Below are 138,769 nucleotides of genomic sequence, written 5' to 3'. Positions count from 1 at the left end.
TACGGTCCAATCAGAGCCGTTGGCCTTTGCCTGGATTGGTTTTCGCGAATCAGTTGCCCAAAAACCAAACATACAATTACACCGAGATAATGAGTTGATTTGGAGAAACCGACCAATGTTTTCGATAAATAAATGTTTTTTAGGACAAAATCTTGTTCACTTTACACTCGACTCCAATCGCTTTGTTTTACGTCCAAATTGGGGATGGGAATAGCTATAAGATCCTTTAATAATTACGCCTACATTTAAGAATATAAGGATGATATAACTAGAAGGGTGAAGGTGGCTTCTCAAGAATTTTTGATTAATTAGTGATCACGTTGGCATTGATTATATAGATATGATAATGGTCGATATTTAATTAAGATTGATTTAAGCGATAAGCAACTTAATATCATTTAAATACGGTATGAGTTTGAATCAGTTTGAATATAAAAATATCTGTCACCAAATCAAAATCTAAGTATACTACAAATTGCCACTGTTGAATTGTTGTTGGAATCGAAGGGTGAAAGTGGGCTGAGAAGAAATCAACATGTTGCAGTGTATATTTCTTCTCTCTGTTCTGGGTAAGGGATCTTTTTGATTCAAAGTTTCTTTCTTCTTCCTCTTCTTCATCTTTTCAACTTCAATTTCATTCGATTATGATTGAATTAGTTTTAAGAAATGGTGAAGTTGAATAAGTATACGGATCTTTAATTGACAGGGAGGTGAGCTAGAGAAACTGCTAACCGGGCATCGTGTGATAGATCAATCTGTGATTGGTTTTGGGATCGTGTTATCTCTCAAGGTGATTCTTCAAGGTACCTAATTTCCTTTTTCTCATGAATCTTCCCTTTATTGTTTGCTTCTTCCTTTTCAATCACTCGCTTTTCTTTACATACCCAATTGTACAGCCAATTCATTCATATGGGTTTCTTTAGCCAATTCTGATTTCTGGGTTTTTCATTTTATAATGTTTTTCTCACATTCTTTTTGTACTTTGTGTTGCTTGTTATGCCGTCACAGCCAGTGATTGCTTCACCCACTCATTATCTTTTCCAAGTAGTTCGAGAGGGGATTACATTTTTGGCTTGCACGCAAGTTGAAATGCCTCCTTTATGGGCATTGAGGTAAATATGTTGTCCTTTGTTACGCTTGAACCGATTGAAGTTCTTGAGATGAGATTTAACCGCTTGAATTCCAGTTCCTTTGCAGAGCATCGGATGTTCTCTCGGATTTCATGGTGGACTGAATGAAGATGTGATAAAGGATAACTTTGTAATTGTTTATGAGGTATTGTTACTATTTGTTATGCGAAATTAATTGTAGCATTCATCAATGTGCCTAGGCAGCACCTTGTCTTTTTTTTTAGGGAATGTACAGCAAATAGTTTCTGTCGATATTTTTGGTCATTTTCTCTGCGCGCCTGTTTATCACGAGGTGAAATGTGGGTTGTGTTCCATGAGCTTATATGTGCTGCTCAAATAGCTGAACTACATGTTGTTGCAGCTTCCGGATGAGATGATAGACAATGGCTTCCACCGAACATTCTAAGAGAGATGATTGCTCCACCTAATATTGTCAGCAAAGTTTTCAGTTGTGTGACTGGTAATAGTTCAAAATGTAAGTGATACACTTCCCGGTGCTACAGGGTCTTGCATACCATGGAGAGCTGCAGGTCCAAAATATGCAAACAACGAAGTTTATGTGGACCTTGTGAAAGAATGGATGCAGTTATAAACAGGTCAGTTCCTGATCTTGCTAGAAGCTTCCTTCTTATGTTAATTTAATATGCAACAGTGGAATGTCTCATTGTTTCGTATTGCATAGTTTCCATTCAATGTCCTGAGCCTGGTTCGTCTGGATGTGCTGTTTAGGGATGGGTGTTGGCCAAATGTGAAATTTATGGTGAAGTTCGAGAAAACTCACATCTGTCAGGTCTTCCAGATTTGACACTTTCTTTTGCAAATCCATCGATTCTAGATGATGTCAGATTCAATCCCTGTATTCGCTTTTGACGTGGGAATCCCATCAATTCTGTCATTTGTTCCTCCTGACGGAGAGTTTAAGCTTATGAGTTACAGGTTTTCTGATACATTTGACCTTCTGCTATGTTTCAACTGATGCTGCAAAATATTATCTTTAAAGCATCTTTATTTCCATGCAGAGTTAAAATGTTGAAGAGTACTCCCATATATGTAAAGTCACAGCTATCATCGGATGCAGGGAAATGCCGTGTTAATGCGTTGGTTGGTATAAGAATGATCACGGAAAGACGATTGACTCAATAACTCTGCAGTTTCAGTTATCTCCTTGCGTTTATCTGCTGATTTGACTTCAAATACTGGCTCTGATCACGATATAAACTTTTTACTTTTATTTAGAGTATGATATTGATCGGTATAATTTGTAGATACTAATAACATATCGTCTAGAGATGTATCTGGTTATTTGATTATGATATGCCTCTGCAGATCTGCTCTTGGTCGATTGGTCGGATTCCCAAGGATAAAATGCCATCGTTGTCCGGCACATTGGTGCTCGAGTCTGAACTAGAGCGTCTCATGTTTTTCCCACTTTCCGAGTGGATTTTAAGATTATGGGTGTTGCCCTCTCTGGCTTGCAAATAGATAAACTGGATCTAAAGACAGCACCGAGTCGTCTGTACAAAGGTTTTCGTTCTCTAACACGAGCAGGAGAATTCGAAGTGAGGTCGTAACTTAAATATTTGTACCAGGATGAGTTGGTGAGGAACTTTTTCATCGGTATTTTGATAATGCTGCTTCATTTTCTCAGAATTTACATTGCTTGCTGATTCAGAAACGGTTGTGTTTGGTACTGCTGAAATATGAGTCCTTTTGTCTATGGCTCCTGCTTTCCATTTCCCAATTTCTGGAATATCTGATCATAATCACATGGATCATAATCCATTTCCTTTTGTCCTTTTGGAATCTAACGGTTGATGACGACGATCGATGGTGATCGATAATGGCAATTGATGACAAGAACATATAGGGACTGATAAAGGTGATGAGTATCTATCGATGATGACGAGAGCTTCAATTGAATTCATGGATTAAAATGATATTTTATTTAAAATCAGTTTGAGGTCAAATTGAATTTTTTTCTCTCAAAAAATCAAAGTTAAGTTGAAATTAATTATTTTTTTTAACATGTCACGTCAGCAAACTAACTAAGTTAACGGCATATGGATTAATGTAAGACAGATCGAAAAAGAAAGACTATAACATAACGTTCTGAAAATTGGTGACCAAAATAAGGAAGTATAAAAACAAATGACCCACCAATGTAGTTTACGCTTTTTTTCTTCTTCAAATGAACCTTCTTTTTAATTACCCTAAAAGAGGAGCAGTTATTGGGTTTGGGTTGTACTGTAACAGCCGAAAAGACGAAGCCTACTAATCAGATATCGGTTTACATCAGATCAGAAGAATCACACTTTGATATTCCCCGCCAAAAGATCCATCCCATCTTAAATACCCCCAGAAGGGAAATGTCGAAACGAAAGTCCACCGCAGCTCCGGCGACGGACGACCCGCCACACCTGCAACCCGGTTCCCAAATTGAGATCAGTTCCAACGACCCGGGTTCCGAGGTTCATGGTACACTGGCGTAATTATCAAGCGTGCTCCCCCTAACAAACCCAACAACAAATTCCTAGTCGAATACACCCATCTCTTCGAAGACGTTGCCGGCACTAAACCCTTGAGGGAGACCATCGACGCTGTGGATATTCGCCCCGCCCCTCGAGAAAAGGCCAGGAAGTTCAAGTTTAGTGAAGAGGTGGATGCTTTTCATAATGATGGCTGGTGGGAAGGGGTTATTACTAAGGAGTTAGGGAACGGGAGGTTTCACGTGTACTTCAAGAGGTCGAAGGAGCAGCTGGAGTTTGGAGAGGATCAGTTGAGGCTTCATAGGGAGTGGATTAAAGAGTCTTGGACCCCCACTGGAGGAAGATGAGCAAGTAAACAAGGTAAATTCCTTTGGGTATTTGTTGTTTCTTAGTACTTGGGTTTTATGAATCTATTTGATTGTTGAAATTCGGAGTATAAAGATAAAATGAATGCTTGAAAAATGGTTTCGTGATTTGTTTATTGCAACTAGTTCGGAATGTTTGCAGACTTATATATGTTATTTCTCTAGTTCTATGTATTATTGTTGATCTGAGTATATGAATATCACTGCTGAATATGAACTTTAATAACTATGCCATTAGAATTAGATACAGATTATTCGATTTTCCTGATGGAGACGTGTTTTACTGATTCAATGTATGAACTTGGAAGTCATTATATGGGATTGTTTCTCAAATTGTTAGTGATTTGTTACCTATGTTGTTCTAGATTATTTGTACATTGCATATAACAATTGATGGATAAGTAATTAACGACGAAATAAATGAAAAAAATCTAGTCCATGGAAGCAGTGACTGAGCGAAAGACGGAATTAAATAACGTTGTGCCCGAGAGAAGCTAGAGCCTGATAATACCACAAGCAAAAGGAAGTTAAAGTCTGATTTAGCCGGGAGTGGAGGGAAATCGGAGTCTAGCAAGATAACAGAGTATAGCGAGGGAGACCGTGTTGAAGTGACCAGTGATGAGGATGGTTTTGAAGGTGCCTGGTTTACTGGAACTATTGTTAAAGCAGTGGGGAAGAACAAGTACCTATTTCAGTACGATAGCTTGAGAACCGACGATGAAAGTGATTTCCTAAAAGAGGAGTTTGATGCCTGCACATTAGGCCTTGCCCACCGGAAATTATTATGGCCGATGCATTCCAAAAACTTGATGAAGTCGATGCTTTCTACAATGAGGGCTGGGTGGGTGTGATTTCGAAGGTTCTTAAATCTCTTCCCGAGACAAAGTATGAAGTCTATTTCAAAGCTACCAGGAGGAAATAAAGTTTAAACACTCCGAGTTAAGGATGCATCAGGACTGGGTTAACGGGAAATGGGTTACCGCATCCAAGGTATAACATTCTTCCCCCTTCAACGTCTTTATAGATATTTGTTCTTGAACTGTGCTGCATGAGTTTGCTTCGCAAACTAAAAACACGGTCTACCTTTCTATAGACTCGCGAAATTGTGTATATGCTTGCTGGTTTGCATGTAGTTAGGCCTTTATTCCTGAATCTACACATCCCGGTGTTTTGTTTAACTTCTGCAATTAACAAATTCTTGAATGGATGCATGAGAGGTCGAAAATTATTATATGCTCAATTAGACACGATGCAACAACTAACAATTACATGCCTTGCTAGTCAAATGATGGCAACCTTTTTCCATCTTTTCTGTGTCGTTAGTAGTTGGGAACTCTCATGATGTGGCTTATCCAACACCCAATTCTTTCTTCCAAGTTTCAATTCGACCACTTAACAGAACCCGTCCATGTTCAATGCACCAATTCCGAAAATGGTAGTTTTTACCGACTTTGTGTTGATTGTGATTTGTTTCTACTCAGGTATTAAAGTCCTAGTTACTGCGGAAGGAGAGTGTCGATGATACTCCAGCCGGGGGAGTTTTATGTCTGAATCAAAGTAAAGCAATTCTTTCGGTTTTTCAGCTGTTGTAGTCGGTGCTGGTAATTGCTTGTGTAACCAATTTTAGGCATTTTTTACAGACTGAAGGTACCTTAACATGCAGTTTAACTAAGTAGAGGATTCTACTTGCCTAGCCTTTTATGTAAAGGACTAATTGTGCAATTACTTTCTCCTAGAATTTGTGTCTTGGAATGGATGAAAGCATGGAACTGCTCCTATGATATGGATGTAGTTGTTGTGAAGCTTAGATTAATAAATGTAGGTTGTTCAAACATTGAAATAGAGTTGTCCATCTCAACTTAAAGGTTGTGCAGTACGGACGGTTAACAATTTCTAAATTGTTGCAACAATAATATTAATGCTATTAAATGGATTAAAAAAAGATAAAATACATCAATTCCCACGTGTCATTTTCTCATAAGTTGTCATTTAATCACTTAATTGAAATATTTTTACAAACATATCGTTGAGTGGTTAAATATTAGATAAAATAGTAGGGCAACAACAATTTTAGTAATAAAATTTATGCATTTATCAATTTTTTTAATTCAACATATTTAATAAATTTAATTAGTCTTTGTTACCCCATATCTGTTCTCCATAGTTGTTTTAAAGTTTTCAGGTTGTTTAGAGTTGTTCTTAATATCTTTTATGGTGTTCAGTTTATCAATGAGAGTATTTATTTGTGAAACACCAAATAGGACCAATTAAATCAATTTTTTTATTTTGGTTAATCTTATGTGATTATAAAGTTGTATAGTTTTAAATATTCTCAACCATTGACAATGAACGCTTAATCGTTGGTGCTCGAACCCTTAGCCTCTAAGAACAACAACGATTCCTTAAATATTGAGGTAAATTAATTCGTGCAATATTAAATCCATTTTTTTATTGTAACTTAGAGGATACCTTTCGTGTTTTTTTTCTTTTTTCTTTTGAAGGATTGAGTGTAAAATTGAATTAAGAACTACGAGGACAGTGATAGACAAACCCTAAACCTTAGTGTACTAACATTGGACGTTTATCGTGGCTGGAAATTTAGTCCCCAGATGGTCTTTTTGTTACTCTTCTAACTTACTCTCTTCCCCTTGTAAATTGCTAAATAAACAGGTAAACAAAAAAGAAACTTCATGATACAGTAGATTACTTAAGCAAAGTCTGTGATTCAAATCCTGACATTTGCCAATGAAACAAATTGAGTTAAGAGGGTCGCTCCATATTGGGCTTCTTAAAATAAGATCTGGATTAGTCGGTTAATAGATTCGATACTGATATTAATTAAAAAAAACTTCAAGCTTAACAGAGGCAGACCCTTCATCATCCCATGAAAGAGAGAGTAGTTTTTGCACTTAAAAAGCATTTGGTTACACTCCCGTCATCATTTCTCAGGTCCTATGTTGTAGTACCATAAAATAAAATCGTAAAGCATAAGTAAAAACACCTTTAGTTTTTTTATTGATTGCTAGTTGTTACTGATAATAATCCATAGATGAAAGGCACAAGAAGCATCTCTCTCTAGACCTCTTTCACTCCCACAGCAGCAGCAGCACCATTCATTTGTTTTTCTCCTCGCCTTTCTCCATGACACTTCACCTTCGATCTCGAAAGCCGACACAGGGAAACTCCGGTGAAGCCCCGCCGGGGTCTGGAAAGTGATCTTCCCGGTGGGTGGATCATCCACGTAGATATCGCTCAGAGTGATCCACACCAACAGCTCCTTCGTCTTCACCCCCGTCAGCTTCTTTATCTTGTTCTTCTCCACCACGGCGGTGACCTCGGTGGCGTAGCTGACCAGCTTCCCTATCTTCTCGAACTTGTGGTGATGCTCTTCTTCGTTTTAGCCACACGAACCCCGTGTCCTTCACGTACCCGACTTCCTCGATGTCTTTCAATGGCAGAAGACCCCTCGGCAGCCCTATTTCCTGCAGCAGAAACTTCGATTCTCTCGGCAAATCTCGTCGCCATGGTAAATCTCCGATGCACTGGCTTTTATCTCCTCGGTCACAAGAGACATCTTTTCTACTATCAACTTTGGTCGGCCAGGAAGATGATTTTTTGATGAAGAGTGTTGTAAATCGAAAGACGAATTGGATCTTTGATATAGTTGTTAAGCTATGTATTCACCCCTCTGGGTACCAAAATATTTCCATAATGCCATTGTGACAAAGCTAAAATAGTTAATACCCGTCTAATCATGGTTTAATCCTCCATTACGGTAAAATCTTTAATTTGGTATGAAATGGTATTGCCAATTAAATATTTAAAATTCTATATAATCCCTTTTTCCTTAAAATTACTTATACACTCTGTAACAAAAATGTCTAAATTTAAATCTTCTAAAAAATAATAATATTTTTTTACTTTAACACGAGAAATTACTTGACTTTATTAATAATATTATCGGAATAAAAATAGAGGGACTAAAAGTAAATTAGACACTAATAGCATAAAATAGCCTAGAGTCAATCATCGTGTCAGAACACAGTGGTTTTAGTGGCTGCGTTTGGGGTTTTGATTTGATTAATAACAATCTAATTTAAGATTAAAGAATAATATAAATATTATAATCAAAAATGGTGTGATAAAATAATAATTTTAATTAGACACAATTTAAAATATTTTTTTTAAATAAGTTGTGTCAAATAAAAATATATTATTTTTAATGGCTAAACTCTCGAGATAACGTTTTCGAACAAATTATTTCATCAGATAATGCTCTCCCAAGATTAATTGCTCAAATAGGGTGAAATCTATAGTGTTGGTCGTAGGTTGCCATGCCATCCGGGCGACCTACTAGGTCGTCATGTCTTCCCGGCGAGCTATGAGATAGATTGCATGTGTCATGTACGTTCCAACACGTTGGGCATTCGAGGCCATCCGACCGAGGGCATCCGACCGAGGCTATCCGAGCGAGCTTTGCGAGGGCATCCGAGAGCAAGAGGAATCACGCGAGGAGCAGGAGGGAGTGCATGGCGACTTACAAGGTCGCCCAGAGGGCATGACGACCTATGCTTGGGGACGTGCATGGATGGCCACGTAGTAGGTCGTCCGGAAGGCATGGCGACTACGACTAACACTGTGGATTTCACCCTATTGAGCAATTAATCTTGGGAGAGCATTATCTCGTGAAATAATTTGTTCGAGAAGGTTATCTCGAGAGTTTAGCCTATTTTTAATTATATCTATTTTTCATCATTCTTTTAACTTTAAATTAGATTTTTGTACCGTAGAATTACCCGTAATGTTTTAGTTATTTAGGTGAACCAATAGCAGAGAGCAGGAAATGGGGCTATTACTCCGCCGAGCTACCATTGTTACGTATTTATGATGCAGTTGGGTAGACAAATTTATGGGAGAAAAAAAAGGATGAGCGGTGGTGGGTATTTGCCAATGGGAATCTGCCAAGTGTTTACAGATAGTTGAGATCACATTTATTGGAGTACCATACTAATTTTAAAATTAATCTATTTTGATCCGATTTATTTCGTAAAATTGTTTTTTTTAATTGAGAAATTTAAGATTAATCATGTAAAAATATTAATTTCTATTAAGGTATAATTGAATTTAAGATAAAATCATATTGGTCCACCTTGAAATTACTGTCGGAGTCACATATTTTTGTGGGTGGGCACGAAATCTGAAATTTTTTCGGTTCGTTTTTTATTTTACTGATGGTGTTTACCTAAAATTTTATTTGTGTCCAATTATTCAAAATATTGTGTTATTAGATCATGTATAAATGGCTGTCCCTTGTTCCCATATATAATGGGGTAAGGGGGAGGTAAGATAGTAGGCTACCCCCAACACTAGGTTGAGAACAGCTTCCGTAGGAGACCTCCAAATTATGAAATGCCCTCCATGAAACTCGATCCCACGACTTTAAGGTTATTATTAGACCATGTGTGTTTACTTTAAAAAAATATCTCTAGATTCGCCCCTGCTTGAAATAGTTATACATATAGAATGTTGAACAAAAAATTGCGAAGGGGCCATCTGCTTGTACAGGCAAGATTCAATTTGAAAGGCATAGGCATTGATGCAGCGAGGACCTGTTTCCGTAATCCACAAGGTAATAATTTAATAAGGATCGTTGAACTTTCTTAATTCACACGTCTTCCCCATGACTAATATGTATTAGTATTAATAGAACTAAAAAGCTCACGCACCCTATGTTTCTGCCCTTTATACTCCTGCTACTTCAATTCATGTATGCATATTGTTTCGGTCAATAATCCTTTATCTTCTCATGATACTAAGGGTGCGTTTAGTTCACGAAATGTAAGATTATCGGTGGGAATAGGATTACCGGCGGGAATAAAATTACTGGTAATGTTGTATTTGTGTTTGGTTCGTTTAGCAGTAATGTAAGATTACAGTGTTTGGTTAGAGAAATAAAAGATTATTGGAATGTATATTTTACCAAATTGTCTTTATTATATATTTGTTTTTAACAAGTTGAATTCTACTAAAACTTTATTATAATTAATTTATATATTTTCTTTAAAAATTTTAAATTCATAAAATTTATATAATTCTTTTTACAAAATTAAAAAGATAAATAGGTTAATGAAAGGGTATTTTTTTTCCCTCTGAACTTCATATCAAATTCTAATAATGATTTTTTTTTGTAAATCTAAAATAGTTTAAGGATAAATTTATAATTTAACCTTCGTAGAATTTTTTTATTCAACGACAGAAGAATGATATTTTTGGAGAGGGGGAAATTAAGAGCATTTTAGTTCAAAACACTGGGAATGTAACAATACCTAAGGGAAGGGGTAATCACATTCCCGGTAATATACCCCCAAATACCACTGTAGAGAATAACTTATTACCGGGGTTGGGAATATTTGCCAACCAAACGGGAGAATGACATTTCATTCCCCTGATAATATGAGATACCCTGAACCAAACGCCCTCTAAGAAATCTAATTCAATCTCATCACTTCATTTATCCCTGATTAGTCAGTCCTCGACCGTTATATAACATCCCGAGAGGAAAAAAAAAACTGATTATACTGATATAGAGAAAGAGAAGGGACACTGGACCTTAAACCTTTATTTATCGTTCTTTATCTCGATTATCAGTCATTTAGATTATCGTATTCAACGACACTCTATCTCTTAATAACGAATCGAACTATCATTCATCTTTTACCACAATCTTTATATCAATAATTAGCAACAACAGATAATTCTTATCTTCTTAATTTCATATCCAAAGCTTATTTATATTGCCACCAGGATTTAATCAAGGTCATCTATGTAATTGAAATATTAGTTTTGACCCATTTTAGTATTTTAACTTTCATTTTTTTAAACCATAACTAATGTCTATTTTTCATTTCATTTTAATACTCCGTAGTTAAAAATTTAACGCGTTTAGTATCTAAACTATCAGTTATGATCCGTTTTAGTACCTAAATTTTCAATTCCTTCAAAACTTAACGTTCAATTTCAAACGGATTACTAAATGAAACAAAAATTAAAGTTTTTAACAATAGGGTACTAAAATGAACCGAAAACATAAACATTAGACACGAAAACAGACCAAAACTGATAGAACTGATAGTTTATACTAAACACATAATTTACCCTTTAATCAATTGTTTGAGATCGTTATCATTATCTATCTTTTATTAAAAACTGAATCGAATCGATATACCCTTACTCAACATAGCACTCATCTCTACTTTTAAACATTCACTATGCTTAAAGTCTCCAACCATCATAACTAAGACCTCTCCGTCTAAATCAGAAGAAATAAACGGTCAGAATCCACCACAACTACGCTCCTCCGTTATACATCAACGAGTAAAATATATTTATTAAAAAAAATGTATTGAGCATCAACCGATAAAATTCAACAATTCAGTAAACTATAAGGATATTTACCAATTCCTGATATGATATTTAAATTACTCTCTGGATCAAATACAATATATTAATCCAAATTCAACCTAAACAATTAGTAATGACTTGAACTAATCTGATCCGAACTCAGCCACATGTTATCTATCTATTAACCACTACACAATGGATTTATTCATTTTCTCGGGGATACAAGGGGATCAAACAATTGTCTATCCAACGCTGAAATAGAAAACGGAACAAGATACCAAATGATTTCGAGTATCTATACGTGGAAATTCGGCAACTCAATTTCAGTTTCTTTTGATCCTATGCACATTCATCTGAATTAAAGCATAAGTAAGAACATGAACTTACAATTGGTTCACCAGAAACTAGAAATTTCTTGCGATTCAGTGCTCTCGTCAGGTGGAGATTCGTATTCGTCTGAATTTTCTTTAACATAGGAATCCTCAGAGACTTCCGGTTTTCATAAACAGGAGCCTCATGATCTTCAGTTTCTTGTGATTCAGAGCTCTCATCAGGTGTAGATTCATATGCATCTGAATTTCCATATACATAGGAATCCCCTGAAACTTCAGATTTTTCGTAGACTGGAATTTCTTCGGTTTGAACAAACTGAAGCAAGCAATGATTCCGTTAACCACATCATAAGCCATCGGTCCGATCCTACCACCAACCAACTCCCCAAATGACTTCCCACAGGATAACCGACCCTCCCAAGCCTTTGTTTGCCTAGAAAACCGCCACAATAGGCACCGAACAGCCTGCCCGTACCCCTTAGAAATCCTTCAGCAAGAGTACCGCCATAGTATATAGCTTCGAAAAAATCTCATCCAGAAGCAATAATAGGACCTATAATGCACTTGGCTTGCCGTGTTGCCAACTTTGCCGCTTTTTCCCCTTCTAATTCTGCTTGTTTCGCTGCTTGTTTAGCAGCCATGCCTTGCGACACCGCGTCCTCTATCGCCTTCATGATCGAGATTCCTTGCTCTATCAACATGAGCAGATCTGATGTTGTAGAAATAAAGCTTCACACCCTCCTTCACCGCGCAAGCTACGGAACTAGAGCCCATATCGAAGCAATTTAACAAAGTAAATTGCCCACTTCGTGATGATGCCTCCTCTCCAACCAGCTGCCTACATTTTTCAGCTACAACAGAAGATAAAACAAATTTAAAGGCACACGTTAATGCCACACCATAAGCAAAAAATACATTTAAAAGAATGGAAATGCATATAATGGCATAATCTTATTATAACCCTAAAAGATACATAAAACCCTAAGAAGAAGAAAGGGGTCAGATCAGTCCATAAGAAAGAACAACATAACTTGAATCCCACAAAGTCAAGATTTGTTCTAGCAGTAAAGGTCAGACTCACTTTAAATATAACACAGAGCTGTAATCAATTAAACCGTTGAAGTTCTAGTTTCTAGTGCGCCACATATGGAAATAATTTCATGAATATGGGAAGGAATTAAAGCAAAAAAGAAAAAGAAAAATGAAGCATGGGAGCAAAACGATTACCTTTTTGGGTTTTCTTACCGGTAAAACTGAGGAGGATGACTCCGGCGATGAAGCCCAAAATCTGATTAAAACTGAAGAGAGGATTGAAATATTGAGCTAACCCTAATTTAGTCTTAATTTGGGATTAAAACTGAGGAGACGAAGAGATGAGATCAGATTTCAAACAGATTAATCTTTTGAGTACATCTTAAGGAAGAGGAAGGGAATCTAATGTCGCAAAACGTGCGTTGAAAAGTGAATCAATAGTTTTGGGGATAAACTACACTAGTAGGTACCATACTATAACCTGTCTCCTATTTTGGTCACAATACTATGTTTTCTGCATATTTAATCAATAACATTATGTTTTTCCTATTTTAGTCGTTGGTTGTTTATCCAAATGGGATAGATTTATTAAATTATTTTGAATTAAAATGATGCTTATATTTATAAAAAATTAAATATTAATAATTTATTGAACTATTTTAAATTATGATAAAATTAATAAAATATAAATATTTTAAAAATTAAAATATTATTACATCAGAACACGTTACATTATCTTTTAAATATTTAATAATAAATTAATAAATATAAAAAGAAACATAATACTAGTGATTTAATTATGTATAAAAGAGAATATGGTGATCAAAATAGAAGAAATGTAATAGTACAAGTGTGTTTATGATTTTTGTTAAATTCTCTCATTAGTTACTAAACTTTAGTTTGTGTATCGATTTAGTCATTATCAATTTATTGTCATTCACATAATATTAGTATCAAATTACACGTATTTTACTCTCTTTTTCTTATATGGTTGATTTTAATGAATTTACTATAAATCAATGAAAATACATCTAAAAACTTGACGTTCCAAAGCTCAAATCTTTTCCAATGACCATTTGATAAGGTCAATTTCGAGATATCTTATTCGTCTCTTCGAAACAATGCTTCTTAAATTTTGAATTTTTGGACAAATACTCAAAATTCTATTAAATCTGAGAAATCCCCAAGCTACCGAAATTATATATATTTATGTGTTTAATTAAGTTTGAGAAAAGTAAAGCAATAAAGTGATAGAGGACAATAAGACAAGTTCATCGATATTTAGGATAACCTTAAAAAAGGTTGAGGAATGACGTTTTGTGACAGCGAAAATATGTGAAAACCCTATAATTATGGTAAAAATGATAAATTAAAATAGTTTATTTTTTACACTAACACTAAATTATCTCATCTATCTTTTTTATAGAAAGTCACTAGTTTTATTAAAATTAGAAAATATGTAAAATTACAATGAAGATTTATGAGCATAACCGTAAATATAAATTAAATTATAATTATAACGTTTTCCTATAATCATTAACAAAAAAACTGTAACATCCTCCACACCGGGTTAGTGATTAAATTGCAAGATTTAAAAATGCAGTGACTAAATTGGATAAATTGAAAGTTCAAGGACTTGATTGAAATGTTTTATGTAGGATCAATTAGCAAAGAAGTAGGAATTACAAGGGCAAAAGAGTCTTTTAGCAGGAAAGTAATTAAATATTAGTTGAGGATAATATATATCCACGTGAAAAGCTATTGGAGAGAACTAAAGTTTCCAGATTTCTCTTCTTCTTCATTCTTCTTCTCCACCATGAAGCCAAGCTAAAGGTAAGTTTCTTGTTGATTAAATTCTTGATGAATTTAAGGTTGCTTATTGATCATTAGATGATAACTAAACTTAAGGAAAGCTTAAGTTATCTTAAAATCAATGGATGATGAAGTTAGGGAAGATTAAAGGTTAAGAACCATGGAATGAAATCTTGGAATAGAGTTCATAATAAGAATTAGAAGTTGGATTTGACTTATCATCAAGCTAATTAAGAAGTATGAGGTGTTAGAATTAAATTTAGAACATGTTGGAAATTTAGAGTGATTCTTGAATGCCATGTAAATGATAGAATTTTGAGTTTAAAGAAATGATTATGGAGTAAAAATGAGTTTAAGTATGTGTATGAAAGTTAGGCATATTAAAGGAAGTGAAGTATGAAGTATGTAGCTGAAAATGAAGTGATTTTCGAGCTCAAAACATGATTTCTGGGCTAGGGGTATCGATACCCATTCAATAGGTATCAATACCCTCTCAAACGAGAAATTTCAGAATGTCATAGGGGTACTGATTCCCCCCAGAGGGGTACCGATACCCCTTGATGAAAAATTACAGAATGTCATGAGGGTATCGATACCCTACTGGGGGTATCGATACCCCCTAAAGGAAAAATGAAACATTAAATTCCTTAAATTTGTTTAAGATATTAGAAGTTAATTACAAGGTTTAGGCATCTGATAATCATTTTAAAAATTATATTTATGTAGATTAAGAGCCTAAACAAGTTCCAGAACAATTGTCCAGTAAGATCGATCGAGGGAAAAGCAAAAAAAAATATAGGTGAGTGCGTATGCATAACATGATTATAGTAGTGTATCCAGTTTTAGACTTGTGATAAGTCTAGAGTCAATACATTGATGCATGATTCATTTTATATTATGAAATATAATAGAAATTCATACTATGTGCATTGTGTAATATGTTTTAAATGAATTTGTATGTGAAGTTATATGAGCTATGTGATGAAGGTACGAAAAAGGATATGTTTATGTGATATATTATGTAAATTGAGATAAGCCCATGCTATATAGATGAGAACTATAGGTATAGTTGGCATGCCAAGAGTAGAGGGTCTAGCGATCATTCGGGACATATATGTATTCTTTGGAACATGTATGAGGTCTTTTGAGACACATATTTGGTCCCTAGCATATGTATATGATTCTTAAGGAATTTTCTACGTGGTCCTTAGGGACATATGAAACTACGATGCATTTCTATGTGGTACTTCGGTGCAATTCTACGTGGCACTTCGATGCATTTATACGAGCTGTGGTGACAACATAGTGCACAATGTAACACCCCCAACCCGTATCCGACCCGGATACGAGTCCAAAGTGTCACATTGTCTTTTCAAACATTTATTCATATAAAATAGTGAGTAATTTAAAAACTTTTATAACATTGAACTTATTCAAAATGTTTACAAAACTATTCAGAGCTTATACAATATATTCTTTTGATTACATACCAACTAAAACTTTATTTATTAAAATACGTATTATTCACCTCTTTTCTGATCTGACATTTGGTAAGGAGAACTGACCTGTCTTGCTCCATATGCTCTTACTCTTCTCGAAACCTACGTGTGAAACAATCACACGCTAAGTCGTTGACTTAGTGAGGCATATAAACATATAATAAAAACCATAGAACATTTCATATAACAAAACACATACATGTACAAATACTATCATTATCATTAACATATCTATCATATAATATCATACATTTTTTCCCAATCAATACCCATTTCATCCGATGAATATGTATTCTAAATATTTGATCATGACATTTCAATATGCATGTATCTATTACACGATAACATATATAATCATATCATGCACATACGAAACTTACCTTCTTGTACCACTTTCACTTTAAAGTTTGTATTTCAATTGCCCATGTATATTATTGAGAATAGAGGTATGTGAGTACATTGAGGTTGTGCACTAATGCTGTCACCACAGCTCGTATCAATTCCCTCATGGGGCACCGAACCTTAGTTCAGTATTCGTCCCGTAGGACCACTGTATATGTCTCGTAGGACTACTATGTCCCGAAGGACTACTCCTTAAGAACCACATACATAATACAATGGCTCCAATAAGTGTACCGAAGTACTACATATAGGTTCCACATAATTACATACATGTCCCAAAGGACCACGTAGAACCCTCGACTCTTGACATGCCAACTATACCTATAGCTCTCATATCATATACTATGGGCATTATTCTTATGTTTCATATCACTTGTTCCTTTTCTTCTGTCACATACCATATGTATGTGTGAACATACATCTCATATCATATAACATTTATCTCAAGTGCATGTAATCACGTATTACATGTAATCACGTAGATCATTTCATATGGATTATATCATTTCTCATTTTTCATGTAAACACATGTCATATCTTATTCACATATGTTCATATATACATCATATATCACATAGAATAACATATAAACTTATACATATATTCATGTACATACTTTCATATAGTTCGTATATCAATGCCCTATAACTTATCTCACATTATTTATATCCTAGTTTCATATATTTACTTAATTCAATTTTACATAACTTGTTACCTATATATATTCTTATAACTTATCATCACATTAATCCCTTTTACTTACCATATTCATATCAATAACACATATACCCATGCACACATATAAATCATAACAAATACATACTTCTATGAATTCATTTTTCACTATTGGAAATAGACTTATCACAAGTCTTATTTTCCCTTGAACCTCATATACTAGAGAATGTGCACTCACCTTAGCTTTGCTTTGATTCGATTATAATCCTTCAATTGATCCGGAACGAGATCACGTTCTATATCACATCATACATAGATCTATATTAGTATTATAACTAATATACTCTAATGGTTCACTCTTTAGACCAAGAGAAAAGTCAATTTCATCTTTTAATGAAGGTATGCATCGATGCACTACTGATGCATCGGTGCATAAAATGTATTCGATGTTGTATTATTACTGGGATGCATCGATGCATGACTTATGCATCGATTCACTAATTGCATTCGATGTTTTTATTTTAAAAGAGTGCATCGATGCACTACCAATGCATCGATACACCTTCAAACAATTTCTGGGTTTTAACATTGATGCATCGGTGCACTATGAATATGCATCGATGCACTCTGCCCAGAACCTCTTTTTGAACCCGAAAAATCCTTCTTTTTGAATTAAATCCTTCATATTTCAACCCCTTTCATATTCCTAACTTTCATATACATAATTAAACTCATTAATATTCATTTATCTCATCTTTAACCTTAATATCCTCTCCTCTTTAGGAATTTCAAGAATCATACCCTATTTTCCACATGTTTCAAATCCAATTCTAACACTTAATACTTCTTAATTAAGCTGATGGCAAGTCAAATCCAACTTTAGAACTTCAAAAACCTTTCTATAACAAAAGTTCATTTATAAACCCTTAATAGAAATTCCTTTCTAATTCTATCTCTTTGGTGTTTTAAACTTATATAAGTTTTCCTTAAGCTTATATAACCCTCAAAGACTCAAATCCAACTTAAAACTTTCAAGAAATCAAAAGCTAAATCAAACTTACCTTTGCTCTTGGCTTCCACGTGAAGAAGAAGAAGAAAGGAGAAGAGAACTCTGGAGAATTCTCTCCCTTTCCACGTGTATATAATTACATTTTTTTCCTTAAATGATCAAATGACCATTTACCCTTTATTTCCTTTAATAATTACTAAATAACCTTCATCATATATCCAATAATCATTGAACTACTTCATTCTTCTACTTTAGTCATCAAATTCTGAAACTTTACAATTTGGTCACTAACCCCATAATTTGGGATGTTACACACAACCTCACAGTACTCATATACCTTAGGTTCTCAGTATGGTATCATGGGCTAGTGAACTGATTAATATGAACTTATGAGTATTAATGTGATAAGTCTATGTGTAGGAACATGGTTTTGGATATTGCACCGATTAAATACATATGTTCATTGCACTTTATTTCATTTTGGCATTCTCATTATATTTTCTTGTCATTATTATATTGCCTCACTAAGTCGATGACTTAGCGTGTGAGTGTTTCACACGTAGGATCCGAGAAAGTAGACGAGATAGATTAAACAGCTGGACAACATTACTCCTGCAACTATCAGATCAGAAGCAACTTAATCAGTAGGTCATTTTGTTATGTAAATGAATGTTGGCATGTAATTAAACTGTTAAGTTGTGTATGCTCTGAGCATTTTGAAGAATTTTGTATAAACCTATGTATATTATCGTATTTTAGTTATATAAATCCAAATGTTTTTATTATTTTCTTTTAGAATATTGTTTTGATAGTCAATGTGACATCCTGGACTCGTATCCGGGTCAGGTATGGGTTGAGGGTATTACAAAAACTAGTCACCTATATCACATAATGATCATAAAAGGAAAAGATCAAAAAACCTAACCAATGCTAAAATAAAATAAAGATACAAACAAACATGACTGCATTGACAAACAAACCATAAAAGGGGATGAAACTACTGAAAGACCACCGACAAATTGCAAATCAAAGTAAAGCAAAGTGAGAAAACTATCTACGAGCGTAAAACACGTATCAAAATCAATTTGAGGGTCCAAAGCAGAGAAGATCAACAAGATAACAAATAAGTGTCGTATTGATCAGTCGTGGTGGTGTCAAATTCAATCTTGTGAAAAAAAGATAAACGAAAAAAGGCAAAAAAATCGTAAGTTACCAAAAGGCATAAAAAACGTGTCACAAAGACAGAGATAAAGTATCATAAAGGCCGAGAACATGTCACAAAGATATAATTATTTTTATTTAAAAACTAAAAAAAAAATTGTCGGACGAGAACCAATATCAAAATTGGTGTTGTCGTCGATTAAACAAAATAAAAAATTAGATTGATCAATAAAATTAACACAAATTATAAAGAAAAAAAAGAGGAAAAAAGAGAGGAATAAAACGGCTAGAATTATCTCATCATTTAAGTATTAATGATTTAACAATTTAATGATGGGAAAATTAGACCTGACAAACTTGAATTAAACATGGAACACAAATCTCAAATATATATATAAATTCACTTTAATTAAGATGAAAGATATTTTAAATAATAAATTAATTTAAACAATGTTCATAATTTAATAAATGTATTAAATTCATAATAAAAATATTAGAAAATTTAATTAGGTATTATTTTTAGAATCTAATAAATTTATAATTAAACATTAAACATATAATTGAAAATTTTAATTGAGAATGAAATTTATAATAGAAAACTTTATATTTTAGCAAATATTTATCATTATAAACTCTTCGAATCATATCAATATCAAATTCAAGTTACAAACTCTAACATGTGTTATAAGATCAAGTTTAGGTCAAATTATCACCTCTAAATGATGGTTTAATTCAAGGTTTATTTATAAAATAAGTGCCCAAACTATAATACTTTTTACGAATGTGTCTAAAACTATTCTGTGAATGATCTTGATACCTAACATTACAAACGTTACCACTTTAGGTGCTCGAGTCGTAAACATCGTTAATTTCCTTCATTAATTCACAAGTGTCATATTATGATAATTTTAAAAAATTTATTTAAAATATTAAAATTATATTTAAAAAACACAAAAATTGAAATATTCTCAAAACCGACTCAAAAATAATCTATCCAATATTGATATGAAACGAAAACCAACCGACCGAAAAATTAACCCGACTCGATACTTAAACCGATCCAATTACTATACACCCGAAATTAATCTGAATCAATCCCGATTGACTCGAATAAAATTAAATCAAATATAATATAAATTTGAAATAACCTAACTCGAAATGACCCGACCTAAACTCATCCGAATGACGCTTTTACCACGTGTAGTGAAAACTAATGTCAAAAGTCTAATATTTAAATGAAACATCTTAAAATTTAGTGATTAATTAAATCAATTTTAATATGAAAGTTTGGGCTTCCTTATATCAAGCAAGGCCTAAAATTGTGCTATATCAGCCTATAATGACGAGAAAAGTAGTTTACAACTAAAACCCCTAGCCGAACAAGCGAACAAATACGTGTAATGTGAAACTTCTTCCCAATAGTGTTGTGACATGTCAATACAATGACACTAACGAATGACGTGTCGTCCGATAATTAGTCCACGTCAAAACCAACCATATTATCTCGTTTTTAACTCGACCGCAGAAACCAATGAATTCAACGAGTACATAGAGGAACACACACTCGGGCTCACCCTCTCAGTTCGCAGCTCTACCTTTTTCTCTCTTCCATGAGGTCGGCCATGGCGATTAACAAACGATCCCCCAATTTTGTCTATCTGATTCTCCTCTCTCTCGTCGCCATAGCCTCTGCTGAGGTTTTCTTCGAAGAGCGCTTCGAAGGTGAACCCTTTCATTACTTATTTCTCTTATCTTTTCTTTTCTAGATTTGTCCGTGGTATCCGAACCTTTAGATCTGCTTGTTTTTTTGTCACTTGAATATGTTTTCTAGATGTTTTGGTTTTCAACCTGATCTAATTTTTCCGGATCGGTGATTTTTATGCTTCATTTGGCAATCGAGTTGTTTTTATTTGTTTATTTACTCAAATGCTTGATTACGTTTAGAAATGCAATTCGATTGAATAGATCAGCTGATAATCTGATTTTTAAAGTTAGTTCTGCATTTTTCCCATAATAAATCTAGCGTTAGAGAAATGACAGTGGATGTTGCAGTCTCTGATGTTTCAATCGATCAGCTTAAAAACTAACTTTTTTAGCAATGTGAGAGGGAAATAGTTAAAAGTTATAATCCTTTTTAGCCGCATCTATAGATATCATATCAGAGTAAAGCAAAATGTGTACCTATTTAGCGTACTTTGCTTGTTACAGTCATTAGGTTCTGTATTCATTTTAACAAATGAGGGAAAACATATGAAATGGAAGCCGTGTTTGCTTTAATTATACTTATATTTTCTCTGTTTTCAGACAGCTTTGATTGCAAACTTTTTGGCTTATTTGTTTTTCTATTGTTTGAAACTTTAGATGGATGGGAAAGTCGGTGGGTAAAATCTGACTGGAAGAAAGATGAGAACATGGCTGGGGAATGGAACTACACTTCTGGAAAATGGAATGGAGATCCTAATGACAAAGGTAACCTTCTGGAAGACTTGAATCACTCATAACTTGGTGTAGATAAAGACTATTTTTGAAGTTAATTACTTATGGCTCTGCATCTGTACAGGTATTCAAACCAGTGAAGACTACCGGTTCTATGCCATTTCAGCTGAGTTCCCTGAAGTTAACAACAAGGGCAAGACTCTAGTCTTCCAATTTTCTGTGAAGCATGAACAAAAGCTTGACTGTGGTGGTGGCTACATGAAGTTGCTCAGTGGTGACGTTGACCAGAAGAAATTTGGTGGTGATACCCCATACAGGTTTATTCATGCCCTGTGATCTAACCTATTCATATCTCTAATAGATATTATTGTTAGATTTACTGACTTTTTTTCTTATGTTGGCTGCAGCATCATGTTTGGGCCTGATATCTGTGGCTACAGCACCAAGAAAGTACATGCTATTCTTACCTACAACGGGACAAACCACTTGATCAAAAAGGAAGTTACTTGTGAGACTGACCAACTCACTCATGTTTACACATTCATTCTTCGTCCGGATGCTACCTACATCATCCTTATTGACAATGTCGAGAAACAAACTGGTAGCTTGTACTCTGATTGGGATCTTCTCCCACCAAAGAAGATCAAGGATCCTGAGGCCAAGAAGGTTCTTTGTCATACCATATCCCAATTGTTATTATCTTTTTTGGTTTGCTTTTTTCTTCATATGGAGTACAACTTGAATACTTTTGCATGATTGGCAGCCTGAAGATTGGGATGACAAGGAATACATCTCTGATCCTGAAGACAAAAAGCCAGAGGTAATAAACATTCTCTTATGATACATTATATGTACTGCCTGAAGATGAATAGGCAACTAACCTCTAGTGTTTTGGTACCATAGGGTTATGATGACATTCCCAAAGAAATTACTGATCCCGATGCTAAGAAGGTAGTTATTTATTTCATTTTAGAATGCTATTATCATTACATAGTATACCTTGTTTGAACTAAAATTTATTGATTAAAATCATTTACCCCAGCCTGAAGATTGGGATGATGAGGAAGATGGTGAATGGACAGCCCCAACAATTCCCAACCCTGAGTACAAGGGCCCATGGAAGCAAAAGGTTTGTGAGATCCTTACCTAATTGCAACTTATATTATGGCTTTTGAACTAGCAACTTATAACAATTCTTCCTCTGTTTTCAGAAAATCAAGAACCCTAACTACAAGGGCAAGTGGAAGGCACCAATGATTGACAATCCAGGTCTTTTGTTTGCTCCCTTCTGTTGTGCCTTCTTTCTTTTTCTATTTAACGACAAATTGTTTGTTTATTTATTCCTATGCTCTTCTATGGTCCATAGATTTCAAGGATGACCCAGATCTCTATGTTTTCCCTAACTTGAAGTATGTTGGTATTGAGTTGTGGCAGGTACTCTTTTGTCTACTCCTATCCTTTTATCACTGTGACTTATTTTAGAACCATACAACGAGATAAATGTTTGTTTTTTGTCAGGTGAAATCTGGAACAATGTTTGATAACATCTTAGTTGCCGATGATGTAGAGTATGCCAAGAAACTAGCTGAAGAAACATGGGGCAAGCAGAAGGATGTATGTGAATCTTTGTATTTTGTGGTCTCATAATTCTGTTTTGTCCTATTTGGCTGATGTAATTATCTTTTGCAGGCTGAGAAGGCAGCATTTGAGGAGGCAGAGAAAAAGAAAGAGGACGAGGTATTCTTGACTAGTGAAACATCTAATTTCAGTATTTCTTGTAATTACTGTTTTTCCTTTATAACTAACGGAAACATGATCTTCAGGAATCAAAGGATGACCCTGTTGATTCCGATGTAAGTATGCTACATCCATTTTCAAAAATACGACTGCTCTATTTGCCGTCGTCTTGGTTTTTCTTATTGTGTGTTACCTCTTTCCCCAGGCCGAGGACGAAGAGGATGATGTCGATGACGCTGAAGGACACGAGTCTGATTCTGATACTAAATCAGACGACGAGGAGGCAAAGGAAGATGCACACGTGAGTAGTTATTCTGATGTCAGGACTTAACTAATGAATTTTTAACATGTTTATTGATTAATGATTGTGCTTTGTATGCAGGATGAGCTGTAGGGCAATGGTCAGTGCAATATTTCGCTGACAATTTGGTTCAGAGATAAAACGCCCTTTGCACTCTTAAATATTCCAGTACCCCCAAGAGAATCGTAGTTTTAGGAGTTTCCTGTTAGAGGAAAAAGGAATTGAATGCTTCGTGCAAATGAACTTTGACTGATGCTTCCTAAATATGATTGCTTTTTTTTTACCCCTTTTATGATATCCGGTAGTTCGAATTTAGTCAATGCATGTCTCCGAAGATTGCTTATTAAAAGATTTTGATTTGATGGGGAAAATATCAGAAACTTTTAGGTCTTTATTATTTCTATTATATTAACGTTCGAAGTCAAGAATCACTTATGAGAGAGTAGTAATTAGATTGAATTAATATCGTTTAATGAAGTTGAGAGGAATGAAAATGTCCTTGACGACAAAGGCTGCAACCTTTTTGGAACACGTCACTGCCCACTGGCCACCCACTCTGACCCAGTGAGGGTAATTCATGTGATTCTTATTACTCTTATTATTCCGTTGCTAAAAACACCCAAAAGTTGCTCCCATCCCCTTTGCCACTTGTCTTTTGGAATCTGGATAAAACTCAAGCTATTGATTTTTTAAGTATTATGTTATAAATATTTTTAATCAAATAAATGTTTAATTATTTTTAAAATTATTAGTGTTTAAACACATAACTTATCGGAACAACTATGATTCCTTACGATTTTCAAGTCAATCAATGTCGACCAATCTTGTACCTTTCATGTCAATATCTACCAACGAACGGTCCCACTCCATACGATTTTCATTTAATTTTAAGCTTAATACAGAAACAGGTGTTTAAAGAATATTTTGAAAAAATGTTTTAGTGTTTAAAGAATTTTTTTTTGTTAAAATTAGGTGTAAAGTTTTTTTCGTTATATTTTTAGGTGTCTATCTTTAAAAAACATTAAGTGACACGTGTCACGTTTAGATTTTTTTTAAATAAAGTATTGTTTAAAAATATTTTTTTTTAAATATGGGCGTGTCACATATTACTTAACGGTTTTTTAACGATAAGTACCTAAAAGTGTAATGGATAAAACTTTAGGTACCTATTTTTAGTAAAAAATTCTTTAAGGATCAAAAGTTAATTTTGAGTTATTTTTATATTAAGCCTTAATTTTAAAGCTATTCATCTTAATCACCAACTACATTTTCAACACCACAATTGTTTATTAAAAAAAATTTAACCATACAAGCAACATATTAACATATGTAAACCTTATTTCAGAAAGCTAACACACAATGTACATTGATTTTGAAATCAAACCATATTTTTTCTGTTTAAATATTTTTGTGTATCTCTATTTATTTAAAATTAAATAAACTAAGTATTATCTTTATTTTTTTAATTAAATTACTAATTATGATTCAATTACATTATATAAAACTCTTTTAGGATCGTTGGATGAGGGATCAAAGGCTGAGATTAACTCATTATTTTTTCAGTGAATATATTCTCATTTTTACGTACTATTAATCTCAACTTTTGATTTATACTCATCCAACCTCATGAGCGTGTGAATTACAAAGATGAATCACTAAGGAACAAACAAAAACCGGAAGAGTTTTGTTTTGGATGTGGGTAGGTCATATATCATGTGTGATATGATTGCTTCAATAATTTAACGGGGAAAAAACAGTTTATCTCTGTAAAAACCGGAAACATTTGTTACCTTTTTATAAACTCAGGAATGGATCAATGATGGAAAGTTCTATTCTAAATCATTGATCTTTGCGACATTTATCAGAATGTTTTAATAAGTTCATAAAAAGGGTAGTTTTACAATTTCCCAGGGCCCTTAATTAGCTTGATTCAAAGCTCTAGCAAGGCCATTCATGGCACTATAACCCAAGCAGCCAAGCAAGCCTTGCCTGTAAGGCAAGAATGTCTTCTTCCTCATCTCTTCAGCTTGTGCACTATTTGCAGTGTAGAGCAACTCATGCGGCGATGGTGGAACCCTCCTTTTCCCTATCCCGTTCATCGGCTTCTTCTTCTTCGATTCACCACCTCCACTAGGTTTTGGCTTCTCTTCCTTTGCTAGAGAGAATGAAATCGTTGACCATAACTTATGATAATTATTGTTGCTGCTTCTTCCTTCACTCTTGCTCCTCAGAAAATCCTTCAAGAAAACCCATCTCTTTGAGCTTCTTCTCCCAGCTTTGATGCTGTAACCTTTATTGGCCCTTAAATCTTCTTCTTCTTCGTCGTCCTCGTGTTCGAGATCCAGCAATGGAGCCAAAACCTGAGGCCTTTCCAAATGAGTGGATAGCTTCATGGGTCTGATCTTTCCGTCAAAGAAAAACTCATCGGCCGAACGAATGGATCCTGTTCGACCCGGCCCCGACGGCTCGGAGAATTCGAAACCAGGAGAAGAGGGTTGGGTCGTCGATGAAAACACCACCATCGAAGAACCAAGTGATGATGATGCCATTGCGAAATGCATAGGGCTAGCCGGTGCACTGTAAAAGAAGCCGCCGTTGATGAACCCGGGTCTTGGTCCGAGCGCCCGTCCGGCGCTCGAAGGCGCACTGGCGAAGGGCGTAGAGCTGGTGCTTTCGTAGTAGCCTTCATGGAGAACTTGATGAGTGTGGACATTTGGGGTTCGGAATTCCATTTGTTTAGTCAGTGAAGAAGATGAGCAAAGTGAATGTGTTTAGGATTTGGCCATACATGTCACGCACAAATATTTACCGAACAAAATGTTTAAAATTTTGTTTCGTTTTAAAAACATAATAAATATATATATTCTACTCGCGTATAAATATTAATAAAACTAATCTAGACAAAATAAATTAATCTTAATTTACTTATTATATACCATTTAAAAATAAATTATATAAATAAACTACTGACATAATTATATATGCCACCAAAAGTCAAAAGTAACATCATATATATATCTTACTGATACTAATAATATATATGACTTCTAAAAAGATGTTCGAGAGACTCCTCACTGCTTGTCATTATTTCTATTATACCCTACGCATGAAAATCAACACGCGCTAAGTATAACTCAATGAAACAGTAATAAGTTAAGGCGAGATAAAACATGAAAATGTAATAAATATAACCAAAATAACTTCAATAAATTATTAAACTTACAAACCGACTTATTCAATCCAATATCTTCATCGTAACATGAAATTCATCTCATTTCATGATTTCACAAATATCATGACAAATAATAATATCTAATAAAATAATCATATCGTACTTTCTGATAACTTGACATAATTCATAACTTTCAAATTCATTTTCACAGCGCAATGCATATTTATAAGAACACAAGGTACGCGAGTAGAACATAAGGTGCGCACTAGGCACATCACAGTGTCAATCTTAACTAAAACATGTAATACACTTCAAGTGTTATCATAACATGAGCACGAACGATGTAGATCATTATGTACACAAATGTATCATAACTTAACTAATAACTGGAAAGTACTTAACTTAATAGCATGTCAAATGTACCTACGACTCTCAATACAACATACAATGAGCTTATCTATCATAATAGAATGATTAATTAATCAACGTTTGAGAATCATAAGCCTTCAAAATTTATCATCATAAAAATTATACTTGGACAGTTCATACCCTAAATCCTTCATAAAACTTATTAAAAATATCATGGAAATCATCCATAATTAAAAATTATAAATCATACTTGAAAATAAAATGAGGTTAACTTATCGCAAGTCGGCCTCAATCATAATAATTAAATAAATAAACTGAATTCTCCTTTGCATCACTACCGAACCTTTATATACTAATTCTTTACTCGCGTGCTTTGTCCTTTCCTTTCGGATCGTTCGGATCGCTAGGTTTATCGTAATCTGACAACATTATATAATAACATAAAATATTCAAATATATGTTAGTATCGAACTAACATAATCCAAATTTAATAATATACAAGTCTATAAAAATAAAACCGATGCTAAATCGATATCAATTAAATCATATTTCCACCATACTTGAATCTTCCCAAAATGATTATTCTATTCCACAAATACTTAATTTCATCACAATTCCTCCAACTTGTATCAACTTCATAATCAAGTCACAAATTTTAAATTCTTTATAGAATTCACCTTAACTTTTCCATTAAATTCATAATAGCCCTTCACTATTGTGACCTTGTCACATTAATTACATAAAATTTCCAACACCTTAATAAAATAGTTAAATCAACACTTAAACATTAAAAAGCTTGCAATTTCATCCCAAAGTTTCTTAATTTTTTTTGAATTCAACCTCCAATCTCTATAAACTTACAATTAAATCCCAACTTAATAATTAAACTAAAAAATCAACATGCTACAAAATTTCCAGAATTATTCTAATTTACTCAAATGGTACTTTCACATTTAAAAACTTGCAATCAAGTACCTATATTTTTAGGACCATTAGAATTCCACCCCTAAATTTTACCAAATTCGCAATTTGGTTCCAAACAACTTTGCAATTTAAATTTCCAGCATTCAAATACTAAAAATTAACATTGAACACCCCAAATATCACATTCTTGCAATAATATCCCACAATTCTCAAAACTTCTAAATTAGCCCTTTTTCTTTTTCAAGCTTCCAAATTGATCTCCTATTTACATAAAACACTTCTAATATCCATACAAGACCATAGGAATTATTTCAACATTCCCCCCCTAAATTTTCCTAAGGGTCGAACCCATATAGTGCTTTAGGACATGGTTTTCATTCAATTTCAAGCATAAATTCAACTCCCTCATATCAAATTCATGTTATTCTTACCATTACAACATAAAATTGAATCAAAATCCAATCAATCCCTAAAACCCTAAAGTGGTCAAATGCTTTAGATCACTCTACACTTGATTTTAAACATAATACATGCTTGAGGATTAATCTCCAACATCAAAAACACAATAATCTTTCATTAATTATGCAAACTCCATAAACCCTACATAACCCTAACTTTCAATCTCAACACATAAGCTTGTTCACCATGTAATACTTATATCAAATGATAGAGAATTTCTTGTAGATTAATTCTCTATTTCACAATTTAGTCCAAAAATCAATCATGTAAGCTTAAAAATCAAAAATAAAATACTTACCTAGAAGCAATGGTGGTTTCGGCCTTGAGCTTGGAGATGGCTGAAATTGTTCTAAATTGCTTGATCATTCTAGTATAAATTAACCTTAACATATGACACTTTAATAATATAATTGAATTTAAAATTCAATTAATGAGAAATTCCAAAAATACCATTAATGAATCTTAAAAATTACCAATTGCAATTGCATTATCTTCCATTAAAATATTCCTTAGTCAAAGATGAACAAATTTTTACTTTGGTCATGCAACTTTCAAAAAGTGCATTTTAGTCGCTAAAATTTCCACTATTCAAATAAATCTGAAAAATTACACTAACCTGAGCTAAATTTATCTGATCTATAATATGGAAATAACATTTCCAATCATTCTCTAACCTCCTTCAAATTTTCGTAAAATTCCAGTTCGATATGATTATCCAATTTTTATACCTAACTTTAACGCTTTATAGCTTTTAAAATAAATCACGTACCAAAAATTTGATTACCATAAAAATCCTTATTTTAGGCCAAACGATTCATTTACAGGCTAAAAATATATAACTTTTCAAAATTACATTTTTAGTCCTTAAACTTTTCAAAGTTTATACTTTAGTCATTAAACTTTCAAAACTTATATTTTAGTTACTAGTCAAAATTTAGGGTATTACAATTATTCCTCCCCCCCTTAAATAAAATTCATCCTTGAATTTTCCATACGTGTTTACATACCTAGATTAAAAATATGAGGAAACTGTATTTTCATGTCTTCTTCTCGTTCCCAAGTCACTTCCTCAACTTTATGGTTCCACAAAAAAACTTTCACCAGTGCAATAGACTAATTCATGAGTTCTTTGACTTCATGAGCTAAAATATTTACTGGTTCTTCTTCATATAATAGATCCAACTGAATTTCAATTTCCTCCGGTGTAATGATATGCAAAGGATTCGATTGATACTTCCGAATCATCGATACATGAAACACATTATGAATCTTATACATCTCTTAAGGTAATGCCAACTGATAAGCTACCATACCAACTTTCTTAATAATCTCGTACAGGTTGATGAATTTTGGACTTAACTTCCCTTTGCGCCCGATTCTCAGAACCTTTTTCCATGGTGATACTTTCAGAAACACTTTATCGCCTTCTTGAGACTCAATCATTTTTTCTTTTCAAATCAACATGTGATTTTTTCTGTTAGCAGCTATCTTGAGATTATCTTGAATTAATTTCACTTTGTCCTCCACTTCCTTGATCAAATCTAGGCCAATTATATCTTGATCTTTTAATTCATACCAATTCAAGGGCGTTCGACATTTTCTTCCATATAAGGCTTCAAAAAGAGTCATTTTGATACTCGATTGATAATTATTGTTATAAGAAAATTTTGCCAAAGGCAAACACTTTTCCCACGATCTTTTAAAATCAATAACATACGCCCTTAGCATGTCTTCAAGTATTTGAATGGTTCGCTCTGATTGACCATCTATCTGAGGATGATAAGTTGTGCTAAAGTTTAGTCGAGTTCCCAAGGCTTCATGCAGAAACTTCCAGAATCTCAAAGTAAACCTTAGGTCTCTTTCAGAAATTCTCGAGACATGTACTCCATGAAGTCGTACTATTTCTCTGATGTACAATTCAACATATTTATCCATTGAATAATCCTCTCGAACTGGAATAAAGTATGATGTCTTAGTCAATCTATCCACAATCACCCAGATCGAGTCTTTCTTACTGGGTGTCAAAGGTAAACCTGTCACAAAATCCATGGTAACTTTTTCCCACTTCCACTGAGGAATGAAAATAGGTTACATCAAACCAGATGGCACATGATGCTCTGCTTTCACATGCTGACATGTCAAACCGATACATCTTATTTCCTCCTGGGTGCATAGTCGAAGGACTATAATGAGCCTTAGAAAGAATACCCTTTTTCAATTCTTCGTCATCGAGTATGGAATTCGACCCCGATAATACAAACATCCATCGGGCTTGATTTCAAAATCTTTCATTTCACTTTTCTTTACTAGATCGATCATTTCTAAACATTTCTTATCTTTGCTACGGTGGTCTTTGATTCAATCTAATAGTACATACATCAACCTCAATTCTGCAACAAGTGAACCATCATTTTTCATTGATAATCAAGCATCTAAAGCTCTCGAAGTAGAGAATACCATTCGGCTAAGTGATGATAGTCAATAACCACATCATAATCTTTTAGAAGTTTGATCCATCTCCTCTGCCTTAAATTCAATTCTTTCTAAGTGAGTAAATACTTTAAACTTTTACGATCTGTATAGCGTGAGCAATCAAAGAGACCATTTGATCATGTGGTGGAAGATGGATGCCAATCTGCTCCCTTGCTGGACAAAAAAGAGACCCGAGCTAAGTCCTAATTTCATTTTTATATTTATACATGATCATTTGCTTCTTAACCCTGCATTTTCGGCTATACGTGTATCGGTACTATATTTATGTATTTTTATTATATTTATAATTTCTTTTACATGAATATGTACTTGTATTCCAGCTCAAGTAAATGTACTCAATGCAACCAAACAAGAAAAATAAACCAGTAAAAAACTAAACCACACTATACAACCCAGCAAGAACACCTAAGAAGATCAACAAAAACAACCTCCCCCACCTTTAAATAGTCATCCCGTAAGAGCAAGCTCTCTGGATTAGGCATGATAATTTAACCCGAAATTGATAGGTTCCAACTCAATCCGATCCGATAGGGTTAGATTTTTTATTTGAAAAAAAAAATTGGATTCAGGTTGCGTCGGTCAGATTTTTTAAGGGACGAGGTCGGGTCGAGTTAGGGCGAAGGGTGAAAAAAACTTCGACCCGACCTGATCCGGAGATAATAATGTGATTTCATTAAAATTTTATTATTCTTTTAATTAAGACCTTATTTTATATTGGGTCGAATTTATACTCTAGAAATTAAAATTGGGTTGGAGTCAGGTGGATGATATATATTTTCGGATATGAATGATATATATAATTTTCAAGTCAAATCAAGTTCGGATGGAAGATACATATTTCCTAATCGGGTCGGATTGACTAAAAACTGACTCTAACTCGATCCATGGCCATCCCTACTCCAGACTTAATCCTTATCCTACTCATCTTCACTTGATGTATTATATCTATAATTATATTTGAGATACTAATTTGTTTTTATATGTTAACGAATCATTGGGTAAGATGTTATATTTTCGTTCATTAATTTATCTAAATATTTCAACTTTTTAAAATTAAATATTAAAATAGCACACATCTTTTATTACTTTTATAAGTGTTTAAAGATAATTTTTTTTACAAGATTTACTTATTTTCCCTTGCTTATCTCACTATCATCGTGTTCAAGTAGAGCGTTGGTAAGTTATGTATGTATTCATTGTTAATTGGTTAAGAAAATTTTGAACAAATACTACCTAGTAATCATTCTAAACTAATAAAATATGTGATATAAAAAATATTAATTTAACAAATTAAAAAATAAAATATTTAATCTTAAGAAATAAAATATTAAAGCAAATTAGCGTTTTTCACCCAATGAAATATGAGTAAGCAATATCAAGGCCGTTGAACTAAACTTGAACAATAGTTTTAAACCTAAGATCGAACCTAGCCCAAACTCTTACCCTATGTCCGCTCAACTACATTACAACTTACAGTTGCACAATTTCCCTGCTTGTCTTGTTGTCTTCTTTGCTTTCAGCTACATTTTCTGTTTAAAAAAATAGCCATCCAAACACAAAAAAGAGCATCAGAAGGAGAATGTCACACCCCGATTTTTATTGCTTAAGTTAATTTATTTTAATTGAAAAGTATTGAGGACTAAATTGCTAAATTTGGAAAGTTTTGGGGTCGTTTTATGAACTTTTTATTGTTTAGGGACTTGGAACATAATTGATTCAGCCACCTTTGTCTTAAAAAAATGTTCTCATCTATGGAAGCAAAATCCCAAAATTAGAATTCTAGAGAATTCCTTCATCCCCAACCTGTTACCCTCGTCACCCCTCCATTCATTGGCCCACGGCTAGCTGTTGCGTTTATCGTCGTTACCAATCGCACCGGCATCACCTCACAAGTAAACCCCGACTGTCAGCCACCTCTAATAGTCGTCGTTCATCATGAAATTAAAGAAGACCATTCAAACCACTAGTATCTGATCTCAGCCACAGTTCGTCAGTGAGCGCCACTGTCGGCATGAGTCGATGCGCCACTTCGTCCCGAGCAAAACTCTAGTGGTTGATATTCGAGCCTCGTTGTCGTCTGCCATAGAGATACCTCGAAAGCTTTGTCAAAGATTTTAACTTCCCCGTTGGTTTTCATCGTTTGGGAGCGATTTCGATGTCAGTTCACCTCACCACCTCTACCTTAAAGGTCCCTGAGTCCGTCAGACCAAAACCCAGTCAGGTTTGCTCCTCACTGTTGCGGTCTTCGTCGTTAGGGTGAGCTTTTCATTTAGTTTCTTAATTATTTCTCGTATTGTTGGTCGATTTATGTTGTGATATTGATTGATTTTGGGTCTTTGGTTGTTTTGGGAGCTTTTGGTTGCCATCCTCCGTCCTTGACGCCGCCGTCGTGTGTGGGCTTCGTTCCCTATCAAATTTCCAGAAAAAATAAGTCAACTCGTGAGTCAACCAGTTGAGTCAATCCATCAAGTCAACTTGGGCCGAATTGACCGAGTCAACCCGTAGACTTGTTCGTAGACTTTGACCCATTGACCATTGGCCGTTAACTTTGACCAAAACTTGTTGAGTCTGAATTTTCAAAAAATCATATTTTATGTTTTTCGACTTCTTGAGTCTGAATTTGTTTCATCAAATTCGAACTTGGTAAGTTGTTTTTCAGCATTTTAATTTTTTATTCGAATAATTCTCCTGATTAAGTCCTGTTCTTGACGTATATTCTTTTGCTATGTATCCGAAATATTATGAGACATGGAAATCAAGTGTGAGAGCAATCGATTTGGGTTCAATTGGTCAATATATATGGCATAAAAATCGATGTAATATTTTACTACATTTTGTATGCTTTCCGGAACTTGTTGATAATTGGTAACTGTATCAATGAAATAATTGGTCATTTAGGTATAATTAATTATTTCTGGACTCGAACATAATTACGATACAAAGACAATAAAATGTATAAGACTTGGATAGCTCTCATAAAAAACTAGAAGACCGTTTGAAAACAATTATAAGTTTAGTGATTCATTAATAAATGAATTAACCTCAGGATCCGTAAATTTTGATTAATTTCTTTAAAGGTTAAATATCGAGAATATTTGGATAAGAAATTACAAAAATAACCCTATGGAGTAAAATTACAAGAGTACCCTCGTACTATAAAAAGACCAAGATTACCCTTGAAAGTGAAAAACAACCATGAAATGACATACTTGACCAAATTACCATAAAAATGTACATATATTTGGATTGAATAGAATTACCTAAATGTTCTTGAGCTGTGAAATAACTAAAATAACCTCCAATATTCAAAGGATCAAAATACTCTTGAACCCTAAAAGGACTGAAATATCTTGAACTCTAATTGACCAAGTAACATCGAGTACAAAAATAACCTAAATACCCTCATGACCTAGAAATAAGTGAATGCTATTGGATAATTCTGGAAACACCTAGAAAACCTAAGTATTATATCGTCATACTCCACAAGTACGTTGGTCATCTTGGAGTCTATTGCAATATATAAATAACCTAGAAAACCTAAGTATTATATCGTCATACTCCACAAGTACGTTGGTCATCTTGAAGTCTATTGCAATATATAAATAAAACAAATACCATCAGAATACGTACTGTTCCTCAAGATCTGTTTAATGATGGTTATGAAGATGATCAGTTCGACTAGTGTTGTCAGTATTAAAGTGTGAAAATTCTTGAAGTGCATCGATTTGAGTGGTTGACAGGTATCGTAGTGATGGGATTTGTTATGTTCGAGTTGACCCAATATCCTGATAAATTGACATAAATCTTGAATACCGTAAATCTTCATTTCACCCTTATTGGATTAAGTTGCTAAGAATCCACTAGAAATCAAAGTGTCTGAAATATACCTGATGGCCTAAATAATGGAATCGCTCTGGTTATATCTGAAATCTTAATTTATTCTGATGTAAAGATTCTTAAATACCTTTCTGATACACTTGAAATCCTAAATGGCATGAAACATCAATCTCTGAATGTATGTTTAGATCCATTAGCAATTAAACCTTTTAATAGGGATCTAGATCCTGAAATTCGATCAATTCTGCGTAAGTTCATATTTTCTATCCCTGATAATTTCCAAGCGCCTTCGAAAAATATCTGGATCTTCTAGTGTGCTCCCTATTCACAAAAATGTTTTATCTGATTTATATAAAGTACATTTTTTATATATAGTTTATGATTTGTGACACAAGGTACAATTAGCTCCTGATTTATGATATTAATGTCTACTATTTGATATGTTTTATTTGGGGTATTGTCTAGGTAGGTGTCTGGAAACTCTGAGGTTCAACTAGTTGGTAAATCCTTTTTGTTATGATCATTCATATTAGACTCCTAGATCCTATAGGTCTAGGGTAATTCCTTATGAATGTTTGTTATGGGGTACTGCATTTGGTGTACGGTTGAAAGGAAACTTTGTATTTTAAATAAAAACCCAACTTCTAATTTCTATTTTTTGATATTACTGGTTTTATCTTAAATTGTTTTATTGGGTAGGATTTTAGAGTCTCCGAGGTTCAGCTAGCTGGTAAATCATTTCTGTTCTGATCATTCATATTGGACTCCTAGATCCTAGAGGTCTAGGGTAAGTCTTTATGGATGATGTCCTGTGGAATTTCACCTGGAGTATTCGGATGGAGGGTACTACAGTGATTTTAAAAACCTGTTTTTACTGAAATAACTACTACTGTTTTTAAATTAGGATTACATTTTATTCTGGTTTTGGAGGAACACACTATAAGTCTATTTTAATCTCCGAATCTGGTCTTCTGAATGTTTCTTCTGAGCTATAAGCTACTTGTCTGTTACCTGAAGAAATATCAGTGAAATCTCAGCTCATCACGAAAACCTGTAGATGTTTGAATCAGTGAGAATTTTTATGCTTGTCATTTATCTGCATGTCCTTCAGTATCACTTGGTAGTTTTATATTATTGAGCTCCCCAAAGCTCACTCTTTTACTCACCATTTTTGGTTGAAAGAATCGATCCAGTACAGCTATCGACTTCAGTAATGGGAGTTCATTCATTTTGGTTTGCATAGTATGGTACAAGCGTAATTAGGGGCATGTAAGTCACATTTGATTTTTATACTGAGTTTGGAACTTGTATGATTTTAATTTTGTTTGTATTATATGAATGGTTTTCTGAATCTTTATTTTATTTATAAATTATTTTATGATTTTACATGTTTTAACAAAAAAATTAATTTTTTCTGAATTTTTATTATAGATCACTCTGATGGCCCTAATGTGACACCTCGAATCGGATCGGATCGGATCACTTGTATCGCTATGAGGGTGTTACAAAGAAGCCATGGAAATTACTATATTTTCTTCACCAACTTTTCTCTTATTTTTTCTTGTAATTTCACTATTTTTTTTATCCCCGGAAAACAATCTCCGTGAGAACGATAAGCCAACAGCCTATGAAGCTCCCAAAGATTTCAATTTTCCCACTAGTCTTCTCCCAAGTTAATATTGGTACGGACGGATAGGATTTTAGGTTAAAAGAGAAAATTTATAAAATTTTAAAAGTAAAAATATATTATCAATAAAAAATATAAAACTTATATTTAAATTATATAATAATTTAAAATTTTTGGGTTAATTGGCAGTTGGTGCGTGTAATGTTGGCTATGTGCTTGACTCTTCGTCGGAAAAGTTCTAAGCTATCTTGAATGGTAGTTGTAGTTTCTCTCCTATAGGGTAAGAAGGGACGATAGGTGGATTAAGTAGTCGACTCTTGAAAATTTAAAATTATTTATATATATTTTTAAAATTTTTCCTATATATTTTTTATTAAAAATTTATTTTCACTATTAAAATTTTATAAATTCAAATTTCATAACATAAAGCATGCATATGTACTTGCCAAATGATCTTACCGTTTGAAATATAAGAATACAATGAAAGGGTACACAACAAAGGCCAAAGGGCAAGCCTGCAAGGTGTTAAGAGTGAAGGTCTTTTTTCAAGTGGGATAAATTTATTGAAATCTTAAGGAAAGGAGATGATCTTATTTACAACGAGAGAGGAAAATAAAGAAAACCGTACATTACCATCTCTACATATATTTCACAGCTCTTCAGCGCCGTCTAAACATTATCCCATGATAGAAGCTGCATAGCCAAAAAGTGCACACATTGCATTGCAGGACAAACCACGAAACTCTAACTGACATTTACACTATAAGCTTAAGCTGTAAAGACGTCGGAACTAGGCGAATATCGATTTGTCGTCAAGTAAACGATAACCGGAGAGGCTCACATCTCACACGTCGTAAGGAGGAGGAGCGCTCCGAGGTCCAACCTCGCTCCCCGGCTTCTCGTACGCATCCGATGTCGACCTTCTCCGAAACCGGAACGGCTCTCTTCCTCCTACACATTAAATAATTGAACATTCAAAGAACAAAAACATTTAATAATGGTACAACAACGACATCCAACATCAAACAAATGAAGCAGTGTCACTTGACATAAAATTCCCACATAAAATAAAACCTTAACGTGATGTGTAGTTTTGATTTTTAGCACCAAAATATGTAGATTGTTGTGACATTATACCCCACAAAATTAAACAAAGCTTTTTAACCTACTAAACGGACCAAACTGGGGCAGATATATTTCCCATAAAACTTTGTTCTTATGCATGCATTATTGTACGTCAAGGAGGGTTTTATTGTCATTTCCCAGCACTCGGACAAAATCCACGCTTGCATTCACCTAACGTTGCATTTATCTTTATCCGTTTAGCAAACATACAAAGTTATCAAATGACATAACTACCCTCCTAAAGCTCGCTTTTCTGATGACAGAAATTATTTTGACCGATTTAACCTTCCCGGTAAGCACAAATCTGGGGTTTACGAAATAAACAAGGGACAAATTCATCGATCAAAGATTTTTTTTTTTGTATACATATACTTTACCAGAAAAAGGAGATACCGGAGGAGTCGATTCGGCCGGCGAAACCGGGGGCGATCCGCTCTGGTAACGCGGCGATTTTACGATCATGATCGTACGTGTCACTTTCGTCGTTTCCTCCGACGTCGTTTCATCATTGAACGATCTCAAACTCCCGCCATCGGATTCTGATCATTTACATCGTCGAATCAAATTAAAGAAAATAAGACGACAAGTTAATAGATAATAAAACCTCAAACCGCTGACCGGAAAATAATAAAGTTATGGTTCAGTAACGATTTTTCTTTATTCGCAGCTCCTCGACAGCTCAATTCAACGCTTTCCAATCACTTTTAGTGACAATTTCCATTGCTTTTACTCATATATTAATATATAGATATAGATATATTGCCTTGTCGATGTACGGCTAAAGTAGTGAAGCGGAATGGCCTAACAAAGCGTACCCTTGGAGGAGTTAGGCCGGAGAGGGAAAGAGGATTGCTTTCGGAGCTTGCCGAGACCGTTATCGGGTCGGGGACCCGCAACGGTGTCGTCCCACAACTGGTCAAGTAGCCCCATAAAGATCAGAAGCTGAACCGGAGGTCGGGTATCTATAAGATCTCTTGTTGTTTAAAAGGGAACTCGATATCCGTAATGGCGATGAGACTGAACGGAGAGAGATATTTAACGACGAAATGAGGGGAGTTAAAACTCAAACAAGTTGGGATAAACATGGACCGTTGATCTAGATCTGAGGAGGAAAGTAATAACGTGGCAAATGGAAGCAGGCCACGTAGTTGCGGATAAGATCAGGTGGGACCAAAAGTGTCTGACATCGCTGTAATCCAAGTGAACCCAAATATAATATTAAAGAAAAGTGTTATTAAAAATATTATTAAAATATTAATATTTTCGGTAAAACTTAAAATATTATTTCTAGTGAATCTCTATTTAGTTCATTTTGTTTACAAATAAGATCAAGTTAAATAAGACGCCACTGAATTATGTTGAAATTGTTATTTTGCCTATTAAATTTTAAAAATCATAAAAATCATTATATTTCTTTAAAATGTTAGTATAAAATAATTATTTTATAGTGTCCATTTAAAAATAATATGTTAAATTTAATAATTTTTTATAATTTTTAAAAGTATAATTTTAATAATAATTTTTATATATAATTTTATAATCAATAAGACGCTTTATACTTCAAAAAATATGAAAAAAAAAGTAAAATTATCATTAGATTAGTATTTTTTTAATTAATTTTTAACTCAATCAATATAATTATTGTTATAATGCCAATTAAAACCTATATTTGAAGATGTTTAAATGTTCATTATTCTATTTATAAAAAAACATATTCATTATATCCGGTTTTATAAAGCATATATAAACCATATATGATTCTCAATAGAATATAAAGATAAAAAAAATTATTAATCTAAGGTGCTTACATGTGATAATATATATTTTGAAAACTCCCTGATAATAAATGTCCAAATATTTTACAGTTGTTAGTGTTCTAACTTGAAACCTATAAGAATAACAATCATTCATTTAACTACTAAGATCATTTGATACAGTGGCGGAACCACATATACTATAAGGTGGGCATGAAATCTAAATTTTATTTGGTTAGTTTTTAATTTTACTGATGATACTTACCTTTAAATTTTATCTGTAACCGCCCATTCAAAAAATTTATACTATAAATATCTGTGTTCACTCTCAAAAATATTTTTAAGTCTGATTTTATTCATATTAAGAATAAAACTTCAATAAATATAATATATTTGATCGTCTAATATTATATCAACTACCCCACATGATAAATCATAGATTTATCTTAAAAATAAACTTCCCAATAAATGTTACAAGTAATTATGTCATAGTCAAACAACAATAGCCTTTTAATGAAATCTCGTGAGATATTAATACATTTTATTTATGGAAAATAAATAAGTCATTTATTTTTAGCTTTTGATTTATCTTTATCCACTTGCCATCTTGTAGGGCACATCCATGGGAAAAGTCTCCGTGAGACAATTAGTTGTATGGATAAAGAAAAACGTTACTGAAAATATTATTATTTATTTAATATTTTTTATAAAAAAAATATTTAAAATATTATTATTTCTACTGAAAATGTTATTATTGGGTGTTTTACCATGTTTGTTAACATATTCAGTTGTTAGTGTTATGTATACGAGTGTATGCTGTAAATTCTAGAATAGTTCTAGAACAGTTTCTTAGCTTCTTGTTATGAGCAGTTAAGTTGTTAATGGCTTGTTGCACAGCAGTTGCAGTTTCTTCTTGCTTGTATAAATAAGCTACTCTCTAACTCATGAAAAAATCAGCTTTTCATTAATAAAGAATTACAAAGATTTCATTTCTTGTTTCTTAGATAGCTAAACTGCTATCTTATCATGGTATCTTTCGCTAATACCTGGGTGTTTTCTTCCGATGTTTCTTCTTCATTCCAGTAGTTGCACGAGATTAAGTTCTCACATTGTGTATTCCTGGCGTCATGGTTGATTTGACGGTTGATCCCGAGGATGTGTCTCCGAATGCTTCCTCCCTGAGTCCTAGAACTTCTCGAGGTATGTTTGGCATTCAACACATACCAAAGCATGACACTGTTAAACTCACTGAATCCACATATCTTCTTTGGAAGCATCAAGTGGCTTTGATAATTGATGGCTATGGGTTGTTGAGGTTCATCTCGGCCGGATCTGTTGCACCAGATGAGTTCATCACTAATGCGTCTGGACAACTTGAAGAGAATCCAGTGTTTGCAGCTCATCGCCAGCAAGATAAACTGCTTGCTTCCTGGCTTTTAACTACTGTGAGTACAGAGGTTCTGCCTCACTTGACTGGACTTACAACTGCGATGTCAATCTGGAATACTATATCTCGTCTGTTTGGTGCTCGTTCCAGTGCCAAGATTTCTTCTCTTCGACATAATCTTCATTCCCAGCGAAAGACTGGTTTGACGATTAGGGAGTATCTTGCCAAAGTCAAATCCATATGTGATTTGTTGAATGCTTCAGGTAGTGTGGTTACTGAGCAAGAACATGTTAATGTTGTGTTAGCTGGACTTACAATGGAATTTGAGTCTATTATTGCAATTGCATCACGAGAAAATTTTTCTCTTGATGTTCTTACTGAGATGTTGTTAGATTGTGAGGCTCGACAGAAGATGTTCTTGAGTGAAAACTTTTATGCAAATCTTGTTCTTCAATCTCGGGAAGGTGCTGCTGAAACTGACTCTTGTGGAACTCAGGATGTTAATACTGGGTCATCACAAGATCATTCGTCTCGTGGACAGTCGAATGGATATCGTGGTCGAGGTCGAGGGCGTAACAATAATCGTCCTCAATGCCAGTTGTGTGGCCGGTTTGGACATGTGGTCCAGAAGTGTTATCATCGTTTTGATAGAGACTACACTGGTGTGTCTGGGTCTGAGTCGATGCAACAGAATGGCTCAAAGCCCACTGGTGCTGGGAATTCTGTTAAACACCAGTAATCTGGTGGACAACCTTATGCTCACGCCGTAACCTCCATGCCTCCACCTTCATCCTTTGTTCCCACACCATTTTATTTTCCTTCGCCGTATGTTCCTGTGCACTATCTCTTTCCTGGTACTTCTCCTAGTTTTCCTTCAGATGCTTCTGGCTTATCTCATGGTTCATCGCATTCCTCTTTGACGCCTGGTTCAGCAGCCTATATTGCTACTGTCCCAACTCCCTCGGGCTCTAGCTCCTCAGTGTCTGCGGATTCTTTGTGGTACCCTGACACCGGAGCTACTCACCATGTAACGAATTATTTGTCTGGTTTTCAATCAGGTACCACCTATACTGGAGGTAGTTCCTTGCTCATGGGTAATGGTGAGGGAATTTCAATCATGCATGTAGGCCAAGGTTTTTTGAGTTCTAGTAAGAAACCTTTGATTTTACAGAATATGTTGCATGTGCCTAACATAAAGAAAAAGTTGATATCTGTTTCTCAGTTCACTCCTGATAATGGTGTGTTCATGGAGTTTCATCCCTCTGAATGTCTTGTGAAGGATGCCTGGACTCAAGCAACTCTACTTCGCGGGAGGCTCACGGATGACGGGTTGTACCAGCTACTGCCTTGTGAAGATCAGAGGTCTTCTTGTTTGGTGAATAATGTCTCGAAATCACCTGTGTCTTTGAAGTTGTGGCATCAACGTCTTGGCCATCCATCCCTTAATGTTGTTCAACGTATTTTGAAGTTGTGTAGTATTGTTTTCAATAAAACTGAAGCAGTAAATGTGTGTTCTGCTTGTATGCAAGGGAAATCGCATAAGTTTCCCTTCTGTAAATCATTGACAGAATATAATGAGCATTTTCAACTTGTTGTCTCTGATGTCTAGGGACCAGCTCCTATATGCTCCACTGACAGATTTCTTTATTATGTTTCTTTTGTTGATGTTTGTAGCCGTTATACCTGGATGTACCTCTTGAAACGTAAATCTGAGGTGGCTCAGTGCTTTATTGACTTTGCGAAATTGGTTGAAGTGCAGTTTGGATACAAAATTAAAGCTCTCCAGACTGATGGTGGTGGGGAATATCAATCACTTCAAAAGTGGTTCTCTGCCAATGGAGTGCAGCATCGTCTCTCGTGCCCTGGCACCTCGGAGCAGAATGGTAAGGCTGAGAGGAAGCATAGGCACATTGTGGAAACATGATTGACAATGTTAGCTCAGGCTTCCTTACCTCAGAAATTTTGGAGCTATGCTTTTGCTTCTGCTGTTTATCTTATCAATAGATTGCCCACACCTGTTTTGCATGGCAAGTCTCCCTTTGAAGCTCTGCATCGTGTCCTGCCAGATTATTCCTTTCTCAGGGTGTTTGGTTGTGCTTGTTATCCTTATTTGCGATTATTTAATCGTCATAAGCTGGATTTCAGGTCAAAGAAGTGCGTGTTTCTAGGATATAGCACTTCTCATAAGGGGTATAAATGTCTTGATAAATCTGGCAGAGTAATAATTTCGAGGCACGTTGTATTTGATGAAAGTGCCTTTCTTTATGCAGTGTGTAATATTTCAAATATTGCTCCAGATAATGGTGTCTCCACGGGTGTTATTCCTCTTGTCTCCCCTGTACAGACAATGCATGGTCCATTGAGTGCAATGTCTCTTTCACCAAGTGAGAACAACCAACGTGCTCCTTCATCAACGCATAATCAAAGGCATAATGCGAATAATCAAGACGTTGGGGCCACATCTCTTGCCATGATCGAGGACCAAGATGTGTATGAATTTGGTAATGCACGTGGGGCCGTCTCGTTTGAAGATATGCCAGCAGATGTGCATGGGGCCATTACTTTTGAAAATATGCCAAATCATGCCTCTCCATTGACGCACACTTCACCAATACATGTGAATAGCCAAGCGCATGAAAGAATTGGGACCACTACACCCAATTATAATATGTGTGACATGATGACCACTTCGTCCAACTCTAATGCACATGTCGTGGTTCCCATCATGGAGGACCAAGTGGTGAATTCTATTCGTTCAACGCCAGCTTATGATCATGGGACCGAACAAGCTTTATTAAATGGAAATAGTTCACGTGGTGGTCCCATTCGCTCTACAGTGCCTATATGTGCTGCTCCATTAAGTGCAAATCCAACGTGTGCGCATGGTCCTATGAGTTATTTTGTAGAGCCTATAATAAATATCACGCCTGCTTCTTCAACGCATGGTTCATTGGTTTCAACGCGTGCTCCTTTTGTAACATCCTCTATGTCGGGTTAGTGATTAATTTGCAAAGTTTCAACATTTGGTGATTTAAGTAAAATGATGGAAGAGTTCAATGACCTATTTGAGTTATTTGGTGTAGGATTGAATTATAAAGAAGGAGAATTAAGAGGGTAAAAGAGTAATTTAGTAAGTGAAATAATTAAATATTCCTTAGGGTGATTTTATAAATCACGTGGGCATTTGAGATAAACATTCCAGACTTTTCTCTTCTTCTCTTCCTTCTCCAACCGTGAAGCTTGCAAGCAAAGGTGAGTTGTCCTCTTTTGGATTAATTCTTATGAGTTAAGTATGGGTTTGGTTAATGAAGATGTAGGAAATATGATGGAGAGAAACAAGGATCCTAGAACTCAAAGAATTGCAAGTTAAGGGAGATTAAAGGTTGAGAGCCATTGAATGAAATCTTAGATTAAAGGTCATAATAAGAATTAGAAGCTGGATTTGACCCGTCATCAAGCTAATTAAGAAGTATGAGGTGATAGAATTAAAATTATAACAAGTTAGAATTTGAGTAAGATTCTTAAATTCTATATAGATGATTAGTTTTTTTAGTTTTAGAGGTATTGAATGGATAATAATTAGTTTAAGTAAGTGTATGAAAGCTAAGAGTATTAAAGGGAGTGAAATATGAATGTTTGAGCTGAAATGAGATGATTTTCGAGCTCAAAATAGGATTTCTGGGCTAGGGGAATCGGTACCCATTCAAGGGGAATCGATACCCCCTCAACGAATATGAATTTCCAGAATGCTAGAGGGGAATCGATACCTCCAGGGGGGAACCGATTCCCCCATATAAAAAAAAGAGAAAGACTAAACTATTAATTCCTTAAATTGGTAGGCTATTAAAGATTAATTTCAAGACATAAACATCTGATAATCATCTTGAAAATTATGTTTATGTAGATACTGAGCCTACACGAGTTCGGGAACAATCTACAAGTAGGATCGATCGAGGAAAAGACAAAGAAATATAGGTGAGTGCATATGCATAGCATAATTATAGAAATATACTCAATTCTAGACTTGTGATAAGTCTAGATTTTATATCTTGGTACATGATCATATTCTGTATTATGAGACATGACATGAATTCATATAAAATGCATTATATGACATGAATATGCAGGAAAAGTTATGAGCTATGTGAAAAGGTAAGAATTTACATGTCTACGCGATATAGACTACGTGAAATGTAAAAGCCCATATTATGTAGATGAGAATTATAGGTATAGTTGGCATGCCAAGGGTAGAGGGTCTACGCGGTCCTTCGGGACAAAATTCTACGCGGTCCTTCGAGAGATATATATATTCTTTGGAACATGTATGAAGTCTGGTGAGACACATATGTGATCCCTAGCATATGTATATGATTCTTAAGGAATTCTATGTGGTCCTTATGGACATTATTATATGGCACTACGGTGCAATTCTACGCGGCACTTCGGTGCATTTATATGAGCTGTGGTGATAGCATAGTGCACAACCTCACAATACTCAGATACCTTAGGTTCTCAATATAATATCATGGGCCAATAAACTCATTAATACAAATTCATGAATGTTAAAGTAATATGCTTACAGGTAAGAATAATGGTGATGTAAACTACCTTGATTAAGTATAAGTTTTCATCTCATTTCATATCATTATGACATTTTCATTACATTGCCTTGTTATTATTATTATATTGCCTCATTAAGTCGATGACTTAGCGTGTGAGTGTTTCACATGTAGGATCCGAGAAAGTAGACGAGACAGGTGAAGCAGCTTGACAACATTACTCCTGTAACCACCAGATCAGAAGCAACTTAATCAGTAGGTCATTTTGTTATGTAAATGGCAGTTGGCATGTAATTAAAGGGTTAAGTTATGTATGCTCTGAATATTTTGGTAAACTTATATTACAATATGTATATTATCGTATTTTTTTAATATAAGTTCAAATATTTTGCTATTATTGGTTAAGAGTTGTGTTTTAAAAGTCAATGTAATATCTCTGACTCATATCCGGGTCGGGTACGGGTTGGTGGTGTTACATTTAATGGTATCAGAGCTATGGTTTAGCCGATTCTAGGCATGAACCAGAGTCTATAGAGTCTTTAAATGGAATACATGCCAACAAATAGTGAGAACTTCTGATCTGGTATAGTATGAGTATGCTGTTTTGCTAATAGAACAATGTGTTTATTCTTATTAGATGTCCGGACATAATAGCTCCCGAAGTGAAGCGGGAGAAGATAGGCATGCTGAAAGCAGTAATTCACCTGTCCTGGCCAGGCAAGGTGAAGAACAGGCATCTCAAGGAGTGCCTGTGCAAGATCAAGATACGTTCTTCAGAACGTTAGACGCTATTCTGACGCGTCTTCAACCTTCTGCTCCACTAACTCAAAGAATAAATGTAGCAAAAGAGTTGAGAGGTTTAGGAGCTCCCGAATTTAAAGGAGAAGCTGAGGAAGGTCCAGTATCAGCGGATCTTTGGTTGAATGATTTGAAAATCATGTTAGATGGTTTCCACTGTTCTGAAGTGGAGAAATTAGATGGAGTTGTATCTTTATTGAGGGGTCAGGCGAGGATATGGTGGAAGAACGTCACCATGAGGATGTCAACCGACCAGTTGACTTGGTCTTTGTTTTTAGAAGAATTTAAAAACAAGTATATTGGAGATCAGTTTATCCGACAAATGAAGCAGGAGTTTATGAATTTGAAGCAGATGAGCCGCTCTGTATATGAGTATGAATGTGAGTTTAATAAGCTGAGCAGGTTTGCAGCTGAGCTTGTGCCTACTGAAAAAGATGCTTGCGAATGGTTCGTGGAGGGCTTGCGCCCTAGACTTAAAAAATTGTTGATAGTGTTGAATTTGTCCTCGTTCCAAGAGGTGATCAATCGCGCCAAGGCTCTTGAAAGAGCTCAGAATGAGAGATTCGGGGATTTTAGAGTTCAAACATCAAAGAGAACGGGTGCTTCTTCTAGCTCAGTACCATCAAAAAGGGGAAGAGACTCGGGATTTCGATCACAAGCTAGATCAGAATCAGTTGCATCGTCTTCTAGGGGAGCAAGTCAGGCAAGACCTAGACAGACGCAATCAGTGGAATCTGGTGCTGGGAGATCTACTCCGAGTCAAGGGAGACAGTGTCAGCACTGTGGGAAAAACCATTATGGGGCTTGTCGGATGGCTGCTGGGACTTGTTTTCGATGCGGAGATGCCGGACATTTTATCCGGGATTGTCCATTGATTGTTGGTGAGCCTGCACCATCTGGAAGAGTTGGTTCTTCCTCACAAAGAGGACGAGGAAGAGGCAGAGAAAGGAACCCGTCTGAATTCTCTGCTCAACCTGAAGTTCGATCCACTGCTCGGGTATACAATTTAAAGACAAGTGATGACCGTGATGATCTTGATATCATTGCAGGTACTTTTCAATTGTATGATAAATTAGTATTGGTACTGATTGATCCGGGTTCTAATTATTCTTATATTACAAGTAAGTTAGTAAAGGAGTTGAGGATTCCCTTAGAAGCTACGAGTAATGAGATTATAGTAACAACTCCGTTAGGCCATAGCGCCCGGGTGAATAAAGTCTGTAAGGGGTGTCCCATAAAGGTTCAGGGAATTGAATTCCCTGCTAATCTGATGGAATTACCCTTTGACGAGTTTGAAGTGATTCTGGGAATGGATTGGTTGTTCCGTTATTATGGAGATGTTAATTGCAGATTGAAAAAGGTAACCCTGAAAAGTCCAGGAGGAACATAGATAAGTGTGAGCAGTGAAAAGTTTAATCCCTTAGCAAATGTAATGTCAGTAATGTCAGCTAAGAAGCTATTGCTACAGGGATGTCAATGATTTCTTGCAAATGTAATAGATTTAAGAGCTATAGAGAAAGGGCTAAAGGAGATTCCAATTGTTCAAGAATTCCCTGAAGTTTTCCCGGCTGAGTTGCCAGGATTACCTCCGGATAGAGAGGTAGAATTTCAAATTGAAGTAATGCCAGGAACCGCTCCAATTGCAATGGCACCTTATCGGATGGCTCCGAAAGAATTGCAATAGTTAAAGAATCAATTGCAAGAGTTGTTAGAAAAAGGATTTATTCGACCAAGTGTGTCACCTTGGGGAGCTCCGGTGTTATTTGTTAAGAAGAATGATGGATCAATGCGTCTCTGTATTGATTATCGACAGCTTAATAAGGTGACCATCAAGAACAAGTATCCCCTTCTGCGCATTGATGACTTGTTTGATCAACTAAAAGGAGCTTCGGTATTTTCGAAGATCGATCTACGTTCGGGTTATCATCAATTGAAGATCCAGGAGAAAGATATTCCGAAGACGGCTTTCAGAACGAGATATGGTCATTATGAATTCATCGTAATGCCATTCGGAGTAACGAATGCACCTGCTGCTTTCATGGATCTCATGAACAGGATTTTTCAGCCCTATCTGGACCAGTTTGTTGTTGTCTTTATTGATGACATACTGGTTTACTCGAAGTCCATTGAAGAGCACAGCGCACATCTGAGGCTAGTTTTGTAAATTCTCAGGGATAAAAATCTCAATGCGAAATTGTCCAAATGTGAATTTTGGCTAAACAAAGTAATTTTCTTGGGGCATGTGATCTCGGCAGTTGGGATTAGAGTAGACCCTCAGAAGGTTAAAGCTATAATGGATTGGGAAGTTCCTAAGAATGTGTCTGAAGTTCGGAGTTTTCTTGGACTTGCTGGTTACTATCGAAGATTCGTTAAGAATTTTTCGATGATTGTGCTGCCCCTAACAAAGCTAATGAGAAAGAACGTACCATTTGTTTGGACTTCTGAATGTCAAGAAAGTTTCAAAGTTTTAAAGAGAATTCTGACGGAAACTCCGATATTGGTTCAACCGGAATCTGGCAAGAATTTTGTAGTATACAGTGACGCATCCCATAACGGGTTGGGGTGTGTATTAATGCAAAAAGGAAAGGTGGTAGCGTATGCATCGAGACAGTTGAAACCACATGAAAGGAATTACCCCACTCATGATTTAGAAATGGCTGCTGTAGTATTCGCTCTCAGGATTTGGCGTCATTATCTTTATGGGGAGCGTTGTTACTTATATACGGATCATAAGAGCCTGAAGTACCTGATGACTCAAAAAGAATTGGATTTGAGGCAACGTAGATGGGTAGAGTTCTTAAAGGATTATGATGTGATAATTGACTATCATCCCGGAAAGGCTAATGTGGTAGCAGATGCTTTGAGTAGAAAGACGTTTGTAGCTTTACGAGCTATGGATGCAAGATTATCTTTAACGGGAGACGGTGGTCTTTGTGCAGAATTAACCCTTAAACCAGCATAGTTGGAACGAATAGGAGAATTGCAAAGTAAAGATGAAGTGTGTTTGAAAAGAATTGAACAAGTAAAGAACAAATAGATTAAAGACTTTGAGATTAAGTCAGATGGAAATCTATATTGTAAAGGAAGAATTGTAATACTCGACAATGACGACTTGAAGAAAGAAATATTAACAGAGGCTCATTGCAGTCCGTTAACGATGCACCCGGGTGGAACCAAGATGTATATGGATTTGAAGGATCGATTTTGGTGGTCAGGGATGAAACGAAGCATCACCGAATTTGTGTCTAAGTGTTTGATATGTCAACAAGTCAAAGCCGAGCATCAAGTTCCATCAGGATTATTGCAACCGCTTTTCATTCCTCAATGGAAATGGGAAAATGTTACGATGGATTTTGTTTCGGGGTTACCCTTGACTCCGAACAAAAGAGAATCAATCTGGGTAATTGTTGATCGATTAACTAAGTCGGCGCATTTCCTTCCAGTTAGAACGGATTTCTTTATGGAAAAGTATGCAGAGCTGTATATTAGAGAAGTTATTAGATTGCATGGAGTACCTGTTTCCATAGTTTCTGATCGAGACCCTCGATTCACTTCTAAATTCTGGAAATCTTTGCATGGAGCGTTGGGGACTCGTTTAAACTTTAGTACGTCTTTTCATCCTCAGACTGATGGGCAATCAGAGAGAACTATTCAGATATTGGAAGATATGTTGAGAGCATGCGTAATGGAATTTAAAGGATCATGGGAAAAGTATTTACCGCTGGCAGAGTTCGCTTACAACAATAGTTATCAGTCTAGTATAAAGATGGCCCCATATGAAGCATTATATGGAAGAAAATGTCGTACTCCATTAAATTGGTATGAACTCAAAGACCGAAGTGTTCTTGGTCCGGATTTAATTCAAGATGTAGAACAGAAAGTTCGAGAAATTCAACATAACCTCAAAGTGGCCTCTGATCGACAAAAGTCATATTCTGATCTTAAAAGAAAGGAGATTGAATTTGAAGTTGGGGATAAAGTGTTCTTAAAGGTATCTCCATGGAAGAATGTGTTGAGGTTTGGTCGGAAAGGAAAGTTAAGTCCCCGGTTTATTGGACCATATGAGATTGTAAAAAGGGTGGGACCCGTAGCATACCAATTGACTTTACCACCAGAAATGGAAAAGATTCACAATGTATTCCATGTCTCAATGCTTCGAAGATATCGATCGGATCCCTCCCATATCGTAAATCCAGAAGAGATCGAGGTACAACCGGATATGACTTATGAGGAAGAACCGATTCAAATTTTAGCTCATGAGGTTAAGCAATTGAGGAACAAGACTATTCCATTGGTTAAAGTTTTATGGAAGAATCACAAAGTAGAGGAAGCAACATGGGAGCGTGAGGAGGATATGAGGAAGCAGTATCCCCATCTCTTTTTTTATTGAAAATTCGAGGACAAATTTTCTTAAGGGAGGGAGATTTGTAACATCCTCCATGTCGAGATAGTGATTAATTTGCAAAGTTTCAACATTTGGTGATTTAAGTAAAATGATGGAAGAGTTCAATGACCTATTTGAGTTATTTGGTGTAGGATTGAATTATAAAGAAGGAGAATTAAGAGGGCAAAAGAGTAATTTAGTAAGTGAAATAATTAAATATTCCTTAGGGTGATTTTATAAATCACGTGGGCATTTGAGATAAACATTCCAGACTTTTCTCTTCTTCTCTTCATTCTCCAACCGTGAAGCTTGCAAGCAAAGGTGAGTTGTCCTCTTTTGGATTAATTCTTATGAGTTAAGCATGGGTTTGGTTAATGAAGATGTAGGAAATATGATGGAGAGAAACAAGGATCCTAGAACTCAAAGAATTGCAAGTTAAGGGAGATTAAAGGTTGAGAGCCATTGAATGAAATCTTAGATTAAAGGTCATAATAAGAATTAGAAGCTGGATTTGACCTGTCATCAAGCTAATTAAGAAGTATGAGGTGATAGAATTAAAATTAGAACAAGTTAGAATTTGAGTAAGATTCTTAAATTCTATATGGATGATTAGTTTTTTTAGTTTTAGAGGTATTGAATGGATAATAATTAGTTTAAGTAAGTGTATGAAAGCTAAGAGTATTAAAGGGAGTGAAATATGAATGTTTGAGCTGAAATGAGATGATTTTCGAGCTCAAAATAGGATTTCGGGGCTAGGGGAATCGGTACCCATTCAAGGGGAATCGATACCCCCTCAACGAATATGAATTTCCAGAATGCTAGAGGGGAATCGATACCCCCAGGGGGGAACCAATTCCCCCATATAAAAAAAAAAGAGAAAGACTAAACTATTAATTCCTTAAATTGGTAGGCTATTAAAGATTAATTTCAAGACATAGACATCTGATAATCATCTTAAAAATTATGTTTATGTAGATACTGAGCCTACACGAGTTCGGGAACAATCTATAAGTAGGATCGATCGAGGAAAAGGCAAAGAAATATAGGTGAGTGCATATGCATAGCATAATTATAGAAATATACTCAATTCTAGACTTATGATAAGCCTAGATTTTATATCTTGGTACATGATCATATTCTGTATTATGAGACATGACATGAATTCATATAAAATGCATTATATGACATGAATATGCAGGAAAAGTTATGAGCTATGTGAAAAGGTAAGAATTTACATGTCTACGCGATATAGACTACGTGAAATGTAAAAGCCTATGTTATGTAGATGAGAACTATAGGTATAGTTGGCATGCCAAGGGTAGAGGGTCTACGCGGTCCTTCGGGACAAAATTCTACGCGGTCCTTCGGGATATATATATATTCTTTGGAACATGTGTGAAGTCTGGTGAGACACATATGTGATCCCTAGCATATGTATATGATTCTTAAGGAATTCTATGTGGTCCTTATGGATATTATTATATGGCACTACGGTGCAATTCTACGCGGCACTTCGGTGCATTTATACGAGCTGTGGTGACAGCATAGTGCACAACCTCACAATACTCAGATACCTTAGGTTCTCAATATAATATCATGGGCCAATAAACTCATTAATACAAATTCATGAATGTTAAAGTAATATGCTTACAGGTAAGAATAATGGTGATGTAAACTACCTTGATTAAGTATAAGTTTTCATCTCATTTCATATCATTATGACATTTTCATTACATTGCCTTGTTATTATTATTACATTGCCTCACTAAGTCGATGACTTAGCGTGTGAGTGTTTCACACGTAGGATCCGAGAAAGTAGACGAGACAGGTGAAGCAGCTTGACAGCATTACTCCTGCAACCACCAGATCAGAAGCAACTTAATCAGTAGGTCATTTTGTTATGTAAATGGCAGTTGGCATGTAATTAAAGGGTTAAGTTGTGTATGCTCTGAATATTTTGGTAAACTTATATTACAATATGTATATTATCGTATTTTCTTAATATAAGTTCAAATATTTTGCTATTATTGGTTAAGAGTTGTGTTTTAAAAGTCAATGTAATATCTCTGACTCATATCCGGGTCGGGTACGGGTTGGGGGTGTTACACCTTTTCATACAACCTGCCCACGTGATTCTCTTGTTCACGAGAATGATGGACAAGTTACTTTGCCTACACGTGATTCTCGGGTTATTGGAGCAGATAATGGTGATGCTCCTAGTAATTTGAGTACCACACCTATTGAAGCTATGCCATACCGTGATGATGTGCTTGGGACCACGTCTATTGGAGCAATGGCTGACCATGACAATGCGCATGGGGCCATTTCAACGGGTAACAATGCACATGGGGCTGTTTTGGTTCAGAATGTGCATCCTATGGTTACCAGGGCCAAAGATGGAATTCAAAAACCTCGTGTTCTGCATGTTGAGTATTTTGATGAAGAGCCTTAGTCCATTAAAGAAGCTATGAAGATTCCTCATTGGAAGAAAGCTGCACAGGAAGAGTTTGATGCTTTGATTGCAAACAACATGTGGTCTCTGGTTCCTCTTCCTAGAGATCGTGTACCTGTTCACTGCAAGTGGATTTTTAAGGTGAAGCGTAATGTTGATGGCTCAGTGTCTCGATACAAGGCTCGTCTTATAGCGAAGGGGTTTCTTCAACAACTATGCATTGATTTTCATGAGGTTTTTAGTCCAGTTGTGAAACCTGTAACGGTACGAGTGATTCTTACTCTTACATTGACAAGAGGTTGGTTGCTGCGTCAAGTAGATATTAATAATGCCTTTTTAAATGGGGCATTGATGGAAGAGGTTTACATGTCTCAGCCTCCTGGGTTTATGCAAGCTGGTGATGGTTTAGTTTGCAAGCTGCATAAAGCAATCTATGGCTTGAAGCAAGCTTCTCGGGCCTGGTTTGAGAGCCTTCGAGAGTACTTGGTCTCTGAAAGGTTCGTCTTGTCTAAATCCGATTCATCTTTGTTTGTTCGAAAAACTGCTAGCAGTGTTGTCTACATGCTAGTATATGTTGATGATATTATTATGACAGGAAGTGAGGCTGGTGAGGTGCAATGTGTTATTGAAAAGTTGCATGCTCGATTTTCTTTAAAAGATCTTGGCTCTCTTAATTTTTTCCTTGGCATTGAGGTGTGTTCTGATGACAATGGTCTTGTTTTGACTCAACAAAAATACATTCATGAGCTTTTGCATAAGCATGGTTTTGGTGATGTCAAGAGCCTCCATACTCCCATGGTCTCCAACTGCAAGTTATCGATTGATGCTGGTGACCCCATTGAAGATGCAGCCCAATACAGAAGCATTGTAGGAGCTCTTCAGTACATAGTAGTCACTCGACCAGATATTGCCTTTGCAGTGAACAAAGTTTGTCAGTTCATGCAGTCACCTCGAAATAGCCATTTTCAGGCTATTAAGAGGATTTTACGTTATCTTCAAGGGACAGCTGATTATGGTCTTCGGTTCACAGCATCTCCTCGCATGTCACTAACTGGTTTTGCTGATGCAGACTGGGGGTCCGATCCTGATGATAGGCGTTCCACGACTGGCTACTGCATTTTCTTTGGTGAAAATCTCATTTCATGGAGCTCACGCAAGCAGCAAGTAGTTTCTCGTTCCACAGCTGAGGCCGAGTATATGAGTGTTGCTTCTGCTGCTGCTGAAATTGTTTGGATTGAGTCATTGCTTCAGGAGTTGTGCGTGGTTCCACATGGTAAATCTACTCTGTGGTGTGATAATTCTAGCACTGTTGCGGTCTGTGCCAACCCTGTTCAGCATTCTAAGTTCAAGCATGTTGAGCTTGACTTATTTTTTGTTCGAGAAATGGTTGCTGATGGTCGTTTACAGGTTAATGAGATCCCTGCTTATGAGCAGGTAGCAGATGTTTTGATAAAGCCACTTTCTTCCCCTTCTTTTCTCAAGCACAGACATAAACTCTTGGTAACACAACTAAGAGGTCATTGAAGTAGGGTAAATGTTAATGAAGCAGCCATAAAGCTGAAGCAAGTGCTGAAGAAGTTAATGAAGCAGGGTGAATGTTAGTGTTATGTATACGAGCGTGTGCTGTAAATTCTAGAATAGTTCTAGAACAGTTTGTTAGCTTCTTGTTATGAGCAGTTAAGTTGTTAATGGCTTGTTGCACAGCAGTTGCAGTTTCTTCTTGCTTGTATAAATAAGCTACTCTCTAACTCATGAAAAAATCAGCTTTTCATTAATAAAGAATTACAAAGATTTAATTTCTTGTTTCTTAGATAGCTAAATTGCTATCTTATCATCAGTAAAGTACTATCTAAAACATTATTTTTTTCTACCTAATATGTTAATATTGGACACGTTACCGGAAATGTTAAAAAATATTAATGTTTTAGGTAAAAAAAATAATGTTTTATGTAAATTTTTTTACCAAAAATATTAAAAAATAATAACATTTTCGATAACGTCATTTCTTAATAGTATATTAAAACTATCGTACGATAAAACTTTCCACATCGGTGTCACGTGACTATGTCATCCTTTATCGAGTTCAAAAACTGGAAAGTCCGAAATACCCTTATCTTCATCCATTCGGATTCGTAAATGATTACTGTTGGAAGAAAATAGTTTGCACTGTTGAGCCACTAGTCTATAATCTTGGTAATTAGTAACCCCTCTTATATATTATATAAGTATGTGAATATGTGATTATTTAATACCTATAAACATCGATTGATGTTATATTTTATTAATCATGCACAGTTAAATCTCTGGCTTAATTATAAAATAAGTGTCTAAACTATAACATTTTTCACGAATAAGTACTCAAATTTCTTTTTTGAATGATCTAGGTGTTATTGTTATAAAAGTTTATCATTTTAGGTGTCTATGCCATAAACATCGTTAAGTTTATCCGTTAAATGATTCTTGTCACATTCTAGTAATTTTATGATTTTTATTTGAAATTAAAGAATTAAAAAATATATATTTTAAAAAAAATAAATTTTTTGAAATAACATCAAATTTTTGAAAACCTAAACCCACGCCGACTGTTGCCCTTTACCGTCAACGAAACTCAACCTTACCTCACCTCCCCCAATGATCAATAACCTTATGAAATCGCGACCAAATGACGGTCAGTCGACGTTTTGTACCTCGTGAACCCTAGGCTGAAAATCAGGACCTCAAGCGATCCTGACGATCAATCGAAGACAACTATGGTACATATGATAACTAAGAAGATGGTAGGGACTACGTCGACGGCGGTGGTCGTGACTGGCAAGGTAAACGAAAGTGGATAAGGGTTAGGAATTTGGGTTTTTTAATTTAATAAAAATTAAAGTTTTTTTATAAATATAATAATATTTTTAATTTAAAAAAGCAAAATGACATGTGACAATTAGTGGAAAAAGTTCATGGCAGTTACGGCTCGAGCACTTAAAGTGGTAACCTTTGTAACTTCAAGCACCCAGATCATTTAAAAAAAAAGTTTGGACACCTATCGTGAAAATCACTATAATTTGAGCACTTACTTTATAATTAAGAGTAAACCTGTGATTATTTCATTAATTAAGATTTTTTGTATGGATAGGTTGGGGTGGCATCTTGATCAAGCAAATTATTAAGAAATTAGGCTGGCAAGACGATCCATTCTTAATTTGTTCCATTGTTTCACCCGTCTCTGTCCAAAAAGATACCAAGTCAAATTCTTTGCCACAAACACTCAAAAGCTCTACTCAAAAAGCATGTCTTCCTTCAAATCCAATTCAAATTAAACTGCAATAATTTTCATTCACCAACACATTGAAATAATCAATCACATAAGATGGTGATGATTTTTCATGATAGGGTAAATCATGCTTTGCCCTATTATAATTGCAAGAAAAAAACATGCTGCAGTATTTTTTTTTAAATAATAGGCTTAGTTCAAAAATTAAAATAAAGTAGATGAAATTCCTTTAAATTTATTATTAAAAAACAGGGTAAATTATGCATTTAGTCGTTTAACTTTAGATTTGTTTATGTTTTGGTTAACTAACTTTAAAAAATTCTGATTTTATAATTCAACTTTTAAATTTTTGTTTTCTAGGCCGTCCAGCATTAGTCGTGTAGATCCCACCAAGGCCGACTGGTTATGCTTTTATTGAGGTGAATTTTCGTATTTTATTTTCATATAAGAAGAAGTCAATTTTCAGGTTTTAGTATTCTAAATATAAATGGACAATTGCAGTTTGAGGAACCTTGTGATGCCGAATATGCAATTCATGGTTGATATGGATGATTTGTGGTCGACGTTTTCAGGTAAGCAATCAAAGGGTCATATAAGCTTTTTGTCGCCGACGTTAACTATCGTTAACGTCGACCGATCAATTTATTATTAAATCGACAACATCAGTAGCCTAAAATTTTAGTAGAATTCTTCAGTTTTACTCACATGGAGGAGTAACATAGTCCTTGCTTAATGGTTTCCACCAAGTATGTTGGTCATTTTATCTAGGGTTTTTCCAAACGTTGAATATGTGAATTGAACATTAATGTTCAAACCGTATGCAAGTTCTAAAGCGATAGCTTAATCCAATTATACTATCCAACATTCGTTTTTTTTTCCCTTTCAAATAATTGATAATCCTCAAAGCCAAAGCCAAAGAAAAGCATTGGAGAGGAAGCCATGTCCAGCACAAACACCAAACGGCTACCAAAATGATTGTTTTCGGAGCCATACCATAGTTTTTCAGCCATGTCTCTCGAACCATACATAAACGTTTCGGTTTCATTCACGATAGGGTAGTTTTTGTTTCACCCGATAAGGGTGTAAATGAGGAAAGATAAACTACGAACGGTTTTTTTTTCATTGCGTCCTCTCCGATCCGTGCCTCTGGCGGAAGCTGCTGGATCTTACGCCGGTATCTGATTCACCGGCAGCTGATTCATGGAATGCGCTCCAACTGGATTCTCTGTCGACCTGGTTTAGTGAAAATGGAGGAAAATTGTCTCTTTCCCATGCATGGAACCGAGTTGGAGGGTTTTCCGCCTCCCGAAAGTTACGGGCGGATGGAATGAAATAGAAGCCACCCACCTGGTCAGATGACGAGGCTGCTGGTCCAGCTTGTACATGACTTCTATGACTGCTTGATCTTCGGGAGCCAGAAATAATGGGTGTCCGTATGCCTGGCGAAGTGCTAGGATGTTGTTGTTGATAGTATGCCTGGAGAGCTTGGACTCTATCACGGGCCCGAGCATTGCTACCAGGGTAAGGCGGGATAAATGAAGGAGCGACCGAACTCCCTGCTCTTGCACCAGAACTGCAGAAACAGACCACTTGAATTGAAATAATTGGCAGATAAAACACCGTCAATTCGATGATATCTATATTACGAAGAATGACCACATGTAACAAAATGTTATATTTTCTGAATGAGGTAATGAAGCAGCTGCCTTAAAAATCAATCTTTACGTTTTGTCGATGCGTATCATCTCAGCACTTTTTAGGGGAGTTATTAGTTCAAGGGAAGATATCGTAGCCGTTTTCTTACAACTGGTTGCAGAACAAAACGGTAAAACTTCTACATATTTTCTATTGTCCAGAAAACCTCAATTGCATCCCAAATATCAACTGTATTGTGGAATACCTGTGGCCGACAACAAATGGATGCATAAAAGATCCTGGTCTTGGCATATCAAGGCTACTCCTGGTGGACCTTTGACTGATGGGCGGATTTGAAGGTTGATCAGAACTACCAATTCGACTGCTTGATGTGGAGAACGGAGGGGACTGATGCTCCCAACTGTGATAATGGAGATCCATGGCAGGAAAAGCGTAAGATGTAGGCATCTCAGGCATCTCACTAGGTACTGATGGACCATTCCAGTGACCGTTGAAACTAGAACTGTCTGAAACACTTCCATTGGAATTTGAGGATGAGGGATGAATAGTTGGCCGGAAGTAAGCTACATATGGGCATGGATGAGCAGCAGATGCTGAATGCTCGGTAAAGATGGCTTGCTGTCCCAGTAACTCGTGATCTGCATTCCAGCATAGCTTATAATCAGTATATCAGTCCAGAAACCCTTTACAAACTTCAAAAAACACGGAAAAAACTTACATGAGGTTGATGAAAACTCTCCTACCCTAGGAGCAAAGAAAAAAGAGGACTTGTTAAGGAAATAATATAATTGAAACTTGAACGAGGCAAACAATATAGGAATGATTTGTGTAAAGAAATAAAAGGGAACGTTATACCACAACAGCCTTTTCAACTTAGAATAATAAGGATATTGTAACTTCCAACGAAATAAACAATGCAGTTATGCCTCGATTCTATACTCCATTAATTTAATCTCATGAAATACTTCCAGCCCAAAGACGAGTCTGGTGAATAAACCACTTACAACATTGGTAAGTCATGTGGTGCATCTCATGCCGAAAGAATTTGCATTCGACAGAGAACCATCAAGATAATTTTTCGAAGTTGGGTCACATGACATTATTTTATGACTTTAGATTGTTAGAACTGCTTCAGTTACATTCAAGCTGGTGTTATGTTTCTTTTAGTAAGGTTAAAGACAGATCACAGATCTGCTACTTGTTTTAATTTCAATGCCATTTTGCCACCCCAAATAGTAAGCAGAGGATGAATATTCTCCAACTTGTAAATCAATATTAACTAAAAAGATACCAACTTTCCACCATACTCTCTCGGCTCTCGCTCTTGCTCTTGCAGTTATTATCGCAAAGATTGCATGCAAAATATAAAAGATGGAAGACATTGATGTTAAAGAAGAGACAAAAAAAGGACCACCACATTTCAGCACTGAAAATTTGAAGCAGCAGATTAATCACGCTTACTCGAATGAAGGAAGTCGTGCTAAGCTTCCAAACGGACACCAGTGAACTCCAAATGACTACAAAAACAAAAGAAAAAAGAAAAAGCAAAATAAGTAAGCAGAAAATTATATTTCAAATGGACTCATCAGTAAGTCTAAAATGAATGCACACCAAGAGCCAAAGAGGCCAAAAGCAAATAACATGGAGACAGGATTGTGTGTAGGTTTGCAAAACTATGAATGGAGAGAGCAGTGCAACTCAAACCCTAATCTGTCAAATTCCATTGGGGCATAAATTGTTGAACTTAAGAAACCCACAGAACAACGATTGGCTCGACTTTAGCAAAAGAGATCTGGTTCATCAACTGTGAGCATCAAAACTCAAGTTTCACTCACTAGATAACCAATAAAATTGATGTTCATTTAAATTGACATGGCGTGGAGTGGAGGTTAAGGGATGAGTGATGAGATGGTTAAACCTACCAAGATGCAGAAAAGAAATAAAATTCCAAAATAAGGCGATATAAAATATTACCATTTCAGAGTAGCTTAGATCATAAAGCTCCTCGTCATGTGACAAATCATCCACATCAAATTCCGGATATGAACGGTTACCGTTGGCATAAAGCCATTGACCTTTTTCGATTTTCCTACAATTAGGGCATTGCATTGCACCCTTTATGTTGAATGCTGAGCCAATGCAATCTGGTGACAATCATTGCAACAAGTAATAATCGGTTAGAACCTTTAAAACAGATTCAAAACTATCATTTTCTCACACCGCCAACTGACCACATCAACAAAAATAACATACAATCTACTCTCAAATCCTTCAAGTTCCACAAATGTCTATGCCAGAAGTCATTTCCCCCATGCTGCAGAGCATCGAAATATTATAATACAACTGAGCAAACCCGAAGATCGCATAAACGTTTGCTTCCAACCTGATTCATTGATAAATAGTCTCTAAAAAAGACAAAAACTAATTGCATTGAAAACTTCACTCCGATCATCTAATCAGCCATAGCAATTGACAGGGATAATAAAAGGAGCAACTTATTGAAACATCAAAGCTGCATTAGATTGATCCTGGTTTAACTTATTCTTCGAGAAGCTAAATTTCATTTTAATCGTCAGCTAATAAAATAGCATAAGCAATAGAAGAAAATAAAAACTTAATCTTTATGATTTCTTCATCTGCATCATCAATCAAAACCAAAACTAAGCACACCTTATAAATCAAATGAGCAAACTCGGAGCTCAGATCTTCCCATCCCAGATTTATGAAAATTCCTCGATAAAATCAGTTCCAAAACACGACAATTTGAACTTACCCAAATGAAATTGATGTCCACATTGAAGCTTAGCCCACGATCGATCTCCATTATCAGTCACCGTTTCAAGGCAAATCGAGCATGAAACCGAACCGAAAGACTTCCCTCCATTCTCGCAATCAACACTATCGCTCCCATCAGCAGCAGCAGCAGCAGCACCTCCACCGCCGTCGTACACCACCACCGCATCTCCCTCACCTTTCCTCCCTAATCCCATAATTAAAACAACTATAAACTTATATTTAAAATCAATCCAACCCCGATATATCAAAACCTAAATTCCTAATTTTTTTTTAAAAAAAATACACCGTTTAATCAACCTCCTCCTCTTCCTCCCTTATAACGTACTCGACCTCAGATTTCAAACGGATACAATTACCAACAAAAAAAACACGTCGTCTTAAATTCGTTTCTGATTGACTAAACAAAAACATAAAAATCAGATTTTTTTCAAAGGAACTTAGAAATGGAAAATGAAAAAAAATATATTTTATATTTTGAATTTTTTAACGTTTCTTTTTCTGCGGGTCAGGATTTTTATAATGTTTTTTATTCTCTGTCTTTTCTCTTTATCCATGGGTGTTGGATAGGATTTACAAAATGACTGCTGTCTGAACAGCAATCATCGAATGGCTTGTATTCTTTTCCAATGGACTGGACTGCTTTTCATTGACATTGCTCACTGTAAATTTAATCTTTTTTTTTTATAATATTGTTATCAGTGGGCGGAGTTGGGTTACCAAAGTTAGAATCAATTGTCTTTAGTTTGTTTATTTTTTCCCCTTTAAAAGATCTAATCTGATCAAATACAAACATGATTAAAAATATACACGAGACGACTCTAACAATGAAAGCACATGTATGATAGTTTTAGTAATATACCAGCCCAGGATAAAGATTTAAATATAACTTAAAAATAGAAAATTATCTAACTTAATTCGATATATTCTTAATTATATGTATATATATTGTTAAAAATAAATAATTGTTGTTATCAATAATAAGTTTTTTTTAAAAGATCGTAAATTGTTCATCCTTTCCAATTTAAATGAAGAGTTACGGTCGAAGAGAATATCATCGTAGTTGATGTTTAACATAAAATGAAGAAAATGTGTCGTGGTGAAGAAGAATAAGGAAGGTTGACACATTATAAACAGACCATTCCCTTTTCAGTTTAGTTTAGGGTATTTATTAGGGATAACAATTTAAGTTGAATCCGGCAGGTTCCGTAAAACTTATATTTTGATATAATAAATAAAGTCAAAATGTTTGTTGGACTAAATTGAATTTATTCAAAAATTTTAAAAATAATTTAAAATCCAATCAAAACTTTAAAATGAGTACGTTGACCTGAAGTTTCGAAATTTCAAGACAATTTCCAAAAAGTTTCGATACTTTTCAAGAGTTTCAAAATTATCTCAAAGTTTCGAAACTTTTCCTAAAGTTTCGATATTTTAGCTCTAACGGTCATATTTTTCTAACGTCTCTTTCAAAGAGTTTCGAAACTTTCTCATAATTTCGAAACTTTGTGTGCATAAAGTATTCCAACGGCTCCAAACCTTCCCAAACGGCTATAAACGACTAGTAATTCATTCCAACATATAAAAACAAGTTCAAGACACTTGAAGAATATGACACAACACCTAACCAAACAATCAAACACAAGAGAATAGTCTTTCATTTTTTTATTTTGTAAATAGTGTGTATTTTTGTGAGCATAATTTTGTAAAGAGAAAATAACTTCAGTGACCGAAAATGCCTTATAATATACGATTTTAACCAACTTTTTTTGGATTTGCCAAAATGACCAACAAAATCGCAATGCGAACTCTAATTTTTCAACTCAGTTTCCAAATTCGCAACGCGATTTTGCGATATTCCAAGCTCGCGTTGCGATTTTCCAAATTCGTTACGATTTTTTAAATTTACGTTAGTCCAAATTCGTTGCGATAGTCCAAGTTCATGTTGCGATAGTCGAAGTTCGCGTTGCGATTTTCCAAATTCGTTGCGATAGTCCAAGTTCACATTGCGATAGTCGAAGTTCGTGTTGCGATTTTCCAAATTCGTTGTGATAGTCGAAGTTCGCGTTGCGATTTTCCAAATTCGTTGCGATAGTCCAAGTTCACGTTGCGATAGTCGAAGTTCGCGTTGCGATTTTCCAAATGAGAAAATAACCTCAGTGACCAAAAATCACATATAATATACGATTTTAACCAACTTTTTCCGGATTTGCCAAAATAACCAACAAAATCGCAATGCGATCGCTAATTCGCAACGCGATCTCCATTATCGCAAATCAGTTTCCAGATTCGCAACGCGATTATGACTATCGCAATGTGAATTTGGAAAATCGCAACGCGATACTGACTATCGCAACGCGATAATACAAAATCGCAACGCGATACTGACTTTCGCAACGCGATACTTACTTTCGCAACGCGATACTGACTTTCGCAACGAGATAATACATAATCGCAATGCGATTTTCAAAGCGCCATTAGTATCGCAAAACGTATTTTATTTTCAAATTCCAAACACGAATATTAATATATTGGAATACTGAACCGTCCATAGTATATCCCGTAATCGCAACTCATAACCTAAAACATAAAATCACAACTCAGACCCATCTCCATCTCTCACTCTCTCACCCATCTCCGACGAAATTCGTTCCCATCTCCGGCGAAATCCGTCTATCTCCATCTCTCAGAGCCACCCTCACAATCAGAAATGGAAAATCAACCAAATCAACCACCGAGGGTTAGTTTTTTTTAATTATTTTCTTTTTGAAATTTTTGCATTATTATTAGGTTTTTCATATTGAAATTGATGATAAGTTTACTGGTAATTTCAATAATAGATTAACCATTTCACTTAGATTGCTTATTAAATCAACCGAGAATCGCAACGCGAAATGAAAATCGCAACGACAAAATCGAAACGCGATTTTATTCTCTCGTTGCGATAGTCAAATTCGCGTTGCGATTGTCATTTTCGTGTTGCGATTTTCATTTTTAGAAACTATTCTTCTTCTGCAAATTGAAACTTGAATGAATTGCATTACTTCAACCAAAAAAACAAAGACAAATAAGAAATTCACAGTGTTGCGAATTTAAGTTTGAAGAATAAACTACTACTCTTTATGTTTATTATTGTTTTTGGTATATCTTCACAGTGTAGTTTTTGGTATATCTAACTTAGTATGTTTATTGTTTTTGTAGAACTTTTATTCGGCTCAATTGACCTTAAGAAATAAAGTCAGCCTGGCCAAAACAATTGCGTTGAAGCTTTCACTTGCACAAAGAAAAATGTTTGAGGATACTTGCTTCGGGCCATGGCTGAAAGTACAACATCCCGGTGGAGATGCGATGTTGACACACCTGTTTCTTCAAACCATGACTAGCGATCTACCAGATACTATACAACGTCGTGATGAAGAGATATGGTTTGATTTTCCACCGGCGTATACGTGTTTTGGGCGGGAGGAGTTTTGCTTAATCACCGGTCTACGCTTCAGACACGATGATGTAGGTCGGTACACTAGACACATTACCCGCCCATCATGGTTATCCCGGGTTTTTCCTGAGCTGGAGAGGCCGAATCTACACGTGGAAGACCTGACGAGATTATTGAATAAGAAATATGGTTTTACTCAGATGGATGACGTCGATGTTGTCCGAGTATGTCTTCTAATACTTTTGCATGCCGGGTTTTTAGGCAGAGAGGCCAGACAACCTATTCCGAATGATCTAATCAAATTGGTAGAATACCTAAATGCGTGGAACCTGTTTCCGTGGGGCTCGTATTTATGGAAAGCTACATGGAATAAGTTATCGTCTGCCTTGGATGATCGAAAAAGTTTGCATGGCGATGGTTCCAAATACACTTTGACAGGCTTTATTTGGGCCTTTAAGGTAATAATTTTTATATAATGTTTCCAAAATTATAAGTAATTATTTAACAATTACTAATGTTTGTTATTATATTGTTTGTAGATTTGGATATTTGAGGCCTTTCCCGCCATGAAGACATATGCAATAAAAACTTCAAATGATATTCCCAGGGCTATTTCCTGGAAGAGGAAACGGACCTTGCAATGAGAAGATTTACTACGGTATACGACAATAAATAATGTAAGTTAACATAAATACTACCATATGTTTATAAACAAGTTATTACTAGTACACGTTTAACTTTCTTTGAGCTTTTATATTGTTAGGAGGCCAACACTCCATTACAGAGGCTGACACCCACGGAAGCTGAGCTTGCCACTGATTGGTGGCAAGCTAGTAAGCATTTTTTTGATGGCACGGATGATGAGCAACCTCCACTTCGGGAGCCATCACCTCACCCAGAGCTATCACCTCACCCAGAGACATCACCTGATCGACCCGACTATACACCTCCACAACAACAGCCATCACCTATTCTGTCACATCATCGAGCCTCTTCTCCACCATCACTGCAAGATAGGCGACCGGCAAAGTTGCCACGACGTTTATCTCCCTGTTCTCCACCTCCACGGGATGAGTTAGGGGAGTTACGTGTTGAGGTCAATGCCTTGCGTGAGGAGGTCAGTACTTTACGCAAAGATGATGGTGCATGGCGTGTTGAGGTGTCTACTTTACGCGGTGAGGTAGCCGCTCTACGTGAGATGATAGCATCGTTGCAGAATGAGGTTCATACTCTACGCAACAAGGTAAGTAAGTTTAAGATTTTTCATATTTAACTTGATGATAAATTTACTCGTAATTTCACTTAGATTAACCATTTCACTTAGATTGCTTAATAAATTCATTCGGTTGCTGTTAGTATTTGTTTTTGCCTTTTGGTTGAAGTAATGCAATCAATTCAAGTTTCAATTTGCAGAAGAAGAATAGTTTACTTTCGCAACACGAAAATGACTATCACAATGCGGAAATGGCTATCGCAATGCGAAATGAAAATCGCAACGAAAAAATCGCAATGCGAAATGAAAATCGCAACGACAAAATCGTAACGCGAAACACAAATCGCAATGCGATAGTCATTTTCGCGTTGCGAAAGTAAGTTTCGTGTTGCAAAAGTAAACTATTCTTCTTCTGGAATGTTTATATATGTTGTCCTTTTAAATGTTTATATAAGTGCTTACTTCTGGAATGTTATCTGATGCATTTTGTAAACTATGATAGAATAATGACTTGGGTGAATACAATGCAAGTTTGAAACATATTTGTCTTTGTTTAATATCATATCTGTTTATTTACTGATTTATGTATTAATTTTTTTTAGCGGCCCGATAAGGTGGATGCTTTACGTCGGGTTTTCCTTGCACGACGGAGTTCACGCATCAGACGGCGTGCACGTGCTATTACATCTCCGTTCACCCCAATGGTGCGAAGACTCCGCGAGAAGAAGCCCGACTCACCTGTCATCCCTCAAGAGTCCCCTCCAATCGTTCAAGAGGCCCCTATCATCCCTCAAGAGTCCCCCCACCGTTCAAGAGGCCTCTGTCATCGTTGAACAGGTCCCTCCCACCATTCCAGAGCCCGATTCACATGGGGTAATATATCGAATTATTGAGAAACCCCCACCGTTGCCGGACATGATAGATGAGAGTTGGCTCTCGTATGAGTTACCGGCTAGTACCCTTCCGGTATCTGAAGTGGAGAGGAGACAACTACCGGAAACAATTCTGGATAATACCCTTTGGGCTAAGACCGCAGTTGATTTTTATCTACATGAGCGGAGCCAAGGGTGTTACACTGACATAAGCAAACTCAACGATGAGATGTATTTGTTGCTTAATCGGTCTTGGTGGGGTGTGTTATTAGGGGTTGAAGACAGTGGCTATTTCGATGGGGAGGTAAGTCTTATATTTGTCTTATATATGATTTTGATTAATTTTTTTTAAAAATTAATGTAATTCACTAATATATGTCTTTTTTTGTAAAACAACATATCGATGCGTGGGTGTCACGTCTTCTAATAATAAGGAAGCTTAGGAAAAATTAAAAAAATTCGCGATATACAATAATGCCGGCGGCTTTTCACGCAGTTCACTTGAAGAATCAACGAGATGAATCATTTTTGTTGGGCAATGGACAAGCTAAACTTTATCCTGCATGGTGGGAGGTCGATAAGGTTAGTGTTTATTTTTTAAATTTTTTAAAGGTGATCATAAATAAGTGCGCAAATAAATGAATTATTACTTATGATTGCAGGTGTTTATCCCTGTTTTGGAACGTCGTCATTGGCTTCTCATCCAACTTCAGCTCCCATCCCTGAAGATAATAGTATATGACAGATTGATAAATTACATATCACTGTCTGATTTGAGAGATATTATCAAGGGATGGAGCTCTCATTTGGCTAAATTCTTGGATGGGATTAATTATTGGACTCATTCTGGACACAAGAAGCCAAAGAAGTTCAATGTCACAGTTGTCAGAGACGAGACCGTGCCACAACAAATGCCGGGAGTCAGAGGGGATTGTGGTCCTCTCGTATGCTTGTGCTTGGTGCGTTTGACGACGGGAAGCACAAAGTTTCTACCTCCCACCGATAGAGATAGAGCTGCAGTAGGCTTGTGGTTTCGGCATTATATGGCTAGAGCAATATATTCGAGACGCTGCCTACCTGTATCCGCGTTATGAAAGTATCCATTGTTAATTGATAAGTCAAATGCAAGTTTTGTTAACATATATACTCCTTTTGGTTTGAAAATGTTTGGTTAAGTACCTAGAATTCAACAATTTGCTGTTTATAGGTTTTAGATGTGTAGGAAGTCTTGTTTGAGCAAATGTTTGGTTTCTGCAGGTTAATCCTTAAGTGAGCTGCGTGAAATGGATGTACGGGTGCAAAAGTTGATTCATTGATTCAATAATTGATGAGGAAATAAGAATTATTATTATTATTTGATTGTTTAATTAATTTGTAAATAATGATTTGTAAATGTTAATTTGTTTAATTGATGTGTACATAATTCTTATTTGTGCTTGTTTAATTGATTGAAATGTAATAGTTGATTTGTTGATTTTCAATCTGCATTATGTTGAAGGCAAAACAGACTATCGCAACACGAAACTGACTATCGCAACGCGAAAATGGCTATCGCAACGCGAAAATGGATATCGCAACGAGAAAATCGCAATTTTCTCGTTGCGATAGCCATTTTCGCGTTGCGATAGCCATTTTCGCGTTGCGATAGCCATTTTCGCGTTGCGATAGCCATTTTCGCGTTGCGATAGCCATTTTCGCGTTGCGATAGCCATTTTCGCGTTGCGATAGCCATTTTCGCGTTGCGATAGTCATTTTCACGTTGCGATAGTCAAATGAATGTCTAATAAGTGATAACAACTGAACAGATCATAGCAATGTTCAAACTCAAGTTACTAATACATGCCTAACTGAAAATGTTAAAAGTGCACACATAAAATACACATAATACAACATTTGTATTTAAAAATCACCTAAGTTAACAGTCCCAAAAGGTGAAGCCGGTTGTGATTGGGATTTTAAAGATGATTGTGATTTTCAGAATCTCGTTGCGAAAGTCAGAATCGCGTTGCGAAAGTCAGAATCGCGTTGCGATAGTTAGTATCGCATTGCGATTTTCCAAATTCGTATTGCGATTTACTTATTCGCATTGCGAATTGGGAAAATCGCAACGCGAAATTATAAAATCGCATTGCGATAGTCATAATCGCGTTGCGAATCTGGAAACTGATTTGCGATAATGGAGATCGCGTTGCGAATTAGCGATCGCATTGCGATTTTGTTGGTCATTTTTGCAAATCCGGAAAAAGTTGGTTAAAATCATATATTATATGGGATTTTTGGTCACTGAGGTTATTATCTCTTTCCAAATTCGTTACGATAATCCAAGTTCGCGTTGCAATTTTCCAAATTCGTTGCGGTAGTCTAAGTTCGCGTTGCGATTTTCCAAAATCGCAATGACTGATGGTATTGCATTTGTTTCTTAAGAATTTTCTCTAAAAAAATAGTATTCGTGCAGTTACCACGAACACGACCATGACCCGACCCAACTCGAGACGGGACGACGGCGGCGGCGCACGAGAGTCCCCATTGTTCTCTTCCACTCAACAAGGAAGTGGGAATCCAAGCCTTAAATACCCATTCCCAATAGTGTTTCCAATACTATGTGAGATTGAACATTGCCAACACTTGGGAATCTTTTACACTATCGCAACACATTCTTTATTGTTTCAAACTAAGATCTTACAAATGGCTTGGGAATCTTTTACACTATCGCAACACATTCTTTATTGTTTCAAACTCCACGTGAATTTGGAATAGTTAAAATGTAAACTTATTTTGGATTTTTCACTATCGCAACACTTTTTCACTATCGCAACAACACGTTTTTCAAACTCTCGCAACACATTTTTCAAAATCGCGTTGCGAATTTGGAAACTGAGTTGAAAAATTAGAGTTCGCGTTGCGATTTTGTTGGTCATTTTGGCAAATCCAAAAAAAATTAGTTAAAATCGTATATTATAAGGCATTTTCGGTCACTGGGGTTATTTTCTCTTTTGTAAACATCTTTCTTTTGAGAGGTTTTTTGTTTACACTTTATTATCCTTTTGTAAAGGGTTTTGATTATAGTTTAGCCAAGTAAAAAACTATGAAGTTATAAAGGTTACTCTTGATCCTTGGGGAAAAAAGAATAAATTAGAGGATTTGTTGGAAAATCCTAAGTGACGAGCATAAGTAGTAGATGTAGACTTGGTTGATAAGTCGAACCACTATAAATCTTTGTGCAAATTTCCCTATATTTATACTCCTTACTCCCTAAATTTTAAAGAGAAAATAACCTCAGTGACCAAAAATGCCTTATAATATACGATTTTAACTAATTTTTTTTGGGTTTGCCAAAATGACCAACTAAATCGCAATGCTATGTGGGATTGAGCCTTAAATAGTGATATTATTTTTGAATATTTTGCTTAAAATTGCAATAACCGCGATTGATTGTAGATTGACATTTAATTATGACATATTTAATCGTATAATACTAATGCAATTGGTTGCTGATTCAATTGTTTTAAGGTGCATGATTGTTAATTGTTTCCTGAATAATTGCATTGCGATTTAGTTGGTCATTTTGGCAAATCCAAAAAAAGTTGGTTAAAATCATATATTATAAGGCATTTTTGGTCAATGAGGTTATTTTCTCAATTTTAAATTGTTAATTCACCCCCTCTTAGCTCATTTTCGGTTGATCAATCGAGCTTCATCGAACCTAACAGGTTCCGATTCGATAGGGTCAGATTTAAAAAAAAAATCATATTTGGATCAAGTCGGGTCAAATTCTTTAAGAGAATGATGTCGGATCGGGTTAAGTTCGGGTTGATGGTGAGAAAACTCTGACCCGATCCGATATGGGATAATAACGTAATTTCTTTAAAAATATTATTATTTTATTAAGTCCTTATTTTATATCGGGTCGGGTCGAATTTACACTCTAAGAAATTAGGTTGGATCGGAGTTTAGTGGAGGATATATATTTTTGGGATGGGGTCGGGTTCGGATGGAGAATATATATTTTCGGATTGGGTGGGTTGAAAAAAATCAGACCCAACCCGACTCGTTGCCATCTCTAATATTTATAGTGGTTTTTCATGCGTGTACCATTTGTATGGTAATGATAGTTATTTGTACGCTGAACAAGCAAAAATGATTTGATGATCACACCTTAAATTTTATTCTAGTAAGTCACATGCGTCTTTTCTATATATTGTAATTGACTAGGGATATAATGATTATATATATTAATTCATTAAGTGACCTTAGTGGTAAAAAAGAGTATCATTTCATCTAGAGGTTTTGAATTCGAGCAACTGTATCTGCAAAGAGTGTATATATTATCAATAATTAAGAAAAAATTTAAAGAAATACTACCTTATAGTCATCTTAATCTATTAAAAAAATACCGCACATAAACTCTTAATAATTATTTTTTTATAAAATTCTTTGAAATAACATTATAAAATAAATTTATTGTTTTTTCTCCAAGTAAATCAGATCTAACTTTCTATCAAACCTTACTATATGTTTGTTGAAAGAATAGGCTTTAATTTGGGTACGTAGATGGTTCTTGAAGAACTCTCTATTATTGTCTCATGAATTTCCTCTGCACTTAATATTCTCATCAATTTCGATTAGAAAATGGGATGAAGTGTTAGTGTGGTTTAATCATATGCTTTATACAAATTAGGAAGGTACTATTTCCCCTATTTTAATGAAAAAAATATTTTGTGTAACAGATTTATATACACCAATTACTTAAATATCCAAAAGTAATTTAAATAAAAAAATATTGTTTGTATTTACATTTATGAGCTCATTTTTTATACTTTTACATAATTTAATTTTATCTGAAAATATTAATTTATTTTTTTAAATTTTTATTTATTTATTTAAAATTGTTGGCATGACAGTTATAAAAAGATAAAATATTTTCACTTTTTTAAAAACAATATTTATTTATCAATATGACATTTAATCTTTAAAAATAAAAATACAATATAAATTAAAATAGTCTATATTTACAACCTTTAAATTTTCTTCATTTATAATCGTCGAGTGATTATAAAATAGCTTTTATTTGTATTTTTTTAATAATTTGAGGTGATTATAAGATTATATTTGTTTTCAATCTATTTATGTCATTAACAACACACGCTCTATAAACATAGTTTACATTTAAAATTTTAAGGAGAATAATATTTTTTTATCATTCAAATAATTTGATGAGTTATATTCAATAAATTATTATAAATCTTAAACTCATAACTTTTTTATATATATTTAGTAAATTCAATATATATTTAGGGATGGGAAAGGTTGCATGGAACTGTCTGGGCCGGTTTTTTGATCGCTTCGACCTTGACTCAAAAATATATAGTTTATATCCGATCTCGTCTCGTACTGATAATTTCAAGTTTTTCTTTAACCCAAAATTCATCTTTTTTTTAGACTAAAATTCTGACATGACATATTGATATTTTGTAATAATATAAATATAATCATTTATTATATATATATATATAAGGGTTTATATCTGATTGGGTCGTTGATTTTTTACCTTAAATCTAATTCAGCCTCTTCTTGTCCTGAACCTATCTATTATATAACATGTCTCATCCCACCCGAATCTCAAAATTTCAAAAAAAAAATCAATGTATTAATTTTTTTGACACTAAAATCTATATGCAATTGAAAATGTACGAAACCTAACTGGCCATATGAGATTATGAGTGGGATATTCATAAACAATACAAAGTGAGAATGCTTCAAAAGTAAAACTCAAAAAAAAAAAATAGTCCTCAAGTGGTGGCCAAAGGAACATGTACAATTATTAGCAAATGACCCTGGGATTTTCTAAAGTCCATGGTTAGGTCCTTACCAAGTACAATTTATAATACACCGATAAAATAAAGAAACACGCTTTTTTTCTTTCTGGGATAAATACAAGTTAGTATATGTTCAAAGACTCTCAATCATTTGACAACGAATGCTCGTACTCCTAGTATACGCGGTGCTCGAACCTGAAACCTCAAAAGATAACAATAAATATAAATGGAAATATAATCAAATTAAAAATTCAATGACTATAATGTGAGTTTTAAAAGTTCAGTGATCGAATTTAAATAATTTAAAAGTTACTATCAGTATAGTTTCCCTTATATTATTAAAAATGCAATAAAATACAAATTATGACCTGTATACAAGTAACCATTAATTTTATATTTTTATTATATGTGTTGCTCGGTTGCTGTAAGAATGCCACTTTTATTCTATTCATTAAATTATATATTAACCAGAAATTTTGTTTATATATAAAAAAATTAGTTAATCCTATTTCCATATGTAATGGGGTAAGGGGAGGTAGGATAGTAGGCTGCCCTCAACGCCAGGTTGAGAGAATCTTCCGTGGTAGACCTCCGACAGTCAGAATTATGAATTGTCCACCGTAAGACTCAATCCCACGACCACAAGATTAAGAGCTTTGCGCTCTTATCAACTGAGCTGGACGGACAATTCTTTTAAATTTCATTAAATAACATTATAATTGAGTAAAATAAATCAGATATTGATGATATAATTTTATGATATTTAATTTAAATTATTTAAAAATTTAGATATAGGTAATTTTAAAAAAGTAAAAGAAATACTAAAATTTACATTACAATAGAAGATGTTAATTAAACCAATAAAAGAAGATAAAATAGTTTGAACTTAGATACAATGGGACCCAGTTGAAGACAAGGGATGTCGGAATTTACGGCAAAAATAAAGCTGAAACTCTGTAAAAAGGTAACCCGCGAAACCAGAGTTTTTGTTTTTGTTTTTTGACTTCCGGTAGAAAGGTTTAAAACATAAAGTGAGAAAGTATTTCAAGCAACTCCATTAAAGAAATGCGCTATCAGTTTTATTATTGTTATTTTAATAAAATCGATAAAATATTATTTAAAACATTATAATTTCTACATAAAATATTAATATTTTTTAATATTTTCGGTAAAGTATTCAATAATAACAAAATTAATAGAAAAAAAAATAAAATCGATAGTACTTTATCGGATATGTTAACAAAACCGATAAAACGCCTAATAATAACAAAATCGATAGAAATACATTTTAAGTGTTTTCGAATCCGAGTCCGCTCACTCACCTGCCCTAAACGCGTCGATGAAACTAAGAAGGTATAATGCAACAAAACATTATTAATATTCGACAATAGTGTCGATTTGAGTAAAAAAAAATCCCTATTTTTTTGGGAGTATATTGTCCCCAAACGATTCATTTTAATTAAAAAATCCATCATTCAATGTCAAGAGTTAACAAGAACACGTGGAGGGAGATGATGATAGTTTTTTTTTAACTCAGAATGAAATGTTAGGGTGATATGTTCCAAAGAGAGATAGATCAAATTGATACTATAATCAAACATTAGGGGTGTTTTGTTATTTTATACTAATTAAGAGTCTACTTATGTTATTGTCATCCAAATTTATCAATTTTTGCACGAATCGAACGACTTCAGTGGTAAACGAGTTACTGTTATTACTTGAGATCTCGGATTCAAGCAATAGGAATGTCAGATGTGTGAGCTTTTAATTTCAAATGATTGAGAGCTATTTTTAAGCAGATAATGCATTTTACTTACCTACATTAATAATAAAAAAAATTACCCCCTTTCATTCAAGTTTCAACCACACAAGTTACACTCACCTTCAAAATTGCTTAACCACCACATAATCTGCTAATCTATGCCTATTTTACCCTACTAAAATTTTACTAATATAAAGTTAGACCGGCTATTTCTATTAAATATATTTCAGATGTAACAAGTAAACAATTTTTAGAAAATAAAAAAAAACCATAAGTAAATGAATTTTTTTATTATAATTAACAATAAATTATAAGATAAAATTTTAAATTTTAAATTTTTAAAAAAATTAAATATATATAATTATACAAACAAAATAATCTTGATTAGGGTTTATTTAAGAATTAGATTTGATTATAAAACAAAAGAACATGTTTGGGTTTGGACTTTCGCCCTTGCAAACAGTAGGTTCTAATTGAGTTCAATGGACCGAGCAGTATTTTAACGGGTTTTTTGGCCCATTAGGGCACCCGGGTTTTATTTTGAGATCTATTGTATTTTTTACAGTTTTCATGGAACTCGTTATGTCGAGGTGATGAGTTTCAATAAAAATATTTTTTATCTGTAAAAAATATTGTAGATCCCAAAATAAAAGTGTATGTGTCCTATTTTATAATTTTTTTGGGACTGCCCTATTGGGCCAAAAAAACGTATTATTTAAAGAGCAAAACGGGCTCAGTTCGGAACACATCAGATTTATACTCACAAATGGGCTAAATCTGAAAAGAAATTAGGGCTTATTTTTCTTCGCATATAATTCACCAAACAAAGAGCTTTAGACCTCATTTGCTGCAGCAGCAGCAGCAGCAGCCTCTCTTTCTCATCTTGTGCATCTCCCTCTCTATCTGGATTTAACTTTCATGTTTCAAAGTTCTAAATATATCTAAATTGTATGTTACTTGAGTGTTCTGACAAGCATGCATTTCTCTTCTCTCTTAAAATGTTAATATAAACATGATCGTCAATGTTTTCTTAAACAACAATAGTTAAGCTTGGGTTTGGGGTTTTATCTAGAAATGTTTGTTTGATTCTTTATGGTTTTCGAATTAGGAATTCATTTTCGGGGCATAGAAGTTGAAATGAATTTACCTAATCTTTATTTTTCTGGGCATGCTTTTTTTTTTGTTGATGACTATAAACTGGTGTTGAATTAGGTGATTTGAGCTTTTAGGGTTTCTTGTTGGTCTAAGCAATTTTCAAAGATGCAGAATGAAGAGGGTCAAAACATGGATCTTTACATCCCCAGAAAATGGTACTGATCCTGACGGTCACCCCTGTTTCATAACGTTTGCTCTTATACATTGCTTGTGTTGGAAGCTTATATGTATGTTGTTGCAGTTCGGCCACCAATAGGCTGATCACTTCGAAGGATCATGCCTCGGTTCAGATTAATGTTGGACACTTGGACGAGCTCAGCAGATACACCGGAACATGCTCCACTTTTGCTCTTTGCGGCTTTGTCCGTGCCCAGGTCTGTGTTGGCGGCTCTCTACTAGCCAATTAGTTGTTTTGGGCTGTTGCGCTGAAGTCTGGATTATTAATTTTGCGATGTTTTTTTTTCCTTCGTTTAAAAGATCATATGATGAAGTTGACTTGTGTCTCAAGTATTAATTTGCTTATGTTTGCAGGGTGATGCCGACAGTGCCCTTGACAGGCTTTGGCAGAAGAAGAAAGCTGAAGTCCGTCAGCAGTAGTTGAACGTGGGAGGGGAAAATGTTTTTTTTTGTCAATGACTATTGAATTCTAGTTTGTTTCTTTCAAAGGATTACGTTGAACTTGGTTTGTGGATTTGTCAATGTTTCCTACTCGGTTTGCTTGCATTGAACCTAATACATCGTTGCCTCTCTGTTTCCTTGATATATGATTTGCATTACGAAAAGATTAAATCTCATACTCGAGGTGCTGATAGTCGCGTCCTGATCTGAATGTCAGGGTTTGATGTTAGTAGATTGAAATCAGTGTGAAAGGATTAGTTCATTCTTGTTTGCTTTAAGGCTGTTTTGAGTTCCCCATGTTGATTTTCAGGTTTTGATAGACGGGAAAGAGCACGAAACAAGTTTGTAATTTATTAATTGAACATGTTACTCGAGATAAAAATTACGATCGATTGGCCAATTATGTATCAAGCCTTCGAAGGCATTAACTTGAGCTAACTAGACTTCTTATTCCGATCATAGAAAGAACCAGGTTTAGTAGAATAAAAAAAACGTATATTTTACCCAAATTTTGATGAAAAATTGTACCCAATGCATATGGTTCCCATTGTAAGATCTGGGGGAGGCTTGAGGTCTGCAACCTTTCAGCTTTTTTGCAGGAAGAGGCTGTTTCCATGGCTCGAATACACGACCATGTGGATAGAACATTGCACCAGGTATCACTTTCCTGCAAGCACTATTAAATCAGGCTTTCAGCTTCGTCATCGCTTTGTGGAGAGCTCCCTGCAAGCCAACCCCATAGGCCACCTGAGCCCTGCCGCTGCTTTGAATTCAAGGCAGCTTGTTCGGATGCGGCTTTTTGTCGCTTCAGGAGTTCGAGTTCCCTCTCTAGTGTTTCCATTACCTGAACCTTCTGTCGCAGTTCCGCAACATCCACCTGTTGATTCAAGAAGACAGTCAGAGGCTTTTTTCCCTACAACAAGCAGAGTCCAGTACATTGGAGAGATACAAGTGTCCTCGTACAAACAAAATTTTCATTTAAATGTAGACTGATACCCTATCTGGCAAATGAATTCCATACAAACAGCCAAGTGGAGATATATTTCAAATTCTTTCGGTATCAGTGAACCTTACCTGATTTGCTGATTTCGATAAGGAAAACAGGTCGAATACATTATAAGCAATGTACCATTGTTCTCTTGTTTCAAATATACCTCTAATTTGAAACATCTTGACTGCTCGGAGGCAAGTTGACCACGTACGGATTGGAGCTCCTAAGATGTAAATGGAATTTAGTTAGTAAAAATTCTAAGCTGAAATTTTCAAACTTACACGATTGAAACAGTCGAAAAATTACGTGAAACGCCATTCTACATCTGAAAGAACTATACCTTGTACAGATCTGTGTCTCGAGACTCTGCATCTGCTAGTTCTTGCTTTAGCTGGACAGACAGCAATTTCTCATCGTGGAGTGATGATTCTAGTTCTTCCTTCTCTGCCTTGAGCATTGCTAGAATGTGCTCGCCAGTCTCCTCACCTTTGGATTTCTGCATACACAATAAACTTGAGAGAAAGAAAACCGACGAAACAGAAATTGAGAACCTGAACACATAAAAACTTCAACGTCAGATATATGAAACAGAGCAAGTATGTGTTTTCTATTAGAAGATTTCAACCACAGGTTTTCAACGAAGCTTAAATGGAATTGATATTGACTATCAAAATATTACATACCATGGGCTCAAAATTATCCATGGCAATTTCTCGTACTTTTCCTTCTTGATCAACATCAAGCTCGGATTCTAAATCTCTGGTAGGATTTGTCACGACACTATCCGGAACAGGACCCTCTATCATCTTTGATTGCAAGGTTGACTTGTGACTTGGCTTAAGAACATTAACCTGATGGCCAACCATAAACGATCATATATAGTAACGAAAAGGCCAAGTCATATAAAAAGATGTTAAAACCATCTATACCTCATTGTTGTAGCGCCCATTGTATCCTCCAAAAGATATAAGTATATCTTCCCCATTAATCGAGCCTACGACCAGACTTAAACCCTACAATGTAGACAATTAGATAGAAACTTTGTATCTTCAATCGATGACACTGGAAGTTATCTCCTATTTATAAAGCCAATGAAGTTAGTTGATGAGAAAACATAATGAACAAGTCACTGAAGAAATCCAGTCAAATGGTCATAATAATTACAGAGAAGCGTAACAAACGTAGAAAATCTACTTTATTTATAGGCTTCTCTAACAGTCCTTGTTGATCCAAATTGAGAAGTTTGACCCATTGTAACATTACCGGCACAATCAAACAAATACACATATGATGCGCAGTATAAACAAAGATTTTCCGCATGCCACATGTATGATGTAATCATTTTACAGGTAACAAGAACGTGTAAAATGTAAAATACCTCAGTAGCAAGAGGAACGCGCCCTTCAACTGATGTCACAACTGACCAGGTTAAGGTTGACATGTTAAGCACAACAGTTTTGGATTCCCCTGGAAGAAGAGAGTAGTACAAGCAATGTGGATCAGGGAGCAGTAATCAAAAGTAAGCTTTTTCAAGCAATCAACAGATCCCACTAAAGCATATTCTTATCTTCATATAAAAGGGAGACACTTGACAGTATAACTATAAACTATAGTAGTTCTAACGTAAGCATTTAATGAGAAATCAACCAAAGAAAAATTTACAATAGTAATCTTCTATTTGATTTCGATGTGAGACATTTACCACTTTTATTGTCCCCACCACCAACAATAAACCAGTTCTCCCCAACAGTCACTCCTGCATGGCCAGCCCTGGGAGTGGGTAACTCACCTTGTTGTCTGGGTCTTGACCATTCCATCTATAAATCCAAATACGTAAAGATAGATACACTAATTTCTCAAAAGCACAAGCAAAAAGGCCAAAAGAGTAATTATCTTACAGTTTGCAAATCAAAGACATGCAAATCATTGAAGCAAGTAGCATGTGAACCCCCACCAAAAATAAGAAGATAACGCTCTGCATGTACTGCAGCAGCATGTCCAGACCGCGGTGAGGGAGGTACCCCCCTGCATGACGATGATAATAAACAAATATCAAGAGTTATCGTGGAATATAACTGTTCCAATCTATAAAATAATTGGGTACAAGGGACTACTGAAAATAGAGGTACAATACAATGATTATATCATGTGAATTTTACTTCATAAATGTCCGTTTGTAAAGAGGTTGGATTACATATCAGTTACACAGAAACGAAGCTCAGATATAGTACTAGAAAGCAGAATTTGGATTCAAGTATGCTGCATGTCCTATGTCAGTGTACCAAAAACAAAAAAGAATCCATGCATTTGAAGTAATTTTGGACCACAACCTCAATATCAGTATTATATAGCATTTTTGGTAATTTAAATAATAAGTTCTTTACTGGAATGAAACTAACGTAATTGTGAATTCAGTTTTGATAGCACGCTAGTCTTAGGAAAAAGATAGAAACTAGAACATCAGATGGATGGTATGATAGTGGAACCTATTAGGTCAAAATTATGGACCAAACTGCTTGTGCTTTGCAACAAACCTAGCTCAAGCCAGATTTTGATATTTTGAAGGTAGCAAATGTAAAATCATTTACAATCTCCATGTTAAAGACTTTAGAAGTATCAGAAGCACGTCTTTAACAGAAGAATGAAGACATCCAATAACATATGTGGAGTGTGGAGAGACAGTGCACGACCAAAGTTGCCAAAAATATTCTTACACAGGATCAATTTCATCCCAGGTCAAGGTTTTTAGGTCAAGTATATGTAGATCATTCCAGAACGTTCGCATTGCATCCTGTCCACCAAATATTACTAAGATTGTTCCAACGAGGGTCACAGATTGACCACCACGAGCCACCTGCAGTACACTCAAGTTAGGGTGAAAAACTCATAACTATTAGGAAAGAATTTTCAGAAAAACCTACCATGAGGAAAATAAATGGGCAGAAAACTGTATAAACGCACATATGCAGTCAACATTTTTGCTTCACAAGGTTTACCTCCAGCCTTTGTTCAACCATACCAATGTCTATAAATTTTCAGCTAAACATCGCTTTTCAATTAACATTCTATTATTTAGTTTTCAGTTTCTTAGATAATATATTCAATTGAGCACGAAACATTAATTCACATAAAAAATCCGAAGGCTGGCTTAATTCTTTGTGAAAACCACAACAACCATGAACCTGCTATAGTTTCTAAATATAGTGCTGTATTTTTTTTCTAGTTGGTACAGGGAAAAGAAAGACAGTTAACAAGAAGAAAAGATAAATACCGGTGCTTTTCCATAAGTTTTCAATGTTGACCATGTGCCGGTTTGCAGATCAAATGTCTTCACTGCCATAAGAATACAGAACAGTAGAATAAGAAAACAAGAAGAAAGATGGAGATAAAATACTCTCAAAATTTCAAATAGTTATAAGGGGAAAGAACGAGTACCCTCGATAGTTTCAGAAGAATCCTTTGTATGGCCAGCAATTGAAAGAAGCTTGTCCTCCCAAGGTATCTATGGGGAAAATAGAAGAGAGGGAGGGGAGAGAATTAAATAATAAAACTGCAGAAAGACAACCGGTACGAATACAAGAACTTTTAGCAAACAGATTCTGATGAAATGTGCACTCAAACTTTGCTTTTGAGAAATGAAAGGAAAATAAAAAGATACTCGGTTCTCTATGGCCAGAAATTTAAAGAAACTTGTTCTCCAAAGTATACAAGGAAAAAAGTAGAAAGGGCAAAGAGAGTTAAGCATGTATACAAGAAAATTTATCCAACATATTCTAAAGAAATGTGCATATTTCCTTAGAGAACATTGCTTTTGAGAAATCAAAGGAAAATAACAAGAAAGTCAGTTCTCTACTAACCAATGAGTGACCAGCACAAGGGATTATATTTACAGTAGATGGAGGTTCCACCGACTTAGATCCAATCTTATCTTCAACCTTTGACCATGTACAACTTCTCAAATCTAAAACCTGTATCAAACATTAAGTTAGGGACATGAAAACTGTCATGTAAAAATAGCTTAATACAAGAGTCTATGACCAATAATGCAAAGCTTATCAAGACTGCAAAATTAAATTATAATTGCCATGCAAAGAACTGGAAAGAGAGAATTACAATTTAGAAATATTTCATTTCAAGTTCAAAACCATGCATTAAACTGAATTGCACAAGGAATATAATATAAGATGTTACAAAAACAACTCATGCAGAAATTGCATAATAATGTGTATTGCATGTTTAAAAGGTAAACAAATTACTTACATGAAGGTCACTTAGGTAACGACCGTTGTGATTTCCACCATGTATATACATCTTGTCTTCCACAACTGCTGCTGCATGCTGACAAGTAAGAGCAAACATTCTTCAGATGCAGAAAAAGGAAAGATGAAGAAGAAAGGTATGGTTTAAATGAAAGAATCAATACCTCATATCGGCCTTTAGGATGTTGACCAGTTATTGGAGGTGAAATCCATTGATCATATACAACAACCAAACCAAGGCCTTCTGATACAAAATCTTTGTCCTGAGTTTCCATCACTCCTCCATTTTCAGCAGTAATTGTCATTATCTCAGCGAAAGAATTCCCATTCTCGATGATGGGCTCAACATTTGAATTATGCTGTGAACATGCAAACAAGTTTGAAAGGTAAAAGAAAGTGAAGAGAACTACAAACCTCTATAAAAGCACTTCCAATGAGCAACATGGATTCTCTCATTTAAATTTTAACTACAGACCGAAAAGAGCAATTGTACAGACACAAACTCCTCTAAAAGTTGAGAAGATTTGTAACAGAATTACGCGCCCTTATATGATAACGTTGCCCAACCAAAACTGTTAAAATAACAGATCATGGGAAATATCAAAATAAGAACAAAAAAATGAGAAAGTAACAGGTTACTCACATTCATTTGTACATCTGTAACAGGCTCCAAGCTAGAGTTAGAAGCTCGTGAAAACCATCCTGGTTCTTCTTCCTGGACGAGAAGCCCTCAAACTAAACTGATTCATCATTCATATACGTAAAAAAAAATATCAGAAAAAGTTATCGGTCTAAACCTCCAATATCTTCACGAAGAGACGCATAGCTTCTGTAGAAACCATGTTTCCAAGCTGCTGCCAGCTGATTTAATAGTGAAAAGCTTTATCAAAAAGGAAGAAGATGAAAAATTACACACAACATGTATTTGACATAATAAATTGCTTTGGTCATCTAATATTTGAATTACCCAATAGACAAACATAAAAAACAAGCACATTTATATACACATATATACACATACTACGCAGAACAATGCAGCAATGTCACCAAATGTTGAAACAACTAATAAAATCAACCCATTGTACCCACATATATGCCTATCCATTCACATCTCTCCGAATAAACCCTGCCACCATTAGCACCACTTTGAGCAAACAGATCAGAACATTATCACCTTAAGCATAACCATAATAAACTAAAATAACCATTATAACACAACAACAACAAGACTACAAAGGTAAAATTACAGATAGAAGCAAATGAGCTTGCAGACCTTCTCCATTTCCCTAGTTCAACAGGATTCCACAAACTCGGTTTCGGAACATTACAACGACCTACAGTAGCCTGCAAACCACATAGAATTTCAGCAAATAAGTAACCTAACAAAACATGAGCTAGCTAAATATTTCAAGTACTACATAAATGTTCATTCAATTATTAGAGAGATCAACATTCGAATTGTCTTGAATTCAGAGTGCAAGGCCAGATCTACCACAATTATACTTCAAATGCTTTAAATATGTATATGGAAGATCAATTCTAATATAAGAAATCCTTACCCGAATTAAGATAAACATCACATTGCTGGAAATCAGCAAAAACTTAACAAGCCGGAGTCGTATTGGAGAAGGCGTGATCCAATGAACAAAGAGAGAAGGGAAAAGAGAATGGTGGTATTACCTGCTGGTATAAGGCGTAGAGGATCAAAGCGGTGTCGTTGGAGAACCTGGAGACAACGTCCTTGTTGCTGGGATTAGGAGACCCTTCGAAGCCAGCGTAAGCCGCCGCCGCGTAGAACCGGTCGGGGTACGCGAGGCCAGAGATTGCCCCCGCCATCTTCGCCGGTTTTTGTTTGCCTTTCCTGTGTGTTTGGCTCGCGGATTTGAATTTGACCAGAGAAATATGTACGTACGCAAGACTTTCGAGTTTGAGAAACGTTTTAATGTTGCTTTAGAGGGAGACCTCCGGATGTTAGCCTTTTTGGCTTGGCTCCTGCATCATGTTGTCTTAAAAAGGGATTTCAGCCGAAAAAAGGAAAGGTTTTATTTACAAATTGACCCTAAACTATGTACCATTTTAACTTAGGTCCCAAATTCTAGTCAATAAAAGTTGAGTTTTGAGCTCCATCTTTTATATAGGTTATTGAATATTTTAACCTAGTCGATTTTATGTCCTCCTACATATTATATGTACGATAAACATTCGTTTCTTGAACCTACATTATGCATGAAGCAAACGAATATCTATACATATATATTCAGAAATTATTTTTATGTTGTTATATTCTTTTATTCGCAAGACGTATTCTTAATTTATTCTGATGTCATTATACGATTCAATTGTATTTTCTATCATCATCATTTTTTTATTGATCATCATGTATCGTATCGAATTTTTAATTAAGATCAATGCATCTTTTATTATGCGTCATACGACACGTTACGGTTTGCATGATGTGTTGCTGAAGCTCACATATTCTAATAAGATGAGAAATTGTGAGTGTTTTGATTTCAATTTTATTGCAAACTATCACCAGGACGATAAAAAAACAACAGTCCAAAGTTAAAGAAAATCAATTTAAGCAGCTTAATGTCAAAATTAATTTTTTTGATAATTTAGTGAGTAAAACAATACAACGTCTAACTTTAATGGCTATGGTTTAATAATAAAAAATTAAAACTTTTATCATATTTTTAATAAAATATTTAATTTCTCAACCCTAGTGGGTGTCACTTGAATTGGGCTGCCTGTTTCTCTGTTTGAATCCAGAAAAGAAAGAAAGAAAACAAATTCACTTTCTAAAACAAGACCGGGCTCAAACAAAAACCCAAATTTAATGTTGGAAAAATGTTTGGATCGATGTTCTAAACCTTGGGCTTTACTGGGTTTTCTAAACCGACTTAGGTCAACCAATTCTACATATAAAGTGATCACATTGCTTTTTGCTTCTTCCTCCTCCTTTGCCGCCTACTAAGCGTTCGAGGGTTTTTGAGGTTGCTTTTGAAACATCTAGCGGCCAAGCCAAGATGGTCCGTTCAATCTCTTGCTTGGTCTCTTCTTCTTGTTTTGTTTTTTTTTTAATAATTGAACTTGATTTGTGGATGTTTGGAATTTTTAGGTTCTCCAAAACGATGTCGATTTGTTGAATCCTCCAGCAGAGCTCGAGAAGAAGAAGCACAAGCTCAAGCGTCTCGTTCAGTCCCCCAATTCTTTCTTCATGGTAATTTCTTTCTCATCTAGATCTTACATCTGCGCGTATAAATATGTTGGGGTTGTTAACTTTGTTCTTTTGTTCCTTGTTAAGGATGTCAAATGTCAAGGCTGCTTCAACATGTAAGTTCTTTTATTGTTTGAATTGTCTTTTGATCATTGAAATTAACGTGATTTGTCTTAAATTGATCATATTGTCTAAATCTTGTGTTGGTTTTTGTTTTGTGGACAGAACAACTGTGTTTAGCCACTCTCAAACCGTGGTGGTGTGTGGTAACTGTCAGACTGTTCTTTGCCAGCCGACAGGAGGCCGAGCTAGACTCACCGAGGGATGCTCTTTCAGGAAGAAGGGAGACTGATTTGCTACACAATTGAGTCTTATATTGGTCCGAACATGGTTCATCTTGTTTTGTTCTTGCTTCCAAGATATGTTAGTTTTTGTAGTAAGTTTTAAGGGTTTGATTATAAGCTTGTTACTTTATGATTTTGATCAGTCATGGATGTTGTTCAAATTAATGTTTTGAGTTGCTTTTTGATTGGTTTCTTGGTATATTGTCTTCTCAACTCTATATGGACATGTTTTATATTGAATCTGAGCTTAGGTATGGTCTGAATAGATCCCAAATGTTTGCATTTACCTTGCCTGTGATTTCAACTTCACTTGTATGTAGGATAGAGCAAGGTGTAGGGCAAATTAACAGGACCAACACCATTCTTAAATCTATTGTCGTTGTCATTGTCCGATGTCCATTCAGGTGTCTTTGTCCCAGGTAAATCTCATCCGCCGAATGTATAGACAGAATCTATGCGATCGCTGAGCAGTGATTGTTTTAAAGAAAACCTGGTCGGGATTCGACTCTGTTCGGTGCATTCGAGGGTGCCTTAGGCATGAATCTGCAGGTGTATAAACCTCCAATTCCATGTTATGCAAGTGTATAAACGTTGCTAACACCACCATATTGACCCCCATTTGGGTGTTGCGAGGTCGATTCAATCGCCAATGGCTTCAGTGTCCCATCATCCTACTGAGGCAACACGGTCAGATTCTTTGACCAACTTCTTGATCTCCAGAGCTAGCTCAACCAATTATTTTCAAATACTTGTATTCAAAATTTTCAAGCCAACAATTGCATAATCTCATTTTAAAGAGAAATCAATATTAATCCAATCTAATTGGATGAATCTAATTAGGAATCGATATTTGATATGAACTTAATGGATTTTGATTCGATTTAATTTGGTTAGGTTGGTTTTTTTAATTGGATTCGAGTTGATTTGTGTTAGATTTATGGAAGAATATGATATGGTTGCGTTAGATGAAAGTTTGGGATGGAAATTTTTGATCTAATATAATATTATAATTATCTCTTTTATCTTTAATGGTAAATTATAATAATATTTTTTTATATTATTTTTTAATTTTATTCTTATTTTACCCAAGTTATTTTTTTTAATTTTATTCTTATTTTACCCAAGTGAATAAGTGATATATATATATATATATGGGGCGGGATCTAATTATACTATATATATATATATTAATTTTATACATTTTTAAGACTATTAGATGAAAGAAATTAAAGATTTTGGATCAATACTAGAAAATTAGAAAAAAAAATAAGGGGTTCATCTCAATCTTTTATTTTCCTCAATCCAACGATCCTAAAAAGATATAAAATTAAAAATAATTTTACATTGTATAAGTGGATTTTAATCATATATATATATAATATATGTTAGATCGAATCAATGTGAAATAATTTAAAAAATCAAGTTAAACAAATTTTACTAAATCGAAATCAAATTATCTACAAATAAAGATGTTTAATTTTTGAATTAAATTCAGAAAGATTAAAAATTTAACTCGACTTGACCTACTTACCCATAACCCTAAATTAAATAATGAAAAAAATGGGTTACCTTGGGGACACATAAACATGTCCTTATTCTGCTGGTTTTGCAAACATGCTGACCTGGCAGCCTAAGCCAACGGCTGCAACGGATCTCACTCTACTTTAGGAACAGAGAATTCAGCCCCTTACCTTTTGTTTGTTTTCCCTCCGTCTCCGTCTCCGTCTCCTCTGTTTCACGCCAATGGTGCGTGGCCTCTGTCACAATCACAATCCCCATTACAAACTCTAATGTCCACTTCTCAAGAGCCTTTCGTCTTCAAACAGTAAATATTCCCATAAATAATTTATTCTGATTTGTTTTTTAAATTCGAAGAAATCAGTTTTGGTTTGTTTTTTCTCTTAATTGTATGAATACTATATAAATTAAGCAAAAAGCTAGAATTCTCAGAGTGCGATCTCTGTTTCTTTTGTTTTGTTTTAGATGGCGACCACCCAAGTTCGGGATCTCTTTATTTCTGGTTAGTTCGCTGACTCTGTTTTTCTTTTTCCAATTCCAAAGCCGTTTGGTTCCTGGGAAAATCATTTGCTTCTGATTTAAGTGTTGGTTTTCGCGGTGTTTCCCCTGTTACTGCTGTATATTCTTTTGTTTTCGCCTTCTTTTATCAATTTAAATAAGAAATGAGCTGAACTGTTAAATAGGATTTAATTCATTTTTTTCTTTATTTGGAAATTTCTGTTGATTTATGGAGTACTAATTTGGACGGCAGTGGTTTTATATTTGTTTTGGAAGGAGTAAGCCATTACCATCATATATTTTTATGTTGTAAGACTTCGTGAGAAGCACAGAGCAGAATTGGAAAATCTTACATTAACAAATCAGCCCTTAAGAACTCTGAAACTTTTTGTCTTTGCTATTACTCAATGGATTCATCAAGCAATTCAAACTCGAGCTGGTTGGTTCATGTTTTCAAGCACTTTGGTTGGAAGTATTGGGATTCTGGTCATCACCGTTGGTAAACCTCATGAAATGGTATGAATGATGATATCAGATATTGTTTATGCTATTTTGCTTGTTGTTAATATTTCAACATAAATAATGGAAGATCAAATTGCTGCTAGTGTTTTGGTTGATAGTACTCATTTTCTTTTAAGCCCTCATCCTTGATACCCATAACCATTTGCGGATCCAATAATATTTTTAAGAGTGAACATACATCTACGGAGCACAATCAATAAAATGGATATCTGATTGAAGAAAATTCAGATTTCAGGGAGCGCACTTGACTACCCTGAATAGAGGGCCACTGCCCATGCCCAAAACATATTTGAACAAAAACATACTGGTGTTTAGAGTTGTACCCATATCCAGCACTCATCTTGAGTCCACGTAATAGGTCTATTGCAAGTTAAAGATAATGTGATTCATATTACTTTGAGGAATTTATAGTTGGGTGAATATCTTTTGTCATCCAAGTTGGAAGTGCAAACCATGTAATATTGATTATAGTTTTTTGCTTATGAAATGGATTGAATAGGAATATTTGCAGTAATCAGTTTGATTTCATGATAATGTTTCGATGCATACTTGGAAGCTGCGATAGTATTTTGATTTTATGTTATGATAAAGAATGTTACTTTGACAGACTCAAGAGCTTTTTCATTATGTTAAATTTGGACTTTGGTGGTTGGCCCATGGGGTTGCATCATCAATTGGTCTTGGTAAGGGCAGTTCTACTTTGTCACTATCAGATTTTTACTGCTGCTATTATATTCAAGGTCATCGTACGATCTGTGAAATGGACGGGTTCTATGACCTTTCCCTTGCATCGATTTACATTCTGGCTGGGATTTGATCTAGCTGGCTTAATCAACATTTTTCTTGTGAAATGACTCTGAGAGGCATACTTGCTGGTGACAAATCCTTGAGGACCGAATCTGTAGGGCATGTAGGGGAAGACATCCTAGAACTTGGACATTAAATTTGCTTTCGAAGTATCCGTTCATAGTTTCCATGCAAGTTTACCTCGATGGTGAATTGCATTGGCATTTCAGTTTGAATAGATGGTTATAATGGCTTCACTAGATTAGCTGTCACTCTACTTTGGTATTGCTATTGTATTCTTTTTTCTTCTTTAGAACAAGTTTCTTCTTGTTCTCAATAAATTCATCTTCACACATGGATTTTTTTTTCCTATGGGATTTTGAATCTATTCTATTTCTCTTAGGATCTGGTTTGCACACATTTGTGTTGTATTTGGGTCCACACATCGCCTTTTTTACTATGAAAGCTGTGCAATGTGGCCGTGTTGATTTAAAAACTGCTTTGTACTACACAATTAGACTGAACACCGGTCCTTCATGGCTGAATAAAGATTGCTCCGAATATGGACCTCCATTGTTCCCATCAGCACGTGGTTCAAGAGTTCCACTCAGTAGCATATTGCCTCAGGTTCAGTTAGAGGCCATCTTATGGGGTACTGGAACTGCACTCGGAGAGCTCCCTCCATAGTTCATATCTAGAGCAGGTATCAAGGGCTTGCACACTTCCATTATTTCCCAAATTCTTTTTGTTTTGAAATGGATTACGGTTCATAATCTTTGTTTTCCGACTTCAATGCTTTCGCAGCTCGGATATCAGGTAGCAAGTTGCATATCATGAATGATTTCGGTTCCTCTCCAATGGAAGATGGTAGTAACACAGCCCATCATCTGAAACAGACCAAGAATTGGCTACTTTCACACTCCCAATACTGAACTTCTTCACAATTTTAGTTCTTGCTTCGGTAATTCGGAACTTTTTTATTTTTCTTCACAATTTTATCCGTACTTATGATTGTAACTTTGATCGATGCTATGAAAGAGTAGGCAATCATGGTAATGTACTTCTGATTTGTGGTAATGAACCTCTGTGCTATATCAGGTTCCAAATCCACTATTCGACCTTGCCTGTATCATGTGCGGGCAATTTGGTATTACATTTTGGAAATTCTTTCTAGCAACACTACTGGGAAAGGCAATTATCAAAACTCACATTCAGTTATGAAAAAGTCCTAGATATCATCTCAAAATGCAAGTAAAATGAAATCTTGATGTTATTTTATGGTTGGTATTGCAGACAATTTTTATCATCTCAGTTTGCAACTATCAGCTTCTCGATTTCATTGAAAACGAGTTCGTTAGAGTGCTCAGCTTCATTCCCAGACTAGCCAACGTCGTGCCGAACCTTATCGGGAAACTGCATACTATTAGGGACAAATACATGTCACCCTCTCCTCCGGTTAATGCAAACATTAAGGTAATGTATACACTGATTAGTATGAAAGCTTATGAGCAAACATATGCAGGATGCCTCCGAAGCTAATCTAGTCGTTTTACAGTTGAACAAGTGGGATTTATCCATCGCTTCGATTTGGAACACCGTCGTATGGCTGATGCTGCTGAACTTGTTCATGAAAATTGTAAGAGCAACTGCTCAGAACTTTCTGATGGAACAGCAAGAGAAAGAGTTGGTAACGTTGTCGAACGATTCCTCTGAATCGAATCTGTCAGGTTCTAAATCTATTTAGGCATTCGATATATGGTTTCATCGTGGTTCCGTTCCCCTTTATGTTGATCTTTTTCATCATTCTTTGCTTCACCGTGAAGCAATGATTAATAGGTTTCCGCAGAGTACACGTTCTCGTGTTTACTTTGTATAAAAACTTAAGGAAATATCAGGGTGAAAACAAGTTCAATGGTATTGGATTGTGGAGTTGGTTGTTGATTCCAGAATATTATTAACGATTCATAGTTTAGGGTAAAATACAAATTTGGTAACTGAACGTTACTCTCTCTTATTCCCGCATTATACTTTAAATTTTTTTAATTCTCACCGAACTTAATATATTGTGTTTTCTGATCACTCAGTCGTTTGTGTGGTAGTATTTTTTTATTTTATTTTCTAATGGGTAAATTATAAATTTAATCATTGAACTTTACTCTCTCTCTCGATTTCACACATGATACTTTTAATTATATTCAATTTAACCATTGAACTTTATGCATTGGATTGTTTTGGTCACTCCTCCGTTAACAACAAAAAAGCCACGTCATAACGCCATTAGTGAGGAAATAGCCGAATGATTAAAAAATCTAATATATTAAATTTAGTGAGGAAATTGAAAATATTTAAAATACAGTGAATATGATAAGAAAAAGAGTAAAGTTCAATTACCAAATTTGTTAGAAGACAAAACCACCCACCAAGACAATGTGAATTGCATTAAGATGTTTCTAATTTTTAGCAAAACAATGATTTTTTTTTGTAGTGGTCTTTAGTTCAAACCCTTTTATACACATTTGTTGATTTTTTTTTTAATTTTTTAATTAAAATTTGTTTTGTATCGTTTTAGACATCAAAATAGTTGGTGTAGTATACACATGAAATTGTTAATTGGCTTCTACAAATCTCTGAAAGATTTCGTTTGAATTTAATTTTCATTTCCAGCTTTTATATTATGTTTTTTAAACTCAATTTTGATCTTACACGCGAAGTTTAGTCAAGGGTGAAGAACTTGTGTTACCACTAATATATGCTATGATAATAGAAATAGTATTTTGCATTTAAATTAAAAATAACTCTTCCTTAACTCGTTTTTCATATTACATTCAACTTTATGTTATAATAGAGTAATGCAATCTTTGAGAGGATCAAATTAAAATTTTAAAATAATTTAAAGGATTAAATATTTATTTTCAAAATTCTTGGGAGAGCCAAGGCCCAAGACCCGTCTATCCACCGTTTAGGTCGCCTATCCCTTTTGACTCCAGTTTATTTTTTTTAAACTATGTTAAGGGTCATATTCATTAGTTCCTTTAACAACCAAAATTGGTCCATCTTGGGATTATGTGAAAAATTTAACCACCATTTATTGGACAATTTCAATTCCTCCAGAGCTCCTATCCTTCCAATCTTTTAGTTTATTTCTTTAAAAATTATTATGCTATATTAATATCAAGCTAAATGGTGTATTGTGGTTCAATTTTAATTAATAATATAAATATCGACCAATTAAATTTTTAGTGTATTAATTTTAAAAATATTATTTTAATTACAATTTGTATTCAAGCTTCAGTTTGATTGCAAATATGTTCTCTCTTTTTTTTAAATAAAACATGTCATCTATATAAATATCGAGATTGTTATTATCCATTGAAATTTCGGTTTCAAATATAAAATTGAAACAAGTATATGAATGCTTATTGTGAATTATTTATACCTATTAATAAAAAATTATAGGGTAAATAATTAGGCGACTCTAGTAATTAAAAGATTATTATTATCCATTGAAATCTCGTTTATACAAGTATATGCATGTTTATTGTTAAAATTAAAAATATTTCAAACATATATTACTTTTTAGTCATGCTCACTAATAAAAAAATTATAAGATAGATTACGCATTTAGTATATAAACTATCAATTTTGATATGTTTTAGTACCTAAATTGTTAATTTTTTAAAAGAATATCTTACGTTTAGTTTTCATTTCCTTTCAGTACCCATCGTTAAAAATTTAACACGTTTAGTACTTAAACTAGCAATTTTGATCCGTTTTAGTATCTATTTTTTTTTTAATTTAACATTAAATTTTGAACATGATACTAAAATGAAAAAAAACTAAAGTTTTTAATAGAGGGTACTAAAATGAAGAAAAAATTAAACGTTATGTATGATTTTAAAAAAAATAAAATTTAAATACTAAAACAGACCAAAACTGATAATTTAGGTATTAAATGCGTAATATATCCAAAATTCTAATAAGAGTACTAATTAAACACTATCAAGTCACGGACATGTCAAAAAGACAACCAAACAAACGACGTTAATTCCAGTCCGTTAAAATGGACGGAGAATCCCACGTTTTTTCAAATACCAATGAGAAACGGCACCGCATCAATTGATATAATAATTCTATACCATCTTCGGCTGCTCGTGTTTAAGTTTTCCTTTTCCAGCTACCTTCCATTTCTTCTCCCTATATATACCTTGTATAAAAACAGCCATCTCAAATGATTTCATAGATTTAATCTCCAGATTCCAGAGGTCAAGCCCAACAGAGATAGAGAATAATTTTTGAACATGGGTGTTGACTTGGAGTCTATATCGGAGGCAACTTCAGGTGCTATAGGATCATTGTTAAGCACCACGATTTTGTACCCTCTCGATACCTGCAAAACCAAGTACCAAGCCGAGGTTCAAGCCCATGGAAAACGAAAATACAGGTTACCCATTTCTTTTTTCTCTGCTTTTACATGTTTTTGATTATGGGTTTATTTTGTTTAGTTGTGATCACTGATCATGATCCAGGAAATTCTGAAGTTCGCTTCTTTTATCCGTTAGTGGCTGAATTCATGTGTTGATTTCTTTTTTTAATATGGTTTTTTTTTTCGTTTTAAAATAATTGATAGGCGAGGTTTAAAGGATCAAAGTCTTCTCTTTTATTGCTATTGTGTTTATGAATTGAGTCAGAAATGGAAGACAAGAAGTTTTGAATAGAAGAGTGATTAAAATTTTCTATTCGTAATATGGGTTTGGTTTGCTTATTAATTAAAATTAGTTTAATCCTAGCATAAAGAGATATGCATGTTAATTGAATTGGATTATATGGTTTTGATTTCATTCTAAGAGTTGACTCTGGTCTAACTCTTTGGAGCTGGTCAGTGATGACTGAGAAAGGAAATAGTCAAGTATTGGAACAAAATTCACCGTATTAATAGACGATTTTTGTAATCACTATACTTCGTGTTAGTATAATTATCCGTTCAAAGTCGTCTAAGATCTTTGGGGAGGTTGCTGTAACATTTTAGTAGTGTTCTGGTTTATTGATTGAGGTTATTCTAACTTGAGCTTAGGATACTGGATTTTCTTCCCTTCTTCATAGGAATGAAAGTATTGTTCCTCTGCTTGATATCGATGAATGTTCGTTGATATACTACTCAGCCCGCTGGCAGTGCTTCAAGTTCCTGGTTGAGCTTTTCAGTGTCTGATCTCGATTTCTTATCTAACATAGGAATCTCTCCGATGTGTTATGGGAAGCAGTATCAAACCGACAAGTTCTTTCCTTGTACCAGGGCCTAGGAACAAAAAACCTGCAGTCATTCATTGCGCAATTTGTCTACTTCTATGGATATAGCTACTTCAAAAGACTGTACCTAGAAAAGAGCGGTTTCAAGTCGATTGGAACGAAATCAAACTTGATTCTCGCCGCCGCAGCAGGGGCTTGTACAGCTATTGTCACTCAGGTGAGACATCATTTGGCAAGTCTCTTAAGTTTCCGTTTTGAATATGTATTCTATCCAAGTTGTATCCATCGAAGCGTAAGTCGTATCCATTGATTGCGTAGTACGTTGAGATTGAATTTTATGATGTAAAATATGGAATCCTCACCTAGTATATGCAATTGGGAGACTACATAGTACCATCTTTGTTTTCAACTGTCTTGACAGAATTCCATGCGGTAGAAAAATATGAAATCCTTTCCTTCCATGTGGTGGCTGCAAAGGCAGGGTTATATCAGAAAAGAGAGTAAAATTTTACTCTTTTTGACTATTTCCATTGATAATATTGAGATGAATTGAAGATGAAACGTTTCAGGCCATTGAACATTAGATGATTAGAATGCAATTATAGATCCCGATTATGGTATTAGTTTAGCAAACCAAAGGGTACGACTTATCTCTGATAATGATGTTGTGCCATTACGGTTTCAAGTATTTTTCTTTATCATGTAGTACAATATTGCATAATCCAGGAACATGCATAACTTAATTTCGGAGTTCGATGTTGAATACCATTTATCATTTTGTAGCCCCTGGATACAGCCGCCTCAAGGATGCAGACAAGTGCCTTTGGGAAATCGGAAAGGCTCTGGAAGACCCTCACGGAAGGCACCTTGAGTGACGCATTCGATGGCCTTGGCATCTCTCTTTTGCTGACCTCCAACCCCGCAATTCAGGTTCTACACTGTTGACTCGAACCTTAATCTTTAAATCTTTCTCGTTATTTTCTTTAAAATTAAGGCTAGTAGTACGTTAAAACTGCAGTATACAGTTTTCGATCAACTGAAACAACGGCTACTTAAGCAAAAATCAAACAAAGCAGACCATGCTTCATCCCCTGTAGTTCTATCTGCCTTCACGGCTTTCTTTTTGGGCGCAATATCGAAGAGTATTGCAACTATTATAACTTACCCTGCAATCAGGTGCATAGCCAAACCCTCAAAAGCATTATAAAAGCATACCATGCTTTTGACTATACAGGAGTACTTATATGTATGCCAACTCAATGCAGGTGTAAGGTAATGATTCAAGCTGCAGATCCAGATGATGACGATGGAGATAAAACTAAAAGACCTCGCCCAAAATCCCGCAAAACATTGCCAGGAATTGTCAGTGTTATCTGGAGAAGCGAAGGGATTCTCGGGTTTTTCAAGGGATTAGATGCTCAGATCACAAAGACGGTATTAAGCTCAGCTTTGCTTCTGATGATCAAAGAGAAGATCACGGCCACCACCTGGGTTCTTATACTCGCTATCCGAAGGTCTCTACTGCTCACGAAGGGTAGATTAAAAAGCGTGCGAAAAGATTAATATCAGTTACAATTTGCAGGATAAAGTGAAAATGTGGCATCATTTGTAATTCATAGAGAAATTCTAGATATGCTCTTATAGGTTAATCACTCAGATATTTATTGTTGCTTCCATAATAAGTTAGGTCAAATTCTAGAATGGAAAGAAACACCCAGTATTTGCATAATATAACCTGCCTTGTTTCTGTTGGAATGATACATCAGCCGTATTTCTGGGGAAATTATCTCGATCGTCCCTGAAGTTTTTGAACTCCATAAAGGCTAATCTTTTTTTCTTATTCTTTTTGATGCGGTACTCATGTTCTTACCTCTTCGATACATAATATTCTCCCCTACGTGATATAGTGATGCCAAATTATGCTCGCATAAGTTTTATTTTCAAGTTTACCCTTCAAGTCAAAAACATGTGGCCTTGTTTTCTCTCTTATTGCCAAGCCTTCAAGTTGTAATAATGTTATAATTAGGCATTACGAAACCTTGGACTTTTGATACAATAATCATAATTTACATAGTTAGCTTAAGCAAAAGTCCATGAGAAGAAACAAACCATCCTTAAAGTAATATTTAACCCTAACCCTACAGCAGAAAAAGATGAAGATGCCTTTATGTATGCGCGTGTGGTTTGTTTTTTTCAAAAGGCAAAGCCCCCCGTTTTTGAAACACACAAAAGTAACAAAGAAGAAAACAGACCCAATTGAGGAGTCAAATGTAAGATCCTGAAAATGAGGTCCCTTGGGGGACAATAGTTGAGTTAGGTTAGTTTTTTTTTTTTGATCTGCTGGAAATCGAGTGTCATTGGCTGGAATAGTCTGGGTTTTGGACTGGTCGATGTCAACACTCGAAAGCTCTAAAACACACCCTCTCATTTGTCAATGCAAGTGAATTTGACCAAATTTTTTTTTTCAATTTTTTACACACAAAGGCACCATTTGAAGATTTGGTTTGCTTTTCTATATATCATTTCTACCATTTGAAGATTTGTTATGAAAGAGAGAATGTATTCAAGGGTTTCATTAGGGTATTTTTGCTGATGTTGCTGAGTATTTCAGCTTTATTACAGCATGGGGCATTGGGAGGTAGACTTACGACAGAGAAGATGAAAGATGAAGAGAATAAGTCTCAGAAAACTTGGGAGGAAAATCCAGACAGTAATGGGTCTGAAGCTGATGACTTTCTTGCAACCATTAACAGATAAGTGCCTTCTAGTCCTGATCCACTGCACAACAGGTAGCTATCTATCCATCTATATACAATGAAAGCATCTGAAAATATATACACATGAATATATATATATATATATATGTTTGAGAAGCTGTATATATACAAACCGCAGCCCTTTCTGTTTGTTTTTCTGTTTTTGGACTTTATATATTCAGATTTCTTAGTTGTTTTTAGGGTCAGTGTTGATTAATATGCAGTTGCAGAACTGCAACAGTGATGTTATTGTTTAACCATTGTTTAAATCAATACAAAGATCAATGTTTCTCTCTCTTTCATCAGTTTCCTATGCGTAAAATAGGTTTGTAACAGCGTTTGTTTTAGCGGTATTTCTTACTATCGCCGGAAGTAGTTTTAGTGACGCTTTAAAACACCGTTATAAGGTTGGAAAACGCAGTTATAAATTTATTATAGCTACAGTGTTGTAAATATACTCCAGAGTCCAGAAACAACGACGTTTTCAACGTTTATTCAAGAAAATTAATATGGAGATAATACAGTTATCTCATCAAGTACAAATTCTATAGAGACGTATTCATTTAACATTTTTTTATTGAATTTAGGGTGTAAGTGAATTCAACTCCATCGATTAAAATCATGTTTGTGTTCGTTGATTGTTTTCGAAGGTATTTATATCGTGTTTTTATTCATTCATTTATTTTTTAAGATATTTGTATATATTTATTTAGCGTTCACGAACATACTCATTTAAAGTGCGTGAACATGTTCATTTGACATTCGTGAATATGTTTAGTTAGTGTTCAATAACTAATACTGTGTTTTTATACATTATTTGCAAGCCAAAGAAAAATGAAGAAATTACGACATTAGTTCTTAAGTTCCTTAAGTTTAATAATTTAAACTCCAAAATTCACCTATTGTTAAATTTAATTTATTGTAGCTTCCCTTTAATTATTAAAAAATCAGCAGAGAAATATTCAAATGCAATTTCCGATTGAAATGGTCTAATCATGATAAAATTAAAATTAATAAACAATTTTTTTCAATTAAAAAATATAACATTACATTGACATTAAAATTGTTGGGGAAAAGGGCCATTAGACCTGAGGACGGCTCGAGTCAGCCCGCGGTCCAACCGGAAAACTTGAGCTCCCTTCACCATTAGCACCTGGTGATTTTATAGAAGACGCTCTATTAAAAAATGAAAGTGACATATTAAAAAGCCACCGGTCTGACTTAGCTGCCCGGTCAATCTTGTTGAGCCGATTAAAAAACCTGCCTCTACTACTTCCATCGTCTTCCGCGGCTCGATATCCTCGGCTCGAACTGCTTTCCTTGGGCAAAACCAAGCTCGTGGCCCGGTTCAACTTCTGATTTGTTAACTGGTTTCGAATTTCAGCCGGCAATCGCAGAGTGAATCGGTCGGTACTTTCACCCGGCTGGACCAAAGAGTGACCGGTTGACTGAGATCGCGGGACGAGGAGTTTACGCGTACGGGAAGATATCGATCCACGTGTACGGTTTCTGTTTAAAGTTCGGTTCAAACCGATCGGTCCAACCTCTGATGCAACTTGAGGTTCTGCGACACTGTTGACGTTATTGTTGTTTATTCTCCTTTCTTCTTCCGGTTCTGAGTCACTGCTGACGTTTTGAGCTTCGAGGTCTGTCTCGGCGCCGGTTTCGTTCAACTCAGTGGGCTGACTCACTACGGGTTCACCCGGTTGAGGAGCGAGATTAGCTCTACAAACGGGACAAGTAGTATGAGAAGCCAACCAAGCGTCGATACATTCGGTATGAAAAGCATGGTCGCATTTAGGCATTAAACGCAGCGTTTCGTCGACTTCGAATTCATTCAAACACACAGCGCACTCAAGAGCTCCTTTGCCAATCTTATGAGCCTTAACCTCGGAGTAAACCATAGTCGGGAAAGTCTCTATCACCGACGCGTCAAGTCCACGCGACCCGCGCCGCGAACGGGCGGCTCCGCCGTTAACGTGGTTGACGCTGCTTCCGTTGGCGTTATCATAGCGGTTTCGCATGTAAATTGAGAAGAAAACGATAAGGATCAAAGCGACGATCAGAACGCCGAGGACTGCGGCCAAGGAAGGGCTCAAACGCGCGTAAGAGGGATTTTCGCCGTTTCGGAGGGTGGGTTGGGCGGCGGAAGGAGGCAGAGAGTGGAGGAGAAAGAAAAGAAGGAAGACGAATCCTTGCTTGGCGGTGTTCGACATGGCGGTGAGACCAGGAAGTGAGAGGGAAATCGAGAAAGCTCGGGGTTTTAAATCAAAGAAGAAGAAAAAGAGCGGAAGGTGATTTAATATATTTTAAAGTTTTTATTTATAAAAAATATGCTTTAAAAGAGGGCCATTGAAGATTAGGAGTTGGCCATTGATGATTGATTATTATTATTTAAGATAGGAGTTAGGCCAAGAATTAAATCTATAGTTTACTATATATGAGGTAAAGTGAACCATGACTAGGGTTTTTCATTTTATTTTTATATACGAGAAAAATATGTTATTTTTATAAATATTCGGTTCGAGCACCAGCGACTACAATATCAATGATTTAACTTTTTTGTTAAATGACTGAGAGTATTTATAACATATTTTATTTTGTAATCACCTTAACTTAATAAAAAATTAAAAATACTTTTATTTATATCCAATTTAACTTAAATAATAATTGGAATTTTAAATATTCATTTATCTCAAATAAATGACATATTTGTTTATTTATTAATCAAATAAAATTTAATTTTGATTTGATTCAAATATTCATTTTAAAATAAATGTATAATGTATAATATCTTTTATATTTATTTTGTATCTCAAATATTCAGTTACTAAAAGTATTAAAGAGTTGGGTACAAATAATAAAATATTCATTGAGTTACTAAAACAAATTGTTTTCCGTTTATTTATTTGCACAACTAATTTTTTTTGGGTTCACATTTGTATAATTAAAATAAATACATTAGTATTACTTAAATAGTAATGAGGAATGAGTGGAATCCATAGTATTAGTTGAATTCGGTTAGTGGAATGGGTTTAGTTTATTGCTGCTTTTAATTGACTCTAATCTCAAATTGACAATCTAATGAGAATTATATAATCATTTGTTTACTATCCATTGGGAGATTCTAGATCAAGTTATAAATTAAAATAATTTTCTTTGAATATTTTAAATTGATTTTTAAACTATTAAATATTTTAATTTATCCTCAGAATATGTCTCTCATTCTAAATCAGTCCTTAAACTTTTAAACATCTCAACTTCATCCATAAACCCTGACCTTCATTCTAAATTAATCATCAAACTTTTAAACATTTCAATTTCATCTAAACCATCGATATATGCTAATCACATCCCATGTTAATAAAATAGTTAAGTCATGTTATATTACCATATGTTTGAAAAAAAATAAAATTTACGTTAAATTATGGTTATACAATTAGATGAATTTGAGTATGAAATTGAAATATTCAAAAGTTTGAGAATTAGTTTAAAATAAGAGTTGTAATTTAAGGATGAAATCATAATATTTAAAAGTTTAAGAATTAAATTGAAACGAAAGTCATAATTTAAGAATCACATGCATTTAACTTTTTTTAAAAAAGAGTTAAAACAAAGTAATATATATCCAAATATTTTTATATAAATGCATATTGACTAATTTGAATCGATCCGGGTCGCACAGTTGATTTTGGTTGGTGAGTGTCACAGCGGAGATTTTCTGTATACGTAATAACTCGAACATGAAATATTATTTAAATGATATCAAGGTGTTTACCACTTCAACTAACCCGTTATGTATAAAGATATATATTTAGATTTAGCGCATTTATTATTCTAAACTCCATATAATGATATAAACGTGCTTAATTTGCATAAACAAATACGAGCTTTTCATGGTTATTCAACATTTTTTTAAGCAGCTAACTCTTTTTTTCCTCCATTAAATTAATTTTTTTCTGATTTTTGTCATTTGTTGACAACCACCCACACACGTATATATTACTTTGTTATAATCCAAACAAAAGTTGCATTAAAATTTGACCATTTTATTCTGAAAATTAAATTTTTTTAACATATATTTCATGAGAATGATAAAAATGTATTAATTTCACGTAAAAAATAAAAGATTTTAAAGCTTCAAAAGTAATAACATGTCTGTTTGTTTCATTGAAAATGAATTTCGGACAATGAATTTTGAAAAATGAATTACATTTTATGTAAATCATTTTTCAGAAAATATTTTACATTATTTGAATGTTGTATTGTAAAATGTTTTACACTGTTTAATTAATTTTTTTTAAAATAATTTACAAGATCTATTTTTTTGAAAAATGTATTTATTTTTATATATTTCTTGTTATTTACTTTTTTTAAAAGTTATTTTTTTGTTAAAATGTATATATTTTTAATTTTTTTCAATTTTTGAGTTAAGATTTTATTATTTTGTCAATTTTTATATCTCTTCTCCCTCTCAAAAATGTATATATTCATTGAAAATGAATTTCGGACAATGAATTTTGAAAAATGAATTATATTTTATGTAAATTATTTTTCAGAAAATATTTTACATTATTTGAATGTTGTATTGTAAAATGTTTTACACTGTTTAATTAATTTTTTTAAAATAATTTACAAGATCTATTTTTTTTTAAATGTATTTATTTTTATATATTTATTGTTATTTACTTTTTTTAAAGTTATTTTTGTAAAAATGTATATATTTTTAGTTTTTTTCAATTTTTGAGTTAAGATTTTATTATTTTGTCAATTTTTATATCTCTTCTCCCTCTCAAAAACAAGTGGCGTCGCTCACAATGGAGAACCCAAGGCCAGACATCGCCGACCACCACCCCGACTATGGCGTTCTCCCTCTGAACCGGCGTCAAATCGCCCGTATTAGCCTAATCGACCCTAAACAGAACCAAATCCCCTCATTTTCTCTCAATCTCATCTCGCGTGACTGGCGCACCCAAAGAGCACGATCGCCACTACCCCGTCGTAAATCAACGCTTCCTCACTCCGGCGACGACCCTAGCCCATTCGACAACTGACTACTAACCTGAACAAACGAGGTAAACGCCCTAAATCCCTCCCCTTTTTCTTTCTATTTCGAAACAATAGGTAAAAGGAAAATGGGAAATGAGATGGAAGAAATCTTTCCCTATTCTGCTATTGCTTCGTTTGAAACCAAAATGAGAAATCTCTTTCCCTATTCTTTCGAACGAAAATGGGAGAGGAAGAAGCAATTTTACCCCCCAAAATTGGTTTTACCTTTTGCTTTGTCTGGAACCTGTGTACACTGGTTTTACGAAAATGGGAAATAACGAGTGAGTGTAGGAAAATGAATTACCAATAAATAAACGGGAAGTTGTTTTCCGTGTTTTGAAGCCTTTTTCCCTTTGACTGTAGTTTCATTTACTTTGACCGTGTTTTACTTTTCCCAACCAAACACCGGAATTGGGGGAAAATGAAATACCTCAAACAAACAGACCTTAAGGGGTTCAAGGATTGTAAGTTGACCGAAAATCTTCTTCTCGATAATGTTTTATTATTAATAGTAAATTTTTTAGAGTATATTACCGGGAATATCATTATCTCTCTTTCGTTAGGTATTGTAATATTATCGGTATTTTGGATTAAAATGTCCTTAATTTATTATTATTTTTTCAAAAATATCCTTTTTCTGTCATTGAATAATAAAAATTCTACGAAAATTAAATTACAAATTTATTATTAAATTATTTTAGATTTACAAAAAAAAAATTATAATTAAAATTTTACATGAAATTCAGGGGTTAAATTTTTTTTTACCTTTTCATTAAACTTTTTTTATATTTTTAATTTTGTAAACAAAATTATATAAATATTATGAATTTAATTTTTTAAATAAAATATATAAATATTTTACAATTTGTAATATTATACAAATATATAATAAAGACAATTTGGTCAGATATACATTCCAATAATCTTTTATTCTTTTAACCAAACACGTTAATCTTACATTCCTGCTAAACCAACCAAATACAAAATACAATATTCCCAGTAATCCTATTCTCTGGTAATCTTTTATTCTCACTGGTAATCTTACATTCCGTAAACCAAACGCACCCTAAGTATCTATACATCAACTCCTTAAAGTGAATAAATAAATAAAAATAAATGACGAATATGCTCATTTCTTAAGGCTCGTAACATGTTTAAACATAATAAAATCAAAGTAAGTAGAAAATAACTTAAATATCATCAATTATATGCCCCGAAACCAATCTATTTCTAGCAGCAACAGAAAAACCATGTTCATCTCCCAGACACACATTCATACATACGCACGTGTCCCATGTCCCCCATTTAATTTGAGATAATCCTGATCCGGTTCAAGCCCCCGAATCAAGTAAGTGAGGTCCAAGAGGCTTCGTTTAGGAATGTTTCTCTAAACGAGCTTTTCAAACGGGATTTTTTTTTATTGAAAATGAAATATTTGAGATTAATTTTACGTTTCAAACGGATTTTTGAACTAAAAACGCTTCCATAAACATTCTCATACGGCTCTTTAGTTGATGTTGGTAAGATCGTTCCACTTGTTCCATGTCATTTACCTTGGAGCATATGCACAAGTCTTGATCATCACCCCTTTCATCTTAGGGAAGATAGTGGATCTCTCTCTCTCTCGTTGACTTTCTCTTCAATAATTGTGACTTTGAATACTTTTTTTTTTCTTTCTATTTATTTAAGAATTTGCGGGGAGCAACACAAAGTGGAATAAAAAAAAGGGTTGAAATATTGAGCTAGTCACCCAGCAATTTTGACTGGGAAAAAGTATGTGGCGTTGAATGCATGTTTTCAGAACCGGATCAGTTAGCGAATTAGGCATGTTATCGGTTTATTGGTTCAATCGGTCGGAAAAATATGTGGCATTGAATGTATGTTTTCAGAACCGGACTAGTTAGCGAACTGGTCATGTTATCGATTCACTGGTTCAACTGGTCGAAAAAGTATGTGGCGTTGAATGCATGTTTTCAGAACCGGACCAGTTAGCGAACCGGTCATGTTATCGGTTCACTGGTTCAACCGATCGAACCGATCCGACTGGTCAGAAGAATCGGACGACGTCATAATTATTTAAAAAATTAAATAAAAATATAAAAATATTTAATAAAAAATAATGTTTTATATCACAAGTTATATTCAAAGCAAGTCATAACATATATAAATTAAAAATCATAAAATCAAGTGAAACAAAATGATTCAAATTAACTACAACATAATATTTAAGGTAAAACATATTAAATAATAAATATAATTATATAACTATAATTAAAAAATAAATTTGGGGCTAAAAAAATCATAACAAAATGATATTGTTTGGTTTAATTTTTTTTTAAAAAACAATCCCACATGACTAAGAAACATAGAAGAGCATCCCAAAAGTCTAAAGAGTAAAAATATGATAACAAAACAATCCCACATTGCTAAGAAACATAGAGAAGAGCATCACAACTAACTTCTATAAATAATAGAGGTAATTTGGCATTCAAAATCATGGAGCATTTTGGTGAGCATTGAGTGAACTATTCTTTCACTTCAATCAAGCTCGAATTTTAGGCTTCAATTGAGCTTCTAATTTTTTTTTTAGTTCAAGCATTTTTGAGTTCAAGTTTCAATATTATATTTTGAGTTCGAGTTGAACTTAATAATTTTTAACTTGTGAGTTTGAGTGGAGTTGAGCTTACTTTTAAAGTTTTCAAGTTCGAGTCGAGCTCAGCAATACTCGAGTTCGACTTGGCTCGTTTAACAAATGACGTTTGGTTTAATTTGTGTTTTTTAAAAAATAAAATTTCCGGTTTTTTCTGGTTTTCAGCCGGTCCGGTTCGAACGATTCAACGGTTCTGATCGGTTCATTAGTAATGATTCAACAGGTTTAAATTGAACCGGACTAGATAACGATTTCCGATTGAACCGGATCCGATTTTTAAAACAGAGGTTGAATGCTAAAAGAGGTGATATTTGGACATACTATACAATTTTGTCCTTGATAATACGTTTCTATTAATATTTAATTTATTTTATAAAATATAAATATTAATATGAAAAATAGTACATCTGAATTTATCACTTAACAGATAATAATTGCAAATAGGAAGGCCCATAATATTGTGGTTATAAACTTTTGATTATAGGAATTAGGGTCAGGTTTGAGTTCATCTGTTTTGAGGATTGGATGTGCTTACAAAGTTTATTTGATAAAGTTTTAGATAATTTTTTCGAATAGTTTACGGTGATTATGAGATGACATCTATTTAAAATCTTTAATAATTATTGAAAACATACATCTTACAGACACAGTTGTTCGAGTCCAAATATTTTTATGGATAAGAATATTTTTTTACCATTGAGGTCGTTTAATAAGTAAAAAAAATCAACTACATCAGCATAGATTTCTAATTAGGTATGGGCATAGGTCGGGTTGAGTTGGGTTTCCGGTCCACCCGACTCGAAAATTATACATCATCTATCCGAACCCAACCCAACCCGAAACATACACTTTCCACTCGACCAGCCTTTTTGAGATAAAATCAAACCTTACCTGAAATAATATATTTATTAAAAAATATTATTTTTATTGAATAAAAATATAGATCTAATTGAAAAAAAATAATATATAGAGGGGTATTAATCCCTAAATATATAATGTAAAATTACAATTTTTCGAATCGGGTTGTGTATTTTTCACACTAAACTCGAACTCGAACCAACCCGAACATAACCTCTAAAAAACGACTCGACCTAAATTCATTTTTTTTAAAATGTAACTTGATCGGATCGAGTCAATTCTAGTCGGATTCTAATCCCATGTCCATCTCTAGTTCCAATGACACGTGTCACCGTCTTAAAGAATAAAATCCGAGCCCCGAGGATTATGGTATTTCCTATGGAATTTATGAACTGGATCAGAGCTCGTCTCACCCAGGCCAAGTAATTTGTTACTGTCAATGGATGAATGACTAAAAGGGGTTAGTCGAGGGACCTTTCCTTAAATAAACTAGAATTATTTATTTCCATTGATAGAATTATTCTTAAAAAGAACATATATGGATTTATTGTACTTGCCAAAAACAAAGTTTACGAAGCTCAAAAGCTTCTAATGGAAAAAGTTATGTTTTCATTAAATGAGTAGATTCTTGCCTTTTCTGGGATCTTTCTTTCTTTCCAAGCACTTTCCTGTCTAAATATAAGTAATATCCGATAGGATTTATCATACTTCTCATTAGACCAAACCTGTTTGATTTTTTGCAGACAGCCGTCTTCTTTATTCTGTTTCTCGTGTTTATTTACTAAGGTACCAGTTTTCTTAAATTTTACATTACTTTCTTACATGTTGGTTTCAATTATTGAATCATGAAATTTTCTGCAGTTATTGCTTCTGATTTGTTTGATTGCCGTATTGAATAAGTTCGAGATTCGAATACGGATGCTATGATGTCAATCTTTTGAATTTGTATCCATTAGATTGGCTGTAATGTTTTTTCTTACCACGCAAGGAACATAGTTTAATTAGTTCATACCTTTAGTTATCGAATTCTGCTGGTTTTGGTTTCCGGCGACGACGACGACGACGACTAGGAGATTCCGGTTTTTGTTTTTTTACGTCGAGACATGCATCTTACTAACCTTGAATCAGTGTCATTTTTTTTTTGGTTTATGTTCCTAGAGATTATGGAAGAAGAGATACTGAGTGGGATTTCGAGCGGCGAAGCGAAACCGGATTCAGATGTTTCGGATTCGATCAGCACCACTCATCAAGGTAACAAACGCAAAAGGTGTGGCAGTAAAGGCAATTCGTCGCAATTCAAAGGTGTTATGCGACAGAGAAACGGACAATGGGGTGCTCAATTATATGCTAATCATACCCGAATTTGGCTCGGGACTTTCAGGTCCGAAATCGATGCGGCAATGGCCTACGATAGCGCGTCGATCAAGTTCCGCAACGGAGACACTCATCGAAACTTTCCGTGGACCGAAATTACGATCGAGGAGCCGAAGTTTCTGAGCCATTACAGTGCTGAAGCTGTCCTTAGCATGATAAGGGACGGTTCTTACCAATACAAGTTCATGGAATATATCAAGGCTCGCTCTAGAGTTAATGCCAAACCAGAGGTTGATATCAACTCAATGGGGGTTCACATCAAAGAAGGTCTAATTTACAAACAAATGTTCGGAAAAGAGCTGACACCGAGCGATGTCGGTAAGCTTAACAGGCTCGTCGTCCCGAAAAAACACGCTGTCAAGTACTTTCCCCCGGTTTTGGGAGACGAAAAAGAGAACAACGACGGCGTCATCGGCGACGGTAAATCAAATGATGTCGAATTGGTCTTCTATGACAAATTTATGAGGCTATGGAAGTTTCGTTATTGCTATTGGGCTAGCAGCCAAAGCTTCGTGTTCACCAGGGGTTGGAGCCGGTTTCTCAAGGAGAAGGAGTTGAAGGCCAACGATGTGATTTCGTTCTACCTATGCGAGAGCCGAAAGGAGAACGAAGTCCGGAGATTCTGTATGATCGATGTGAACAAATCGAGGAAACCCGACGCCACATTCGTCGAGGCGAACAATGTTTGTACCGTAAGAGATGTCGATTTGCGGCTCCGGTTGGGGCAGTCGGATGGTGAGACACAAGAGCAAGGATCAAAGGAAGCAACGAGGGTGAAACAAGAAGTTAAGAGTGAGGGATTCAAACTCTTTGGCTTCCATATTAACTGAAGCTCAATCCATGCACTTTTTAATAGGATTTTAGCTGAAATTAACCTTGCAACTGAGCTCGCAGCGATAAGAGTTAATTAGACTTTTAGCAGTTTTACGAGGTTTTTCATTTTCTGGATATTTTTGGTTGATTATGTCATCTAAGAATGATATCAAAATTGCTCGATGCGTGGCTTGAGAATCAAGCAACTAGACCATCTTCATAAGTGAAGTTATCTGTTTTCCTTTTCATGCTTTATTTTTATTTTCGTATAGTTTATAATTTATTTTTCACTTTCGCAGGCTCGTGACCCTTGTTCTCTCCTTGTTTTTACACCATCCAGCTCCAACCTCCCCTCTAATCCCCAAACTTAAAGGCTCATTGTTTTCGGCCTTGTCTCGTGTTTCTATTTTGCATTTCATCATGAATCTCTCAACATGACCTGTTATTCTAGATTTCTTACCCTACATTTGCAGTCATCGATGCTTGAATTTCTTCTAGTGTTCTCCCCTTGGTCTCCGGCACCAACCGTGCGATGAAAAATGATAGCTACCCCAGAAATGCTTGAAAATATGAACATTATCAAAGACCACACCAGGATGAGTTTTGAATCAAATGTTACAAATGCAAATAGATAAAAGCACCTGCGTTACTGCAACCGCTATAATTCCTATAGTGCCTGGAAATCCTGTTAAACAAAATTTCAGGTTCGTTCATAAGCATGCAGTTTTCAACTACATTGTTCAAACTCGGGTGTGAATATTCGATACAGGTGTGTAGGAGTCGGAGTTTGCAGCATATTTCAATAGAATCCTACAACTTACCAGCTAAATAAAAAATGCTGTTAGCACAATAGGCAAATCCTTTGTAATCTCCTAGTTGTTGTAGGAGCATCAAGCCAACTCCAACCTATGCCAAAAATCTTAGTTTCCCTTTGGATCAAACATGATAGTACAGTCCCTAGAGAAATGGATCAATTGATGCAACTCACAATGACCGAAGAAGCGTATTTTAGACTGAACAAATCCTGAATTTTATCTTCCATGCTGCGACGCAAGTTTTCGGTATAGTCCTGCAAAAGTTTTTGAATAGATTGATCAAAATTGCAGTCAATTTGAAGGACGAGAAAGTTCAGGCTTCTACATATAGGAATGAGAACTGTCGAAAGGGATGTGATGTTCAAAATTTACATGGATTTCAGCTGCTTCTAGAGAAATATCAGCATTCTTTCCTCTGAGGCATTGCAGGGAAACTTTCAACTCGTGGTCTTGACCATTTTTTGCCTGTGGAACATACGTTATTAGTTAACTAATGTGTATTATGCTGGCCTTGATCCAAAGCTAGGCCAAGAATCTCAAGATGAGATTCCATCGTAGCAAACATAATTTCAATTAACTCATAGACTGAACATAATTAAAAACTGCAATTCCAAATCCCAGGGAAAGCCCTCCAAGGTACAATAACCAAGCTTCCTATTGAAAACAATAGTGACATTCAGGATTACGTGTCAGAGCATGCAAGCCGATGAGGCTAACTGAATGTTATAACTAACAAAACAAAGACTTGAGGGAGTGAAAGGAGAGGATAAAAGACCTTGGAAAAAACTATAGCTAGCCACCCCATGATGTAGAGTATGTTCAATATCCAGAATGTCTGAATCAAGAAAGCAACCAAAAAAGCATTAGCTGAAGACTTGATAAAAGCTTTAATGAAGTAAAATAAATCCGATAACTCACAATTTTATGACCTAAGAAATCTGATATTTTCCCTCTAACTATTGCACCTGTCATTCCTCCTATTGTTAATATCGATCCGAAGACTGAATACTGCACAATTGATGGGGAATAAAAAAGAGGGGTCAGGCAAATAACTGCTAAAATCTTGAGATAGAAAAAATGCTTTAATCCCATCCCAAAACAGTGTTTTGAGGTCCTTTCATGTGTTCGTAGGATTATATTATCATACCCGTATCCGAATATGTATTGAACACAAGTAGCAAACACAGTACCTCAGCCACAGTGAGACCCAACTCATCTATGATTCCAGACTGTGCAGGTGATGAATATCCACCCTGCAAAGCAATCATGGAAAACAAATATAGGCAGTGACAATTAATAAGGCCTTAAAGATAGAAATAAAACGGTCATGATTTTGTTCTATATTTCCTCACACTGTTCTACAAGAAAATATTAATTCCAAATTTGATTGTTTGGGGCCATATGATTATTGCATAAGAAATTGTTCCATGATGCAGTACCAAGAGCTTGGCAAGGGAAATGTGGATCGACTCTGTTCGTGAAAGGGGAACATAATATTATTCAGTCATTACTTACACACAAAAAATGCAGTAACAGAGACGTAATCTTCTTCGGTTCGGTTAGAGAAAGTGAAATTCGATCTTTCCAAGCATAGAAAGTTGCAATAATTAACATTTTAGAAGAACTTTCAATAGTTTGCATAGAAAGAAAAAAATCCAATACTTAAAAATCGCAGCCAAGAAAGATCTGAAAATTTTCATACTGTTTTTGGGTTGTTTGCACTTTGCAGAAAGTAGAACCCGAAGTTTCAATCAAAACGTAGACATAATTTAATAGAAAATCCAGATGAAAGTTCTTCAAGTTGGAGGCAAAAGAATAGGAGGGCGAGATGAACTCCAGTGGCTACTTACAGAGTAGCCACAAGTAAAAGAAGCACCGCCTGCAACAGTGATGCCAAGAGCAAGGGACCACGTTAACCCATCTCCATTGTAGCTATTGACAAGCAATGGTTCAGTTGCCGGTCCCTCATCTGTGCTTTCTTCCACCATTTTCTTCGTATCCTTGATGATTCAGACTGAAGGGCAGGAAGAATTTTGAACTTAGATATTTCAATAGACCTTGAAACTTATGGACGAAAAAAAAAACGTGAATGATCACTGTTGAATTGAATCGGTTTCCTTCTTCAGATGTGGGGGCTTTTGTCACCGTAACATTGAAACAAATCCACTTTCTATATTGGATCTCGTTGCTTCTGAATAAAAATTTCATTATAATTGTGAACAAGAATCCACCTAAATTTCATTATAATTGTGAACAAGAATCCACCTAAATTCAAGGTATCCACCAGAAAATTGAAAGAAGTTAAAGATCAACCCAACGAACTTGATTTTAGGTTATCCACTTTCTATATTGGATCCCATACACGTTGCAATTCAACAAAATGTGTTTTTGTTTCGCTTTAAAGCACTAATAAGTTTTTTTTTAGTTTCTCACATAAAAAAATCGTTAATTAAAGGTTGATCTGAATTCTCGAGTTCAAATGTAGAAAATAAAATTCAATGATTAAATTTATAATTTATCTATTAAAAAAAAAGCTAAGTCATAAAATCGTTCATGAGGAAACGAGTAAAGGTCAGTTTGGAGCAGCTTTTGAAAAGTATCTCTTAAAAGTGTCGTAAAAACGATCTTTTAAAAATATAAAAGTACAACTTAAAATTTAACTGTTTGAGATTGTTATTAAAAAGTGAGTTTGAAAATATAAAATGTACATTATATAAATTATATTGTAAAAATATAGCATTTAAATTATATTTACACATTAATATTATGTTATACAAAATATATCAACTTAAACTATAATAAAAATAAAAATTTTTTAAGATAAATCATTAATAATATTTTTATATATGAAATATTTTATTAAAAACATATTATCGATACTTTTTTTAATATGTGGACATAAATTATTATAAAATAATAATTTAAATATTCATTTTGACAAAAAGAATATTACCAAAAAAAAATAGTAATTAAAATAATTATTAAGTACTAAATTATTTTTTATTAAATTTTTAATAAAGAATTATATCTTCATATTTGATATACATGATTGAGTGATCAGTGCATCTACGGCCCTTGGAATCAAATCATGTTTGGTTATATTATTCAGATTTGAAAGATTTTTTTGAATAGTTTAAGATGATTATAAATGTATTATATGCTCAAAATCTTTCTTAACCATTAATAATGTACGCACATCTTGTAAATGCAACATTAAGAGGGAATAATACTCATTTTGGCCACAAAGAGTTTAAATAAAAAAATATTTGATATGGATGTATATCATATCTGAATGTATTCGTTTTTTGAATTCTTTGCAATTTATTTAAAAAAAGGGTAAATCACGCGTTTAGTATCTAAATGATTAATTTTGTTTCTTTTAGTACCTAAACATTTAATTTTTAAAAATTCATACATAAAATTTAATTTTTATTTCATTTTAGTACCCTACCGTTAAGAATTTTAGTTTTTATTTCATTTAAATATTCCGTTCAAAATTTAACATTATACTTTGAAAAAAATTGAAAGTTTAGGTACTGAAACGGATCAAATTTGAACAAATTTAAATATTTAATGCGTAATTTACCCTAAAAAATATCCCCGTACATTCATATTTGAATATATATATGTATTTCGCTTCATGTTGAACTTGTGAAATATCTTTTGTGAACAAAACCGTAAATCTGAACTTTTGAGTGTTGAAGGAAGGTTTTAAAATTATTTCAAGTTAATAAATCGTTCAGAGTCCTTTAGCTCTTGTAGCCACAAACAATCAATGAAGGTGATGAGCATTGTTAGAAATATGAAAATCAAAGCCTTTTCATTTCATCACCATCTTCTAAAAACACCTTTTTTTTTTTTAATTCTCCTCTAAAAACGCCGCTATGGTTGTGGAGATTTGTTGGTACTGTTTGGGCTTCGTTTTAACAACAAAAATGAAAACAGGACAAGAAGAAAACAAAAGGAGTGGAATCATCTCTGAATCCCATTAAAGTCAATTAGACAATGGCTTTTGATGTCATTATCAAAAGCTTAGCTGTGCTTTAACACCATGCTTAAATATTCTTTTACCAAATCATTGCAGCTTTCAAGACAAGGCTGCTGTATGACTCTCAAGTTGTCCACAATTAATGCACATCCATATTACAACCACCATTAACACGCATATATATATATATATATATATATATACACACACGAACCAAGTGGGAATGACGGGTATCCTTAGAGGTTCTGGATTTGAGCACTAACGATGGTAGGATATTTGAGAGCTCGTTGTCAAATGGTTGGAAAGAAAAGAACAATAGATGGAGATTGGAGACAGATTTAAGCAAACAGTTATATAGACTAACACAGGTATAAACATGCTGGGTCATAAGAAAAAAAAAACCACGGAAAATTTCTAATCCATGTTCTAAAATTAGCATATATAACATTAGCCCGGCACCGATCCCTTCATCGGGTACCGGAGGTTATCCATATTCTCCCATCTTCTTTCCCTTTGTGGCCAGAAGCCGGAATCCGTAACTCTTTAAATCTAATAGTCCGCTAAAACACAGTCAAAGGCTCTAACCGGAACAACAAGCTTCATCGAACTATAGCACCCGAGTCCAGGCGACCGAATGCATACCAGAACTCATCCTGATCCAGCTACGTGCTGAAATGAAATACCTCTTCTTCATCATATGATCAAGCTTGGTAATCCGAAAACAAGGAGCCAAATAACACCAGCATTAATATGACAGTAATTAGTGGTAATACACAATCATAAACTGCAAACTTGTCGATCGCCACAAGTGAAGGAATGTGATCAAGGTTAATTCTATTAACAATCAGAACCTACAAACTTGCTTATCTCATCCATAACGGTATGGAAGTGGTTGTTATTCGGCAACAAGTAAAAGCCGATCGTGGCCTGTTCCATATATAAAAGTTTAACCTCTTGGTCGGCTTTTTTGAGCCCTTCAACATAAGCCAATTGCCAATCCTGAATAAGGTCCAAACCGGCAACCACGACAAGACTCTTCGGGAATTTGATTCCTTCAAGACTTCTACCGTTAGGTCCAAACGGGTTACATGCATGATGGTCTCTGTCTTCACCTTCAGGGAGGTAAGCTCTCCAATACCAGTCTCGGTCTCGTAGGGTAACAAAGTATTTCCCATCTAAACGCTGTTCGGATTCGGTTCTTTCTTGTCCCCCAAACATTGGATTGAGCAATATGTTTCCCAATACATGTGTTCCCGATTCCATGGCTCGCAAAGCAACATGGTGCACAATGTTACCACCAGAGCTATCTCCAGCTAGATATATATGAACCTTTGAATCTTTTTGACTTTGAAGCCATGGTCTTGAGTTAACCCACTTAAGAGCAGTCCACCCATCATCATAAGCACAAGGGTATCTATTCTCCGGTGCACGTCGATAATTCACAGATAGCACAACAGCCTTACAAAGACCTACCAATCGCCGACACAGAGTGTCGTAGATGGCGCTGTTAGCCGAGGAATGAGCAAAGCTTCCACCATGAAAGAAAATAATAACAGGGACAACCTCAGCTGTAACAGGCTTCTCAAGTTCAGCAACGTTCGGCTGAGGCTCTTCAGCTGTAGCCGGTCTATAGATCCGGCTGAGGAGACTCGTACCACGATCGATGAGGACATCAAACGAGAAAACCCCATCGACCGGGTTGGCGTTAGCCGGGACTTTTCGATCGAGAAACTCTGCCAAGTGACGATTGAAAGTGCCATCAGGTCGACGAAGAAGATTGTAAGCCAACTTAAAATTGGAGATGAGGACCCACGTATTTAGGGGAACCACCATCTATTCAGAGACAAAGGCAAAGATTAAAAACATCAACACAAAGAACATATGCTATGATGCTAGATAAGAACTCCATAATTTTCCACAAAGTAATTTCAAGTGAAAGCAAGGCGATCCAAAACAAGAACATGTGAGATTCCTTCACTAATTTATATTATATTCAAAATCTAATCAAGTCTCCCAAATAAAACAATTAATAGAAGATCTTCAGTAGAGAATACATGATAATACTACAAGTTGTAAAGAAGAAAATCAGCTAAACTCGGGCCGGAGAACATATCAAAAACAGATTACAGTCCAACTTTGACGATCCAATTCTAGATAGAAGTTATAGAAATTGACAAATTAAACAGGGAAAAAAAGATCGAACCTTGCATTCATTGAGGTTGACTTCATTACTTCTAGCCATTTACCTCCTCCTCTAAAGAATAAAGAACAGAAACCCAAAGCTTAAAACAGATCCTCTTGAAGAACAACCCAAAAACACACAAAATTCATATCACAAACCAAACTCGATTTAAACCAACTAAATAAAGAAAACAACAACTCTTAATCGATTTTCCACTCCAAAGATCCTCTGTTCCCACCTTCTTTTTCCTTCTCTTCAACTCATCATCAAGTTGTTGGGCTTAATTATACAAGTTCATAAGAACCAGATAGAGCATATGATTAAGCTCACAGCAATAAAAATAATACGTAGGTTATTGTTATACGAGCGTGCGATGTGTGGTGAGGATGAAGGATGGGAAAAATGTGGCCCAGGTTAGAAGGTGTAAACGGAGGAATACTAAAGTACACCTCATGTGGATGAGGACATGAATGAGATAAAGACAAACTGCGCGGTCGAAAATAACTGTTTTGTCGGTCCCACGTTTTTTTTAATTTGTAAACTCGGATTCGAAATATTTTCATGTCCTGTAACCCTTAGATCCGGCCTATGCGTTTTGACTAAGTCTAGTTGATCATATTCATGATTCTTAAAGATATTTTCTGAAACCGTTATTCAATCATTGTAAAATCACATTTTAAATAACATGATATTATACTATCAAAACCCAACTTGTAAATATAATACCAATAAATAATAAATTAATTTAAAACAGGTCTTCAAAATCAAAATCACAATAAACCGAATAGTAATAGTAAAAGTGTCATCATCTTAAAATACGATACTTTAAAATAAGGTCCATGTCACCAAAATAATGTCAACTAGCAAGATAAAACATAACAGTCAGATATATTTCAAGAGATATGTTGATCCTCCAAGTGCTCGAACCGTTGTATCTAACCAACAGTATCTGAAAGGGGAAAAAATATTTTCGAAATGTGAACTAGGCTCAGTGTGTCCCAACATTACCATAAAATCACAATATGTACATTAAACAAATCATAGTTCAGTAAATCTCACAAATTCGTAAAAGAATTTAACTTTTGAAAATCATAGTTTAAACTCTTTTCTGATACACCATCAGTAGTTCCCAAAATTATGTTCCATATAACTTACTTTATGCACATAGCAAAAAGAAAGCCGACTTAAGGATAGACTATGAAGCTTGTATCCTTAGACCCAAGTCAATAAGTCCATATAGCTTACCCTAAGCACACAACAAAGGAAAGCCGACCTAATGAAACATCTTGGGGCCCTCAAGAGTCACATTAGGCCCGTTTATTAGCTTGATCAGAGCTATACAATTGTAGTTCAATCCATCCAAAAATCAATATCCATATACCAGTCATCAAAGTCTATAAATCATCAACAATAAATCGGTGTACCAACAATAATAATCCATAGATTTTAATATACCATATTTCAAAACATATAAAACCATTATGTAGTAAACAGGAACACACCTCGATAATGGGTTCAGATAGTAGATCTACTGATTGCTGGTTTCACCACGCTCTGTTACAGTTTTCGAACAGGTGAATACTGGTATACGTGGTTTAACAGATCTAGAAGAGTTGGGTCGAGCTATCGAACGATCCGGAGAGTCTCTTGTACCTTCAAATAATAATAATCTATCAGTCTCAAATCTTACTTAATTGTTCAAAACTAGACTTCTTAAGTATATAAACATTTTCTGGGTTCGACTATCAATTTGGGATATTTCGAGTCTGAATTTGGCCAAACGGATTACGGAATCGGAATCAGGACGTCGATAAACATAAAGTATGACTTTTCGAAAGTTCAAATTCTTTATCAAAGTCAAAGTCAACCACTTTGACCGTTGATTTAGAGACTTTCAAGTTCGAATTTGGTGAAACGGACCCCAAAAATGGATTCGGGACGTCGAAAACTGTCAAGATAAGTACTTTCGGAAAAGATTAACGATCGTTTAATAGCCGGTCAAAACCGGTCAAAGTTCTGGTCAAGGAGGTCAACAAACTGTCAAACATTTGAAAATTCCCAAAATGTCACTTTTTTAAAATAATTCCTTGAGTGTCACCTTTTACGAAATAATTCCCAATATGTTACCTTTTTCGAAATATTTCCTATAATGTCACCTTTACAAAATAATTCCCAAAATGTCACCTTTATCGAAATATTTCCCAAAATATCACCTAACAACAATTATTTACCAATCTAGCCATCTTCTTAAAATATTTACTAAACTAACACCCAAACCGGTCAACCACTGTTTTGAAGCTCCCCGGTGTCCTAAAAATTCCCGAAAAATGTCCAAAAATTATTTTAAACGATTTTGAGATACTTACAAAGCTCGGTTCAAAATTTTGAACGGTGGAGAGCTCGATTTCAACAAATCCGAAACTTTGACCACTTCACCCCTCCACTCGCCAGCGACGACGGAGAAACGGTGAACACCGGTGGACTCGGAACGATGCAAGGAACACGATGATGCGGGAGGTGTCGAAAACGGATCAACGATCGGAGATGAATTTATGATTTTCTCGGCGGTGGTGCTAAAAACATGTCGAGACTTTGACTTGAAATTCACGGCGTTTGGCAGCGTTTCGCTATAATTGGTTTACTGGGCTTTGTTCACGAGTCGAAGATGAACACGATGGTGGTTTCAATTTGACGGTTGGAGGTCAGACGGTGTCGAAATCGGGCTTCAAAGCAGAGGTGCGGGAGGAGAATTTTATGAGTTGGTTTCTGTGTTTTCACGCAGAAACCAATTCGTTTCATTTAATAGAAAATGCTGCCGACACTTTTTGGGTAAATTCAGGGATTGGTCCCTGAATTTTCTTCAACTCTAAAACAGGATACAAGTTTTGAAAACTTTCAATTTAGTCCCAAAATTTCACCAATTTACACAATTATAATTTTTTTCCAGGATTGTTACAATTCTCCCCCTCTACAAGAAATTTAGTCCTCGAAATTTACCTTTTGAGAATAGTTGAGGAAACTGAGCCTCCATTGACTCCAACGTCTCCCAAGTAGCTTCTGAGGACCTCGATTACTCCATTGAACTTTGACCATTGAAATACGTCTATTCTGAAGAACTCGCTCATCTCTTTCTAAGATTTGAATGGGCTCCTCCTCATATGACAAATCAGGTCTCAGCTCTACTTCCTCAACCTGAATGATGTGACCTGGATCTGGACGGTATCGCCTCAACATTGATACATGAAAGACATCATGAATACGACTGAGCTCAGGAGGCAACTCAAGCTGATATGCAACAGGTCCTACCCTCTTCAAGATACGAAATGGTCCAAAAATCTTGGACTCAATTTACCCTTACGCCTAAATCTCAATACTTTCTTCCAAGGTGAAACTTTTAAAAAGACATGATCTCTAACCTCAAACTGTATATCTTTCCTTCTCTGTTCTGCATAAGACTTATGCCTATCAAATGCCTCTTTCAGACGGTCACAGATCAATCTGACTGTATCATCCGTCTCTCGCACTAACTTAGGTCCCAAAGTCTTCCTATCATGCAACTCAGTCCAACAAATCGGGGTGCGACATCTACGCCCATAGAGTGTTTCATAGGGTGCCATACGAATGCTTGTATGGTAACTGTTATTGTAAGCAAATTCAGCCAAAGACAAAAAGTTCTCCCAGCTACCATGAAAATCCATTACACAACTCCGTAACATATCCTCCAAAATCTGAATCACTCTCTCAGATTGACCATCAGTTTGTGGATGAAAGGATGTGCTATAATCCAATCTTGTTCCCAAAGCCGTATGTAGCGCCTTCCAAAATCTCGAAGTAAATCTCGGATCTCGATCAGAAATAATAGACACCGGAACACCATGTAATCGGACAATCTCTGAAATATACAATCTCGCCAGCTTGTCTAAAGTATATTTTACCCGCACAGGAATGAAGTGAGCTGACTTTATAAGTCTATCGACAATCACCCAAACTGAATCCTTTTTCGAAGGAGTCATAGGTAAACCAGTAACAAAATCCATAGTAATACGCTCCCATTTCCATTCAGGAATCTTGATAGGTTGTAACAAACCTGATGGATGTTGATGTTCTGCCTTAACTTGCTGACAAGTCAAACACCTAGCCACAAAATTCGAGATGTCTTTCTTCATGCCGACCCAATGATACCTCTCTCTCAAATTCCGATACATCTTATCTCCACCGGGGTGCATAGCATATGGACTACTATGAGCCCCAGTAAGGATAGTCTTCCTCAACTCAGCATCACCAGGCACACAATACCAACCTTTAAAGCATAAAACTTCATCTTGATCAATTGCGTAATCTGAGTTTGTCCCATGCTCTACTTGCTTAATGATGGGAAAGAAGGAGCTATCAAGGGGCTGCTTAGCTTTGATCTCATCAACCAAGGTTGGCTTAACTTGCAATTCTGCTAACATAGTGCCATCGTCATATAAATTCATCCTGGCCATTAAAGACCTCAACTCCGATACCGTCTTTTGACTCAAAGCATCCGCTACAATGTTACCTTTACCAGGGTGATAATCAATCACACAATCATAATCCTTTAGAAGCTCTAGCCAGCGTCGCTGTCTTAAATTAAGCTCCTTCTGGGTCAAAAGATACTTTAAACTCGTATGATCCGTGAAAATGTAACACTTCACTCCATAAAGATAGTGCCTCCAAATCTTCAAGGCAAAAATCACTGCTGCTAACTCCAAATCGTGAGTAGGATAATTACACTCATGCGGTCGCAGCTGACGGGATGCATAAGCCACCACCTTACCTTCCTGCATTAGAACACAACCAAGTCCTGAATGTGACACATCACTATACATTGTAAAATCCTTCCCGGACTCTAGTTGAATCAACACCGGTGCTTGAGTCAAAATCGCCTTTAATTTCTCAAAGCTCTCCTGTTGTGCCTCGCCCCAATCAAACATCACATTTTTCCTTAACAATTTTGTCAAAGGAGAAGCAATGATCGAGAAGTCCTCAACAAAACGTCGATAATAACCAGCCAAGCCCAAGAAACTGCGGATCTCAGATACGTTCTTAGGTCGTTTCCAATTCATAATAGCCTCTATCTTGTTAATAATATGCCTCAGAAACGACACTTCTTGAAGCCAAAACCCACACTTGCTTAGTTTGACATAAAGACGATGCTCTCTCAAAGTCTGCAGAACGATCTTCAAATGCTCGTCATGCTCTGCCTCAGTACAAGAATATATCAGAATATCATCAATGAAGACCACCACAAATTGATCCAAATATGGTCAGAAAACCCGATTCATCAAATCCATGAAAGTTGCAGGAGCATTCGTCAAACCAAAAAGCATCACCAAGAATTCATAATGACCATATCTAGTGCGAATGGCCATTTTTGCAATATCAGATCCTTTAACTTTCAATTGATAATACCCCGAACGAAGATCAATCTTAGAGAATACAGTAGCTCCTCGCAGTTGATCAAATAAGTCATCAATCCTGGGTAGTGGGTATTTATTCTTGACCGTCATCTTATTCAATTTCCGATAGTCAATACATAATCTTAGTGACCCATCCTTCTTTTTCACGAACAGAACTGGAGCTCCCCATGGTGAAGTACTATGTCGGATAAATCCTCGATCGAATAATTCTTGCAATTGGACCTTCAACTCCTTAAGTTCCTTTGGAGCCATACGATAAGGTGCCATCGAAATAGGTGAAGATCCTGGATAAGTCTCAATCTCGAACTCTACCTCTCTATCAGGAGGTAACCCAGGCAATTCCTCCTGAAAAATATCCAGAAACTCGCTAACTGTATGAATCTCCTCGATCGTGGACAATGTACCTTTGGTGTTAAAAATACATACAATGAAAGTCTCATATCCCTTCCGCATCATACGATCAATTTCTATCGCTGAAACTATATTGGAGAGATAGCCAAGACGTTCACCAATTAACACAACGGTCCGGCCATCAGAAGTTTTCAGAGTAGCTCTCTTGTACTCGCAATCTAGATTTACTTTGTGTTTAGTCAACCAATTCATCCCAAGAATTAGATCGAAATCCTCTAAAGAAAGCTCCATAAGATCAGCGAGAAAAATTTCTCCCTGAACCTCAAGAGGACAACGCCGAAATACTTTATTCACTAATACCGCTTGTCCTACTGGACTCGTAACTGTAATAGTATTTTCAGTGTTCTCAATCGGAATCTGAAATTTTCGAGATACCGAGCTCGATACATAGGAGTAAATGGAGCCATTGTCCAGTAATGCAAAGTATGGGATATAATAAATAGTAAATGTACATTCAATAACCTCAGGTTCATCTCTGTCATCCCGACGTCTAGTGGCATAAACCAAAGCTGGTTGTCTAGCCTCAGAAGCTGTTGGCCCTCTATTTTGCTGAGGTCGGGCTCTACTATCTGTCTTGGACGCTAATCCTCGGGTCTTTCCTTAACTACGATCTCTAATTGTGGTATGTACTGTAATCTAAGAACACACAGGAGTCTGAGTAGCGGTCTACTCAAACGAAGCTAGCTGAGGACAATCCCTCCGATAATGACCACTAGATCCACACTGATAGCAAAGACCCATCTTCTTACGACACTCTCATGTGTGCTGTTTACCGCAATACTCACAAAAAAGTCCATGATAATACGACGAGGAACCATCTCGACTGCCAACTAACGGTGAGGATGCTGCAGGCCTAAAACGTGTATTGCTTCTCTGAGGGCCAAAATATGAGTCCTCTTCCTAGACTTTGCTGATGACTCAATATTAGTCGCTCCTATGATCGATGTAGTCATGCCGATACCTGTGGCAGAAGGCAGATTCGTTGGGGTCGTAGGAGCAGGATCACCTAACGGAGGTGGGGGATCTACTCGTATCCCATCGATCGGGTCTGTAAATCTAGCCACTCGACCTTGTCTACGGCTAGTTTGATGACCACGTCTAGCACTAATTTTGATGGATCTCAAGTTTACTCTAGAAGATGAAACTTAGGGTTAGATAAGCACTTGGAGTCTCGAACACAGTTAAAATTCTTAATAATTTTGTGACATGGCCTTAGTAACCTGTTTTGTAAAATATTTCAAAACCGTATTTTCAATGTGGACTCATACACAGTCCGAGGGTTAAAAACCAAAAGCTCTGATACCAATAAATGTAAACCCTCAGACCCGACCTATGCGTTTTGACTAAGTCTAATGGATCACATACATGATTCTTAAAGACATTTTCTGAAACCGTTATTCAATCATTGTAAAATCACATTATAAATGACATGATATTATACTATCAAAACCCAACTTGTAAATATAATACCAATAAGTAATAAATTAATTTAAAACAGATCTTCAAAATCAAAATCATAATAAACCGAATAGTAATAGTAAAAGTGTCATCATCTTAAAATACGATACTTTAAAATAAGGTTCATGTCACCAAAATAATGTCAACTAGCAAGATAAAACATTAATCAGATATACTTCAAGAGATATATTGATCCTCCAAGTGCTCGAACCGATGCATCTAACCAACAGTATCTGAAAGGGGGAAAACATTTTCGAAAGGTGAGCTAGGCTCAGTGTGTCCCAACATTACCATAAAATCACAATAGGTACATTAAACAAATCATAGTTCAGTAAATCTCACAAATTCGTAAAAGAGTTTAACTTTTAAAAATCATAGTTTAAACCCTTTTCTGGTACACCATCAGTAGTTCCCAAAATTATTTTCCATAAAGCTTACTTTATGCACATAGCAAAAAGAAAGCCGACTTAAAGATAGGCTATGAAGCTTGTATCCTTAAGCCCAAGTCAATAAGTCCATATAGCTTACCCTAAGCACACAGCAAAGGAAAGCCGACCTAATGAAACATCTTGGGACCCTCAAGAGTCACATTAGGCCAGTTTATTAGCTTGATCAGAGCTATACAATTGTAGTTCAATCCATCCAAAAATCAATATCCATATACTAGTCATCAAAGTCCATAAATCATCAAAATAAATCGGTGTACAAACAATAATAATCCATAGATTTCAATGTACCATATTTCAAAACATATAAAACCATTATGTAGTAAACATGAACACACCTCGATAATGGGTTCAGATAGTAGATCTATTGATTGCTGGTTTTACCATGCTCTGTTACAGTTTTCGAACGGGTGAATACTGGTATACGTGGTTTAACAGATCTAGAAGAGTTGGGTCGAGCTGTCGAACGATCCGGAGAGTCTCTTGTACCTTCAAACAATAATAATCTATCAGTCCCAAATCTTACTTAATTGTTCAAAGCTAGACTTATTAAGTATATAAGCATTTTCTGGGTTTGACTATCAATTTGGGGTATTTCGAGTCTGAATTTGGCCAAACGGATTGCGGAATCAGAATCAGAACGTCGATAAACATAAAGTATGACTTTTCGAAAATTCAAATTCTTTGTCAAAGTAAAGTCAACCACTTTGACCGTTGATTTAGAGACTTTCAAGTTCGAATTTGGTGAAACGGACCCCAAAAATGGATTCGAGACGTTAAAAACTGTCAGGATAGGTATTTTCGGAAAAGATTAACGATCGTTTAATAGCCGGTCAAAGCCGGTCAAAGTTCTGGTCAAAAGAGGTTAACAAATTGTCAAACATTTGAAAATTCCCAAAATGTCACTTTTTTTAATATAATTCCCAGAGTGTCACCTTTTATAAAATAATTCCCAATATGTTACCTTTTTTGAAATATTTCCCATAATGTCACTTTTACAAAATAATTCCAAAAATGTCACCTTTATCGAAATATTTCCCAGAATATCACCTAACAACAATTATTTACCAATCTAGCCATCTTCTTAAAATATTTACTAAACTAACACCCAAACCGGTCAACCACTGTTTTGAAGCTCCCCGGTGTCCTAAAAATTCCCGGAAATTTTCCAAAAATTATTTTAAGCGATTTTGAGATACTTACAAAGCTCGGTTCAAAATTTTGAACGGTGGAGAACTCGATTTCAACAAATCCGAAACTTTGACCACTTCACCCCTCCACTCGCTGGCGACGACGGAGAAACGGTGAACACCGGGGAACTCGGAACGATGCAAGGAACACGATGGTGCGGGACGTGTCGAAAACGGATCAGCGATCGGAGATGAATTTATGATTTTCTCGGCGGTGGTGCTAAAAAAACGTCGAGACTTTGACTCGAAATTCACGGCATTTGGCGGCGTTTCGCTATAATTGGTTTACTGGGCTTTGTTCACGAGTCGAAGATGAACACGATGGTGGTTTCAATTTGACGGTCGGAGGTTAGACGGTGTCCGAATCGGGCTTCAAAGCAGATGTGCGGGAGGAGAATTTTATGAGTTGGTTTCTGTGTTTTCACGTAGAAACCAATTCGCTTCATTTAATAGAAAAGGCTGCCGATACTTTTTGGGTAAATTCAGGGCTTGGTCCCTGAATTTTCTTCAACTCTAAAACATGATACAAGTTTTGAAAACTTTCAATTTAGTCCCAAAATTTCACCAATTTACACAATTATAATTTTTTTCTTTTCATTATTTTCAGGGTTGTTACATGCCCGATGTTGTTTGATCAGAACAGTCAACCCTTGTTCATCGACGAATGAAAATGTCATATTGATTTGGTCACTTACTTTATTATTTTATTAAATTTTAATAAATTAAACTGTTGATAATTTGATAATGTGATCCATTAATGAAATGATTTAATTTTTATTTTAATACCTACAAATTAGATAAGATATTGATTATAGATCTTTTTGTAAATTTAAATTAGTTTAGAGATAATATTTTAATTTATCCATTTTTAATAGGTTTTTTTCTCAGCCCAATTGTTGTTTATCTTCTCCCTGTTTCTTCTTCATATATCTCTGCTCCATTGCACTAGTTGCATTCTTTCAAGGGTTCATGCTACATTTCAAGAATAATGAAAGATTTCTAATTTTTGATAACAAATAATAACACCACAAATTTAGAGAAAAATGAGAGGGTAGACATCTAAAGATAAAATGGAGCTAGATAATCATAGTTATATAAACTAAAATTCAATTTTCAAAGATTGAGATTGCAAAATGTCAAATCCAACAAGGAACATGAAGACAAATCAATGGATCAAAATAACTTGATAACTAGATATCACTATTCGACGATGATTTCCCCTTGAGAAAGTGTCTCCGATGAAACATAATCAATAGATACAAACAACATGATAACTTGATAGATGAATTCATTCACTGATCTCAATACAAAATGCATGATCTTCAACGTTGAATCTTTGTTTTTGCTCAAGAACAAAAAAAAATCGATTATAGATCCTTATGAATCACTATTAACCCCTATAGCCTGTGCGATTTGTCACAACACATCCACCACGCCAGCCTCCGAGTGCCTCATTTCCACGACGATCCGATCGAACAACTCATCGTCAGAGCAAAGCTCTAGTAGTAAGTGAACGTCGGTTTGATCTTTGTAAACGTCGTGGAGGTCGATCATGTTCTGATGCGACAAACGTTCGCAATGATCTTTTGCATCACGGGGATTTCGTTGGTCAACAATGCTCTGAATATGAGAACCTAATATTGTGTCGTCAATAATGTTGCCATTGAAGAAGTTATAATTTTCTTGGCTTGAGGCGGTGGCATCACCATGGTGGTGAATCTTTTAAGAGGTTTAATGAAAAATTCTTTGCATTTTTCACGATTTTCATTATTTTTTTATATATTTTCTTACAACTTATAACCCACTTAATTCGACTTCAAATAATTACAACAAATAATTAGAAATAAGAAGGTTATTGCAATGGAATATAGATGTTTGAAGAAGAAGTCAGGAGAAGATAAGCAATATTGGGGGTTGGGGAGACAAATATTAAATAATAGATAAATTGAAATATTGTCCCTAAACTAATTTGAATTTGTAAAAGACCCATAATTAGTATTTTGTCTAAAATTTAGGGGTTAAAATAATAATTAAACTATTTTACTAACGAGTCACGTTATCAAACTAACGACATTCAACATTCAAGTGACTAAAACTTATGTTTTTTGAATTTAGTGAGCAAAAGTGTATATATATGAAAGTGACCAAAACTTAATCCACGTGGAAATGATATAATTTTAGTTTTATATATTTACTATGACATGTTAGTAAACCATTAAAGGTTGAACTGTCATTAACCTTCAGTGAACACATTTTAAGTAAATTGAAACAAAAATGACCAAATTTTAATTAAAACGAAATGAAAGTGACTAAATCTTATATTTTTTGATTCAACAAGGAAAAATTATAAAACTCAAACGAAAGTGACCATTTATGTAGTTTACCCATATTTTAATTTTTCTAAATGTTTTAAGTTTATTTTTAAATTTTTTATAAATTTAAAACTCATTAAACGAACTTAACTATAAATAAAAGCTCATACGTCTAAATAACTTTGTCTGTATGCAAGAACATTTGGACACAGTTATTCATCGTCTCCGGGGCCACTGTTCCCTAAATTTGTATCATTAAAATATGGGTAAACTACTTCGTTGGCCACTTAACTATTAAGACCTTTTATTTTTGCCACTCATCTTACAATTTTGTCAATTAAATCACTTAATTATTTAATTTGTTCAATCAAACCATTAGCCGTTAATATTTAATAGAAAAGCTGATGTAACAATTAAAAGAATTGGTATATGGTTACATTTAGTCATTAATATTTATACTCTCTTAATTCGGTCATAAATTAAATTAAATTAAATTTAATAAGTTAACCATTCAATCAAGATATGAATGTGTCAATATAGAAGCATGACACATGTCAATAATTGATTGGAGAATATTTTTTTATTAATTTAAATTTATTTAATTAAATAATGTTTCTATCTAATCAAGAGGTGACACGTGTCACCAACCGCTTGGATAGAAAATAAAGGGTTGAAATTGCTCTTGGATGGAATCTAACTTCAGACCAAATGGATGCATAAACAACACCCAAGCCACTACACCAAACTACCCCAATGGTTTATTACTTGCAACAAAAATATTAAAAAATAGATTTTTTAATTTTTAATAATTTTGATGTAAAGTATTTAATTTTTTTATAATCAGCAGTGATTAATTTATTAATAGATTAACTTGGATCAAATATTTAAAAAATTAATTCTAATTTATTTTTACTTCTATTTTTATCAAGCTTTAAAAGGATAAATACAATTTGTTGTAAATTATAAACCATCGAGGATGTTTGGTGCAGTGGTTGGAGTGTTGTTTATGCATCCATTTGGTCCCAAGTTCGATTTCACCCAAGAGAAATTTCATCTCCTGTAATTTCTATCTCAATCGGTTGGTGACACGCGTATCCTCCAATCATATGTATTAACACGCGTCATACTCTTATGTTGACAGATGTTAGATCATGATTGAATGATTAATTTCTTACACTAAATTTAATTTACGACTAAATTGAGAGAATATATAAATATTAAGGACTAAATGTAAAAATGTACCAATTCTTTTAATTGCCACATCAATATTTTCGTCAAATATTAACGACTAGTGGTGTGATTGACAAAATTAAAAGATCGATGGTAAAAGTAAAATGGTTAAATAATTAAGTGGTTAACTGAGTAGTTTATCCTTAAAAAATATATAAAATAAATACATATTTGGACCTTCAAATTTTGATTTCTTTTGATTTTATTCCTCTTATTTTTATTGTTATTTATACCCTGTTGTCCTTAAATTATAAATTTGGCTTCGTCAGTCTTTAAGATGTATGTATTATAAATTGACTAAGAAAAATATAAACAAATTACTATTTCTAAAGGTTTTAAATTCAAATAATTATATTTATAGAGTGTATGTATATAATTAATTAATAAAATTATTAATAAATAATATTTTATAATCATCTTATAATATAAAAAAAATCATGAACCTATGTGTTTCATCAGTTTTTTTTTTACTGAATCAGTCAGTTCCCGCCATACCTAACCAAGACCACAATTATTCTAGCGGTAAACTATAAAAGCAGTCAGCAACCTTTTAGAATACTTGTATTTTGGTCACTGAACTTTTAAACCTTCACAATAAAGTTACAACAAACATCTGAAAAACCGAACCCGAAATCAGAAACTACCACTAAACAAAACCAAACCAAGCCATCCCATGAAAATCTAACCAGGTTTTCCAGATTCTCTCTCAAAATCCCCTCTGTTTCTCCATTGTCTCGAATACCCGGCAAAAGCTTTCCCTTTTGTTCACAAAGATAATGTCTTTGCATTGGTTATTGATATGCCATGGAATGATCACTCTTACGATAGTTGTTTCCTTCCTCTGTGGGCAGTGGCCAATCTTCCAAGGAACACCCATCAGCTCCATCCATCGTTTCCTCACTTTCGGAGCATATAGATACTTCTTGTAACTTTCATTTTTTTTCACGTTTCTTTGATGGGTTTCTTATTTGTTTCAGGAAGTTTATTGGGGCTGTTTTTGGAGATAGAGGAACAAATTCGGTTCTCTCTGTTGAGTATTATTGCTGTGATAGGGCTAATCCCATCTTACAGGTATAATTCTATACCAGTTGAAATGATTTAATTGAATGTTTGAAACCCATGGAATACGATTTATTGTTCTTGTTTCGTAGCATGTTGATGATCGAGTTTCAATGGTTTTTTAGTATTTATTGAGTAATCAAATTAGGATGCATGACAGTTATTTTATTGGGAACATTAGAAAGCAGAATAGCATAGGTAATGATGCTTCGTTTCACTTAATTTTGATGCTAAACGTCGAACTGTAAGATTCATTTTGTATACATTAATATGAGGAGGTCCTGGGCTAGAGGGAAAACTCAAAGCATGTGCATTAGATTTGATGAACAATATAAACCGAATAGATGTCGATTCTGTGATTCTGTCCCAGCCCGTAATTCGTTTTCAATGTTATAACCTTTGCAATGCCATAGAAACCAATTGTTTTCCGATGCAAGCATACGACTTTAAAACCAAAGTTCGCAAAAGATGATCTTATAAAGGGATGTTTTGCACAAAAGGGGTGATTTTCATATTGTGGTCAACCATTTTTATGATTCTCTATGACAGATTATATACATGGCAATAATTGGAACGACTTATTACATTGTAGTGAAGACGTCTTTTAGCTATATTCCTGGGCACTATCTAAGCGAAGTGCATAGGTATGTGCTAAGAAGTGAGTTCTCTGCTGTAACCTGATTTCCTTAAAGTGATTCTCTTCCCTTTTCCCCTTGGATTTTGTACTTATTGTAGGTACGGAAGTTTTTTGGCGGTTGCTATTGGCGTTTTTCTATTTTTATTGACTAGTTTTTCTGATCCGGGAACTGTGAAGGCAGAGAATGTTTCACATGCTTATCCTTATGAAAATCTGATTTTAACCAAGAAAGAATGCCCCACTTGTAAAATTCCAAAGTAGGTTCATTGCTGTGGTTTCATATTTCTTGTTGGCCTTTTTTGTTTGCATAAGATGTGATGAGATGTTCTATCATTCCAGACCCGCTAGATCGAAGCACTGCAGCTTATGCAAACGATGTGTCGCCCGCTTTGATCATCACTGTGGATGGATGGTTTGACTGACATCTCGATTTATTTTTTTCTTTGATATTTTTTTTGCAAGTTGTTCTATGTAAAAGATGTTAACAATCCTAATCTCATTTGATGTCTACTCAAGATGGTGTCACTTATTACAGAATAACTGTATTGGGGAGAGGAATACCCGATACTTCATGACTTTTCTTATATGGTGAGTTCTGCACTATTTAATTCGCTTAATTTCCCTTTTACATTTTGTTCCCCCTTCAAATTCGGTAGATACTTATGTTGGTGATGTCACTTAACATGAGCAGCCTCTTTTACTTGGTGATTATGTTGCTTTGACTCTTCATTTTTCCTGAACTATTCATATCCGGCGTTCGGACCCTCCTACTGCTTGATTATGAAAATACTTGGTGAAGTTTGAACATATTCATGTCACACACACACAGGATTCGAAGTAGCATAGCTCGGTGGAAAAATCCAACACCAACAACCTTTTCTGTCAATTAGTTGGGCCATGGTCAAGGTTTCATCATTAACCATGAATGGAGCTTTTAAATATCCCATTTCCATTAATGTATGAAAGTTCTAAGCACAAAATATTGCATTAATTTTGGTTCAAGTAATGATCTAGATCAAGTAATCGGGAAGTGCCTTCTTTTATCCTTTAATATAAAACACTTGTTCATTTGCGGACTTGTTTGAGATTGAGAACGCAGTTCATCCTTTTGTTCCTTGCTTCCCGCGCACAACATGTCTCAGTATGAGTTACAGCACAAGTTGCTTTTCCATTTTAGTGTTCAAAATTCATATTTAGCATTTCTTCAGGCATTTCCTTCTTTGTGTGTATGGGACGATTGCTATCGGATTGGTTCTTGCTGGACGAGTGGAAGAATTGCAAATTGTGCATATTTAATAGGTAAATTGATTTGGATCAACATTTTTTAGTTTCCTAATATTCTACGAACTAAACATTTGATGCTGTTTACTTCGTTTTCCTTCTTTCCCCCCAGCTTATTATGGTGTAGATAATTCTGTTCCCAGTTTAGCTCCATATATCGCACAGGTAAGTGTCATATGTATGATATTATATGAAATTTTTGGTTAGGGTAATTGCTTGTTGTGACTTTAACTTCCTATAATGTCTTTTTTTATATCGTTTCTGCTTTAGATTTCGAGTATTACAGTAGGCTGTTCATGTTTAATTAGTTGTCATTCGGTTTTCGCAGTGGCTAGGAGACGCACATAACACCCAAATACTTCTTATGGTGTTCTTGGCTATAGTTTCTCTTCTATTAGCGGGTTTCTTTGCATATCATGCAAATCTTTGTCTCACAAACACATTTAACGAGGTGAGTTCTATTTAGACCTTGTTCATTCAGTGGTTTGTTACCTTAATCCGGATACAAACCCGGAACCGCTCACCCCTGTAACGTGTTTTTGAAATTGCAGACCTTCAAGTGGCAAGACTACGTAATCTGGCAGAAGAAAGTGAATGAAGCACAAGCACCATTGAGTGTGGACACCACTGGGATGACGGGGGAAGGAAATCCTGAAGAGAACAAATGTAAATCCTTCTTCGGAAGGTTCCTTCTACAGAAGACTGAAGTTGTCGTAAGAAAAAATATGTACGACAAAGGGTTACTCCACAATATCTACGAGGTCATCTTTCCGTTCTCGACAAGAGCATCGTTTTCGCAGACGAAATCGAAATCGGGATGAGGTTTTGTCGACTGATAACACATTCATTAACATGGAACCTCCTATCATCGTGTTACGCAGAAGTTCAAGATCGATGATCGAGTCAAAATCTCGAGGCTCGCATTTGGAGCATGGGCCACTTATGCAGCTTCTTGATGGCTTAATATTGTTGTTCTGGAAAATGGAAATCTGTACTCGTCTTTTTTTTGTCATTTCAAGTAACCGTGTTAAGTACTCATTGGGGTATTCAACGTTAGTAAAGAGATAAATATATCGATGTCGAGTATATAAATTAACGTTAGTAGGAAGGATCCATGTAATAATTCTTCTTAATAAAGAGATAGTTATACGATGTCGAATATATACAACATTTTAGAAGCGGACCGCCTTTGGGGACATGTCGATAGAGCATTCGTTAGTGGTCTTGCAGATATCATTTCTCCTCCAAGAACGAAACTACTTCCCCTGCCATAGCTCCCGGCGTCAGACAAACTCCATCTTTCTGGTTTATTTCAATCTGGAAATGACAGTTTAGAATGATAGCCAAACTATAAGCTCAATATCGGTGTTAGTAGCTTCCCATGGTCATCTATGAACATAGCTCACATTTCAACGGCGGTTCGTAAGGATCATCTATGCCTGTAAAACCTATAATAAACAACACAATTCTTTGTTATGTCCCTTAAAGATGAGGCCATTGCCTTATTGGCCTAAGCCATATGTAAAATGTATACGAGTAAAGTTGTTGGTGGTAGAGGAGTAGGGAAACATGGAGGAAAATTCTTGTCTAACGAAATATCCGAACGCAATCAACGGAACCTTAATCTTTCCTGCAGTGCGAGCTTGTAAAGGCCTTTGGGATCGCTTTCTTCACACAATGTCAGAGGATGTTCGTGAAAACCTGGAGATGTGCAAGGAAAAATGCATTTTGATTTAAGTAAAAAGAATTAAGATGAGAACCAAGCAAAAGGGGGTTTGCCTCTATAAAGTTCTCGTCCGGCATGTTCTCGATTTCCTATATGGAGATATTAGACTGGCAATGCAGATTAAGCCAACATCTGCAAATAGCTTTGCAACTTCAGCTAAACAAGAGTGCAGAAAACATTAGAAACAACTCCAATAAGATGCATCAAAGAACTGTGTTCATCAAGTAATGGCATAGTGTTTAATAGTACATTTCTTGGTTGCCAAGAAATTAACTCAAGGAAACTTGTACTTCTCAAGAGCATACTTACCGACCCTGCATATTTTCCGCTCGATCTTCTGCCTTGAAACCGAGATCCTTGTTTAATCCATGCCGAAGGGGCTGTCACCGTCGAGTACGTAAGATAATTTCCCCCTTGTATACAGTTCCCTTAATGAACATGCAAGTGTACTTTTACCTGAACATGATGGTGCAAATCAGAGTAAATTTTAGAATTCGAACCTTAGTTGAAGCAAATCGAGTCTAGTTGCTAAAATGTTTTAATTTTCCGGGAAAAAAACTAGAGCACATAGGGAAGTCCATTTGATATAAACCTGATCCACTGAGACCTGTGATCCATACAAAACTCATTTGGCAAAGGAGTTTCTGCCTTTCAAGCTTCCCAACCGGGCATTCTTGCCAGAATATATTAGTTGAATTTCCGATCGTCGACATCTTAAGTTATTTAGTCTTTTGATTCTCTCTATATATAGGAACACAAACGAGTAAACCCAGAATTGTTAACAACCAGATAATCTACGCATTTCATGCTATTAAATATAACTAACCGCCTCAACCCAAATAACCAGCAAGAGAGCTGCAATGATCCCAAAAAAGATGAAAATTTTGCACAAAAGAAATGGCCCAGAAAATATACATACATACATACATACCAAAAAGAAAAAGAAGAGAAACACATACATACATAGAAACTATAGAAACATGTTATCATATCGTATTAATTTGCAGTGTTGATGTTATTCTTAAGTACCCATCACATGAAAGTGAGGGAGAAAGGTATTGTTAGGTACCTACCTGAGCGAGAAAGAAACAAGGTTATTGAAAGGTGAAAGCTTGGCAAGTTTATTGTTTAGTTATTTTATTAATAATATTTTTAAGAAGACGCAAAGTTGAAAGAAGCAAAAGAGAGAACCCGTGTTTAGTGTGTGAATCCAAGACCATCTGGTTGGAGCTGGAGACGGCGTAGACAAAGGAAAAAAGACAAGGAAATAGTTACTTTATTTGACTTTTATGATTTAATTTTTTTAATAAATTATACGAGTAATCACTCGTGAAAAATCATTTTGATTATCGATGTTTCAATTTAATCAAATAGAACATCCAACTATTTAAATGGTTCAATTAAGTCATTGACCCTTAACTTTTAAGGGTAGAGATGATGTGACCGTTAAAATTTGACGGGAGAATGACTCATCAATTAATTTTTTGATATAATTATATATTGGGTCCTTGTTACATTCAATATATTTATTTTTCTCCAAGGTGACACATGTTACCCTCATGGAAGAAAATAAACCAAAGATGGATGAGGGGAATTGAACCCAAGACTAGGTGAATCAGCAGCAACCAAACCACTAAGCTAAGGCAACTATTTCATATATATTAGACAACAAGCATATATATTTTGTAATCTAGTATGTAAATGTTTTTACTCAAAATTAATAATATTTCATATATCTTAAATAGAGATGGGTATGGGTCGAGTTTGGGTCAGGTTTCGGCCAATCCGACCCGAAATTTTTGCATTCTTCATTCGACCCGACCCAAAAAATATATATCCTCCACCATACCTGATTTTTTTAGATAAAATACGATTCTGATCCGACCCGAAATAATAAAAAATATTATTTTTATTCAATAAAAACAATGATTTAATTGAAAAATATATATAAGGGTATTATTATAATTATTTCTAAATATATAAGGTAAAATTATATTTTTTTCGGGTAGAGTATTTTCACCCTAAATCCGAATCCTACCTGACCCAAATTTTTTTAAAAACCCGATTCAATCAGGTTGGGTCGGAACCCGTCGAGTTCGGATCCCATACCCCTCCTTAATCTTAAATATATCTTTTATTTTTGTTTTAATTTATTAAGTATATTTTATTTTAATATAAAAATATATATTTTATTTTTATCAGCACTTCGCGGACCAGCAGACAAATACTTCGTTGGCTTGCACGCAGCTCGACATCGGCATGGAGATCAACGAAGACGTAAAGAGGGATGAAGTGGAGATGCTTGTTAGGGAGTTAATGGTGGGAGAAAAGGGTATCGAAATGAAAGCAAAGGCCATCGAATTGAAGAAGAAAGCGAAGGACACTTCCGATCACGGCGGTTCTTCTTCTCGGAACTTGGAAACTTGTTAACCGACGTTCTTGGCACTCCGATTGTGTGACATTAATATGAAATGCGGTTACTTGTTATTGCTTTTGTCTGAACTGTGTGCAGTTCAAATGTGTTTGTGCATTATGTTGTTTTGGTCCATTGTATTTGTATTTCACCTTTCCTCTGTTGAAATAAAATATTTTAATGCACTTGTTCTATTAAAAAATATTTAATAAATAAAAATAAAATAAAAGATATATTTAAGTGATTATAAATATAAAATATATATTTTTATATTAAAATAAAAATGAAATATATTTAATAAGTAAAAAATAAAATATATATTTAAGATATAAAATATTGTTAATGTTGAGTAAAACAATTACGTACTATAAACAATATATATAAACTTGATGTCCATTATATACCAAATGGTTGCTTGGGTTAGTGGTTTGGCTGCTGCTATTTCACCCAATAATTTTGGGTTTGGATCCCTTCATCCACCTTTGGTTTATTTTCTTCCGAGAGGATGACACGTGTCATCCTTTGATTGAAGAAAAATAAATCTATTAAATTTATTGAATTTAATCAAAATTAGGATCAAATTGACATCTTATGTAAGTAACAATGACCAAATATATAATTATACCAAAAAGTTAAATGAGGAGTCATTCTCCCGGTTAAATTTTAACTGTCATGCCACATCCACCTTAAAAGTTAACTATCAGTGGCTTGATTGAATCATTTAAATGTGTGTGGTTTGTTTGATCAAATTGAACATTGGTGGTCAAAATGATTTTTGACCACAGTTGAGTGGTCACCCTTGTAGATTATCCTAATTTTTTTATTAGTACGGGATAGATATAAGGCTGTTCATACACAATTCTTCACTGTTTGACATTAAACGCTCATGCCCTTGCCATTGTTGGGTTGTTTTAACTTATTAAACTCATTAAGACTGAAGATTCAACTATTTTTTTAATTACACTACACCTATTAAACTTTCACGATCGAATCAAATGACCTAAATTAAAAAATACTTCATTAAAATTAAATCAACTAACTAAAAAAATTCGATTGATATTTTTTTATAAAATTTCAGTTCAGTTATGGTTGAAGATTTTTTTGGTTAATTCAATTTTGACTAACTAGATTGGGTTAATAATTGAATTTATGTAAGACACTATAAAAAAATTTTAATTTAGTTCAATTTCTTTATTTTATGAGTTTGATTTAAATTAATAATTTGATTTTGATCTATTTAATATATATATAATATTTTATCGAAATAATATAATTTTAAGAGTAAACTACACTAAATACTATGAAATTCAAGTCTAAGTCATTTATATCATTAGCCTTTCGATTTTTTATTATAATATTAAACTTTGATTTTAATTTCAATTGTACAGTTAAATTATTAACTTTAATGACACAATGAGGTAAACATAATTTGATGTTACTGTGGTGGCGTGAGCTTTTAATCAGTTTGATTTTGGCACTATATTTTCTCGTCCATCAGCCATCACCGATCATGTTTTTCCCGATAAGATTAATACCAGATCACTCTCATTTCACATATCTACTGGAATATCCCCCAACGTCGCTTGAAATTCCCCGGTGCAATGCTCTTGGCATCCTCGTCGATAAGTCCGAACAAGTAAACTTCGATGTACCCCGGACGGAGAGGTGTGCCGGTGTTGGACGAAGTCTCGGCAAGAGTCCATTGTAAAATCTCTGAGCATTAGCCATATTGGCATTCTTGTCACCTTCTGTAGGCCAACCAACTTCCCCAATGATAATGGGCATATCCCCATGGCCTACTGCTTTCAAAGCTGATACTAATGTGTCGAAGTTGGCATCGAAAACGTTCGAGTACTGCGATCGGATTTCCTTCATCGAAGAAAGCATAATTGAAAGGGAAATCGTCATTCCCGTAAAGACTGAGGAAAGGGTATATGTTCACGGTGAAAGGTGCACAGTTCTTGGCTAGGAAATTGACTATTTGCGACATAGGTCCACCAATATCGAGCCGGAACCGACCGGAAGAAGGAACGGGTTGCTCTCGGGTGAGTTGTAGACATCAGCATTTAAGGGCACGGTAGCCTTATGGTGTCCCCAACACCAGCATCATTGAGTGCATTTTGAATGTTTTGAATAGCAGGGAATGTGGTGTTCACAAATGAACCATGTAGGATGTGAGAAATGGTTCATTCCCAACAGCTACATACCTGTGAAAAAATAAAGTTTAACATGCTAAATATACATCCGAATTCAAATAACATAATCTCCGACTTTAAAATCATTAAAAACTCAACTCGAATTCGAAAATTATAACTTACTTAATGTTAACACCTCCTTTGAAGTTATACAAGGTGATATTCTTCTTTAACCCATTCTTTAGCACGATCATAGCTATTCATAGCAAGCAGTTGATCATTAGGAATGGCAACCATCACTTCAATATCACTCCCTGCAGAGCACCATAGTCTTTGAATCTGCATCGAAAAGCTTCACTTTTTTAATCCCATTGTCTTTTAACATCTGAACTACTGTTTTCGGTGGCAATTTATGGGTCGCCATTGTTCCCCAGTTCACACAAAGACCATTAACTGATCCACCAAATAGATGAACACAGAGGAATGTTGATGACAAAATAACGTTGCAAGAAACCCAGAATTCCCCATGTTTTTGCTCGATTTTCAAAGAGAAACGGGGTGAAAGAAGGGCTTTATTATGAAGTTTTTAACTGTTGAAAACGAAATACGTTTGTTTGCAGGATCAACCGGAACTCAAGCCATTTTTGTGATCAAGGGAGAGAGAAAATACACAAAAATAATCCTCGAAACTGTTGGGAAAAAGGGTATTTATATCGTTTTGCTTTTGTATATTCCACCAGTTTTGAAACCCAGAAAGGAGAAGGAAGAATCGGTTGCGTTTTGCTGAATCGAATGGGAAAGATTGAAACTTTATTGAATACAAAAAGATGGATTCTTGAAGGAAAGATTGAAAAAACAACAGAGATGGAGGGCTGAAGCAACAGCGTGTATAAAAAAACAGAGCGAAAAGGAAGGGGGAAACGGTGCCAACAAATTATGTACACGTGTCGTGTTTATAGCAACGCAGAAAATCTTTCACAAAAGGGATGATAGCAGTTAAACTAATATCATTTATATGGGAGCACAAAACTCTTAATATTGTAGTCGTGGGATCGAGTCTAGCAATTCATAACGGATATCTTTCATGGAAGTTGTTTTAAATCTGACGTTGGAGGCAACCTACTATCCTACCTCTCTCTTATTTCATTACATATGAAATAGGGTCAGCTAATTTTTGTAAAGACTAAAGCATGCTAAATGTCATTAAATTTTAAAAATAATAATTTTGTTAAAGTTATTAGAATATTAAAATGATAATTGAAATTAACATTGAAATTAACATCACTAATTCAAAAATAAAATCTCAAGATTCTAAAATTTGTCGACTCTATAGAACTATATATAATGGTAGAGCAAATCAATAGGAAATAAAAAATATGTTGAGGCAAAAAGAAAAGAAGGTACTTAACTACCTACCAGTTTCACTTCCCTTAAGGTAGACCTGTAATGACTTAAATCTTTAACTCCATTGAGATTGAAAGTAATAATTTTAAGCTCACAAGTTTTAGACTCGAGTCGAGTTAAGTTTTGAACTTTTCGAGTTGAGCTCTTAATACCAGCCCTTGTCGAGAAGTATGAATCCGGAACGTAGACGATAAACGAACATATAATATACAAAAATGTCCAACAAGAAGAGGATTTTGGAAGCATTTATTAGTGTTCTTTTCCCTGATGTAGTCTCCATTGATATTAACGGCGTACACTGGTTAGAACACGGCAATGTAAGAACTGAAGAAATAAAAAATATACAATACAGTGGAAAAACTTATCCTCAATGTCCTGACTAGTTAGAGAGCTTCTTAGGATTGTCAAAAGAATAAAAAGGGTTAAAAATACCGATATCGAACTCTTAAATACATGATTCAATATCAGTAAGAGTCCGGGACACCGTCAACGAATGCAAGATCGATCGGTTTTCTTAGATATCTGTTTCGTATGTGTGCAACCGGAGTTAAAAATATGTTTTTCTTGCCTTTAACCTGGTTATCGGGTTTACTTCTTTTCGGGACCTTGTTGGAGGTTTTGAGGTTCGTGCGAACTGACTGCACCGTGCTTCTTTCGCCTCGGATTACCAGTGCTGGTGTACTCGACTAGTGGACCAGACAGAGATTCAATTGGTTCTTTCGAATAGGTGAATGTAGTGCTGAAGGGGACATCAGGGGAACAAATGAAGGATCAATGTGTGATGCTCCTAAAGGAAAGCCAAGCGCTCCATCTTGGTGTGGTGGGGGAAACTATTCACTTTTGCTCTTTGCATTCGCATGGCTTATTAACCGTCTTCTCTGCTTCACATCGAAAAGCTGTCTGTTCATCGAAACCAAGAACTTACTTCACTTCTTAATGCAGCAGTGGCAGTCAGACGTTCCGCTGGATCAATTGCAAGCAGAGTGTCGATAAGGGGTAGTGACGATGGTGGAAAATCTTTAAATGTCCCACTTATGCATTTTATACAGCTCCTGAGGCTTAAATAAGGTAGCATGTGGCAACTTCGATTTTTTCCAGTATTCATCAGATGGTGAACCACATAACTTGTATATTTTATGTAGTAGTTCTACCTAATTGATCAAAAACAAAGAAATAGTTAGTAAGAGCAAAGTGCTAGTACATCTACATAGAATGTCACTTATTCATCTTCGCCATGCATTCCTCCACTATCTATGCGGTAACCACAGAATATAGCAATATGCTAAATCGAATATACATCAAACGAACCGAAAACCTACCTCAGTTCGACCAGGCATAATGGGCTTCCCAGCCAAGAGCTCGGCTAAAATACATCCCGCACTCCAAAGGTCCACACCAACACCCATAATCTGTAGCCCCATGAAGAAGCTCAGGGGATCGATACCACAAAGTAACCACCGGACTAGTCATAGGATGCTTGCGATTTGGATCAAAGAACGTAGCTAGTCCTAAATCCGCAATCATAAGTACTCCTCCCTCGTCAATAAGAAGATTTGACCCCTTAATATCGCGGTGAAGCACTCCACGATTCTGACAATGCTCAAGGCCGGAGAGTAGTTGATGCATGTAACATTTAACCTACAATGTAACATAGAAAGCTTAGTTCTCGAAAAACTACCCTCCCAAGGATGTAAACCATGGATTTACTATAATTCTAAATTGCGAGACAATTTGAAGCTAACCTGTGGCTCTGTAAACTTCACTACAGGGCTTGCCGCAAGCCCGGCCAAATCATGTTCCATGTATCGAAATACCAAATACAAACTACATGACATCCTTGAAGTAACTAAACCTTCTAATTTTACAACATTGTGATCATCCAATCTTCGCAATATAAGAATCTCTCTAGCCATGAATTTCACACTCTCGGGTTCGAGATTATCAACCGGAACTTCTTTAGTGCAACGGTTTTACCAGTGGCCATATCTTCAGCTTTGTCACATTGCTATCTGTTCCTGAACCAATCTACCATCAACAGGGAAATGTAAGTATCTGATT

The 138,769-nt window shown here is 35.0% G+C and overlaps 14 protein-coding genes, 1 long non-coding RNA gene and 7 pseudogenes across 21 annotated transcripts; 9 read left to right on the top strand and 13 right to left on the bottom strand.

Moving 5' to 3' along the window:
* The first annotated feature begins 1,541 nt into the window (after positions 1-1,541).
* Positions 1,542-2,843, top strand: LOC120208966 (annotated as a pseudogene).
* Positions 2,844-4,457: 1,614 nt separating this feature from the next.
* Positions 4,458-4,977, top strand: LOC120208965 (annotated as a pseudogene).
* Positions 4,978-6,860: 1,883 nt separating this feature from the next.
* On the bottom strand, positions 6,861-7,629 carry LOC120208979 (annotated as a pseudogene).
* A 4,117-nt stretch (positions 7,630-11,746) lies between these two features.
* LOC120208964 lies at positions 11,747-13,059 on the bottom strand (annotated as a pseudogene).
* A 7,811-nt stretch (positions 13,060-20,870) lies between these two features.
* On the top strand, positions 20,871-23,939 carry LOC120208976 (calreticulin-like). The gene is made up of 14 exons (XM_039208079.1): positions 20,871-21,026; positions 21,666-21,773; positions 21,865-22,057; positions 22,148-22,406; positions 22,504-22,560; positions 22,644-22,691; positions 22,783-22,869; positions 22,952-23,009; positions 23,107-23,174; positions 23,259-23,354; positions 23,430-23,477; positions 23,564-23,593; positions 23,683-23,778; positions 23,860-23,939. Exons 1-14 carry the CDS (start codon positions 20,915-20,917, stop codon positions 23,869-23,871), a joined length of 1,272 nt encoding a protein of 423 aa, XP_039064010.1. The 5' UTR covers positions 20,871-20,914; the 3' UTR covers positions 23,872-23,939.
* Positions 23,940-25,644: 1,705 nt separating this feature from the next.
* LOC120208977 lies at positions 25,645-26,563 on the bottom strand. Its single transcript, XM_039208080.1, has one exon. The coding sequence runs from the start codon at positions 26,508-26,510 to the stop codon at positions 25,695-25,697; it is 816 nt and encodes a 271-aa protein (XP_039064011.1). The 5' UTR covers positions 26,511-26,563; the 3' UTR covers positions 25,645-25,694.
* Positions 26,564-37,266: 10,703 nt separating this feature from the next.
* LOC120208980 (dormancy-associated protein homolog 3-like) lies at positions 37,267-38,802 on the bottom strand. Of its 3 annotated transcripts, none has more exons than XM_039208081.1 (3): positions 38,600-38,802; positions 38,162-38,323; positions 37,267-37,610 (listed from the first exon to the last, which is right to left on the bottom strand). In XM_039208081.1, the coding sequence occupies exons 1-3, from the start codon at positions 38,712-38,714 to the stop codon at positions 37,504-37,506; spliced, it is 384 nt and encodes a 127-aa protein (XP_039064012.1). In that variant the 5' UTR covers positions 38,715-38,802; the 3' UTR covers positions 37,267-37,503. The 3 variants fall into 3 exon arrangements, with proteins under 3 accessions (XP_039064012.1, XP_039064013.1, XP_039064014.1); XM_039208082.1 differs by having other exon boundaries at positions 38,178-38,323; XM_039208083.1 differs by lacking the exon at positions 37,267-37,610 and adding an exon at positions 37,706-37,980 and having other exon boundaries at positions 38,178-38,323.
* An 18,510-nt stretch (positions 38,803-57,312) lies between these two features.
* On the bottom strand, positions 57,313-61,272 carry LOC120208975 (E3 ubiquitin-protein ligase RFI2-like). 2 transcript variants are annotated; one of them, XM_039208078.1, is made up of 7 exons: positions 60,810-61,271; positions 60,011-60,180; positions 59,498-59,553; positions 58,755-58,780; positions 58,281-58,674; positions 57,728-57,953; positions 57,313-57,613 (listed from the first exon to the last, which is right to left on the bottom strand). In XM_039208078.1, the coding sequence occupies exons 1-7, from the start codon at positions 61,024-61,026 to the stop codon at positions 57,500-57,502; spliced, it is 1,203 nt and encodes a 400-aa protein (XP_039064009.1). In that variant the 5' UTR covers positions 61,027-61,271; the 3' UTR covers positions 57,313-57,499. The 2 variants fall into 2 exon arrangements, with proteins under 2 accessions (XP_039064009.1, XP_039064008.1); XM_039208077.1 differs by having other exon boundaries at positions 57,313-57,953; positions 60,810-61,272.
* A 13,411-nt stretch (positions 61,273-74,683) lies between these two features.
* On the top strand, positions 74,684-75,843 carry LOC120208958 (40S ribosomal protein S21-like). Of its 2 annotated transcripts, none has more exons than XM_039208064.1 (4): positions 74,684-74,813; positions 75,141-75,238; positions 75,325-75,457; positions 75,615-75,843. In XM_039208064.1, the coding sequence occupies exons 2-4, from the start codon at positions 75,189-75,191 to the stop codon at positions 75,678-75,680; spliced, it is 249 nt and encodes an 82-aa protein (XP_039063995.1). In that variant the 5' UTR covers positions 74,684-74,813; positions 75,141-75,188; the 3' UTR covers positions 75,681-75,843. The 2 variants fall into 2 exon arrangements, with proteins under 2 accessions (XP_039063995.1, XP_039063996.1); XM_039208065.1 differs by having other exon boundaries at positions 74,690-74,876.
* Positions 75,844-76,123: 280 nt separating this feature from the next.
* LOC120208972 (acyl-CoA-binding domain-containing protein 4-like) lies at positions 76,124-82,915 on the bottom strand. The gene is made up of 18 exons (XM_039208074.1): positions 82,632-82,915; positions 82,225-82,295; positions 81,749-81,812; positions 81,595-81,666; positions 81,116-81,310; positions 80,953-81,030; positions 80,550-80,660; positions 80,128-80,194; positions 79,964-80,025; positions 79,407-79,546; positions 78,591-78,717; positions 78,395-78,509; positions 78,071-78,159; positions 77,622-77,705; positions 77,376-77,543; positions 77,033-77,188; positions 76,856-76,915; positions 76,124-76,578 (listed from the first exon to the last, which is right to left on the bottom strand). The coding sequence occupies exons 1-18, from the start codon at positions 82,785-82,787 to the stop codon at positions 76,381-76,383; spliced, it is 2,013 nt and encodes a 670-aa protein (XP_039064005.1). The 5' UTR covers positions 82,788-82,915; the 3' UTR covers positions 76,124-76,380.
* A 946-nt stretch (positions 82,916-83,861) lies between these two features.
* LOC120208974 (40S ribosomal protein S27-2-like) lies at positions 83,862-89,188 on the top strand. The gene is made up of 6 exons (XM_039208076.1): positions 83,862-83,980; positions 84,070-84,171; positions 84,256-84,284; positions 84,394-84,536; positions 88,537-88,540; positions 89,161-89,188. Exons 1-4 carry the CDS (start codon positions 83,978-83,980, stop codon positions 84,518-84,520), a joined length of 261 nt encoding a protein of 86 aa, XP_039064007.1. The 5' UTR covers positions 83,862-83,977; the 3' UTR covers positions 84,521-84,536; positions 88,537-88,540; positions 89,161-89,188.
* Positions 86,431-88,530, top strand: LOC120208973 (vacuole membrane protein KMS1-like). The gene is made up of 4 exons (XM_039208075.1): positions 86,431-86,533; positions 86,843-87,044; positions 87,658-87,733; positions 88,240-88,530. Exons 1-4 carry the CDS (start codon positions 86,496-86,498, stop codon positions 88,521-88,523), a joined length of 600 nt encoding a protein of 199 aa, XP_039064006.1. The 5' UTR covers positions 86,431-86,495; the 3' UTR covers positions 88,524-88,530.
* Positions 89,189-92,026: 2,838 nt separating the features above from the next.
* LOC120208970 (peroxisomal adenine nucleotide carrier 1-like) lies at positions 92,027-94,863 on the top strand. The gene is made up of 5 exons (XM_039208072.1): positions 92,027-92,277; positions 93,066-93,297; positions 93,864-94,010; positions 94,099-94,256; positions 94,346-94,863. Exons 1-5 carry the CDS (start codon positions 92,135-92,137, stop codon positions 94,641-94,643), a joined length of 978 nt encoding a protein of 325 aa, XP_039064003.1. The 5' UTR covers positions 92,027-92,134; the 3' UTR covers positions 94,644-94,863.
* Positions 94,864-96,915: 2,052 nt separating this feature from the next.
* LOC120208969 (E3 ubiquitin-protein ligase ATL6-like) lies at positions 96,916-98,124 on the bottom strand. Its single transcript, XM_039208071.1, has one exon. The coding sequence runs from the start codon at positions 98,050-98,052 to the stop codon at positions 96,919-96,921; it is 1,134 nt and encodes a 377-aa protein (XP_039064002.1). The 5' UTR covers positions 98,053-98,124; the 3' UTR covers positions 96,916-96,918.
* A 7,432-nt stretch (positions 98,125-105,556) lies between these two features.
* Positions 105,557-106,625, top strand: LOC120208960 (AP2/ERF and B3 domain-containing transcription factor At1g50680-like). Its single transcript, XM_039208066.1, has one exon. It carries the CDS (start codon positions 105,557-105,559, stop codon positions 106,595-106,597), a length of 1,041 nt encoding a protein of 346 aa, XP_039063997.1. The 3' UTR covers positions 106,598-106,625.
* A 362-nt stretch (positions 106,626-106,987) lies between these two features.
* Positions 106,988-107,876, bottom strand: LOC120208957. The gene is made up of 4 exons (XR_005524364.1): positions 107,768-107,876; positions 107,569-107,649; positions 107,402-107,486; positions 106,988-107,265 (listed from the first exon to the last, which is right to left on the bottom strand). It is a non-coding gene; the product is annotated as an uncharacterized LOC120208957 (long non-coding RNA).
* Positions 107,877-107,953: 77 nt separating this feature from the next.
* On the bottom strand, positions 107,954-109,422 carry LOC120208956 (sugar transporter ESL1-like). The gene is made up of 5 exons (XM_039208063.1): positions 109,246-109,422; positions 108,586-108,648; positions 108,314-108,403; positions 108,171-108,230; positions 107,954-108,049 (listed from the first exon to the last, which is right to left on the bottom strand). Exons 1-5 carry the CDS (start codon positions 109,381-109,383, stop codon positions 107,969-107,971), a joined length of 432 nt encoding a protein of 143 aa, XP_039063994.1. The 5' UTR covers positions 109,384-109,422; the 3' UTR covers positions 107,954-107,968.
* Positions 109,423-112,207: 2,785 nt separating this feature from the next.
* Positions 112,208-123,555, bottom strand: LOC120208967 (gibberellin receptor GID1C-like). 3 transcript variants are annotated; one of them, XM_039208069.1, is made up of 3 exons: positions 123,541-123,555; positions 113,587-113,637; positions 112,208-113,216 (listed from the first exon to the last, which is right to left on the bottom strand). In XM_039208069.1, the coding sequence occupies exons 2-3, from the start codon at positions 113,623-113,625 to the stop codon at positions 112,221-112,223; spliced, it is 1,035 nt and encodes a 344-aa protein (XP_039064000.1). In that variant the 5' UTR covers positions 113,626-113,637; positions 123,541-123,555; the 3' UTR covers positions 112,208-112,220. The 3 variants fall into 3 exon arrangements, with proteins under 3 accessions (XP_039064000.1, XP_039064001.1, XP_039063999.1); XM_039208070.1 differs by lacking the exon at positions 123,541-123,555 and adding an exon at positions 117,708-117,718; XM_039208068.1 differs by lacking the exon at positions 123,541-123,555 and having other exon boundaries at positions 113,587-113,889.
* A 4,118-nt stretch (positions 123,556-127,673) lies between these two features.
* On the top strand, positions 127,674-130,012 carry LOC120208963 (probable protein S-acyltransferase 17). The gene is made up of 8 exons (XM_039208067.1): positions 127,674-127,759; positions 127,851-128,009; positions 128,092-128,164; positions 128,288-128,340; positions 128,961-129,043; positions 129,146-129,198; positions 129,362-129,484; positions 129,585-130,012. Exons 1-8 carry the CDS (start codon positions 127,674-127,676, stop codon positions 129,852-129,854), a joined length of 900 nt encoding a protein of 299 aa, XP_039063998.1. The 3' UTR covers positions 129,855-130,012.
* Positions 130,013-130,248: 236 nt separating this feature from the next.
* Positions 130,249-131,495, bottom strand: LOC120208961 (annotated as a pseudogene).
* Positions 131,496-134,730: 3,235 nt separating this feature from the next.
* On the bottom strand, positions 134,731-137,619 carry LOC120208962 (annotated as a pseudogene).
* Positions 137,616-138,736, bottom strand: LOC120208955 (annotated as a pseudogene).
* Between the last annotated feature and the right edge of the window lie 33 nt (positions 138,737-138,769).

This window comes from Hibiscus syriacus, unplaced genomic scaffold, assembly GCF_006381635.1.
Source record: "Hibiscus syriacus cultivar Baekdansim isolate YM2019G1 unplaced genomic scaffold, ASM638163v2 tig00017959_pilon, whole genome shotgun sequence".
In the NCBI taxonomy this organism is placed as follows: Eukaryota; Viridiplantae; Streptophyta; class Magnoliopsida; order Malvales; family Malvaceae; genus Hibiscus; species Hibiscus syriacus.
This window is presented reverse-complemented; position numbering and strand designations above follow the sequence as displayed.

Excerpts from the sequence above, each read along its gene's own strand:
- LOC120208976 (XM_039208079.1), top strand. The coding sequence starts at position 20,915 with ATGAGGTCGGCCATGGCGATTAACAAACGATCCCCCAATTTTGTCTAT. Across the intron at positions 22,407-22,503 it reads AGGATCCTGAGGCCAAGAAG|CCTGAAGATTGGGATGACAA; the intron begins GTTCTTTGTCAT and ends CATGATTGGCAG. Across the intron at positions 22,870-22,951 it reads AGGGCCCATGGAAGCAAAAG|AAAATCAAGAACCCTAACTA; the intron begins GTTTGTGAGATC and ends CTCTGTTTTCAG.
- LOC120208977 (XM_039208080.1), bottom strand. The coding sequence starts at position 26,510 with ATGGAATTCCGAACCCCAAATGTCCACACTCATCAAGTTCTCCATGAA.
- LOC120208980 (XM_039208081.1), bottom strand. The coding sequence starts at position 38,714 with ATGGGGCTACTTGACCAGTTGTGGGACGACACCGTTGCGGGTCCCCGA. Across the intron at positions 38,324-38,599 it reads CCGGCCTAACTCCTCCAAGG|AATCCGATGGCGGGAGTTTG; the intron begins GTACGCTTTGTT and ends GTAAATGATCAG. Across the intron at positions 37,611-38,161 it reads TCCGGTATCTCCTTTTTCTG|GAGGAAGAGAGCCGTTCCGG; the intron begins GTAAAGTATATG and ends TTTAATGTGTAG.
- LOC120208975 (XM_039208077.1), bottom strand. The coding sequence starts at position 61,026 with ATGGGATTAGGGAGGAAAGGTGAGGGAGATGCGGTGGTGGTGTACGAC. Across the intron at positions 59,554-60,010 it reads ATCTAAGCTACTCTGAAATG|TCATTTGGAGTTCACTGGTG; the intron begins GTAATATTTTAT and ends TTGTTTTTGTAG. Across the intron at positions 57,954-58,280 it reads CCATTTGTTGTCGGCCACAG|TTCTGGTGCAAGAGCAGGGA; the intron begins GTATTCCACAAT and ends CTGTTTCTGCAG.
- LOC120208958 (XM_039208064.1), top strand. The coding sequence starts at position 75,189 with ATGCAGAATGAAGAGGGTCAAAACATGGATCTTTACATCCCCAGAAAA. Across the intron at positions 75,239-75,324 it reads CTTTACATCCCCAGAAAATG|TTCGGCCACCAATAGGCTGA; the intron begins GTACTGATCCTG and ends ATGTTGTTGCAG. Across the intron at positions 75,458-75,614 it reads GCGGCTTTGTCCGTGCCCAG|GGTGATGCCGACAGTGCCCT; the intron begins GTCTGTGTTGGC and ends TTATGTTTGCAG.
- LOC120208972 (XM_039208074.1), bottom strand. The coding sequence starts at position 82,787 with ATGGCGGGGGCAATCTCTGGCCTCGCGTACCCCGACCGGTTCTACGCG. Across the intron at positions 79,547-79,963 it reads AAACTTATGGAAAAGCACCG|GTGGCTCGTGGTGGTCAATC; the intron begins GTATTTATCTTT and ends AGTGTACTGCAG. Across the intron at positions 76,579-76,855 it reads CAAGATGTTTCAAATTAGAG|GTGGATGTTGCGGAACTGCG; the intron begins GTATATTTGAAA and ends TTGAATCAACAG.
- LOC120208974 (XM_039208076.1), top strand. Across the intron at positions 84,172-84,255 it reads CCCCCAATTCTTTCTTCATG|GATGTCAAATGTCAAGGCTG; the intron begins GTAATTTCTTTC and ends TTCCTTGTTAAG. Across the intron at positions 84,285-84,393 it reads TGTCAAGGCTGCTTCAACAT|AACAACTGTGTTTAGCCACT; the intron begins GTAAGTTCTTTT and ends TTTTGTGGACAG.
- LOC120208973 (XM_039208075.1), top strand. The coding sequence starts at position 86,496 with ATGGCGACCACCCAAGTTCGGGATCTCTTTATTTCTGG. Across the intron at positions 87,045-87,657 it reads TTGGTAAACCTCATGAAATG|ACTCAAGAGCTTTTTCATTA; the intron begins GTATGAATGATG and ends TTACTTTGACAG. Across the intron at positions 87,734-88,239 it reads TGCATCATCAATTGGTCTTG|GATCTGGTTTGCACACATTT; the intron begins GTAAGGGCAGTT and ends TATTTCTCTTAG.
- LOC120208970 (XM_039208072.1), top strand. The coding sequence starts at position 92,135 with ATGGGTGTTGACTTGGAGTCTATATCGGAGGCAACTTCAGGTGCTATA. Across the intron at positions 94,011-94,098 it reads CCTCCAACCCCGCAATTCAG|TATACAGTTTTCGATCAACT; the intron begins GTTCTACACTGT and ends TTAAAACTGCAG. Across the intron at positions 94,257-94,345 it reads ATAACTTACCCTGCAATCAG|GTGTAAGGTAATGATTCAAG; the intron begins GTGCATAGCCAA and ends AACTCAATGCAG.
- LOC120208969 (XM_039208071.1), bottom strand. The coding sequence starts at position 98,052 with ATGTCGAACACCGCCAAGCAAGGATTCGTCTTCCTTCTTTTCTTTCTC.
- LOC120208960 (XM_039208066.1), top strand. The coding sequence starts at position 105,557 with ATGGAAGAAGAGATACTGAGTGGGATTTCGAGCGGCGAAGCGAAACCG.
- LOC120208956 (XM_039208063.1), bottom strand. The coding sequence starts at position 109,383 with ATGGTGGAAGAAAGCACAGATGAGGGACCGGCAACTGAACCATTGCTT. Across the intron at positions 108,649-109,245 it reads CTTTTACTTGTGGCTACTCT|GGTGGATATTCATCACCTGC; the intron begins GTAAGTAGCCAC and ends ATTGCTTTGCAG. Across the intron at positions 108,050-108,170 it reads TAGCTATAGTTTTTTCCAAG|GAAGCTTGGTTATTGTACCT; the intron begins GTCTTTTATCCT and ends TGTTTTCAATAG.
- LOC120208967 (XM_039208069.1), bottom strand. The coding sequence starts at position 113,625 with ATGGCTAGAAGTAATGAAGTCAACCTCAATGAATGCAAG. Across the intron at positions 113,217-113,586 it reads TCAACCTCAATGAATGCAAG|ATGGTGGTTCCCCTAAATAC; the intron begins GTTCGATCTTTT and ends GTCTCTGAATAG.
- LOC120208963 (XM_039208067.1), top strand. The coding sequence starts at position 127,674 with ATGGCAATAATTGGAACGACTTATTACATTGTAGTGAAGACGTCTTTT. Across the intron at positions 127,760-127,850 it reads TATCTAAGCGAAGTGCATAG|GTACGGAAGTTTTTTGGCGG; the intron begins GTATGTGCTAAG and ends TACTTATTGTAG. Across the intron at positions 129,044-129,145 it reads AGAATTGCAAATTGTGCATA|CTTATTATGGTGTAGATAAT; the intron begins TTTAATAGGTAA and ends CTTTCCCCCCAG.